The 129186-nt window shown below is 41.9% G+C and overlaps 1 protein-coding gene and 5 long non-coding RNA genes across 6 annotated transcripts; all 6 read right to left on the bottom strand.

Moving 5' to 3' along the window:
• Nucleotides 1–12850: 12850 nt before the first annotated feature.
• Nucleotides 12851–118292, bottom strand: LOC143315640 (uncharacterized). The gene is given in 14 exon segments (XM_076722967.1): nucleotides 12851–13421; nucleotides 13423–13495; nucleotides 13664–13710; nucleotides 15265–15438; nucleotides 15877–16050; nucleotides 17230–17403; nucleotides 17491–19297; nucleotides 19452–19668; nucleotides 19827–19905; nucleotides 21083–21208; nucleotides 21901–22032; nucleotides 22140–22264; nucleotides 118012–118131; nucleotides 118228–118292. Coding segments are annotated over 12 exon segments (3663 nt in total). The 5' UTR covers nucleotides 22229–22264; nucleotides 118012–118131; nucleotides 118228–118292.
• On the bottom strand, nucleotides 50803–51666 carry LOC143316137 (uncharacterized). The gene is made up of 3 exons (XR_013076257.1): nucleotides 51610–51666; nucleotides 51326–51393; nucleotides 50803–51244 (listed from the first exon to the last, which is right to left on the bottom strand). It is a non-coding gene; the product is annotated as an uncharacterized LOC143316137 (long non-coding RNA).
• On the bottom strand, nucleotides 53181–55319 carry LOC143316136 (uncharacterized). Its single transcript, XR_013076256.1, has 3 exons — nucleotides 55089–55319; nucleotides 54278–54369; nucleotides 53181–53588 (listed from the first exon to the last, which is right to left on the bottom strand). It is a non-coding gene; the product is annotated as an uncharacterized LOC143316136 (long non-coding RNA).
• Nucleotides 62629–64822, bottom strand: LOC143316189 (uncharacterized). Its single transcript, XR_013076262.1, has 3 exons — nucleotides 64706–64822; nucleotides 64211–64349; nucleotides 62629–62696 (listed from the first exon to the last, which is right to left on the bottom strand). It is a non-coding gene; the product is annotated as an uncharacterized LOC143316189 (long non-coding RNA).
• LOC143316164 (uncharacterized) lies at nucleotides 69354–81558 on the bottom strand. Its single transcript, XR_013076260.1, has 4 exons — nucleotides 81422–81558; nucleotides 69880–70817; nucleotides 69486–69626; nucleotides 69354–69400 (listed from the first exon to the last, which is right to left on the bottom strand). It is a non-coding gene; the product is annotated as an uncharacterized LOC143316164 (long non-coding RNA).
• A 549-nt stretch (nucleotides 118293–118841) lies between the features above and the next one.
• Nucleotides 118842–120005, bottom strand: LOC143315714 (uncharacterized). The gene is made up of 4 exons (XR_013076167.1): nucleotides 119962–120005; nucleotides 119709–119814; nucleotides 119228–119375; nucleotides 118842–118960 (listed from the first exon to the last, which is right to left on the bottom strand). It is a non-coding gene; the product is annotated as an uncharacterized LOC143315714 (long non-coding RNA).
• Nucleotides 120006–129186: the final 9181 nt, after the last annotated feature.

Here is a 129186-nt window from a genome sequence, read left to right as displayed (position 1 = left end):
AATTGGAATGGGACAAACCAAAGAAATTCCAACATTTACAGTGCTTCATCTTTGCTCCGCCCACATTTTGAAGGCTGTATTACAAGCTTTGTTGAAGAAAACCACCGACAAAGGCATAAAGGAATACACCTTATACACCTTTGTGAGGGAATTTTCTATCACAGGCCTTCTGTACAGTTAGGAGCCCAAAGGTCTCAAGGTTGGATAACACAGAGACAGCAGACAGAGACATATTAACATAATATTTAGAGGCCATTCTAGCAGACATCAGACAGGAATTCTCTTCTCCTGATGTTACTACAGAGGTAGCCGAGGTCTCATAGATAAACTGTACAGACAGATACCGGACCGATTCGAGGAAGAATGCTTGAGGTCTCATTTTAAAGGAATTAGGTCAAAAGTGTCCTCGGTTAGAGGGTTGGATGTCAGGACATACGTAGGTATGGGTATTTATACACCCCATTAGAAAAGACATCTTCAGAGTTTGGTGTGGCACTACCTTGGTTCACTTGTGGACATTGTGTTGCTCATCAACGTCTCCTTGATGCATCAAGCCTGCAAAAATACTTCTGCCTAAGACATCTGAAGTCTCCTGGTGAACTCCCTCCTTCAGCTCACAAGAATTTCCACCACACCTTTGCTTACCTTCTAAACTGCACTAGCATGAAGAAGGCTGTGGAGGTTTTTTATCACATGTATGTGCTTCTTGATTCAGAAGAGGACACAGCAGTGGTGAACCAGAGCAAAAGATATCTTGACGTGTGTGTTTTGGAAAACAAGGGCCTTAAGGTGGAAGAAAGTGACCAAATGATGGAAGGTGAGAAGATCATCATGGATAAAACTGCAAACACCATTACTGCAAAGCCACCTTTCACACCAGTTTTTCAACTCCAAAGGGACCAAGCAGAATGTGACGTCCTTTCTGATGATGCTGTTGGCACAAAAAACCAGTACCACTGTCCTGGTGTTATCGATGTGCTACTTAAAAACTACATGGGGATCTTTCCTTTATGGAGTGGTTTGCTTCTTGGGGATCTCTCACGGCACATGAAGACAAAAATTAAAATAAGTGATGGAAAGAGATACAAACTGCCATGTTGAGCTGTGGTTTAGTTTAGTGAAGCATTCCATCCTGCAAAAGAAGAGGTACTTGCGACCAGCAGAGTTTGTGTCCAAAATGTATGCCTCAATGCAGGGAAGATATATTGAGCACATCATGCACCATAATCTTCCAGAGCAGATTTTGGAGAAACTCAACACAAGTTCAGGCGAAGTCAGATGATGACCCTATTGAACAATGGAACAAGCGAGATAGCTCTGCTGGACGGTCCAAGTCAAAATCAAAATACTTCAATCCACCAAAAAAGATAACTGAACCCAAGAGCAAGATGAAGACGGTCGACCAGGATCACCGAGACAAAGACGCACAGGTGAGATTTATACAGTATGTGTTGTTGTGTGAAAATGAATTAGTAATTATTACTTTAGGCCAGGGCCATACGAATAATCATATCAGACACAGTGGGGCTTTGCACTGCCAGGGGCCAGGCCCTAATTAACATACGCTTATAAATAAATCTTTGTCACATCTCTGTCCCACCCCCCATCCACACACATTTAGAACACACTTTTTTTAATCCTATTTTGCAGTTAACCCTACTGTGGAGAAAAAGGGATAGTGAGGTGGTTGTTGCGGCGATTCCCTCACAGATGAACCTCCTTATCCACCACTCGGACCTGTGCACACTTAGGCCACACCAGTGGTTGACAGGGGAGGTATGTATGAAATGTGCAAATGTTATTTTTAAACTGTCATTGATGTTTTGATCTTAAGTAGGCCGATTATACTATGAACTATTTTGATAATTAGATAGTAAAGCTTGTAACGTAAGTCATATTTCGCACTATTAGAGAATGTTTATTATCATTTATTGGACAATCAATTTGTTGTTTCTATCAGGTTATTGAGGGCCTGCTTCATGTTTTTGCCCACAAATTCAGTATGATGGGCACCATCTATTTAATGAGCCACTATACAGCAGGATGTATTCTGTTTGGTGACCGGAAAACGCTGACTCAACAAAGTCTACGCAAGGTATGTGTGTGTGTGTGTGTGTGTGTGTGTGTGTGCGTGTGTGTGTGTGTGTGTGTGTGTGTGTGAGAGGACATTTTGGGAAAGTGAGGACATTTTGGCCGACCCCTTCAAAGGGCTGTTTGAGGGTTAAGACTTTATTTTAGGGTTCAGGTTATAATTAGGTTTAAGTTAGGTTTAGAGTAAAGGTTAAGGTTAGGCATTTGGTTTGGATGGTTAAGGTTAGGGTTAGGGGCTAGGGAATACATTATGTCAATGAGTGTCCTCACGAAGTGTGTGTGTTTGTGTGTCTGTTAGTTTGTCTTAGTTTGATTCTGTGATCATTTTCATTCGTATTCCAATTGTAGGTGGACTTCACTCAATCTGAAGCTGTGTTATCGTTTGTGCTGGTCAGCAATAATCATTGGAACTTGCTGGTTTGTAAATTTTGAATGTTGATCTCCTGTTTTTTGTTTTTAAATGCATATCATCTCCCAAGTACGGTGGCCCTGAAGTGCAAAACGCTAACGCAAAAGAGAAAACACGAACGCAAAAAAGAAAACACAAACGCAAAAGAGAAAACACGAACACAAATGAGAAAACACGAACGCAAAAGAGGAAACACGAACGCAAATGAGAAAACACGAACGCAAATGAGAAAACACGAACGCAAAAAAGAAAACACAAACGCAAAAGAGAAAACACGAACGCCAAAAAGGAAACACGAACACAAATGAGAAAACACGAACACAAATGAGAAAACACGAACGCAAAAGAGGAAACACGAACGCCAAAGAGAAAACACGAACGCAAATGAGAAAACACGAACGCAAATGAGAAAACACAACAACATTAACTCTAACGGAAGAGGTAGGTACCTTCGGGTGGCATGACTTGACGCTGATTGGACGACGTCACTGCCCGTCTCTTTACCAGGAAGTAAACCTACCTCAACGCATCGGTTTCAAAACATGAGCGCGATTGGTGATTCAGACTTAGTTGGTATTATCAAAGAGTACTTTGATGCCGGGCATACATATGACGTCATACTAGATATGCTGTCAACTTTTCACAACATTAAAATAAGTTTGCGTACACTGAAGACTCGTTTAAAGGAAGCTGGATTGTTCAGGAGACGTCGTCCAATCAGCGTCAAGTCATGCCACCCGAAGGTACCTACCTCTTCCGTTAGAGTTAATGTTGTTGTGTTTTCTCATTTGTGTTCGTGTTTTCTCATTTGTGTTCGTGTTTTCTCTTTTGTGTTCGTGTTTTCTCATTTGCGTTCGTGTTTTCTCTTTTGCGTTCGTGTTTCCTCTTTTGCGTTCGTGTTTTCTCATTTGTGTTCGTGTTTTCTTTTTTGCGTTCGTGTTTTCTCTTTTGTGTTCGTGTTTCCTCATTTGCGTTCGTGTTTTCTCATTTGCGTTCGTGTTTTCTCTTTTGCGTTCGTGTTTTCTCATTTGCGTTCGTGTTTTCTCTTTTGCGTTCGTGTTTTCTCATTTGCGTTCGTGTTTTCTCTTTTGTGTTTGTGTTTTCTTTTTTGCGTTCGTGTTTTCTCTTTTGCGTTAGCGTTTTGCACTTCAGGGCCACCGTACCCCAAGTGATGAGACGAAAATATTGATCGTGCCGTGGGCCATGCAGTAAGGTACACTGACTGTGAAATAACCACACATATGATTGCAGAACACAGTGAAACAGACACAGGGGCACACAGGCATAAAGCAGCTGACAGACAGTCCTGATTAGCCCAAATTCATATATTAATATCACACATATCTCCATCATCATCGTGTGGCACTCTCAAAATTTGGGGCCAGAATTTCTGTAGTTTGACGCTGTTTTGTTTTGTTTTGTCACAGTACATGCATGCAAAAACCAGCACAGTGTACCTGGTGGCTCCAGCCCAAAAGGGATCAGAGCTGAAGGCCTCACAAACTGCCGCAAAAAGAACCAGGTAGATGAATTAATAAAAGCTACTTTCAGTTAATGTTGCAAATGTTATCAAATAAAGTGTACCTGTTTTCATTCAATGGGCCACATGCCAAAGCTCTTTTAATGATCAATCGCTGGGGATAGATCATTCTAAAAGGTAAAATATGACATTTCTAAAATGTTACGTGTCAAAATCTTCATCAAAAATGTAAAGCCAGTGATTTACAAATGCATTCAGTGTTCAGAGCTTAAACCTGTGACTTAGCTGCTTGGACTTCACTTGTAAAATAGATTTTAGAAAAGACCCATGGTACATTTTTTTTTTTTACATCTGCAGCGATGTCAGTTCAAAACGTTATCAATTGATGCATGTCCCTGAATACGTATTTCGTAGTAAGGGCTAACAGAGAGGAAATGTTCTCTATTTCGCTCGGTGTTGACATAACAGTCTGTGTCTTCCTGTTTCTGTTAGTCTGACTATCTTGAATCCATGCTGGATGCAATCATTGTATCCTGCATGGATGTTGTACTGTATCCTTAACAGGTTCATTTCATTTAGATTTGAAAACAGTTCATAAAATTTAACAGTGTATTCCCTTCTTGATCTGAAAATGGTGATGATGAATAATTCTTTGTAATTAATGAAAACATTAGTTATTCATTGGGTTGTTGCAAATGTGTGATTGTCTCTGGACACGAGGGACCTGAAATTTAAAGAGAATGATGAATATAAACTTTACTCAGGGAGTACTTCAGGATGAGGCGCACATGTCATGGAAAGACAGAGTGGTTGGATGTCAGGTGGAAAGGGGGGGTTATGCCCCACTCATCTCAACAGGATGGATGCAGCTGTGGTGTCATTGTTGCAAAGGTAAGCCAAAAACATTGGTAGGAATTTTTCTTGCGAGAGATGAATTGATTTGAACCAATATCAGCAAATGTGCATGAATAGAGTAGATAACATTTTAGCAACAATAGTGCTCATGAGTGTATGTAATTTATTATATGCCCCCCATTATTGTTGTAAGTACCTGCAATATATGTTGTTTGGATGGCAAAAGCCCTCATAAAGGCTTTCCCAGCCATCCCTGACATGAACTTCAGCACATCTAAAAAAGAAATGCAGAAGGAGAGGAGAGATCTGGCGCTTGACATCCTGGAGGCCTCCGGTAAAGGCAAATTAAGCATAATCAGAAACAAGATAGATAGGGATATGGTTAAATAAATGTTTTTGTTTTGTTTTGTTTCGTTTTTAGTCTTTGATGATCAGAATCGCTGTGCCATGTGTGCCACCTTCAAGCCACCAGGACAGGGAACTGCCATTGTACAGTGGGTGAGTGATTGGAAACAGTTAAAGACACATTGAATTGTTATATAGCCATAAAAACCATAATAATGTTTAAGTCTCAAATAACAGTAAATAGAAGATTAAAAATAATAAAATATAATATTTGTTTTTGCCTCAACAGATCCAATGTGATAACTGTGACTAGTGGTTCCATGGCTCATGTCTGTCCATGGATGTAGAGGATGCCAAGGACAAAACCTGGAAATGTCCCTTATGCCAATAGGAAAAAGGGGCATATGTTACAATAAAATAATTGTAGCCCTACTAGTGTTGCATAATGTTACTCAACTTTTACATTTTACACCTTTTATAATTTTATTTATTAATTAATTTATTAATTAATTTTTCATATATAAATATTAGCATTGTAGCTCAATAGCTCCCAGGTCATGTGACCAATGGACTCAAAATCAGTGTGGGATGACAGTACTCCACTGGCTGCATGAGATGCACCTCTTGTTTTTACATTTTAAATCTCCAAATAATTATTATTAATTTTTCATATATGGCGAATGATATTGGAGCGGCTTAGGAGCAAATGTCTGTCGAATATCCAACTTAAAACTAACTTCACTGTGGTAAACTGTTTTAAAAGTGGTATTTTAAGTGAATGTTACAGATGTTTAGTCAGAGATTCGAGTTGTAGGGATTATGAAAAGCGAATGTAGACATAAAAGTGAGGATGTGATTTAGGGTGTATAATTTTTGTAAAGGTAATATTTTAGTTAAGCCCATCTTGGTGTATGTGAAATAGAATTTAAGTTATTGTCGATCTGCTTGTATTTATTTTTGGTAAAACAGATTTTATATTGTTTATTTTGGTTTTGTAAATTCATTTGTGTTGTACCTGTTTTAGTGTGAATGTAATGAGTAACAGATGAAGTTGGAATGATTTCATTGAAGATGTATCATAGTTTTATGAAATTGTTGAAGAAAAAAAATTAAATGAGCAACGGCAGGAGCAAGACGTCACCTGGTGTCCTCTCTCTGATTAATCCACAGTGCACCCTTGCCTGTGGATCTTGTCTATCGGCCCACATTCCCCCTAGGTCTGGCGCCGGTAACACAAGCAGCCTGGTCAAAAAAATAGGTTAAAGTTGGAGATGACCGGTTTTATTTTTCCCAAGATTTCTCGAGCAGGATACAGAAAGAAAGAAGTGGGTATGCCTCAATAAGAAGACAGCTGAAAAAAAAAAAAAAAAGTGAAATCACACATAATATATCCAGCCAGATTGAGAGTCTTTGGAGATGGGGGGTCCGTGACATACAACACCCTGGAGGATGCAGAAGCGCACCGACAGGAGCAGGGAATACTCTCCACCACCAACCCGAGGCCGCATCACGTGCTGGTGGGCGCAGCGGAGGCTCAATCCAAGCCATTCCAGAAAACGCATGACTAGAAGCACAGCGGAGGCGGAGAGACTGTAACCGGACCTCTGGAAGACTTGGAGTTAAAACTGTGAAAATAATTTCCATTTCCCAGTTGGAAGTCATCTCAGACTAAGTGGACAGTTCTCTCTCTCTCTCTCTCTCTCTCTCTCTCTCTCTCTCTCTCTCTCTCCTTAAGCTTAATGGGACAAACTTTTATTTATTTATCTATTTTTGGAAGCCTTTTGTTCTTTCTCTTTCTCTGCACCTTCCATATCGAAGTGAGTAGGCATGACCTAAGGACAGAATGGATGCCATTGTACAGGCTAAGACTATTTATTTTATGATTAACTCAAAGAGAAAAGAGGTTCTTTTTAAATGAGTTGAAATTCATTATCTCTACCTGCACAAGAGATCTAAAACCCATCTATGAACTTTGCACATGGATGTTAAATAAAAGAGGGATGCGAAGATGTGAAGAAGGGATGTATTTCTTGGTGTTTATTTATTTAGGCGATTTATTTGTTTATTTAGTATTATTTTAATTAAGGAGATTGAACTGAATTTTCACTTGTACAAGAAGTCTAGAACTCAGACGAAATTTGCCAATAAATAGGAGAGGGATGTGAAGGGTATTGTATGGTATTCCTTTGTATTTTATTTATTTTTTTATATTCTTACCCTTAGTTTTATTTTGAAGGGATATACTTTTGCATTTATTTGGATAATTATTTCCTATCTCCTTTCTTCCCATCCTTTTTTTTTTTTTAATTTCTCTTTTTTTTAAAGGAAACATAGGATAAAACGGTTTTATTTGGTCCCTCAAAGAGAAGACTTTAATAACGATTAATGCTGGGGAACTAAAATTCCATTCATATTGTCTTGTTTTCATTTAATAGAGTTTTGTGTTTTGACGTGAGGTTTTGTTGAAGTGGGGGAGTTGGGGGGCTGGGGGGGATTAAAGGCACAGGAGGCCTAATTGTACTAGGTATATAGACTATTAAAGAGTATTTGGAGGGACCTTACACTTGTATGCAGCTGACCATGCAAGTATGTTCTACTCTCAGTCCCATAACTGCAGCCACATCTACCATCTCGTGGCAGGGGTCAATTAAAGTTAACCCCCTTTTCCACATAAGACTAACAATGTGGAATATTTGCCGTAACCATATAGAGGAGGCAGGATTTGGAAGTTCAGGGTTGGTTATTTTGGTTGGGTCACAGGTGTTTTTTATGCACACAGAATGTATTCTTTGTAGGCTTCTTCTTATGTTTAAAGGCTTTCTATACATATATAAAGGGAACAAATATTTTCTAAATCAATGTAATGGGGGAAATTTAAATTATATCTCTCAACACAAACGGCCTAAATAATCCAATAAAAAGGAAGAGAATACTCCAAAAACTTAAGAAAGAAGGAGGAGAAATTATTTTTCTCCAGGAAACACACCTGAGTAAGGTGGAACATGCAAAACTGGAGAAATTAGCCTCAGCACAGGTGTTTTCCTCCTCCCACACAACAGCTAAACGAGGAGTAGCAGTTCTCATTAAAGGTAATCTCATGTTTAAAAAAGAAAAAATGTATCAGAGATAAGGAAGGAAGGTATGTATTTGTAATGGGGGAAATAGAAGAACAACACATAATGCTTATCCACCTGGAAAAGAAGTTGACCTCCTGAAAAGGATTCTAGATCTGCTAATGACTGAAGCCAAGGGAATAACTATAATGGGGGGAGATTTCAACCTGGTGATGAACCAGAAGGTTGACACTCAAAGTAGAATAAAACATAAATCACAACAAGCAGCAAGTTTAATGAGAAAAGCTCAAATAGAGTTGGGGCTATTAGACGGCTGGCGTTGTTTACATCCACAGGAAAAGGCCTTCACCTTTTACTCTGATGCACATGAGGTTTATTCTAGATTAGATTATTTTTTATGTTCAAAGAGGAAATTTCAAATGTCACAAAATGCAAAATATTACCGATAACTATAGCTGACCATGCACCAGTTTTAATGGAATTAAATTTGAAGAGGGAACGAGGAGAGTATGGAGGTTAATTAACTCCTCACTTGGGGATGAACGTTTTAAGGAAAAAATAAAAAATAGTATGAAGTCCTATTTGGAGATAAATGATAATGGGGGAGTAACATCTATAATACTGTGGGAAGCTGCTAAAGCAACATTAAGAGGAGAAATAATAGCATATTCTTGCTGGAAAAAGAGGCAAAGAGAAAAAGAAAAGAGGGCATTGGAAAATAAAGAAATTACAAGAAGAGCATGAAAAATGGATGAATAAAGATATACAAACACAATTAATTGTAGCAAAAAAAAAAAAAAGCTTTGGAAACAATAGAAATACAAGAAATTGAAAAGAAACTCATGCTCTGTAGACAAACATACTATGATAACAGTCCAAAAGCACTGAAGATATTAGCAACTAAATTAAAGAAACGGAGAGAAAAAACTGCAGTAACCACCATTATAGATAAAAACTTCATAAGTAAGAGGGGCAAGTTGGAAATAGCTTCATGTTTTAGGGATTACTATCAAAACCTCTATACCCCAGAAGAAGCAGAAGTAGACAAGCAGGAAATGAAAAAGTACTTGGAACTCTTAAACCTCCCAACAGTGACGGATAAACTGAATGATGGTTTAGGACAGTCAATAGGAGAAACAGAAATTCTAACGTTAATTCAGAAAAGCACAACTGGAAAAAGTCCTGGGAGTGACGCTTTCACTTGTGAATTCTATAATTCAGGTACTTATTTTCTCCCATTCTATGCAGAGTTTTTAATGAAATCCTACAAACAGGAAACTGGCCAGTCTCATGGAATTCAGCAATTATTACTGTAATACCTAAAGAAGGAAAAGATTTAAAACACTGTTCATCTTATAGACCCGTGTCCCTCCTAAATGTTGATCAAAAGGATTTGTCAAAGACCGTCTTTTAAGTGACAATGTTCGACGTACTCTTAATGTAATTGACTATACAATAAAAACAAAACAACAAATGCTAACATTGACGCTAGACGCTGAAAAGGCCTTTGACCGGGTGTCATGGCCCTTTTTATTTGGAGTGTGCCAGACGTTTGGCTTCCACCAAACTTTTATTGATTTGATGAAGAATATGAATAAAGAACCAAAAGCAAGAGTCAGAGTGAATGGGATCCTTTCTAAGACTTTTAATTTAAAAAGAGGAACAAGACAGGGAGACCCATTATCCCCACAACTATTTGCTTTATACATAGAACCATTAGCGGAGAGGATTCGGGCAAGTGAGAAGACAAAGGGTCTCAAAATTAAGGAAGATGAACAGAAATTAGCAATGTATGCGGATGATATTATGGTGTACCTCACAAATATACATTATTCATTGCCTGCGTTATTAGATGAAGTTGGAAACTATGGAATACTGTCTGGTTATAAGTTAAATTTAAATAAAACTGAAGCTATGGAAATTGGTACCCATTTGGAGAGAAACTTTAAAAAACAGTTTGACTTTAAATGGGACCAGAATAAAGTGAGATATCTAGGCGTTATCATACCCAATAATTTAGACCTAATATATCATTGTAATTTCGAGAATCTGGAGAATTTAGTAAAGCAAGATCTGAATAGGTAGAAAATCTTACCTCTCACATTATTTGAAAAGATAAACATCATTAAAATGAATGTTTTGTCATGCTTTTTGTTTCTATTTCAGAATCTGCCTACATACATACCACCCACAAGTTTTAATGTTTGGGATGGGCTGCTTAGAAAATTTTTATGGGACGAAAAGAAGCCAAAAGTGAAACTTAAAATTTTGCAACAAAAAAAAAAAAATAGGAAAAAAAAACAAAGAAAGAGGGGGACTTGCATTGCCAAATGTAATTAACTACTATTACTCAGCGCAGGTGAAACCAATTTTAATATGGATGAATAATGAGATGAGACCCAAATGGAAACTCATTGAGTTTAATTTGGCTGAATCACTCAGTACTTTGATTTTCTCAGTTTCGAAAAAAGCACAGATTAAAACACAGAGTTATTCTGTATATAACACATTTAAAATCTGGAGAAGAATATGTAAAAGAACCAAAGTTAAGGAACAGGAAATCACTAGTTTAAGAGAGATAGCCTGGGATCCAGATTATATTCCAAATAGTATTGATGATGTTTTTAAAAAATGGGAGAGTAAGGGCCTCACAAGATTCTATCAAATGTACAAGGAAGAAGCAATGGATTCTTTTGAAAATACAGTAAATAGATATGGTTTAAACAAGAATCACTTTTACAGATATTTGCAAGTGAGAAACTATTTGAAGGAAAAAGTCCAAATTACATCTCTTGGAGATCTCCATCCCATTCTGAGACATATGATAAAGGCCAATCAAAAGCATAATTTGAAAAATATAACTGGACAAATGAATCAAATATTTCAGGATTACAGAACCGAAGACATAAATAACATTAAGGATAAATGGCAGATAGAACTGAAAACATCTATATCAGATGACGAGTGGAATCAGAGTCTTAAAGATCATTTCTCAAACATAAAATGGCCTTCTGCCAAGAATATGCTTGGAAGATAAATATACGGTATTTTAGAACACCAGTGATGTTCAGCAAATATACACAGAATAATTCTAGCTGCTGGAGGGAATGCGGGGAAGACAAAGCGGACCACACTCACATATTCTTTACATGTAAAAAAATAGAAATGTATTGGTCAGAAGTCATACACATAATAGAACAGATGTTTGGGAAATTGGGCCAATTTAATAAACACACTTTATGGTTGGGAATAGGTTTGAATGGCCTTCGAAAGGATGAAGAATATTTATTTTGGATTCTGAGAATTACAGCACTCAAACAAATAACAAGAATCTGGAAAAAGTTGGAAGCCCCCAAAGTAAATAAATGGCTAGAGACTGTAGAGAATATTTATAGGATGGAGAGGGTAACTTATAGAATTAATACGAAAGAAAAGTTGTTGGAAAAAAGATGTAACTAGATATATCCTCTGCATACAGTAGAGATGAAGCCTAACAAAAAAAAAAAAAAGGAAAAAACTACTTACCGTTTATGTGCGCATTTATATTACTGTTGTATTTGTTGTAATTGCGTGCGTATTTTTTGCTGGGTAATGTTATTTTTATTTATTTATTTATTTTTTTGCTTACTTTTGGGGTATTTGTGTATATGTGTTTTAAGTTCTGAAAGGTTATGTTTGACTGTGCCACACGGGTGAAAGATAACAAAAAACTAAATATTGTGTCAAGTTATTTAAATAACAGGATGTGTATTGTAGGAATGTCGTATACTGTACTGACACAATAAAGTATAAAAAAAAGTTTCCTTTTTTTCAGTTGTTTTTCATGTACCGTTGAAGTTTGAAGACTTTTCTAAAAGTCTTTGACAGATTTGTTTAACAATGATTTCCAAACTTGTTTTTCTGCTTTCGAAGATGAAACGACTCCAAAGTTTGAGTCACAAACAGTATCACGACATGTTATCAGGCACCAAAACCTCTGCTGGTCAAACTGAAGAGTTGTTGGTGGTAATAAAGTTGTTTGAATGAAGTGGACGTCTGCTAACGAGGTCCACGTCCCTCAGGTTGTCTCTGGTGTTGAGGGAAACCTGTGCTGCTCTCGCTGTGGTCACTTGTCTTGGATTTTGAAGGTTGCTGTCTCCTTCCTCATGTCTTAATACGTCAACAAACAGTTCAAGTGTTATCAGCCATCAGGAATTAGTTTGTGCTCACTTGATTCTTGGTTCAGCTTGATGTTGTTGAGTAAAATGAACCATGAAAACACAACATGAAGTGAAACAATCAAGGTGATATCTGATATTTTAACGGTTAACGGTCTCCTTGATTTCTAATAATCTGTATCAGCCCTGAAAAAAACATATCGGTGGACCTCTAGTCCTGATCTGAGAGACACAACAAACACTCACAGCAACATTCAGCTTTGATTGGAACAAGATCCAGAATTGAAATCAACACACAGCTGAAGGTTCAAGTCCACAGTGTTTCCACAGTTTAATGATCACAGCTTCCATCTTTAAAGGACTGGAAGTGGAAGAAGTTCACAAAGTAAATGAGGAATCTTTTCAATCATTTTCAACAAAGTTCATTGATCAATTTATTCTAATAACCTGAAAGACTGATGTGACTGAGATCCTGCACAGACTCAACTGATCTGTTCAGCAGTGTTTCTCTAACAGGAGGAGACTCTCCCTCCTACAGAGGACACAGAGACACTGAGGAACCAGACCAGGACCAGAGCCCAAAGCCAGGATAAAGAGGTTCAGTGAATGTGGTGTTGAAGGTGTGGAGGTGGATCAGTGAGTCAGAGGAGACTCTGTAGAAGGACAGAGTGCCAGCAGGACAGTCTACATACACTCCTACTCTGTGAGAGATGGAGGAGGAGGAGGAGGAGGAGGAGGAGGAGGAGGATATTGTTCTCCTATTGTGACGGACAGAGCAACGACCACCACCAGAGCAGAATAGACTCCAGGACTGATCATTCCCTCCAAACACACACTCTTCACTGTTTCCTTTCCTGCTGATTCTTCTGTAACTCACTGATACATCAACTCTTCCTCTATACTCAACCTCCCAGTAACAGCGACCAGTGAGACCAGTTCCACACAGCAGCTGAGGCCACCAGTCAAACCTGTCTGGATGATCAAGATATGACTGATCCTCCTCCACGTGTCATCGTCCTGTTGTTGTCAGACAGTTTGATGTTTCTGTTCACTGTGTTTGTGTCCAGTTTGAGTTCACAGGAATCTGATGGAGAGAAGAAGAAGAAAACAGCTGCAGTTATTGATCCATCATCTGTTGATTGATGGACAGTTTGATGATGACATCAGAGATGTGAATGAGTGATGTCACAGTTTGAAGATGGCTGAATGTGCTCTGCTTTGTTTTCATCAGTCAAATTAAAGACACACTTACACTTCCTCAGACCTGGTCTCAACCATCGGACTCCAGCAGGCTCCACCCTGAAAGGAGGAGGGGGGTCAGAGCAGCACGTCCTCTTTCAGCATGCAAAAATGGACGTTACATCACTCTCATACACACAAACACAACATGTTGATCCAGCCTGCTTCTCCCTGCTGCCCCTAAACCTCTTCAGCTCTGCTCAGACACTGACAGCGACACTGATTCTCTCTCATCATTAAATCTGGCTTCATCAGCTCATTTCCTCATTTCAATCTGTTGCTGACTTCTATTCTAAGCTGCTTCACTCATTGATCGCTCTCTCGCTTTCCCACATGTGATGATCAATAATCAGTCTGAATTTGTCTTCACTCAACAAACCAACAGAGCTTTAATGATTGATGGACAGTTTGATGATGACATCAGAGATGTGAATGAGTGATGTCACAGTTTGAAGATGGTGGAATGTGCTCTGCTTTGTTTTCATCAGTCAAATTAAAGACACACTTACACTTCCTCAGACCTGGTCTCAAACATCGGACTCCAGCAGGCTCCACCCTGAAAGGAGGAGGGGGGTCAGAGCAGCATGTCCTCTTTCAGCATGCAAACATGGACGTTACATCACTCTCATACACACAAACACAACATGTTGATCCGGCCTGCTTCTCCCTGCTGCCCCTAAACCTCTTCAGCTCTGCTCAGACACTGACAGCGACACTGATTCTCTCTCATCATTAAATCTGCCTTCATCAGCTCATTTCCTCATTTCAATCTGTTGTTGACTTCTATTCTAAGCTGCTTCACTCATTGATCGCTCTCTCGCTCTCCCACCTGTGATGATCAATAATCAGTCTGACTTTGTCTTCACTGAACAAACCAACAGAGCTTTAATCATTGATTATTGGACACGGTTCTCCTCGTCATGTCCCATATGTGACCATGCTTCATGTGTTCATTAGAAGTGTGAATACTGTCAATAAATTTAATATCTGAGACAAGTCATCATGACTCTGTTGTGTGGAAATCTTTTCATGTCAAACTTCCTGAAGTTCACCAGAACAAGAAGAGCCACTTGATGTCTGCACATGGAAATATTTACAAGTCATGTTTGCTGTGAAGACCATGTTCAGTCCAATTGTTCTCCACTGATGAAGGAACAGTCCAACATTTTGAGGAAAACACTTGAATGAAGCATCTCAAAAGTCCTGCTCTGTCCTGTGGTTGTCAGGTTCCAGCAGTTTGAACCAAATAGAACTGTTTTGGACTTATTGGAAGCTTGTTTTTATGTCTTTTGAGGACAAAAAGGACATTTGTCAAACTGACAGACAGTTCTTTTTCCATGCAGAGATCTGTCCAAACTGCATCAATTATGACCAACAGGTCATTATCATGTTTGTTCCTGGAGATGTTCTCCTTGAGACCTCCAACACAAATATGTCCTTTTCATGTTCAACCAGTGTTTATGTGTGTTGTGATCGAAGGACAAAGGTTTCCTACATGTGTGATTGTTCATGTCTCACTCACATCCACCATCAACCAAAAAGACAGACAACATGTTTCCAGCTCTTCCTCCTCTTTCACACTGACTGACTGTGGCTGCAGCAGCCTCTTCATACCTGAGAGTGTCCAGCCTGCAGTGAGGATCCTCCAGTCCAGCAGACAGCAGCTTCACTCCTGAGTCTCCTGGATGATTGTAGCTCAGGTCCAGCTCTCTCAGATGGGAGGGGTTGGATCTCAGAGCTGAGGCCAGAGAAGCACAGCCTTCCTCTGTGATCAGACATGCTGACAGCCTGAAAACACACACAACAACACACATGGAAGATCATCTGAGGGTCCTGCTGTGTCCGTCAAATCATTGCTCTCAAAACGCAGAGATCTGATAGGCTGAGCAGCATCATGTGGGAGGATTTACAACACATAATAATTCTCAACAGTTTCTGTGTTTGAGGTCAACGACTTCACACTCAACACTTCACTTCCTGAGGTCCTCAGTGACACCTTTGTGGTAATTAGTCATGACTGAATCAGGAATAAAGTGACGTCCACTAATCAAAGTCACATGACAACAAAACAGAAATGAGGATTTCCATCTCAGCCAGACTTCATTAATAAAAGGAACACTGAGAGAAAAAAGCTGCCAATCAATGTGTGTATGTGTCAAACGTGTGGACTTCTGAGGTTAAAGGAAGACGTCAACACTTTGACAACAAACAGTAACTTGATCTGACCTGAGAGTTTCCAGTGGACAGTGTGGACTCTCCAGTCCAGCAGACAGCAGCTTCACTCCTGAATCCTGCAGGTAGTTGTGACTCAGGTCCAGCTCTCTCAGACTGGAGGACTGGGATTTGAGGACTGAGGACAGAACTTCACAGCTTCTCTCTGAGAGGTTACAGCCACTGAGTCTGAAGAAGAAGAAGAAAAAGAACATTTATTTTAAAATGTTGAGTCTCTTCTCAGCATGTGTTCAAATCTTTGCTGTTCCATCATAAACATGTTACAGATGTTGATTCATGTCTTCATGTCTGTAGCAACACAGTCATGTGTCATCCATGAGGGGACAGTGTCAGACCTGAATCCAGTTCCTGAGTCTCATATTTAAACCTTCTGGATGAAGTTTAAAGTTTCAGACTCTCGAATGTGCAGTTAGAAATAAACACGAGGCTCTGAGAGTGACTGAGTGCTGAAACAAATATATGAAGTGAACGATTTAAAGGATCAGCAGTTTTCTGCCAGCATTCCTCTCTCGTCTTATGTGCAGCAACAGTCTTGATTTTCCTCTTTTATTTTTTACATTCTCCAAAGCTCTCCATTATAACAACCTGTTCCTCTGGACTGAAGGAGGGGGGACATGATTGGTCTTTTTTGTGGTGACAAAGAGTCAAACGATGAAGCAAACATCCCTTTTTATGGGATGGCATCACAGAGCCTGATGAAGGAAACCTGAGTTAACAAAGGAAGCTGATAACCACCGTCGTGATGCCGTTATCTCTGCCTGGAGTTCATGTTTAGTTGAGGCAGCTCACACAGAGGAAGCCTGGCTTGGTCCAATTTGTTTTGTCCTTCATCCCACTGAGCTTCACATGAGACAGCCTCTGTGCTGGACTCAAACTGCTGACTCATCGTCTTTCAGAATTCATGTTTCCCATGACTCGGCACTCTGATCAATAGTAAATTCATCAGGTTTAATGACCCATGCTGCACTTTGTGAAACCTCACTGTAGAAAATATTCCTGCACAGATTTTAATTACAGATACGCAAAATATTTTGACAGTGACAAAACTTTATGACACATCTGGAAACTTGAATTTGAGAGATTTTTTCTGAATTCACACATTCAGGCAAGTGCACACATTTTTCTGACACGCACAGAAAAGATCATCTACAACTGCAGACTGGGAAATTATTTCTGATCATCATTTCACAAATTCAAAATCATCAATCTCAGTCAGAGATCTGAAGACAAACAAAATACACTGAAAGATTCAAATCCTGACATGAGAGAGACTGTTTAAACTAAATGAATCTCTAAATGTACAGAACTAACTTAAATCTGTCAACACAAACAGTAACTTGATCTGACCTGAGAGTTTCCAGTGCACAGTGTGGACTCTCCAGTCCAGCAGACAGCAGCTTCACTCCTGAATCCTGCAGGTTGTTGTCACTCAGGTCCAGCTCTCTCAGACTGGAGGACTGGGATCTGAGGACTGAGGACAGAACTTCACAGCTTCTCTCTGAGAGGTTACAGCCACTCAGTCTGAAGAGACACAGGAAGGAAGCAAACAGTAAGTTAGATATCAGAGTATTTATTGATGAATAAACTTCACTTCATCTCAGTACTTACAGAGCTTTGTTGGAGGTTTTGACCACTGGCAGCAGCCTCAGAAGAGCCTCCTCTGAAGCAGAGAATTTCTTCAGGTCAAACACGTCCAGATCTTTTTCTGATGACAGTAAGATGAAGACCAGAGCTGACCACTGAGCAGGAGACAGTTCATCTGTGGAGAGACTTCCTGAACTCAAGGACTGTTGGATCTGATCCACCAGAGAACGATCATTCAGTTCATTCAGACAGTGGAACAGATTGATACTTCGCTCTGCAGAAGGTGTCTCTTCAATCTTCTTCTTGATGTACTCAACTGTTACCTGACTGGTTTTTGAGCCACTTCCTGTCTGTGTCAGCAGGCCTTGTAGGAGAGTCTGATTGGTCTGCAGTGAAAGACCCAGGAGGAATCGGAGGAACAAGTCCAGGTGTCCATTTGGACTCTGTAAGGCCTTGTCCACAGCACTCTGGTGAAGCTGTGTTAGTTCAGGTTCTCTGTCTCTAAATACTTTAGACCGCCGGGAGGTTGTTTGTTCTTCTGACAGCAGATTGACTCCAGATTTGATGAAGGTCAGATGGACATGAAGAGCAGCCAGAAACTCCTGAACACTCAGATGGACGAAGCAGAACACCTTGTCCTGGTACAGTCCTCTCTCCTCTTTAAAGATCTGTGTGAACACTCCTGAGTACACTGAGGCTGCTCTGATATCGATGCCACACTCTGTCAGGTCTGATTCGTAGAAGATCAGGTTTCCTTTCTGCAGCTGCTCAAAAGCCAGTTTTCCCAGAGACTCAATCATCTTCCTGCTCTCTGGAGTCCACTGAGGATCTAACTCAGCTCCTCCATCATACTTCATGTTCTTCACTTTGGACTGAACCACCAGGAAGTGGATGTACATCTCAGTCAGGGTCTTGGGCAACTCTCCCTCCTCTCTGGTCTTCATCACATCCTCCAGAACTGTAGCAGTGATCCAGCAGAAGACCGGGATGTGGCACATGATGTGGAGGCTTCGTGATGTCTTGATGTGGGAGATGATTCTGTTGGCCTGCTTCGTGTCTCTGAACCTCTTCCTGAAGTACTCCTCCTTCAGTTCATCATTGAACCCTCTGACCTCTGTCACCATGTCAACACACTCAGGAGGGATCTGATTGGCTGCTGCAGGTCGTGTGGTTATCCAGAGGCGAGCAGAGGGAAGCAGTTTCCTCCTGATGAGGTTTGTCAGCAGCACATCCACTGAGGTGGACTTTGTAACATCAGTCAGGATCTCATTGTTGTGGAAGTCCAGAGGAAGTCGACACTCATCCAGACCGTCAAAGATGAGCAAAACCCTGAACTCTTCAAACCTGCAGATTCCTGCTTCTTTGGTTTCAGGAAAAAAGTGATGAACAAGTTCCATCAAGCTGAACTTTTTCTCTCTCAGCACATTCAGCTCTCTGAAAGTGAACGGAAACATGAACTGTATGTCCTGGTGGGCTTTGTCTGCAGCCCAGTCCAGAGTGAACTTCTGTGTTAAGACCGTCTTCCCAATGCCAGCCACTCCCTTTGTCATCACTGTTCTGATTGGTTCATCTCGTCCAGGTGAGGGTTTAAAGATGTCTTCTTGTCTGATTGTGGTTTCTGGTCCGTGCGGTTTCCTGGATGCTGTTTCAATCTGTCTGACCTCATGTTCATCATTGACCTGTCCAGTCCCTCCCTCTGTGATGAAGAGCTGTGTGTAGATCTGATTCAGGAGGGTCCGCTTTCCGGCTGTAGCGATCCCCTCAAACACACACTGGAACTTCTTCTTCAGGTTAGATTTCAGTTTACAGGGACAAACTGAAGCAAGATATTCTGAATGAAGACACAACAAATAAATCAATAAGTGATTGATAAAGTTCAGATGAGAATTTAACATCCTTGTCTGAACATATTTTGGTCCATCTGTTGAGACATCAGTGAATGTTCCACTGATCCAGCAGTTAAACCTTTAGAGAAATCCTCTTACTGCTCTGCAGACGCTCAGCCAGCTCCTCCTCCTTCATTCTCCTCAGGAAGTGCTGTGTGATCTTCAGAAATGCCGCTCTGCTGCTCCTCCTCTGCTCTGCATCATCATCCTCATCCTCCCCCTGACTCTCGAAGCATTCTGTGTAATCTGGACTCAGAACCGTCTTGATCTTCTTCAGCTCGTTCCTCACAAAAGAGACAATGTTCTCCTCCAGCAGCTGGAACAGAAGATGATATGAATGACACAAAGTGAAATCATGGAAGCAAACATCAGATCCATGTTGGACAGACTGACGGTCCACTGGTTTAAAAAGTGCAGCATGGAGATTATTGTGAACAGAATAGATGTGAAAGCAGCTGTTGTACATGTACAGACCATAAATATGGAGTCCAGGTGAGTTTGATGCTGCTGGGCAGACTGACCACTGGGAACCTCTGAGCTCTCCTGGTGGGCTCTGTGGAGGAATCATGAAGAATTAGCTCACATCATGTCCGTCCACACAGAGACAAACACCAGCTGAAGGTCCTTTGAGCTGAAGTGTTGATTCCAACATTGAATCAGATGGTTTCCACTGACATTAAAGTGTTGCTCGTACTGCTGATCCCACCGTGAATCAACAGTCCAGTCTGCATTTCTGTGCAGCTTTCACTTTACTGTGTTGGTTCACCAGCTTGTCTGGTTGAGTCCCTCCAGTTCTCATTGACCCCTATAATACTGTGGACAGCATCACACAGCTCACACAAGCTAACTGGATGCTACCTGTCCAGCACAAATTGGCAGTGAGTCACAATAAACTCAGTGAAACATGAGAAAAGCAAAGAGAGAAGCAGAGAATACTGGATCAAAGCAAAGCTGAGGGTGATTTCACATCCAGCTGTGTTTCAAATGAAAGCTGGAACGTTCTTCTCTGGACTACATGAAGAAAACAGGTGCAGCTGTTGCTCATAGAAGTTGTTCTGGCTCTTTCTTTTATTCTTGGACAACATGTATTTGTTCTTGTCCACGTCTTTGACACACAACACATATTTGAGCTTTGTCTCCTCTCTGAGCTCCTGCAGCCTTTAGTTACCCATAACACCCTTCTCTGCATCAGACGTTTTCACAGAGGCACAACTCCAGCCTGATGTGAGGTGCCATGATGCTGCCGTCAGTGTTGTTCTTGACTTTGTGAATCCATCAGCAGCATCAATCACAAACAGACTGTGTGTTTCCTCAGACTCTCTGTGTTGCTTCATTCTGTGTTTCACAGCAGCTGATCTCAGTCCAGCTGTTATCACTGACATGTTTGTGTTTGTGTTGTCACATGACTGAAAACCACAACATGTTGATTTGATGGAGGAACTCAGTGGAATCAGGGTTAGCCTTCATCAGCATCTGTCAGCCTCAATCAAGTCACTGTTTTATACTCATGCAGTCATCAGTCAGAAGGTGTGTGTGGAGGAAATGTTCAACTGGAGTCAAGAGTTGAAGGCTGGTTATACTGGGCAGCTTCCACATGTGAGGATATAAACGAATGAGAAGAAGAACGATGCTGAAAATAAACAGGTTTAAAAAACTCTGGATAAATATCAGTTCAAACAAGAATCTGTAATATTTTAATGTTATTAACAGTTTACGTCGTTGCAGCAGACGGTCGATCTTCTTTAAAATTAATGAGGCGACCCATCGACCGTTCACTCTTCAAGGACACACAGCTGGGTCCATATCCGGAGTCAGATCCATGTCCAGGTCCAGCAGAGGCTGGTCTCCCATAGATCCTGTCAGACACAGAGGAAGACCACCAGGGATGGAAATGGACTTTTTCTTCTTCAGACTCAGAAGCTGCTGGAGAAACTAGCAGCTATCAACAAGAAAAGGATCAACACACCAAAGTTCAATCAAACATGAAGCTGAATGATTTCAGTCTGTGGATCATCGCTTCATTTGTCCATCAAATCTCGGACCACAGCAGGACTCAACGGACTGATTTCTGAGCAGATTTTACTGTGATTGACAGACAACAAACTAAACTGTGGAGTCCATCAGCACCGACTCTGTTGGTCTGTTTTCTAACGTTTGCATCACGAGACTCAGCACAAATATCCTGACTGTTATTTAGAGACGATGGTCAGTGAAGCATTTTAGTCCAACATTCAAAGAGGAAGTTTGATGGTAAAGAGACTTTGGAAGGTCCCCACTGGATTTGTGCTGAAGCCTCATATAATCCTCAGCTTTCAATGTCCACATGTGGACATGTCAGTGCTGTTTAGGGACAGACTGGACAAATGTCCTTTAACACTAATCTATCTCTAACCTTCATCATCATTCTAGGACAACATGAACATTAGAAGGACAACTGGTCAGACTGGATTTAATGAGGACAAACATCAGCAGTGGACAACATGAGGAGGACATATGGACATTTCAGGTCAAATTGTCCAACACGAGTTTAATACTGAGAACAACTTACTGTCTGTCAGAGACATGTTGCTGTTTAAAGTCAAGCAGGTGATCCCTTGACTTGTCACTCCTGAAGGACACACAGCTGGGTCCAGGTCCAGGTCCAGGTCCAGCAGAGTCTGGTGGGTCCTGCTGCTCTGGCCTTCAACACAACACACACACAGCTTTGAGTGTGAATAATGATGGTGGAGAGATTCGAGTGTTCTGACATGGAGACGAGTCCTGGACAGTCAGAGATCCTGGTCTCACCTCTGAGCTTCGGTCTGGCCGTCATCGTCCCCACACAGACTGGTTTTAGAGGGACGGACTCCCTCCTCTCTGTCCTCACACCGATTCATGCTGCTGAACTCATGTCAGCTCACACACACTTTGATCTGGAGAGGAAACACAAATCATTCATGTGCACATCAGCTGAAATCATCCTTTCATGGTTTCTTCTGTCCAAATATCAGCTGCTCCTCCTCTGATTGGCTGTTATCTCGTCTTTCATATCAGTGTCAGCTGAATGCAGTCAAACAGCAGTGTGAGGCTGAGCTGCTGTACTTCTATCAGTCCACTAGATGGCGCCATGAAGCTGCATTGAAGTGAACACACACTTGATGCCTGGACGACCGCTGACATCCACTGACACACACTGACTGAATCTGACAGGAAGCTTCAGTTTGTGGAATATTCAGTAAATTCAACATGACTGAAAGTTTCTTTACGCCTGAATGATCCTCGATCAACGATAAGTGAAGGAGAAAGTCAAATATTTAGTTCGGAGAAATATAAAATAGCAGAAATATTCAAGTACAGTACAAGTACTTCCAGACAGTACTTAATAACAGTACTTGAGTAAACTAGTTTCTTTCCACCACTGAGAGATCCTTTCAAAATAAAAGCCTGTCTCAATCAAGCCCTCTCAGATCATATTAAAAGAGGAATCTTTGATTTGATTCTTGATCACATTGAAGCACAAACTGAGAAAAAGCAGCGACACTCGTTGCTGTTGGAGGAGAGTTCAGAGCTCTGACAGCTCATTTAGTGACACAGTTACAGACTGAATTGAGAAATAAAAGGTTTCAGCTCCTCACAGCCCTCTGAATGCTCCTTCCTGCTGTCTCCACATCAACTATTGAGGATCAACTCGCTCTGCTTCTGCTCTTATTCCAGCGTTTACACTCACAAACATCCACACAACATGGCCGATGTTTTTAATGGAGCTGCTTTCACCTCCTTCGTCCAGAGTTCACAGTTAAACTCAGAGTTTGGAGAAACGATGGACGGAGCTGCAGATCGATGCCGTTTGTGCTGAAGCTAAGCTAACAACAGCTTGAGTAAAAAACACCTAAAACAAGTTACTTTACCTTCAGCTGGAGCTTCAGAGGAGAAAACAAACTGCGACACACCGAAAGCAGGAAGTGAAAGTAAAGTTCAGACAGGAAGCAGCGTAGCAGTACCACACGGAAGCAGCAGCAGGAGACAGAGAGAGCGAGAGAGAGAGAGAGAGAGATTTATTAAGTTTATTAATCTTTTTGTTGTCTGGATAAAGTCTTTATTCGTGATGATTTGTCCCTCTGTCCCCCCATAACCCCACACCACCTGGAAACTGTCCAGGTCCTGAGCAGCTCTGTAAAAGCTGAACTCAGCAGTCTGGACTTCACCATTCTCACAAACACAGGAACCACATCTACATTCAAGGCTTCCTCCACCTTCCTCGTCATATACTCACACATACCGCCATCTTAGCCTGTCCGAAGACAACGTTCAGTAACTGACATTTGTTCTTTTGTTGGCGAGTGTACTTGAAACCAAAGATAAAAACCTGCTGCCCAAAAACTTTCTCCACATCCGCTAAAAACGGCCTCCAGCAGCACAAACAGAGCCGTAAGACGAGTGCACTCTGAGAAGCAGTGAAACACCGAGGGGACGTGTCCTCTAAGGCAGCAGTGACCAAAGAGATGAAGTTCACTGCCACGATGCCATGGAGGATCCTGCACTGCAAGTCTGCCTGTTTCCTTGTTACAGGAGGTTTGTTATTTTTTCTGTGGAATGAGTATAATGTTTGGTGAAAAGAGTGGCATATTGACTGATATCATAACTTGGGGGAATAGTTGATTGCCAGTGAAGTAAAGATGAAAATATTGGAAAAAAGTGAAAAAACGCCTACATTTTGTCACGTGTGAACAGGAAGAGTCTGGACCCAGATGCAGAGTCGTTACAAGGGAGTTTATTGGAAAAACACAAAATCACGTAAACAGGCAAGTTCAAAAAAGAAAACTCAAAAACACCACAGCGGGAAAAGGTACCAACTCAGAAAAAAAAACAAAAACACAAGGGCGAAAAACTCACTCAGGAGATGGTAACTAAAAGTGTCTAGGAGCAAACTCACGAGAGGCTGACAGCAAAAATCACAATCACTGGAGGCTCGAGAGACAGACAAGAGACAGCAACAGGTGCAGAACTCGTATGGCTAGAGCATAGACAATAGTCTGGCACAGGAGTCAAACTGGAGCTGACTTAAGAAGCCGGTTGATGAGCCGATGAGGCGCAGGTGTGTCTAATAAACTCGCACCTGGAGCGATCAGACCCGTCTCTCTCTCTCGAGCTCCGCCTGCTGACAGAGAGAGAGGAAAGAAAAACCGTTAGTTCAGGACAGAACAGAGACACCAGAGCCGAATCGTGAGACATTTTTGCATGAAATTGATGCAAAATCATGTAGAAATGTGTTTTAAGAGTTATTTTTTCAGTGGATGTTGTCAGCACATGTGTTCTGTGTATCTGGAATGCATTTATTGATAGCCTACCCAACCCACTGAGGATTTGAGGAGAAAAAATCATTTTTCACATTTTTCCGATAAAAAATAAAGGGTGCATACACTAAAATGGCCACAATTTTTTTCGTGATACTTCCGGCAGAGCAGACCCTCCAATTATTGTTTCTGAGGGTCCGAGTTAACAGAAAAAACACAAATAAAAAGTATGGCAGACCATGTCAGGTTCAACCTGACAGACCTAACCTGCCGGTTACATATAGAATGTATCCAACACCTACTCTGCTCTGTCCAGCATTAGTGTTTCATAGGCTGCTCTATTCAAATATGCTGCAATGACAAAAAGCACAGGACTAATGGATCACACTGACATGGACAGACAGACAGACAGACAGAGTTATTCACAAATGAAATCTTGATCCAGGGGGTCATTGGTGTGCAAAGTGCTATCATTGTGATACATGGGCTGGCCCATGTCTGCCCTCCTGTGGCCACTGAGGGGATCTGTCGCTTCGTGCTGCAGCATATCGTTAGCCTCATAGCATAATTGCCTAAGTCATATTTTAAGGTTTTCGGGAAAGAAGAAAAAACAATGAAAAAAAATGCCCAAATCAAAGAGATGACTTAAGTAGATAGTGATTTTGGAATGTAACAAGCTTTCTGATAGGCTGAGGACATAGGCGATAAGGCAGGATGAAGCAGCAGTGTCAGGAGAGTAAAGTTAGGCAGATATCTCAATTTGGCCAAAAAATGACTTAGGCAATTATGCTATGAGGCTAACGATATGTGATGAGATGGCGCACGTGATGCACCGAAGGCCCACCGAAGATCTCAAAACGTGTGAGTCAGTGTTTGTCCAATTAAGAAGAGAGATTAAATCTGCAGACCCAATTTACTGTATATAAAGAGAAATTCAACCTCACTTGCGTTGCATTGCAACCTGAACCCTGTCTCCTGTGAAATAGAACAACATCTTCAACAGATATTGAGGTGGCACTACAAGTACTGGATGCGGTGGTGTGTTCCAACTGCCTGCCCTCAGACTCTCTCACTGTCTTCATCATCACACTCTGTCGAACCGTCAACGTCATGGAGTTTTGTGAATCCTGCTGGAAGTTGATGAGGAAGGTGTTGGGGACTCACCTCGGCCACAGTGCCGTTTACACTATGTGCCTCTATGTGTGTGTGTCTCTCTCTCTCTCTCTCTCTCTCTCTCTCTCTCTCTCTCTCTCTGAGTGTGTGCTGGGAGTGACAGGGTGAGTGTGTCGGATAGCGTTTGTTGAGCGTTTGAGTGTTTCAAACCTTTTTTTTGCTCTTTTTCTTGCACTGGGTGTTGGTAAATGTGTTTTTGCACAGTTTCTCTGTGATCAAACTTCGTTTCATCGCTGGTTTTAGTGTTTTTTTCGTGCTTTGTGTGGCCATTCATTCATGGCTGCCGCGCGTGGTGTCTCCGGTTTGGTGAAACTCACCCGCAGACATGCCATCAAACTCTCTCCACCTTTTGGTGTGTCGGTGGAGGACTGCGGCCTGGCTGTGGGTGAAGTTGTGGGTTGTGGAAGCGTTAAATCAGCTTCCAGGATGAACAGCGCTGTGGTGATTTTCCTGGACAGCACTGAAAAAGCCAGTCAGCTGGTAGAGAGCGGGGTGGTGATTCAGGGGACGTTAACGCCGGTCTTTTCCCTTGTTAGTCCGGTAAAGAAGGTCATTGTGTCTAACGTGCCCCCTTTTTCTAAAAAACGAGCTGTTACGGTCAGATCGTGTCCCCCATGAAGCTGATTCCTCTCGGCTGTAAGTCTCCGCTGCTCAAACACGTCGTGTCGTTCAGGAGACAGGTATCCATGGTCCTAAATGGAAACAAGGATGAGCTAAATATAGCTCTCCGTTTCCGTATCGATAACTTCGACTACACTGTTCATGTTACCACTGACACTGTCAAATGTTTTGGATGCGGAGCAGAGGGTCACCTGATCCGTTCATGCCCCGACAGAGCGGGAGAAAAGCAGCCAGCAGAGCCGCCTGTCAGAGCTGACAGCCGGCCTGCGGCTCAGGGCGAAGCGCGGAGCGAAGCGCAGCGCGAAACACAGCGCGAGGCGCAAAGCGAAGTGCAACGCAAAGCGCGGAGCGAAGAGAAGGGCGCACAGAGCAGCACAGACTACACACCCACAGACACACACACAACTGCAGACAGTGAGGAGCAGGTGAACGGTCAGACAGAGGAAGAGGTCACCTCTCAGACTGAACAGGCAGAGCCCAGAGTTCAGACTCTGGTGAAGGAGCTGGCTGGACAGACTGCCACCAGGGTGGCTGAGTCAGCGTTGGATGAGGTAGAGGACGGTGTGATGGTGGAGGACAGGGTGATGGTGGAGGACAGGGTGATGGAGGAGGACAGGGTGATGGTGGAGGATGGTGTGATGGAGGAGGATTTTTTAAAAAAAGCAACAAAAAGGAAAACTCCAGAAACCAAAGCCACCAGTGAAAAGGTACCAAAAGTGTCAAAGAAAGACCCACAGTGCTCCTCCTGTCAGTCAGAGGAACACACAGAGGACACACAGGACACACACAGCTCACAGGTGAACACAGAGGACAGTGAATCGGACACAGAGAACATGCAGGCAGAAACACACACCGGTTATTCTTTCTCAAGAATTCGAGCTTTTCTGAGGAACACGAAGGGGCTGAGAGCTGTGAAGGTGGAGGAACACTTTCCAGACCTTCAGTTATTCCATGAATCCATCAGGTTCTTCTTGAGGAAGTCAGGAGGGCTCGGGCAGCCTTCCTTCACTGACCCAGAGACTTACCGGCTGAAAAAACTGTTGGTTAAAGTGCGAACACAGATAGAGAAAGATGACTAAGATGAAGATGTTCTCCCTCTTCTTCTATTTGTTGTTCTTTGTCTTGTTGTTGTGTACATGCAGCCTAATCATGTGTGAGATGAAGATTGGCTCTTTCAACATTAACGGTGCGAGAGAAGACACAAAGAGAGCTGCTCTCTTCTCTCTTCTTCAGTCTAAAGGACTAAATGTGGTTCTCCTTCAGGAGACCCACAGCACTCCTGATAAGGAGGCGGACTGGAGGAGGGAGTGGAGGGGGGAGCTCATCCTCAGCCACAAGACTAGTAACAGTGGAGGTGTTGGGATCCTCTTTTCTAGAGACTTTCTACCTGTTTCCTGCTCTGTGGAAGAGATTGTTCCCGGCCGGATGCTAAAAGTCTGTGCTGTCTTCGAGAGTGTGAGGATGGTTTTTATAAATGTCTACGCTCCAACCGTTGGCTTAGACAGACTGGTTTTTTTTAGATGTTTTAAAGACTGTTCTTACCAACTGCAGCAGTGAGGAGTACCTGCTCCTGGGAGGTGATTTTAACTGCACAGAGAACCCTCAGCTAGACAGGAACCATCAAGAACCTCACGCTGCTTCCAGACGGGCTCTGCTGAAACTCGTTGAAACATTTGATCTCTGTGACGTGTGGAGACGTTTCCATCCTGCTCAGAGACAGTTCACCTGGGCTCACAGCAGAGATAACTGGATGTCTCTGGCCAGACTGGACAGAATGTACTGTTTTAACCATCACTTCAGTGTTTTTAAAGGTGTTTCCATCAGCCCGGCGGGTTTCTCTGACCACTCTCTGGTGCACCGTGTGCTGTCTGTCAGAGACGTTAAATGTAAGAGCGCGTACTGGCACTTTAACACCAGTCTGCTAGCGGACAACAGGTTCCAAAAGGCCTTTAAGTCCTTCTGGAGTAAAAGTGATGGAGCAGATCATTCACAGGGATCAGACGTACTCTCTCTCTGTCCCTATGTCTGTCTGTCTTTCTGTCTTTCTCTCTCTCTGTCTTTATGTCTCTCTCTCTCTCTCTCTCTCTCTCTCTCTCTCTCTCTGCCTCTATGTCTCTTTGCCCTCCTGTTGGCTCGTCCTCAAGCTTGATGACGAGGTGATCATTTGAATCATGTGTGTTGGAGCAGGAAACATCTAAAACATGCAGTTCAGGGGTCCCAGAAGAATTAAGAAACACTGCTCATGCACCTTCCTATCAAAAGTTATTCACAAATTAAATCTTGATCCAGGGGGTCATTGGTGTGCAAAGTGCTATCACTGTGATACATGGGCTGGCCCGTGCCTGCCCTCCTGTGGCCGCTGAGGGGATCTGTTGCTTCGTACTGCAGCATATGTGAAGAGATGGCGACGTGATGCACCGAAGGCCCACCGAAGATCTCAAAACGTGTGAGTCAGTGTTTGTCCAATTAAGAAGAGAGATTAAATCTGCAGACCCAATTTACTGTATATAAAGAGAAATTCAACCTCACTTGCGTTGCATTGCAACCCGAACCCTGTCTCCTGTGAAACAGAACAACATCTTCAACAGATATTGAGGTGGCACTACAAGTACTGGATGCGGTGGTGTGTTCCAACTGCCTGCCCTCAGACTCTCTCACTGTCTTCATCATCACACTCTGTCGAACCGTCAACGTCATGGAGTTTTGTGAATCCTGCTGGAAGTTGATGAGGAAGGTGTTGGGGACTCACCTCGGCCACAGTGCCGTTTACACTATGTGCCGCATAATGGAAGAGAGGGTGTACATGGAGGATGCACCATTGCTGAGAGGAGCTGTGTTCTTCGTTGGAATGGCACTATAGAGCGCCTGCTGCAGCCGATCCAGACAACAGGCAGTGCGGCCTAGACAGGAGACGTGTGGAAATCGGGTAGAGCGTGCGTTGGCCTGATGGTTTTTGGCCAAGGTCACGCCCACACATCGTCTTTGACCTTTTCACCCAGGTGACAGAGCAAAGTGTCCCCTCCATCTCTGAAGACCAAGTTTGTATTTATGAGAATTTCTCTTCTTCTGTTTACACTTTTTTCTCGTTTCCCACTTGCCGACCTCGAGCAGCCGAGGCCCGGCCTTCACTTTAACCAAAGAGTCCATTCTGTAACATTCTGTATTATTTGTACCACATATTGATCTCACTTTAAATGAGGCATCCCACTGTGTCACCCCCCCCTCAACAAAAGAAAAAACAAAAACAAACAAAAGTAAAAAATAGAAAAAAAAAAAAAAAACCTCCACATGGACTCTGCCTTGACGTGGCGTGGAGGCTTGTATGTCTCAGTGATCATTGGCACTCTCCAGATTGGCTCTGCCCAGCAGAGTTTACTCTTGTTTGGTCAGGCAGGAGGAAGCTGTGCAGGATAGAGCCGATCTGGAGAGTCCCTATGATCACTGAGACCAGACTAAAGAGTCCACAACTTACACAATGTTGAATACATAAAAGAAGGAGGAGAAGAAAAAGAAAAGCAAGTCAGGGTTATTTGTATCGCCCACAATCACAATTTACATCACCCCAATGGGCTTTACAGTCTGTACAAAGTGTGACATCCTCTGTCCTTAGACCCAGCAAGCCTGAAGTGGTATTGCATCTAGATTTATAGCTTATGTTCACTGTTCATTGGAAACTGTTCATCAAACTATTGTTGACAGAGAGACGCTCAGTCGCAAAAGCAGGATCGGCCAAAAGACTGAGGCTGTAGTTTGGACTGTTGACCAGTAGATGGAGACAAATGATAAGGCTTGGCAGCTGGGACAGACTCAGCGAGTCCTCTGGAGCCAGCTCCTAAGAGATTTCTGAATGATAGAAATCAGGAAAACACACTAGATTAACCAGCTGTATGTGCCGTGACAGACAAAGAGACCCACCCTTTTTCAGGTTTGTTTGATTTCCTCACCTGTCAAATCTTTTTATTCTTTGTTGTTTTGATTTCCAATGTTATTTCATTACTTGGTGTTCGCACACAAGTGTCACAGGGGACATTTTGGGTTACAAAACAGCACAGGGTGCCATTTCCGTTATCAGCATTGGGAAAATGGAGCCAATCCGATGTACAGAACGGAGGCTACATGCTTGGCCACTCTGATTGGCTAAGAGGGTGCGTGATCAACAGGTGATGCTGTGTAGGGTGGGCTAAAAGTTTCCAGAAGGAGTTGGAAGATGGAAAGGTAAGATGCGGCCCGTCAGCTCTTCAAAAAGTCGACATTTTTAGCATATTCTGTGTGTCTTAATGCATTTTTATGAGAAATTAGACATTTCAGGCATTTCAACCTGTTGACACGCTCACACAAAATTAGCAGGATAACGGCCACCAAGTTGCGCCGCTATTTATTATAACAGTGGAACAGGCAGAGGAATTAGTGACGTGTCGGTCGGACATTTAGGGTTACAAAACATCATAGGCCACCGCCCAACGCATCTGAAGAGGGTGTGTATGAAAACCAACACACAAGAGGAAAGGGAGCAAGAAGCATCCAGAGCAATTGCCTCCCAGAATTTATTTGCCAGAGAGGGCAGAGTTTGGGACTTCTCAGAGCTCGAGGAGTATTGCAAAGATCCAGCTTCTTGTGTCAGCCTATGCCTTCGCCTTCAGAGTCGAGGATTCATAGTCGCCAACACTCCTCAAATGTGCCCGACAGTTCAGCCAACTGAGAGGTATGCTGATCTTATTACCACTGCACTGTGACTTGCACTGATGTAGTGACTAATACAGCTTTTCTACACTGTGTTACCTCAGTGACTTTTGCAACACGTCTCAAAAGAAGGATGTCCTTACTGCTGCACAGAGGGATGTTGATTATGTCCACCAAAAACTAATCAGTGGCGATTACATCCCCAACACTGCAGTCACATCTTTCAGACACTACTGTGAGGTTATCCTGCTGTTGGAGCACCAACTGACAGGGAAAGAAGTTCATTATTTTTTCTTTGTTTCTCTGGAGTTTTTGGAATGCTACTTCAACAACATCAGGCCGGTTTCCCTTAAACAGCAAGATGGAGACAAGACGGACCAGGGCAAGTTCTTCCTTGGAGAAGGTGGGGTCCCATTGTCCAACCCTGCATCAGATTTACAACGGCAGAAGTCAAAGTGAGTAATCAGTATTACTACATCAAAAGCATGCTCTATGAATCTTTCAAGGCTTTGATTTGACTCATAGCAATTAAACACACGAGGACACATTGCAGCTGTTTTTGTTTCATTCATTGTGTTGAACTGCTGTCGAATTGGTCTACACACACCCGCATCCCTGCAGGACTGGGATGTTTATTGCAGGGCCTTCTCTGTAACACTGACTGCATATACTGTATATGCTACTCACCTTTTTGTACTCCATCATACAGCTCATTCCATTGACAGGAAGGTCCACCCCCCTCATGCAGCCCGAATACAGAAGACACTGGACAAGGAGACAGCGTGGACATCAAACAGACCCACTGTCGATGACCTTGTGAAGGCCGGGGTTCCCCCTCAACAACAAATTGAGGATAACAATCTCCTCATCCACTCAGTCGCTGAGCAGAATTGGAAGGGCTTGGCCTTTAAGGATTTTGGAGAGGAAAAAGGCAAAGGTACATGCACACATGACTTGCAATCCAATCCCCAATTTTAAGTGAGTGATTACTTCTATGTGCATATGTTGAGTCGGTGCTCTCAATTATTAAATGTTCATTTATTATTTTGTGTTTATGATGGGCAAACTTAATGTCATGTTATGTTTATTGAGTGTTTGAGTTGATTGAGGACTGATTGATTGCAGCTGTCTGATATCCATCGTGGGCGTGTTTAATAAAAGTCTCGCACGCGCAGCTGAGTTCAGTTGTGTGTAGGTGACCTGGGAAACAGCAGAGCGTCTCCGATTCATTTCTCCTTGTATACGGTGCTTCTTTCTCTAACTTCTGGGTTGACAATGCTGTGCCGCTGTATAGCCCTACTCTGTCAACAGGTTATGGGCCCAGAGTAATCCAGAGAAAGTTTAGCGTGTTTTCACCGTGTGTGATGATTAGATGCTGTTAGCACCATGAGCAGAAGAATCGCAGACACAAGCCGCTGGTCTCGGCTCCTATTTGACGGAGATGAAAAGAATTACGAACTATGGGAGAAGAAGTTTTTGGGCCGCCATCGTCTGCAGGGCCTGAAAAACATTGTTTTAAATGACACCGACACGGAAGACGCAGAGGAGCTGCTAGTGGATGCAGCCAAGAATGCCGAGGCTTTGATGACAAAAGTAGCAGATGACAGCCGAGAAGCGGACTGCTGGTAGCTATGGTTCTGAAGGGGCTGCCTGAGTCCTTCAAACCATTTGTGGTTCATATTGCACAGCGTACTGAGAACGTATCTTTTGCCAAGTTTAAAACAAAGCTACACAGTTACAAGGACACAGAGAAGATGCAGGCTGCAGCAACAGATGACAACATGATGAAGGCGTGCATGCATCAGCAGAGGGGGAGACCTGCCAGCGCAGGTGACCGGGGAGCAGAGAGGGCAGCAGCGGACCTGGCGTGCTTCAAATGCGGCCTGAAGGGACACCTGGCCAAAGCCTGCCAGCGCAAGTTGTGGTGCAGTCACTGCAGGAGCACCGCACACCGGGACACCACCTGCAGAAGGAAACAGCGCAGAGACCAAGACGACGCATGCAATGTCTCCGGGGGGGTCGACTGCGGGGCAGCATATCATCACAGATCTCACCAAGTTCAGGTTTGATGGTTGAGGTTTGATGAGGAGTTCCAGGCTGAGACACACTGCGTGGAGCTGGCTGATGGCACTGCAACTATGATGACATTCAGAGGTTACAAAGTACACAGCCCCATACGGCAAGATCAAGTGTTTCAGATCTGACAATGGTTCTGAATACACAGGAAAAGGTTACCAGGCTCTACTCATTAAACATGGGATCAGACATGAGACATCAGCACCTTACTCTCCTCACCAGAATGGCACTGCTGAGCGCAATTGGCGCACACTTCTTGATATGGTACGGTGCATGTTGATTGAAAGTAATCTGCCAAAACAACTGTGGACTTATGCAGTCCAGACTGCTGCTGTGGAGAGGAACAGATGTTTTAATAAACGCACAAAGCAGACACCAATCCAAGCACTGACAGGCAGACGGCCGAACCTGCCTAGAACGCAGAGGTTTGGGTTGGAGTGTTTTGCTTAAAAACAAGACAAAAGAAAATTAGATGGTGTGAAAAGGGTGTTTTCATCGGGTATGACAAAAACAGTCCAGAATACATTGTCTACTTTCCTGACATGAAGAAAGTGCAGAAGTGCAGGGTGGTAAAATTTGTGGCTAAAACAGGTGGAGGGCAGCAGACACAGACTAACTTCCAAAAGTCCAGATCACCATGTCTCACTAGAACATAATCCTGAAGTGAGACACCAGCCTGGAGTGAGCCGCCACCAACCACAGCCAGTAGAGGTCAAGTGTGAGCCTGAGCCCAGGTGTTACCCTTCGAGAGACAGAAGGATGCCAGACAGATACACAGATTGTAGAATGTCTAAATATGTGTCTGATGACGAGACTGATCAAGTCCAGAAAGAAAGCAGTGGGGGGTAGATGGGTGTATGCTATTAAAAACAATCTTGATGGATCTGAGAAATACAAGGCCTGATATGTTGCTAAGGGATACAGTCAAAAGATGGGTGTAGATGATGAGGAGACATTTTCTCCTACAGCTAACTTGACTAGTATCAGAGTGCTGATGCAGAAAACAGCAAGAAAATTTGATTTTGCAGCAAATGGATGTAAAAACAGCCTACTTAAATACACCAATAGACTGTGAGATTTACATGGAACAGCCAGAGGGGTACGAGGTGAAATCTCACACATGAAAAGTTGGTGTGTAAGCTAGAGAGGTCACTGTATGGGCTAAAACAATCAGGCAGGAATTGGAACAAGGTTTTGCATGACTATCTAACCCAAAACAAGTTTGTACAGAACCAGGCTGACCACTGTGTTTACACAAGGGAAACAGAACATGATAAGGTGATCATGATTGTTTGGATTGATGACCTCATTATTGCAGCAAGTGATGAAAATGCATTGCAGCTTGTGAAAGACATGCTTACAGCAAGGTTCAAAATGAAGGGTTTGGGCAAACTCAGATATTTTCTTGCCACTGATTTTAACCAGAGTGACAACTGTGTGACAATGTCACAGACAAAGTATGTTGAAAAACTCCTGGAGAGGTTCAACATGCAGGATTGTAAACCTAGATCCACACCGTGTGAACAAAAACTGAACTACACGGATGATGCAGCACTGATGAATAATGACACAAGATACAGAGAGGCAGTAGGAAGCCTCATCTGTTTGATTGTGTGTACCAGATCTGATTTGAGCTGTGTTGTCAGCAAATTGTCACAGTACGTTACTGAACCTACTGCACAGCAATGGGGTACAGTTAAGCATATACTGAGGTATCTCAAAGGCACAACTAACAAAGAGTTGTGCTACAGGAAAAGTGATGAGAACCTGGATAAACAAGCATACAGTGACACAAACTGGGCTGCTGATGTCAATGATAGACAAAGCACATCAGGTTATTGTATAAGCATATACAAGGGCAGCACTTTAGTGTCATGGACAACCAAAAAGGAGCCAAACGAGGCTGTCCAGGTGTGAGTCAGAGTACATTGCACTTGCCGCTACCATCCAAGAGTGTCTGTACCTCTCACAACTTTTGAAAGACATAGATGAACATCTACCTGTCAACCCAAAAGAGTGAGACACGTAATGACCACTGAATCCTTATAAATCACTAAAACAACTTACTGTCAGCCTAGTATGAAACTGGGACATAAACATGAGAGGACCATGTCCATCATCCACATTACATGCACAGCCGTGATCCACGGGAACCTATGAGAGAAGAAAGCACAACAACACCAGGAAAGATGCTGAGGTACCAACACGCATTGATAGGAAATGAGTGTGTACAGATGGAGAGGCAGGTGTCCTCACTGTGTCATGCAAAATACCTGGACGGACATTGCTCCCACTGAGTTGAAATGTGGTCTCCAAACCTCAAAGCCAGCGAAACCACTGATCCTCCAGTAAAATCTCTTTTAAACCATTGCAACCACTGACCAACCCACAAAGCCTCTTGAAAAATCTGTCACACCTCAAAACATCTCTGTGAAAACACTTGGAAAGTAGTAAAATCAAAGTGAATTCAACAAAATCCTCATGTGAATCCTGTATGGGCTCTCAGGTCAATCCAGCAACACCTGGAGTGAAACCTCATCCATATAAGGACCTGTGTTCCAAAGCCCTGGTCCACTCCTTTGATACGTCACAAAGTGGCTTTGATCTATCAGAGATGACATCAACATTCCACTGAGCTCAGGGCTTGAGGGAGGTCATTGGTTTCCATAGCAACAATCAAGACAATATTGATACCTCCACGGGCATTGCACAAACAAATCCACATAATAACTCAGTAAGAGTGATCCGAGTGATGATCAGTTTGACGGCAGGTACAGATCACCAGCCCTGAGTTCTGGAGCTCAGAGGAACTTCCTGACAGCGGTTAGGCGACAGCAGAAAACCTGGCGCCTCTCCGTCCTCACCGTCAGTGGTGCTGACGTCTCGAGTGGGGGAGTGTGGAAGTTGCGGTCGTGACAGCAAGAGCTCCCACTTTCAAATGTGGTCTCCAAACCTCAAACCCAGTGCACTGCAGAAAAGGTTAGTCCAAATATAAGATATAAACACTACATTTGAGAAGAGAATTACTTGAAACTAGTGAAATTACCCGTCCATGCAGCAAGTAAATTTTACTTGATAAGAAACCTTGAAACAAGATTTTTAAATCTGGAAATAAGTTTTCCCAGGTGAGTATGTAAAAGGATTAAAATAAGCTGAAAATGCTGATTTTTAGGTCAAAATCCTTGAAATCAAACTTAAAATTAAGTGAAAAATACTAAATATAAGCAAATAATTTTTGTTTTCATTTTTTATTTTCTAATTTTTAGCAGATCAAGGTTTAAAAACAAGAAAAACATTACTAATTTAAGTGAAGATTACTCAGTACTAGTGAAGTGTGATTAAAACTAAACCCAAAAACTTAAAACCCGACCTTATTCTAAGATTATACATCTCGACTGACTCGACTGAAATCACAACCAGGACTGCATGTATGATAAGCACCAACGTTTATTTAACTCTCAGGAGTAATAACTACACCATCAACACTGTGTCAGGGTTGTTCCACAATTTTAAAATCAGAATTAAAGTATTTTAAGATTTTTTTTGTGGCCCAAACAAAGACCAAATTAATTTGGCACAGAAATCACACACATACACTGTAAATGCCAAAACAAGATGATCCACTAAAAACGAATAATAGAAATCACAAAATGGTCAACCTGACTCACTTAAAGCGTTAGTGGCATCTTGGTCGTGGATGACATCACCAACTACCTCGGTTTGAATGACAGAGAGGAGCGTTGCAACACATTTTGGGTATGTCAAGTGCAAAGTGCAGTAGTATGCCATTAACACCAACAACCCTTCTCAGACATCCTCCTGGGGGAGGGTGCTCACTGGTACGTTTCCCACAGCGACAATGTCGACTGTTCCATCAAAGATCAGCACCGGTGAGGAGAGAGGCCGCTTTTCCAGGTAAAGCACAGGGTCCTCACCTGGCTGGAGTAGAATGAAAAGGACAATATGGTGAATGTGGTGAAAATCTTACAAAGTTTATTAGTCTTATTTTTAGTCAAAATGTCTCATCCCACTTGATTTAAGATGAATTCACTTTACAAGTAACATTTCAGCAAGATGGAGGGACTTGTTTTGAGACAATGCACCTTAAATAAATCGATCAACATCGTTGGCAGTGATGGAATTTGTAGAAAATATAGCAACAGCAATAGATAAAAAACAATATGCTGTGGGTGTGTTTATTGACTTACGAAAAGCATTTGATACTATTGATCACTCATTACTCCTGCAGAAATGTGAACAATATGGTATAAGAGGTGTTGTACTTCATTGGTTAAAAAGTTATTTAAGTAATAGGTTTCAGTATGTGAAAATGAATAATATTGAATCACATCTGAGAAGAGTAACCTGTGGTGTCCCACAGGGTTCAGTATTGGGACCTATGTTATTTATACTTTATTTAAATGATATCTGCACAGTCTCAAATATATTAAAATTTGTAATGTTTGCGGATGATACAAATGTATTTTGCTCAGGGGAGAACATGGAACAACTAATACAAATCATAGAAAGGGAATTGATCATGTTAAAAAAATGGCTTTATTTAAATAAGTTATCACTAAATGAAAATAAAACTAAATTTATGGTGTTTGGTGGTAGGCAGGCCAATTGGGACATAAAATTAAATTTGAATGGTATTGAAATTGAAAGAGTCAGTGAAACTAAGTTTTTGGGAGTGATTATTGATCATAAACTGTGTTGGAAGCCACACATAGAATACATTAAACGTAAATTATCTAAATCAGTGGCTGTTCTTCATAAAGTAAAGGATTTACTAAATAAGAAATGTCTGCATATATTGTACTCTTCTCTTGTGTTGCCTTATATGTCATACTGTGTTGAAGTTTGGGGAAATGCATATAAAACAAATATGCACCCAATTAATAAACTACAGAAAAAAGCAATTAGAATAATAAATAAAGTTGGATACCGAGAATCAACTAACCAATTATTTATAGGAGCTGTTACTTTAAAATTCTTTGATATTGTATATTTAAAGACATTGGAAGTGCTTTTTCGTGTGGTGAATAACAGCCTTCCTGTTTGTATTCAGACTTTTTTTAAAAGAAGAGAAGGAAACTATAATTTAAGAGGTTTGTTTATGTTTGAAACATGTAAAGTGAGGACTAATATAAAATACCGGTGTGTTTCAGTTTTGGGTGTCAAATTGTGGAATGGACTCAATGATGAATTGAAGCTATGCAGTTCTCTGTTAATGTTCAAGAAAACCTTAAAATGTAAAATAATTGATGCTTATAATGCAAGTTGATGAACTGTAACACAATTAGGGATTTTAATTTAGAGTATAATGAGTATCATTTATTTTTCTTTCTATTGTTGATATTCTGGGATAGTCATTGGACAGTACAGGATAGGCAATAATAAGCCTGGTGCTTCAGCCTCTTCCTTTTTCGGTTATTGATTATGAAAACTTTTGGTTGAAATGATCTTTGTATTTTTTGCACTATGTAACCGAAATAAACTATTCATCCATTCATTCATTCATAAATATTGTAATTTACCTCATGAACCAGGCAGAGGAATCCTGCCCCCACCTGGAATTTAATGGTAAGGCTCTTGTCAGGGGAGGCGAACAAACCCACACAAGACGGGCAACATTCATATATAAAAGGTATACTTTATTAATTTATTTACAATCGTTATTAAATTAGGGCGCAGGAATTCCGTAGGCAAAAGACGCGGCCGGGCAGGCAGCCAGGAAGGAGAATTACAAGTCAGGCTACAGAGCTCACCCCACACCAGGAAGAGCTAGATAGAAACTGGTCTAGCATTAAATCACAGCACGCCACTGCACACTTCCATTACACAGCACACCATATACGCTGGAGCTACTGCCCGAATTAATCCCACCCAAGCTTGTCATCCACCCATTGCCCCAATTCAGCCTGCCGGCTCCCCGCGCAATTTAAAATAAATTAATAGCACAAATGAACTAACATAACCTAACACACAAGACGCAATTACAATAATAAAGCAAAGACACAAAAGAAGAATACTCAGCTCGCCCGTTGGCGAGGACCCCCCCCCCCCGGGGTCTTCGCTTGATGCGCCGTCCGACTCCCCGGGGGAACAGCGCTTCGTCGGGCGGCGCAGCAGGACTCCGCTCACGAGTCCACAGCAGCAGTGCCGATATGGGGTATGCGGACAGACCGAGCCCCGCTCTGGCAATGGCTCGTGACAGGCAGCGACCGGCAGCCCTCCTATAACCCCAGCCCTGGCTATCTACAGGAGGCGACCAGCCTCCCCTCCTCACGGGAACGGCTCACCTACCTACCTGTCTTCGCGCCGGCAGCCCTAACCAGCTGCGAACGCCCCTCTCGAGCCCCAAAGGACTGCCAGCCACCAACCACACAAAACGTGTGTAGAAAGGGAACCCCCTCACAAAAATGACCGTCCCTTTTTAACACCTCTGCCCTCTACCTGGCGTTCTCCAGGTGTATATTATTGTCTTTAATTAAATTGTCCCTTGCAGGGAGACAGCTCCGCCTGCTGTCTCACTACACTCGTCCCTCTCTTGGCGGAGAAGACTTGTCCTCAAGTCAATTTAATGATCAAGATAATCACGGGACCATGCTGGTGGCCTCCGCTGGCGCTGTGGCCTTCTCACTTCAGATCGTGGCTCTTCCTGAGCCCTTGATTCTTCCCTGGGGGTCTGTTTAGCAGTGCTTAGCGGCCGGTACAAAGGATAGGCATCATTTCCCTCCGCCCCAACTTGTGGCTGATGTCCCACTCCCTGTTGTCCACTTGTGTCCATAGTCCCTGGATGTTGCCCCTGTGCAGACGCTGACCCCCTCTGATACTGCTCCTGCCCCACGGGTCTCCCTGCAGATGCTGTACTGCTTCTCCCTTTAGATGTTCCTGCATGACCCTGCTGCCTCCGGTAAACCCAGCTCGATCCCCACTGGACATCACGCTGGTTTGGTGGCGCGCTGGCTGCCTGCCTTGGCAGATAAGTCCCATCCTGGTTGGCTGGTGGTTCTGGGCAAGGGGCAAGATAGGGTTTAAGTCGATTAAAATGCAACACACTCTCTGTCCCTCCCTGAACAGGACTAACCCGATACAGAACTTCAGTAATCCTCTGTAGGATCCTATATGGGCCCTTAAAGCGTCTCTGCAATTTAGGGCAAAGCCCCCTTTTCTTTGCTTTATTGCGGACCCATACCAATTCCCCCTCTGAGTAATACTGAAAGTTTATCTTTACATCAAAAGCACTTTTCTGCTGCCCAGAGGCCCTTGCTTGGTGTCTTTGCACAGCCCTCACTACCGTAGACAGGATTCCTGCTAAATTTGTGACGTATTGATTAGCTGATGAACCCCTCTCTCCCTCCCCTAGGTTTAACATGACATCAACTGGAAGCACTATCTCCTGACCAAAAAGTACTTTGTATGGAGTAAACCCTGTGCTGGCATGTACACTACTGCGATACGCCATCATAACATAGGGCAGCAGTGCATCCCAATTTGTCTGGTTGTCGTCCACAAACAGGGATAACATGGACAAAAGTGTGCGATTGAAACGTTCAATTAACCCATCTGACTGTGGATGATAGGCTGAGGTTCGAGTTTTGTGAATATTTAATAGTGTGCACAACTCCTGAAATAGTCTGGATTCAAAGTTGCGACCCTGATCACTGTGAATGCTGCGTGGTGTACCGAAGCGACAAACCCACTGCTCAACCACCACCTTAGCAATGGTATGGGCCTCTTGGTTAGGGATAGCAAATGCCTCCGTCCACCTAGAAAAATAGTCCCCCACCACCAAGATGTATCTGTTTTTATCAGCAGTTTCAGGCAAGGGCCCCAAAATATCCAAGGCTACTCGCTCATGGGGCCTTGATGTGACAACTGATTGCAATGGGGCACAAGGAGGGGGGCCGTGCGCTTTACGTGAGGCACAATCTGCACATTCTCTACACCATTGCTTTATATCTTTGAACCATCCAGGCCAATAAAACCGGTCTTTGACTTTTGCCTGCAGTTTCTGTACTCCCAGGTGCCCTCCTGTTACAGAATCATGTAGCTGAGCCAATACTTTAGGGACCAACGCACGAGGCAAGACCACTTGCACTTGTGAGGCAGCATCAGAGTTAGCAGGAGGCACCCTCACCAACCAGGAACCCTGAATCTCCAGCTGTGACCATACAGGGGCGTACTTTTGCAGAGCCGGCTCATCCGGCAGTGTCATACAGTGCCCGTTGCCTCGCGCCTTCAATTTGACCAGCTGCCGTATTTCTTGATCCTCTGCCTGAGCTACAGCTATTTCATCTCCCTCTTCAATCTGGGTGGAACTGCTTACTTGACCCACCTCACGAGCCACATATATCCCTGGATTGAAAACAGGTTGTATGTCAGTCCGACCCCTCAAATTTTCAACAGCCTGGGCCCCCTCCATAAACCCTGGGAGCCTGGACATGGCGTCGGCATTGGCATGTAATTTTCCAGACCGATGAACCATTTTATACTGGAAATTTGCCAGCTGCTCTATCCACCGGGCTATTTGACCTTCCACATCCTGAAAATTATGTAGCCACCGCAAGGAGTTGTGGTCAGTACGCAAGAGAAATTCTTTACCTAAAAGGTAATGTTTAAACTGCTTGGTAAAAGTTACCATACTTAGCAGCTCCTTTTTTGTCGTTGCATACTTGCGTTCTGACTTAGTCAATGCCCGGCTAGCATAGGCTACTACACGTTCTAAGCCGCCTTCCTCTTGTGACAACACTGCCCCAATGCCTGTATCACTGGCATCAGTGTCGAGTATGAAGGGTTTGCTAGGATCAGGGTAGGCTAGCACCGGTGCAGACATCAACCCACGCTTCAACCGTTCAAATGCACACTGACATGCCTCTGTCCACTTGAAGCGCCTCCCCTTCTCTGTCAACTGGTGCAGAGGTCGTGCTATTTCAGCAAAGCCCCGCACAAAGCGCCGATAGTAGGATGCTAGGCCCACAAAGCTCCTCACTTCGGTCTGGTTTTTGGGGACTGGCCACTCCCGCACAGACTCCACTTTAGCTGGGTCTGCCCTAACCCCTTCTGCTGAAATGATGTGGCCAAGATATTGTACCTGGGCGGAAAACAAATCACATTTTGAGGGCTTAACCTTTAAATTAGCCTCATGCAACTTCGACAACACCTCATCCAGGCGCAGCAGATGTTCTTCAAAAGAGCGACCAAAGACAATGATATCATCTAGATATACCAGACAGGTGTTCCACTGCAAGTCAGCCAACACGACGTCCATTAGCCTCTGAAATGTACTAGGTGCATTACATAGCCCGAAACTCAGCACATTAAACTCAAAGAGGCCCTGGCGCGTAACGAAGGCTGTCTTGTGCCTATCCTTGGGGTCAATCTCAACCTGCCAATACCCGCTGGCCAGATCAAGAGTCGAAAACCAGCAGGCATTACACAGGCTGTCTAGCGCATCATCTATTCGCGGCAAAGGGTAAGCATCCTTCTTAGTCAGGTCATTTAGCTTACGGTAGTCCACACAGAAACGCAGGCTGCCGTCACGCTTCCGAACCAGAACAACTGGAGCAGCCCATGGACTACATGAAGGGCGGATAATACCATTTTCTTGCATCTGTTTAACGTGTTCAGCCACCTCCTGTTGTAGATGGAGAGGGACACGGCGAGGACGCAGTTTTACAGGATTGGCATCACCTGTATCAATACAATGTAATGCCTGATGGGTTCTACCGAGGTCCAACTCATTAATGCTAAAGACAGATTTATGACGCGATAGCAATTTTGAAACTGCCCCAACCTCTACCGGGCCCAGTCCTTTCTGGTGGATGCTAAACTGTGACAAGAGTGAATCAGTGGACCAGGACTGATCAGATTTTGTCTGTTCACTAGGTCCCCCTTCCCCACAATTCTCAACCTCAATGCCCGTGTGAAAAGTGCCCACTTTCATGCCAGTTTTCAATATAAGCTCATCACCTGTGACATTGATCACCCGGACGGGGAGAGCCCCTTGTTTTACCCGGCAAACTACACGGGCTACCATAACATCGCAGTGGTTGGACAATGAAGCAGATGGCTCCAACATACCTTCCAACCCATCTCCAAAACCACCGACAACTGTTCCGGGTATGATGACTTCACTGCGAGGTGGAATTACCGTGTCAGACTGGACAACTACAACTTGGGGTTGATTTTCCTCCTGAGGGACCAGCAAGGGCAATGTTTTGCCCATTAAACGGCAAGTTCGCTCTTTAAAATCAAGTACGGCACCATATTTTGAGAGGATGTCAAAACCCAGGAGTACCTCTTGGGAAGAAATGTCAGCGACTAAAAATTCTACCACCAGAGCTAGAGAGTCAAATTGGCACACAGTCTGCCATTGTCCCCTTATTTTCATGTCTCCCCCATTAGCAGCCGATACCTCTCTATCATACTCTGTGAGCTCCGAACCCCCCTTTGTTATGGTTGCCCAAACCTGATGAGGAATAATGGACCGATTAGCCCCACTATCTACCAGGACCATACATTCCAACCCACCTACTTTGGCCGCTAAATAGGCAGATCCACCAACATCACTTGTAGAGGCCACACTTTGAGAAGATGAGGGGGCGGGCATTTGGCCCTCCGTGCTCGCCCCCTCTAGTTTCCCTGTAAGTAAGGGCAGTCGCGGCGTATGTGGCGGTCGCATCCACACTCCCAACAACCACCCCCACGTCCACGTCCACGACTGGTCCTAACAGGAGGGCCCACCACCTCCGGATTGGCCAGAACAGCAGAACCAGAACTAACAGGGACCATTTGTAATGTCTGGAAGGAGTGTTGCAATGATTTAACTTCTTGGCGTAGCCCCTCTACCACCCCCAGCAGAGCATCAATCCGATCGTCATTTTTTGTTTTCTGTTCTGAAACTTCACGCACTCTAACATCAGAGGAGGAAGCCTGAGTCTGTTCTAAACTCCTTAAAAGTTCCATTTCAGCAGCTAGATTGATGGCAGACTCGAGCGTGTTGGGTTTGGCACTGCGCAAGCTGATTCGGAAATCCCCTGCAGCAAAGTAAGTGATAAAGTGGTCTCTGGCCAACAGATCACGGGTGTTCTCATCAGCTGTCGGATAAGCTCTAGCAGCCAAGCGACGCAGCGCATTGCCAAATTCACGAGCCGTTTCATTTGGGAGCCTTCTTCTACCTGAAAAGGCAGCTCTACTCCAATCATCACTATCTGAAGGCTCCAAACACCTTGTCATGGCGGCTTTTAATAAGGCATAATTACTTTTAGCTTCTGCAGATATGCCGCTGTAAATGTCACGCGCACGACCTGACAGTAACAAGGACATGAACTTAAGTTTGAGGGAATCATCCCAATTATTTACATCAGCGGCCAAGTCAAATTGCTCAGCCCAATCAGACCACTGGCGCCCCACCCCAGTAAACGTTTCTGGCATAAATACTGGGCGGGGGGTTGAACGGGGGTCAGGCGTGAGACTATCTACACCATTTAGCCTCGACGGGCCCTCTAGTGGGTTATTCTCCTCCACTGACATTCTGGTAAAGGTAAATCCCACCGCTGCCACCAGTGTAATTTACCTCATGAACCAGGCAGAGGAATCCTGCCCCCACCTGGAATTTAATGGTAAGGCTCTTGTCAGGGGAGGCGAACAAACCCACACAAGACGGGCAACATTCATATATAAAAGGTATACTTTATTAATTTATTTACAATCGTTATTAAATTAGGGCGCAGGAATTCCGTAGGCAAAAGACGCGGCCGGGCAGGCAGCCAGGAAGGAGAATTACAAGTCAGGCTACAGAGCTCACCCCACACCAGGAAGAGCTAGATAGAAACTGGTCTAGCATTAAATCACAGCACGCCACTGCACACTTCCATTACACAGCACACCATATACGCTGGAGCTACTGCCCGAATTAATCCCACCCAAGCTTGTCATCCACCCATTGCCCCAATTCAGCCTGCCGGCTCCCCGCGCAATTTAAAATAAATTAATAGCACAAATGAACTAACATAACCTAACACACAAGACGCAATTACAATAATAAAGCAAAGACACAAAAGAAGAATACTCAGCTCGCCCGTTGGCGAGGACCCCCCCCCCCGGGGTCTTCGCTTGATGCGCCGTCCGACTCCCCGGGGGAACAGCGCTTCGTCGGGCGGCGCAGCAGGACTCCGCTCACGAGTCCACAGCAGCAGTGCCGATATGGGGTATGCGGACAGACCGAGCCCCGCTCTGGCAATGGCTCGTGACAGGCAGCGACCGGCAGCCCTCCTATAACCCCGGCCCTGGCTATCTACAGGAGGCGACCAGCCTCCCCTCCTCACGGGAACGGCTCACCTACCTACCTGTCTTCGCGCCGGCAGCCCTAACCAGCTGCGAACGCCCCTCTCGAGCCCCAAAGGACTGCCAGCCACCAACCACACAAAACGTGTGTAGAAAGGGAACCCCCTCACAAAAATGACCGTCCCTTTTTAACACCTCTGCCCTCTACCTGGCGTTCTCCAGGTGTATATTATTGTCTTTAATTAAATTGTCCCTTGCAGGGAGACAGCTCCGCCTGCTGTCTCACTACAATATCTTGTTAAGTCAAACAATCTTGAAATGATCTTGTTTTGAGTTGTATTTTACAAGAAACTAGCTTCATTTAACATTTCGTGCATTTTTCAAGCTGAGGTGTCATTTGTAGAAGATACATAATCTTGATTTAAGAGATAAACTTCACTGGATTCAAGTAAATGCATTTTATTGGAAAATCACCAATTTATATCAGAAAACAGCTGCATTGATAAAGGAAGCCAAGTTTTTCTCTTTTTTTTTCCCTTTCCCTTTCCCTTTTCTTTTTTTTTTTTTTTTTTTTGAAGGATGAGTTACAGTCAGCAATGAACATCACGTGCTTAAATTGCATTAATAATTTATCATCACCATCACGCTTCGTGGTACACCTCAAAGGACGATAACATTATACGTATGTACACAAAAGTTAAATGCAATACTTACCGAAGCTCAGCTTATCTTTAGGGACCCAGCTGTCTCGAGTGGTAGTACAGGTCTCCAAGTTGTCTTACAAATAAGCAGCAGCACATTTATCGCCCGCTTGTTTCATTTCTTGTTTGCACCGCCGCGCCGCAGTGATGACGTATTTTTGTAGGCAGACCGGAGGTTGTTGAATTTCGCGGAAATAAATTTGGAGGCCAACAGACATTTATGACAGTTACACATTTTGTTTATCATGATATTCCTTACTGTGGAACACCACTGTCACTATCTTTAAGCCTGAATTTAATTTTCTAGGTTAAACGCTGACGACCTACGAACTACAACTCCGTCGACGGATTATGACATCATTAACCTGAGACTACCACCGCGTTGCATGTCGGCCGTTAATGAAACGTCGTAGGTGCGCATAGTACCGAGGGGGTTGAAGCCGTGCACAATTGTAAGTACATTAATACGATTTTCACAACTTTGGGTGAAAATACCACATAGTTTTTAACGTTATACGTGTTTTTTTTAAAAAAAAGTGTTAAGTATGTATTGTGATGTTTTGCTGCCAGACTGATCCAACTGGCGAGGGGAGCTCAAAGCTAGCTTGCTATCATTAGCTAGGTTACGAGCATGGACCAACTAGATGACATTGCTAAATCGACTTTGAAGGCTTAGGTTAACGTAGATTGAGCTTTGGATCAAATAACGACCAGATATTATCAAAAACTTGTTGTTCTTAAATATTTTTTCACAGTGTGTGGTTTTAGATAAAATGTGTGCATGTAAAATAATTGCTTATGTATATTAACGTGTGTACCTGAAATCAGACCGAAAAGCAAAGTTGTGAATGTCTAATTCAAGATATTATAGATGCAATGACAGACAAATGCAATGTATTGTATGCTTAATGTGAAAATGTTTCTGCCCATTACAATATGTTCTTTCTTTCTTGTACAAATGTCTGGAAGAACTTTTTTGGGCGCCCCCTGATCACTGCAGCACAATAATTCAACTTTTCATTCATTCTAAAATGTTCACAGCTGCAAACGTCAGTGAGGAAATGATGGGCACCCTGTCTCGTGAAGACCTGCGGGATCTTTTCCCAGGCCCAGAAAACTTCTTTCGGAGAAAAGCAGTTTGGCGTGCCTGCCATGATGATTTGGATGAGGTCAGTTTCTGAATGAGGCTAACAAATGGAACCTCAGTCTTAATGTACACAATTAAACATGAAATGTTGCCGTTACCATTTGGTTGTATTTTTTATTTGTTGGTTTTTGATTTTACAGGAATCTGGCAGAGAAGACTCTCACTCAAAGGACAGTATTACTTCTTTTAATGAGTCACCCTTGCCACAGACCACCACTGTGAAAGAGTATCCTGCAAAGTGCATGACCCCAGAAAAGTTTGTCAAGTTGTCTTTCCCAGAATATGTGTTGCACACCGACTCTGAACTTGAACAAGTCCGAAAACAATACTTTGAATTGGCAAAAAAAAAGGTGAGGAGGGCAACTTTGAAATGTCAAACTCATCTGGAACACCATGACCAGTATGATTGCAGTCCTGAGGGCCGAAGGTGATGGAGAATCAGACAGATACCCATCAAAACCAGAGGTCACAGCTATGGCCAAGAGAATAGTACAGTACTACCCCATGCTACAGGACAAAGGCAGCAAGAAGACTTCATGGGTAAGTGTTGAAAGGCATCCACTTAGTTGCCATAGCATCTAGACGATAGATAAGGCCACATACTCAAACAGGCAATAACTACATATCTTGGAAGCATTAGCAATTATTATGGACTATCTGGAAGGCATAGAAGTTTTGATGCTGAACTTGGAAGATTTACTGATTTAAACTCAATATTTGGAATTTACTGCTTTGGATGGAAAAATTGGAAGCATAAGTGATTAATACTCAACATTTGGAATATAGTACTTTGGATGCTAAACGAGGAAGCATTAGTGATTAACATTGAATACTTGGAATACATTGCTTTGGATGGTTAACCTGTAAGCAATAGTAATCAATATTCAATACTTGGAATATATTGTTTTGGATGCTAAACTTGGAAGCATTAATAAACAATACTCAACATGGAATGTATTGCTTTGGATGCAAAACTTTGAAAAATTAGTGATTCATTTTCAGTATTTGGAGCATGTAGATTTTTGGACTCTAAACTTGGAAACAGTAGTGATTTTGATTCAATATTTGGAATACATACCTTAAGAGCCTAAACCTGGAAAGGCTAGTTACTATAATGCAAAGATTGGAAGGTTTAGTCACTTGTATTTTATCTTTGTATTTTATCGTGACCCACGTCACCCGACCCTACTACCTACGACCCTAACTCAGAGAGTGAGAGCGAGTGCACCGTGACACAATAACAACAATAACAAAGTCTGCTCACAGCCTAGATCCTAGTGTGAGCCAGAAATAACAACAGAAAAACTTACTGTTCAATTGCCAACTTCATTATGATAATGTTAGGTGTTTTCATGTCACTGAGACAAAATCTAGCTTCTCTGGCTGGTTTCTCCAACCTTGCATACTCAACTTTTAATGAGTCTAAAATGAAGCACGCTTAAACATGAAAATGAAAAACTCAAGATGTTCGTCTTACCAGGAAAACAGGATCATCCTGCATTTTCCGGAAACTGACCGGACAGGGACCCTCTCCCCTTGTTAACAATTACTGCTCAATATTAATTATTTGCAATATAGTACTTAGAATGCTAAACTTGTAAAGTGATGTTTAGTGCTCAATATTCATTATTTGGAAGTAAGAATGCTAAACTGCTAAGAATTAGCACTCAATATTCATTATTTGTAATATATTACTTGGGATGCCAAACTTAGAAGACTTAGCGCTCGATAGTTAACATATGAAATATGGTACTTATGTTGCTAACTGTAACGAGCTAGTGGAGGACCCAATTGCAGTACCGGCCGATTTACAGGGAATACGGGGAAACGGACAACCGGAGCAACAATGTGCCATACTGAGCAGAGAGCCGGCTCAGAGGGAGTTAGTGTGAGGAGAGCGGATCGAACGCGGAAATCACGGACAGATTTCGGCGTGGTTGAAACCACCGAGGCGGTAAGATCTGCACACCCACAGACACAGGGCTAGGACAGAAGGAATAGTCAGGAACAGGCGAGGTCGGACACCGGAGATCAGTCTGGACAAGAACGCTGGAGAGTCTGGCATGGCGCAAAGACAATCAGGCAAATGGGAAGAATGACAGAGTGGCTTAAATACCCTCCTGATGACTCTCATCGGCGAGGTGTGCAGATAGGCAGGTATGGGGCGTGGCTGAAGAGCTGCAGCACAGGTAAGTGCTATGCTGGACTGTGACAGCTAACCCTTGTTAAGAATTAGTGATTAATATTCAGTTTACTGAAAATGCTAAAACTTGACTGGCTTTGTGACAATGCAATGATTGGAAGGATTAGTCATTTTCACTTTATTTTTGTAGTTGCATCTTACCTTCATCTCATGACCATCGGCTGCTTGTCATTTGTGAAGATATTTCCTGGAGGCTGTATTTATACTCTCAACCAGCTCATTTCTCATTGGACCATTGGCAACCAATCACAAATGTGATTGGCATGTGCTCGTTTTGGAAATATTTAAGTATAAGAGATTGAAATTTTGGAATACCGATCCTCATTTTTAACATTGATTGCTGTAATTAACAATTAATACTTATTTGCATACTGTATTATTGGGATTATTTGGGATAAGACTTTTTTTTTTAGTGAATATAATATTGTCTAAAAAGTACTAAAAAAAATTCTTTATTATTTTTATTATTAAGTAGAAGAGAAAGCAAATTTGGAATACCAAATCTAATTAACATTGCTGGAATCAAAAATTAATACTCACTTTCATACTGTATTCTGGGAACTGGAGATAGTATAAAATGTCACTCATTTGGAATAAGACTTTTTGCAGAAAACATGAACATAAAACAAGTATTCTTAAGCCTGGGACTCACTGCCTGTGTGAGCAGTGCGTGTTCGTGGCGTTACCTCTACTGCTGCGGCTCGCACGCGTGTGGCGTTCACACATGCAGTGCGTCTGCTGCGCCGCTGCTGCGTGGCTCTGCCTGCCAGTCCTGTCTTTGTACATTGAGTTTGCCTTTGATAAGCATCATAAATAATAGAATAAATAAAAGCCTTGTTAACAAATGAAGGGATTCTGTTTAATCTTGATGGTATTATGTCAATATGAATAAAAACAGATAATTTTCAGGCTATTTTTATTCAGGCTACACACACAAACGTCTCGCAGAAAAAATAGGCGAGACTCTCTAAATCTCTAGATGAGATGCAGAACGCACACGCACTGCACACGCAGGCAGTGTGTCCCGGGCATTAAATAACAACCTTTTTCTTGAAATGAGGGATTCAGTCTTTTGAATCAAGACTATAATTAGATCACATTCTTGGGATTGGTGAGTCAGGCTTTTGATTTGCTTCTTCTTCCCATTTTGTGTCATTTGTTACCTTAATACTTCAAATTATCTATACAGGACTTTACCTAATTAAGCATGACAATTAGTGGGTTTGAACAATAACATTTATTTCACGGCAGCATCAACATGATAAAGAGAAATAATGCAAGAACAAAAGTCAGGATGGCCACTATCGCCAAATTAGTCATAAGACAGATCTCCATCTTGTCAGGTTTACAGCAGCATGACAAAAAGAAAACATCAATCAGTCATTCAGGCCATTCTTACTAACAATCTAGAGTCATGGACATTGCTAAATATAACACATATCCCTGCCTTTACAACAACAGCAGCTGCTGCTTGTGTTTGTGCCACCCTGTTGTTTTCACCAGGATAAGGAGGAGGGCCCACGTCATCAAGGGGCTGGAGTAGAATATAGAATTTTTTATTGTCAAATTACACAATGAGTCTAAAATACAGCACACACAACAAGAAAATTAAGAACTTAGGATGATGGTCTTACATGGTAATGAGGAACTTCTGTCAGATGCCGGTCAGCGATCTGGACAAGGACCCTCTCACCTCTAAATGCTGCCATTTTGAATTTTAGTTTCTTTTAAAAAAACACAACATTACATACATTACATTACAGAGCTGTTACATACCGAGCATTTAGACAGGTGCTTGTCCTTACAAGGTTCCTGGTACTTCAACATTCCTTTATTCGTCCCGTGGGGGGAAATTCCAATACTTAGTAGGCTCCTTAAAATAAAAAAATGCCACACATTTAAACTGGCAATAGATACGTGTCTTCTGTTTAATACTCTTGTTTTACTCACATTTCTTTCAGAATTTTCAGAGTACTTTTAAAAGAAGAGAGATATTTCACATATTGTGAAAGCAGTGTGTGTTTATGTTTGTGTGTGTGTGTGTGTGTGTGTGTGTGTGGGGGGGGGGTACTATAACTTTTGTCCTTACTGGTGAGCCTAGTTCCTCTCGGGTTTCCTCTTTAATTTCCAGACAACTGGAACTCTGTGAAGACTAAACAAGCAAGCAAAGTTTATTTATATAGCACTTTTCACAGACACCGGTCACAAAGTGCTTTACAGTTACACAACATTAAAATCAAATATGTATGCGTACAACAGTCATATAAACATACAATCATATATAGCACCAGAAAATAAATGAATAGAATAAAATACATATGTACATAAAAAACACATGAAATATGCAGTCATACAAGCAGCATTGAGAGGGATGTAAAATGTCAGAAGTTATCCAAACGCCTGTCTGAACAAGTGGGATTTAAGTGTTTTTTAAAGCTCTCCACAGAGTCAATACATCTCAACGTAGCTGGAAGGCTGTTCCAGAGTTTTGGAGCTGCACATTCAAAAGTACAATCACCACGAGTTTTGAAATTTGTCCGAGGAACACTTAGCAGACCCGTGTTAGATGATCTTAATGCTTGGCCCGTGGTGTAAGGGTGCAGGAAGTTCCTGATATATTTTGGGGCCTGGCCGTGTCGGGCTCTGTAAGTAAGCACTATGATTTTAAATTGAATTCTAAATTTGACTGGTAGCCAATGCAGTTCAGTTAAAATAGGGGTGATGTGAGGCCATTTACTAGACCGGTTTAAAAGCCTAGCAGCAGCATTTTCAACCAATTGTAGAGGCTGAATTGACGATCTGTTGAGGCAGGTAAAAAGGGACTTACAGTAATCTAAATGTGAGGAAATAAAGGCATGAATTAATTTCTCCAAATCTTCTATTGAGACAACAGACATTAATTTAGCTATGTTTCTTAAATGAAAGAAAAGTAGATTTAGTCAGTGCCTTAATGTGACTATCAAAGCTTATTGACTGGTCAAAAATTACACCAAGGTTTTGTATGTTGGAGCAAGTAGAACGGGATAGGGCACCAAGTTTCTCGTTAATAGGGACTTGAAATTTATCAGGGGCAAAGATCATGACCTCAGTCTTATCATCATTCAGCTGAAGCAAGTTATTTGCCATCCATTGCCTAATTTCCCATAAACAGTCATTTAACATAGATAGGTTGTCAATCTCAGCAGGTTTAAATGAGAAGTATAGCTGAATGTCATCAGCATACAGATGGTAGGAGATGTTAGGGAAAGAACTAATAATTAGACTGAGTGGAAGCATATAAATAGAGAATAAAATTGGTCCCAAGACTGAGCCTTGAGGAACACCACATGCCAGCACAGCAGCGTCTCAAGTAAAACCGTTAGCAGAGACAGAGTGTGTTCTATCAGCCAAGTATGATTTAAACCACTCTAATGCAATACCTGAAATGCCCACTAGGTGTTTTAGCCTGTGAATTAAAATGTGGTGGTCCACAGTATCAAATGCTGAGCTAAGATCTAATAAAATCAAAACAGAACAGTGACCAGTATCAGCAGCCATTAAAATGTCATTAGAGACCTTAAGAAGAGCTGTTTCAGTGGAGTGGAGTTTGCGGAATCCTGATTGGAATTTGTCGGCTATATTGTGCAAATCATGAACACGAAGTAACAGTTCTTGAATAACCTTTTCTAAGACTTTGGAGATGAAAGGAAGTTTTGATATAGGTCTATAATTCTCTGGCAAGGATGGGTCTAGGTTTGTTTTTTTAAGCAGGGGGTGAACTATAGCCTGTTTAGAATAACTGTCAGCCGGCGTAGATTTCTAGTGCACTAACCACCTTTGTGCTGAGGACAGGAAGCTCTGTTTGTTATAATGGTCTGTATAGCAAGGAATGCCGACAGAGGGAGTTAGTACTGTGTGCAGTCTGGACAGTGACCTGAGGGGGAACCGGTGACGAAGAGAGAGGAGTTACTGATTCAGGTGTGAGAGAGGGGCTTACCTTATACAGTCAATCACGTAAGGCAGCAGATAGAGCGGCGTGTTGTCGCTAACTTAGGGCTACCCAGCCTATTTGGATGGACTCCGTCGGGCCTGAAAAGAGAGAAGCGGTTCCAGAATAGATTAAAGTTGTCAATGAAGTCTATACATAGATTTCCTGGAAGCATTAGTGATTGATTTTCAAAACTCGAATAAATGGCTGTGGATGCTAAACTTGGAACCATTAGTTATTAATATTCAATACTTGAAGTATGTAGAACTTTAGACTTTATACTTGGAAATAGTAGTGGTTTTTATTCCATATTTGGAAAATATACATGTGTAAGTAACTATAATGCAAAGATTGGAAGGATTACTCATTTTGATTTTATCTTTGTCTATTGTCAACCACAAGTAGTATTTGTAATGATAAAATAACATATTGTATGCTGTGTAATGTTTTCCCACAGTACCTCAATTCCAGCAGTCCTTCCTGTAGAAGTCTGAGAGATTCAAACACAGTTTCCTCAGCCTTCCACGAATGTTTTCTGAGGTTAAATACAGCTTCTCATCAGCCTCTGTCAACTCTGGCGACTCCTTTAACACTTCTCTGATCTAAAGATGGTCAAAAAACTAACCATCTTTGTGCTGAGGACAGGAAGCTCTGTTTGTTATAATGGTCTGTATAGCAAGGGATGCCAACAGAGGGAGTTAGTACTGTGTACAGTCTGGACAGTGACCTGAGGGGGAACCGGTGACGAAGAGAGAGGAGCTACTGATTCAGGTGTGAGAGAGGGGCTTACCTTATACAGTCAATCACGTAAGGTAGCAGATAGAGCGGCGTGCTGTCGCTAACTTAGGGCTACCCAGCCTATTTAGATGGACTCCGTCGGGCCTGAAAAGAGAGAAGCGGTTCCAGAATAGATTAAAGTTGTCAATGAAGTCTAGCGTGAGAATTCTGCTGAAACGCTCTGCTCCAGGGGCCACAGTTGGGATCGGACTGGATATAAAAATAGATTTTCCACAGGAGTTTAAAAGGCTAAAAAGATCTTTGAAATCATTCTTGGTCTGCTCAGACTCCCGCCGAGCTGTGTCGTTTGTTCCAACGTGGATTATAACTCGTTTAATGGACAATGGCAATGAGCGCAGCAGACTCGGCAATTTATTCAGGATAACTGGGACTGTGGCTCTTGGGCAACAATGCGTGACTGCGTTAAAAACCCGGAGGTTTCTGGTGATTGAATCACCAATTATAACTGTGGACGGGGTGGGCAGGAGCGAGGTGGCGGTTGGTGTGGGCTATTATTTCTGGATGGAGCAGGAGCGAGTGTGACACTTTATGTGACAAAATAGTGTAATCAATCACAGAATAATTAATCTCCTCCAGGTGATTTTTTTTTTATTTAAACTTCTTTGTCCTTCAAATAGTGCAGGAACAGGTAAATGAGAAAGGAAACTATCACAGTCACAGACACTGTGACAAAAGCAACAGTGAGACAAATCTCCATCTTGCCCATTTTACAGCAGCTCTAAAAACAGAAAACATCAATCGGTCATTATAGCCGTTCTTACTCAATATCTATAGTCATGTCCAGTGTCAAGTATAAAACATACCCCCATCTTTACAACCAAAACAGAAGCTTGTGGTTGCTGCACCAGATTTTCCTCACCAGGGTAGGGAGGAGATGGCACATCGGTCTAGGAAAAAATGTAAAAGTTTCAAATTACTAGGGCTGTGACAATGAATGTATTAATGATTGCAATTAATTTGAAATTTTGAACACATTAAACAAAAAAAAAAAGAATCAATACAGCTGCGTTTTGTTTACTTATGCCTCAGGAAGCAATCAGTGACGTGCGGTAAGGTTCACGACTGGTGAGGCACTGACTCAATATAATAAAAATATATGAACCCAAAATATAAATTTCAATTTTGACCTTAATTGAAACATTTAGTTGTTGTAAAAGCTTTTAATTATGCTTTCATCAATTCCACACTGTTCAACAATACAATAGCAAGAAAAACAAAAGAATATTTAATACAAGGTCAAATTCGATTTTTAAAAAATTTAAAATTATTTTTATTTTTTTTTGGCTGATCTCTCTATAATTAAAATTGAACACTCACTATTGCCCTCTGCGTAGAAGAACACGCAGCGATGTGCATTGCGTCCATGGAGCTCAGCACTGCCACCATTAATAAATAACAGCTACATTATCAAATAAATAAGTTTAAATTTCCATTTAATACATTAAAATGTATTATTAGGGTTATATACTATTTATTTATATTTAAAAAGCCAAAAACATTGGGTATTTATGGGGTTAAAATAGAGAAAGTAGAAAAAAGCAAAAGTGAAACTTAAGGAAGTGGGAGGGGATAAATAGAGGTGCTCCAGCAGAGCCCTCTCATTTCAGCTCTGACTTTGGAAGAGACAACATCTCTCAGTTACTGCCAATCACCATACATTCATTTACGTGTGCCACCTGAAGAAGCCGGACCACGGCGAACCGTCGCGCGTAGGCACACATTTTGTTTTCAGGTAGTTTTTTGGATTGGTTTTTGTAATTTAAACTTTCTTGATTTTTATTTCATTTCAATTCTACTTTGATCAATAAATACTTTTTAAAAAAACAAAAGTTTAAATTTTAAAAATTAAAACCATTGTATTTTATTTTCATTCTTTTTCATTTGAATAGTAAATAATTTAAAAATACAGTTAATTTAAATTTAGATACAATTCATTTCATTTTGATTCTTTTATATATTAAAAAACACACTTTGAGATGAGCTACGGAGCTCAGAATGAGTGGAAGGAGGTCCAGTACAGGAGGTGGCAACGCCTCCCCCCAAACTATGTTTATGAAACACGGTCCTGGGGTCAACGGGGGTTGGGACCCCAGGGGATGGCCCTTGCCTTTCCGGTCCCCCGTGAGGGGGCACCGGTTCGTAACCCCCTTTCCTTACCCTGACCCTACCCTATCCTAACCCCAACCCCCTCCTAGTCCCTAACCTCAACCTTCCCCCTCCCCATACCTAACCCCCCCCCCCCCCCATTCCCCTCTCCCCTTCCTATATTGAGAAAAAAAAAAAAAAAATCACAAAATACATTGGGAAGAAAAAACATCTTATTACTTCACATACCACATAAATACATAAATAATTTGATTCTTTCATGATTTCATAATGACAATTTCATAATATGCACACATAGTATTAAAAAAACAATTCACTGAAAATTTCACATTTTTCATCTATTTCATCTATTAATATACACATAAGGGCTTTAAAAACACATTGGAAAAAGTGAAAATGAAACTTACCTGAACAGCCTATAAATACAGCCAGTCTGCAAGCACTGTAGCTTTCACATGCTCACCTTTTCTTTTGTTTTCGTTTGTGCCTTAGCCTGAAGAAGACCCGGTAGGGTTGAAACGTCGTGCGAGGGCACATTTCTATTGATAAATGATAATAATTTAACATTAAAAATTTGATTTTATTTTTCATTCATCATTTTTTTTCATCTTTTTCTAAAAACAATTGTTTTCATTTCTATAGTTAAAACAGTTAAAAAAAAAAAAACACATTAAAAACATATAGACCCACACAATAAAAAACAGTCATGAGTCACAATCAGGACTCTGATGGATTTTGCCAGACCGCGCACACGTTTTGATGGCCATCAGGGCCATTCTTGGGATCGTGGGGGTGCAGTTTACTGGAGGAAGGACCGTGCACCTCCGCTCCCCTGTTACTCTGGGGGTGGGATTCAGTTTCCACACCCTAACCCTTTTTGTTTTTGTTTTGTTTTTTGTGCAGGATTGTGCATTGCACCTGCATTGCATTGCAGAAATAAGGGCTGTACATGAAGGATTGTGCATGCAGGATTGTGCAATGCAATGCAGGACTGTGCATGCAGAATTGTGCATGCAGGATTGTACACATTCCTGCAGAAATAAGGGTTGTGCATTGCATGTGCATTGACATCTGACAGCTGTACCCATGATGCATGATTCATGCACTGAAGATGTAGATCAGATCAGATACCGTCGTAGTTCTGATCATAAATGATGCCAACTAGCGATCCGGCGGCGTTATTCCCATGACCCGCCGGGCAACGTCCAGGAAATGCTGCATGATTCAAGATTGCTTTTATTGTCATCGAGCATGGCCATGTCAATGAAATTTTCGTTGCAACCCCCGTGTGAAAAAGAAAAGATAATAAAATAAGATAAAATAAAATAAGATGAAACACATCTAGATAAAATAAACTCACAGAGAACATAAATTCACAAATAAGATAAACTCAAAGGACATAAAAAGTCAGCATTTAAAACGTATATACAATATACATAAAATGCAATGGTACTGTGTGTATACTTAAATGTTAAGTACACAGAAGGTGCGAGTGTGCAAAAGAAGTGTTCTCACAGTCTCTCCCTCCAATTGGTGGGAACACTTGTTTTGCACACTCGCACCTTTTGTGTACTTAACATTAACATTAACATGATGACGAGGAGTTTGTGAAAGAGAGAAAAAGAAGTAGTGAACCCTTTTTTGGAACAAGCGTTCTGACAGAACCGAGCAATCTATTTGAAGCAGTGAAGCACGCTCGCTCAGCTGTTGCACCGCTGCCGCCATAAATGAACACTTCTGTTTTATGTGCATGCAGATCAGACGAAACGACCCGCTGAATTTAAGCATATTACTAAGTGGGGGGAAAAGGAACTAACCAGGATTCCTTCAGTAGCGGCGAGCAAACAGAGAGGAGCCCAGCGCCGCTTCTCCTTAATTTTAGGAGGAGAGAGGAGTGATAGCAAATAAGTTATCTGCAGGCTAAACGTGAAGCCTAAAACATCATCTTTAATTCTGTATTCAATTTTGCATGCACTTATATTTTGCATGCCCGGGCCCGGACACGGGTTCGGGTTAGCCCTGCATTGCATTGCAGAAATAATGATTCCCCGGAACAGAACTGACAAACCAATCTGTGCAGATTTCTGATCTTTGTGTAGTCTATATACTGAGGTCCTCTGATCGGCCCGGCCGGGGTCGGTCACAGCCCTGGCGGAGCGCAGAGAAGGCGGTCAAACTTGACTGTCTAGAGGAAGTAAGGTCAGCGTGTATCTACCCTTCACCGAGAGTTAACTGAATTAGCCGCCTTGCTTCTTCAGAGTATGTAGTTACAGGTTGTATAGTGGTTGTATAGCCCTAACCCTAGTAAGTGACCCCTTGAACCCCACTCGTGATAGGGATTGGGGTGCACAAAGGCAGTGAGATGCCTGTGATGTTGAAGCCTTTACAAAAGTAACATTTTATCCTAAAATCAGTGAACTGACCCTTTAATTCTCACTCAAAGGTACATACACAAACACACAAAGACACACATACTGTATGTACTCCACTAGCATGCCTCCTGCAGGCCGTCAGTGAGCTGAAACCACAGAAAAAACAAAGTAGCTGTCTTTTACCTGGTGGGCAGTGTTCACAGTTTGCTTTGGAAACACTCTTATCAGACACGTGAAACGTGTGAAAGCAAGAGGGAAGCAGCCCTATGCCCACTACAGCCTGTGCAGGAGAGATAGAGCTTGTTTATTTTTCCACACAAGAGGCTCTAAATGAAAATTTCAATATTTCTTTCTTTGAAATGGAATCAGAAGAAACGTCGCCATTCTCATGTTTTAACACTGATAAACACAGTTTCTACTCATCACGTCTGATCAGAAGAAAGGTCGCCGTTAGGTGCAAGGATGGATTTCACCATAAAACCATCTGTTTTCTGAACCAATAGTGGTTGACAAACATAAAGTTCGCTACTCTCTCCTCTGCATGAGTCTCTTCCCGCTGGCTTCGCCCTGCCCAGGCATAGTTTAGACGTCATCTTTTGGGTACAGTACTTATAGGGTGTCCTGTCTCCTGTGAAAGGACTCAGGCCCCCGAGCAACACCGGGCAAAGGCAGTCTTCCGTACGCCACATTTCCCACGTCCGCCGGTCGGACGGGGATTCGGCGCTGGGCTCCTCCCTCTTCGCTCACTGCTTCTAAAACACCCTGATCTACCAATGTGATGCAGGTACGTTTCTGCACTTTTGGGGAAGTCAAAATGGATGACTACATTCACTGCCTGGATGTCAATTCCCTGAGTCTGTGCAGACCAGGTTCCTGCACAATCCATTCCTCAAGTCGTGGAACACGCGGTTCCTGTGCTCCTGCATCATTTTGCATGAATGTAGAAGCATTCCCAGTTACAGATCTGATTTGCTGACCTCCCTTACGCCACCTTGATCTAAGATGCCAGAGGCTGTTGAGTAGCCCAGTTGGGTGATTTTGTTGGCCAAAAGCTCAACCCTCTGGGTGGAGTTACAGAAGATGCTGGACTGATTGATGATGGATGGTCGTCCGCCAGGGGGACCTTGTCCTCTTCCACCGAGCGCGGGGCTTCGGGAGGGACACACTTGGAGAGGTTGGGTGGAACATGCCAAACTGCCGATGCGGTCAGCCCGGAGACTTTGACGTCCACCGGCAAAAACAAAAAACAATGAGCTTCTTATTCGCTGTCACTTCTCTCTCCTCTTTGTGGGAGTCTCTTCCCGCTGGCCCGCCTAGTCAGCCAGATCAGCTGAATCAACCCTAGCGATCAATGAGCTTCTTATTCACTGTCACTTCTCTCTCCTCTTTGTGGGAGTCTCTTCCCGCTGGCCCGCCTAGTCAGCCAGATCAGCTGAATCAACCCTAGCGATCAATGAGCTTCTTATTCACTGTCACTTCTCTCTCCTCTTTGTGGGAGTCTCTTCCCGCTGGCCCGCCTAGTCAGCCAGATCAGCTGAATCAACCCTAGCGATCAATGAGCTTCTTATTCACTGTCACTCCTCTCTCCTCTTTGCAGGAGTCTCTTCCCGCTGGCCCGCCTAGCCAGCCAGATCAGCCTGAAACAATGAAGGCTACAAGGCTGAGAGCCCTGCCTGAGATTAAAATCTGAGCACTGTATTTAATACAGTAGATCACACTATTCTTTTAAGTCGACTCAGATGCCTGGTTGGCCTCTCTGGCACTGTTCTTAAGTGGTTCACTTCCTATCTCACAGAGAGAAAATTCCTGGTAAATTTGGATACACGCTCCTCGAGAATACATGAAATAGAATGTGGTGTGCCCCAAGGATCAATTTTAGGCCCAATTCTTTTTAATTTCTATATGTTCCCACTTGGCAGTGTCATCAGGAGACATGGTTTTAATTGTCACAGCTGTGCTGATGATACACAGCTGTATATTTCCATATCTCTTGATGACACAGGGCCACTTGATGCCCCTTTTAACTGTATTTTAGACATCAAATCCTGGATGGCAGAAAACTTCCTACAGCTCAACCAGAACAGAACTGAAGTTTTAATCATCGGTCCTGAGGCCCAGAGAGTGAAACTTTTACCAAAACTGCAAACATTGTCTTAAAATCCACCCAATCATGTAAAAAATCTGGGAGTAATTTTTAACTCTGAGCTCAATTTTATTCCGCACATTAAATATGTTACAAAAACAGGATTTTATCATTTAAAGAATAGAGTCTGCCCGTTTCTCTCTCAGGCAAACACAGAGATGCTGATGCATGCTTATTGCAATGCCCTGCTTTCTGGTCTTCCTAAAAGAAATATCACAAGTTTACAACTTCTACAGAACTCAGCTGCACGTGTGCTTACGAGGACCAGAAGGCAGGCGCATATTACACCGGTTTTAGAATCACTGCATTGGCTGTGTGTGTGTGTGTGTGTGTCTTATTGCTGCACCTATTCCTTTAACCAATCCAGTATTTTATGATTCCATTTACAATTTATTAAATTATTTAGAATTATATTTTTTCAACAACAAACAGTCATTTTAATGTTCTCTCTCTAAAAACTTCTGGGGATAAAATAATTTAACAAAACTAAAGCCGAGGAAAATGGTTTTAATTCAGCTATATTACATCCTTACTGCCCCACCTGCGCCATGGACCACTCTTAAAACTAAGATAACGGTCCCACCCTGTGTCTTATCGGCCATTTTATTCTACTTATCTAATTTCTATTATTCTTTTAGAAACACCCTTTAAGGTTTTTTCTGGGAGGACCCCTTCTTAACCATCTTGGGATTTTAAACGGCTCTTTCAATGAAACTGTTCTCCTTCTCCCCTGTGCCAGCACCCACCACAACATCCAATAGGATGTTACGTTTTTATCTTCACCTAACCCAAAAATGTTTTGTCCTAACCCTCTATACTAATTTATAGGGTTATGATTTATAATTTTTTATGGAAATGATTTCTAACCCTAATATAAATATGAGTGGATTTAAATTATATTTCTTCTAGATTTTACATTTCTACATCTATCTATTGAGAATTATTATTATCTATATGGACATATCTATATACAAGGGCTCCCCCTTCCCCCATATAGGTGCTCTCATATAGATATATATATATATACACATCTCTCTCTCTCCCTCTGGCTCTCCCTTCAGGCAGGCATCCCACCTGTTACATACTGCTGAAAGTATATATGGATGTCTGTGCAGTATTGTATCACATATGCATATATCTGTGGAACTTCCCCCTAAATATTTAACATATGTATGTGTGGGCATATATATATATATGCATATATATGCATATATATATATATATATATATATATATATATGTGTGTGTGTGTATATATATATATGGTTTTATATCCAGATACATTTATACATGGGTAGGACAAAAATGTTTTGTCCTACCCACGTATGTGTATGTATGTATGGATATGTATATGAATATGAATATATGTGGATTGTATATGTATATGTGTATAGATTAATATTTGTATATGGATAGAAATTCAATATAATGTAATATATAATGCATGTCGCATGTATATGTGTGTATATGTATATATATATGCATAAGAAAAAAAATCATTTATAATATGCCTTACCGGGATGGATGGATGGAGTGTGCACTGAGTGTGACTGTTCCATTCTTTGGGGACTGCCAATCACCTGACCCCTCACCTTCAGAGGAGCTCGCCATCTGTTTTCGATAAGACGAAAAGTAAATTTTCTTTCTCAGGACTCAAATATCATTGAATGGATTGAAACTGCTGAAGAAAATTCTCACCAATCTTGGGCTGGCTTTTTTGACTGCATAGCTTGATACTGCCATCATCGTCAATGCTCTGCTCTGGACTGTGTCCTCTGTCGGGTCATCCCCTGTAAAATGAAAGGTTAAAATCATGAACTGATACTACTCAACCCAAAAGAACTGTTTGTCAATTTTTCATGCTGAAGTAACCTTTGTAAAATCTTTTGGCCGTTTGGGGATCATGGTACATAAATGTTGCTACCCTTGCTGGAAGAATATCATTAGGTTTTTCAGGACACCACATCAGGACAGGTATAAAGGGGCAGCTATGCAATGTTGGAGGCAGTGCGGATCGACTGCAGCTAACCACTACCATATTTTCTGGGATTGCCCCAAGTTAAAAGCCTTCTGGAGGGATATCCAGGTTTCTTTAAGCACAGTCTTTAACACTCAAATACCCTTGAGTTTTGATGTATTGTACCTGGGTCATGTTCCTTTTTTCAATTGTAGGAGAGAGATAAAGCTGCTGCAAATTCTCTTGGTGGCAAGTAAGAAAACTGTCACAAGAAGATGGTTGAGCCCGATTCAACCTACTCTAGATGACTGGATTGGAATTATTCTGGAGATATTTAGGATGGAAAAATTAACCTACCAAATAAGACTTCAAAAGGACAAATTCTACCAGATCTGGAATAAATGGATTTCATTCATTGCCCCCACGAGAGCAGACTTTATTTGATCTCACTGGTAACGTTGCTTTGTAATTTACCCATTTAATTTATGACTGGTGTTTTATGATTATTTTTATTATGGCGGCGGCGGGGGCACCCTCCCCCCATGGATTTTGTAAATAGTTGACTGGCCTATCTTACACTAAGCTGTATTGGAAGTTTTTAGGCGATCTAGTCTGGGCAAATTACCAATATGGCCCTTAAGAAGACAACTGGACTCCCACTGATGCAATCTAAACACAAGTCTCAAGTAGTTTCTGTTGTTATAAGAGAGTGGGACTTGCAAAGATCATACAATGTCTGTCCTTCAATTTTTGAATGCACATTTTTGTGATTTGTAAACCCTGACGACTGATGTCGCACACTTTCTGTATGTAAAACAAAAACTGGAATGGCATTTATTTTTGTTTTTACTGTTGAGACCATGTGTTTATACCATTTTGTCTATTCCAAAGAGATACAATTTAAAAAAAAAAATGTTGCTACCCTCTCATATGTTTTATGTCCCAGCTGCCACTTGGCCTGATGGGAGAAATCATGCATAAAGTACATAAGATAAAAATATTGCATCTTGTAATAATAATAATAAAGACTTTAAAAGAACAAAACGTGTCTTACGTAAGTGGCAAACAGAAGAACGTAACATATTGAATGTGGGGCCAGGACCAACAGTGGTATGAAAAAACATGGATGCCTCCGAGCCTCCCTCAATTTGACCACAAAGTCTGTTGTAACGCCTGAACCAGGCACACTCCTCTAGTTTCAGTGGTATGGCTGCCTGCCCAAAGTATCTCTGGGTTTTGTGCTCCTGAATCTATTTTAAAAAGACATTTGATTAGTGTTTCTAGCTAAGTTGTTAAACAATAGATGCATGTTGTGTTCACTTGTTTCATTTGAACATTTGTACTTACACGAATGACACGATGACCTCTTGTAGTCTTTTCAGCAGTCTTGACCTCTTTCACGGACATGTTGATAATTACACTCTTCCGATGTCCAGTCGTTGCAATGAGAAACCCACCAAGTAGTCCAGAAAACAGTCTGAGATTCCTTTTGTTATGTGAAGAAGAGAAACAACATTTTATGCATGAGCGTTCAAAGACAGTTGCCTTTAGGTCTGGAGCTGATTTAGCAACTCTATTTTCCACTACCATAATCCACCAAACGATAATTCTGTAAAAATTGGAAGACATCCAAGTTAGCAGACAGCACATAGGCATGAACCCAGTTTGTAAATATAAATCAATCTAAAAGCTTCAAAGGCTCCTCAACACAATGTAATATATATAGTACCAATTTACAACAAAAAGCCACCTCCATGCATTTTAAACAGAAAAACCAAATAAATCCCCTTTGAGCAATCTTTTAGAGATGTTTGAACAACTGTTGTGACTATTGATCCTTACCAAGTGCAGCATCAACATGCTTTGGTGCCTCCTCTACGAACCAAGCATGTTTTATGGCCTTGACAAGATTGTCTGAAGAACAAACAAACAAAAAACAACTACTGTTCAGCATATATGTCTAAACTTAAATTATGAGATTTACATCTGTAGCACCCCACCACTGTCACTCTCTAAAATGGAGGAGATCACTATGAACAAACTGACGGGGCGCTTGGGTTCGTTTAAGCTACCCGAAGGTTTACCTGATAGGGATGAACTTAGTTACACCTCTCCTCTGACTGGTTCAAACAAATTTCACATACTGATAACATTAAAAAGCTCTGGACACACAAAAACAAAAACAAAAACGCAAAGGGTTCAAGTAATTAATGCCACTCGCACCTGCAAGCTAAAAGGTCTCTGTTTCAAAGTCCAGAGCTCTAACCACTGTACCACTTCTTCACTTCATTGGCCCAAAATATTAACCTATGAGAAACAACAAGGTAAGTTAGGACAAACTAACTACTAGAAAAACGGCGTTTTCCTAGTATGATAATAATCTCCACCCTTCTTTTCTCTCAGCCACTGAACTTGAAGTGTCTGCGCCCAATCGCTGATCAAGACAAGCAGACCAAATCAGTTCAGCACAGATCTCCTTTGTGGCAAAGTTTGTCCTGACTTACCTTGTAGTTTCTCGTATGTTAGTATTTTGGGTGATAGGCAGGAAAACATCCCATAAATTAACTTTGTCGTTATTTTAAATTCATCTTCCATGCATCGTTTATTTATTTTTCTTGGTCAATGCTTCTATGTTGTTGATTTTCACTGGTTTACTCCCTGGCCAATGAAGTGAATAGGTGGTACAGCGGTTAGAGCTCTGGACACACACACACACACACACATACATATGTATGTATATGTAGCCAAAATATACGTCTATATATCCTAACAATGCATGGAAGGGGAGTTTAAACAACGACAGAAATGAGAGGAAGTACAAGTACACACAGGTTTCTGCCACCATGTTTACTAACACAGGGCTGCAAAGTCAGTGGGTTTACATCCACACAAATACATACAATACAAAGGATTCGAGTAATTAATGCCACTCGCACCTGCAAGCTAAAAGGTCTCTGTTTCAGAGTCCAGAGCTCTAACCACTGTACCACTTCTTCACTTCATTGGTCATGGAGTAAACCAGTGAAAATCAACAATAACATAGAAGCATTGACCAATAAATAAATAAATAAATGAATGAATGAATATGCATGGAAGAGTTCCTGCCTATCACCCAAAACATTAACCTACGAGAAACTACAAGGTAAGTCAGGACAAACTATGCCACAAAGGAGATCTGTGCTGAACTGATTTGGTCTGCTTGTCTTGATCAGCGATTGGGCGCAGACGCTTCAAGTTCAGTGGCTGAGAGAAAAGAAGGGGGGAGATTATTATCATACTAGGAAAACGCCGTTTTTTACGCGCGTTGTGGTGCGCACAAACGCGCGTATTTTACGCGTATTTTACGCGCGTTGTGATGTGCAAAACGGCGTTTTTTACGCGCGTTCTTGGAGGACTTCATTACGGCATAAAAAGCGGCGTTCTTTTTGCGCATTACGGCGTAAAAAACGGCGTAAAGTCTGAAAAAAAACGGCGTTTTTTACGCCGTAATGAAGTTGAAAAGTGACTGAATGTGGCGTATTTCTGGCAGGAACGGCTTGCCATACAGCAGCAGCAGTCAAACTCCACCCACGAGCTGAATTAGTCCGTGACCGTCAGCGCCTCCGTCGTCGGGCCTTCCGAATAAAACTCTGCCCTGACGTCACCAAAGCACTCCAACACTTGCATCAGCCAACAGACAGTTGGCGAGTAAACATGCGATGGTCAGTTTTCCAAAAGTCCTTCCGTTACACAATTAAAACACACAAAACGCAAGCCAGCTAACGACGAGCGAATGACACGTGCGCCGCGCTCTGCCCTCTCCTTCCCTCGTCTCTCTCCTTCTCGCCCACCCACCGTCCAATCATCTCACACAGAATGATCTGATGATTTATGCTGACCAATGACACAATTCCACAATTTCTGTACCTGACACGTCTGCGTATTTATAATCATAGTCCTATATTTTATGTACACAGATATTTTAAGTGTTCCCAAATTACTACTGTTGTCTCTTATTAAATGTCATTTTATCCTCTTAGTTTTCATTTTATGTCTCATGTTTTTATTTTAACTCAATATCAAGATATGCTTTGTTTCAGCTCGCAAAGTTAAGTTACACAAGTTGTTTAACCAATTGTCATTTGGTGTTTAAACTTGATACTCTGAGTTTAAACATCTTACTATGTTACATTTTACATCCAAGAAAATTTGCTTTTTCTAGTAAAAGAAACATACAGTTCTACACAATTTAGACTTACAATTTTAAGTTAAGAGAATTTTGACCATATTAATACCAACTGACATTTCAAGTTATGTTCACTTAAGTTTTTAAGGCAGCAACCTAACTTAAGTTTTCAAATTAAAACGACTTGTGTTTTTAAATGGTATCCCTTATCTAAACTAATAACAGCAAGTTTACCAGTTTCCTTCGACTTCACATAATCAACTTGCAACTCATCTGTTCGAATATAAAACATTTATTTGAAAAACTGCCTCAACTTACAGCCTTCATTCCTATGAATACATCTTTGGCTGTTGATTGAATGGATTCAACTCCAAAAACCAGCACACACTGAAACATTTTCAAAACTTTCAGAAGTAAACAGATGTGTCAAAGTCAGACACAAACATCCAACAAGAAATTTTACACGGCATGTTCAGCAACATATACCCTGAGCATAGAAAAGTCGGCTTCATCAGCTCTTATTATAATCTTTAAATCAAAAGTTGTTGCTTTAAATCCTGAGACAGTGCTAAAGATATGTATGCATACGTGCGTTTAACTTCATAAAAAGTTACAGAAAATCATCTGCCTAAGCAGACAACAGCCAACACCATCAGCTCTCATAATCAGTCCAACAGAATAAAGTGGGAGAACATCAGCCTTAAATCCTGAGACTGTCTGTGGTAAGAACATTAAAACTGTCAAGTGTTTTGCTTGCTTGCTGTATTAACCCCACACTTGAAGGGGTGTACCAACGCTGAACATTAAAAGCTGGAATCCACTCAAAGACCAGGCCGTTGATCCTTTTTTTTTTTTTTTCCTTTTTTTTTTTTCTTTGGTTTTTGCCCAGAATAGTGCAGAAGAAGGAAAACAGTTTCTTTTTTTCTTTTTTACAGTCTTTTCTCTCTCAGCAGGTGAAAAACCTTAAAAGACAAAACACCACATGATTACCATTTTGTAAAACCAGGTTCTACCAAATCAAATAATTATCAAACCCATAATTATAATATACCAATTAATAATTATCAATTATCAAAACCCTTTCACATTAACCATTAACCAAGTGCATGAAAATAGATTAACCTTTTCCCTTTAAGTTAAAACAGACTTAAGTGAATTATTTCAATGTAAATGCATCAAAATATATATAAATACATTTTTTTAACCATGGAAACAATGAATTAAGCATTTTACTAGACCCAACATACAAATTAATAAATAACTAATCAACCAACAATTTCCCCCCAGGTTTAGACACACATTTACATCCCATATCCACTATAAAATGATTATTTTAGCAGTGAATCACTGTTTTAGCAGCCTTAAACATGCAGGGAAAAAAAACGACCTGTTTATCCTATGCTCACACTAGCAGCCAATGATCCAGCACAGTTATGTCTGCACATCAAACACTTTAAATTGGGATTGAGCAGACCGCTGCAATATTTATCCGACCAAACAAGTTACAACAACTCTTCCTCACCAGCCAACATTTACACAAAGCACCGGGCGCTACAATCAACTTCACCCACATCTCAGGTACCTCGCATCCACAAATAAAAATAAAAAGCGTTTTACCGGCGGTCCGTTCAGCTCTTTGTTGGTACTTTTTACACGCTCTGTGGGGAAACCAAACTCCTCTGCTCTGCAGTGCCGTCTCTTTGTTCTGCTTGATTTAACACAGCTGAGTAATTAGCGTGCTCGCACCCCAGCTGATGAGCCGGGAGCACTCACCGCTGTAATTATGCGTAAACATAAATAAACTTTTGATTGTGCAAACTGGCTGGCCGAACTATACCGAACTATACATAAAACTCATCTGGGGCTACCTAGGTGAACACGGGTGCAGACGTGCTCTACCAAGTACTCTATAATAAAAATACAATATTTACAAACGGGGTTTGGCTGGTTGTCATGCGTGCCGCAAGGCCGCCGCGGTTGCGGGCTCACGCATCAGCTGACGAAACAGCTGTTCGCCGCTACAAAAACAGTGTCATCAAACTATATCTTTTGTGTCCACCTTTAACAACTTCCCAACGAACTGCTTTAAAATTCTAAGACCGATATCTACACAAGTGCAGCACAGTACAATGCTTAAGGTTGTGTATGAACAAAATATTTGGGCAAAGTTCTGAACTCTTTCCACAGAAGAAAGCAGAGAATCAGGAACACGTGTTACAGTTTTGCAGTCTGTATCTCAAGAGTTTGTTTCTTAATCCATGTACTCGTGCAGAGGCTTGTTCTGGTTTGATTTTCATCACCACTTGCTGAAAAAAACTCAGTAGGCCAACTTGCATCCCCTTCATGGCTTCATCCAGGTGCTCATTGTGAGCCTTTAAAAGAAGAAATAACAGTGTATGACCGTTATGATTTAAAAAAAAAATGATAAAAACAGATTCCTTAGTATATCATATTTACAGAATACACATCCACAGTTGTGAATTGAAGAAGTTGTTATGGTCTTGCATCGCACATCCTGATGACGTCTGATGGATCTTCTCCGGATATGTAGTGTGGTAGACCAAGCACAGCAGCAGTCCTCCTCCTCTCATTAGTGTCCTACAAGACAAAGAAATATGAAATAAAATTGAATAATTTGATTAAATTTGAATAATAAATAGATTAATTCAAATAATGTGCGTTGTGAGTTGTCCTGGCCTACACATCATATTCTAAGAGATTTAAGAAAACATCTTTGTAAATCAAACCATAATCATTTTAATGTTTTTCAATGAAAATGTATGGAGTATCTGACACACGACATGCTTTACATCTTTTTGTAAAATAGATGTACAATGGTAGGACTGATTACCTGTCGCTCATGGAACAGAGCTGGCCATCTGGAAATTACTTCTGTGATGAGTGGCTGATCTCCAATGATCTCTTCTCTGCTCTGGGAAAATGTAGCAGTCATCAGATCTTCTACGAGTTGGTGATCAGGGTCTTTTTTCAGCATTTCCATCTCCATCATCTTGCGCTTTTCCTCCACGCTTTCAAGACTCTGTCCTTCAGGTGGATCTGGACAGTAGTTGACCTCACCCTTCTTTGACTTTTTTTACACGCTTTCCCTTCACTTCTCCTCCTTTTCTTTTGTTGATCACCACTTCAGGGCATCCTGCTGCACCTAACTTCTGCCGATAGTTTCCAAGCTTAAATTTCAGACTGTGAAACCATGAGTACCATCCCTTGTCAGACCCTGGCTCCTTCAGGCAGGGATGCTTCTCCACAAGCGCTTTGGCAACACTCTCATAGTGCTGCCTCTCAGGATATGCACTAATTTTTGACATACTGTCTGCAAGTGTGTCAAGAATATCAGTCTTCAAACCTTTGGGAATCACCATCGCAGATCCATCCTTAGCATACCTACAACTTGCGTCTTTCAGCTGAAGCTCCACATCATGTGAGAACTGTGGAATTGGGAAGGGGTCAGGCCAGTCGAAAGAATCACCACTACTGGGAGACGAGAGGCTGCATGTGTCCAACGTAGAATCTGAGACAACTGCATCATCTGTGAACAACACTTTCAATGTTGCTCGCTCCACAGGAAGGTCATTGATGTCAGTCAGGTTGCACAACTGATTATTAAAATCGGGATCCTCAAATTGTAAAATGAGTCCACCTCTCAGGCCAAGGTTTGTTTGTAACACCTGATTCAGCTCCTCAACGCTTGCAGGGATGTTTTCAATTGAAAGCCGTCTGATTTCTTTTTCCGTTATGATGACACGCAGCAGCATTGTAGAACACTTTTACCTGAAAGGGAGCAAAAAAATACATGTTTAAGTATAAATATTCAGTATAAAAAACTATTTATGTCAGACTCCCTCACACATCTGTCCCCAAACACTTAAAGCATTATTCCACTTTGCCAGGATAAACCACTCAGTATGTACTCACCCTTATGCCAAAGTAATGATGGGTGAAAAAATTAATGTTAAAAATGAACCACAAAAGATGCCATTTACACCATGTTTTTAGCCTAAATGTCAGCTGTAGCATGTAGCAAGTAGGATGTAAACATGGCCTCAATCTCGCGAGACTTCCGCATGTGCATCATGTGCTACAGGATTGTTTTGTTGTGAACTGAAGATCTTCACCCATCATCACATGACAGTGACTACAGCACAAATGACATGACAATGACAATCTGATCATTTCAATTCTGAAAGTTACTTTCATAATTGGTCCTTAAGTCTGAACAGTCAAACTGGATTCATGCACCTTTACATCACTCAAGCAGAATTCATGACAAAGCTGTTGTATTATGTTTCATTAGTGTTCAGGTGTCCCTAATAAAATCATCACTTAATGTATATGATAATAATGTATGAGTTAGGGGTGAGCAATTAATCAAAATTGCAATATGGCCTGCTGCAATTTTCAAATCACAGGAAGTGCAATATTTGTTAAAGGCAAAATGTGTATCAAACAATTCAACTTCAAGCTTTGACAGTCTGAAAGTTTAGCTTCTAGCTTTTCTACCGACTACTTCAAATCTTTTCTTCCCAAGGCAATTCAGTTCGGATTAAATTTCAGCCTGGTTTACATTTCAGCTTCTAGGTTTTTCATCAGTACAGCGTATTGCATTTTTGATACCATTTCTCTGCCAATTCTACTCACATATCTGCATTTTCAGCAATGCACTGGCACCTGAGCCCTCAGCATTTACACTGCATTTTCAGCAGGAAATGCAATTTTCTAGTAGCAATTACATATTACTTTTCAAAGTTGCTCAACCGTAATTTGAGTGTACAATTACTTACAGCAGGTTTATTTCAGCAAGAACGTCCTGGGAGTAACCAAGAGGCACCCCCAATGCAGCCATTGTTATAAATATGAGCAGTAGTGCGGGAGTGGTCATTTTGGAGATGGAACGACTTCACAGCACACAGGAGGCTTTGGATGTAATCATGCACTCTGATTACGAGGACGGCTCCTCATCCACCTCTGAAGACTCCGAGGCTGACACAGAGGAGGCCTCAGAGGTTGAAACTGACCAGCTGGAGTCCAACTCATCTGAAGACTCATCCGAAGATGAGAGCGGAGGGGAGATAGATGAGGCAGCAGCAGGATGGACCTCAAAGAATGGGAAAATTATTTGGTCTCCCACAAGCACTGAAACATGCCGCTACGTCCCAGCAGCCACAGGTATGGTCCTAGGGCTGACACATTATGCCGCTGCCCGAATCACTGACCTGGCGTCCTGCTTTGCACTGCTGCTAACAAATGAAATCCTGCAGCACATTGTGTCTACAACAAATCTGCATGGGAGGCGCTCAATCGCAAACTGGTGAGATGTGGACACAGAGGAGCTGCAGGCTTATGTGGGGCTGCTCATCTTGGCCGGTGTTTACCGGTCAAAAAATGAATCAACCCTCAGCCTCTGGAGTGAAAAATCAGGGAGGAGCATTTTCCGGGCCACGATGTCCCACAAGAGGTTCCACGAGATCAGCCGAACACTGTGGTTCGACAACAAGCTATCCCGACCGCGACGCTGTGATGACAAGCTGGCTGCCTTCCGCAAAGTCTGGGAAATGTGGACGCGTCGCCTGCCGATGCTGTTCAGCCCAGACAGAGACATCTGCGTGGATGAACAGCTTGTCCCATTCAGAGGCAAGTGCAGCTTCAGGCAGTACTTGCCAAAAAAGCCAGCCAAATATGGCATAAAGATTTGGGTGACCTGTGATGTAATAACATCCTACGCCTGGAGACTGCAGGTGTACACAGGCAAAGCAGCTGGCAGTCCTGCTGAAGTCAACCAGGGGATGAGGGTGGTCCTGGAGATGACAGAGGGGCTCCAGGGACACATCATCACATGTGATAATTTTTTCACGTCCTTCACACTGACAGAGGAGCTGCTCAGGAGGAAACTGGCTCTGGTTGGCACAATTCGACGAAACAAGCCTGAACTCCCCCCCATTTGCTCCAGACAAGAGCAAGAGCGGTCTTCTCCTCCACCTTTGCTTTTACAAAGACCCACACACTGGTCTCTTACATCCCTCGACAGGGCAGGAATGTGCTGCTCCTCAGCACGAAACACCACAGTCCCGACATAAGCGATGAAACGAAGAGAAAGCCCATCATAATCAAAGATTACAACAGATGCAAAGGAAGTGTCGACAACCTTGATAAGGTAGGAACCGTTACGCATCAGTTATGCACACATTTATTTATTGTTACTGTATAATTGTTATTATATTGTTATTGATCTTATCTAAAATATATGTAGTTTTTTTTTTTTTTTCAAGTGAGCATTTTCATATAGAATAAATAATATGTGTATCATGAGAAAAAATACTTGGATCATTTACTCATATTGTCTTGTTTTATGTTTTGGGGTTTTTTTTGTTAGGTTGTTGGCACCTACTCCTGCAGGAGGAGAACAAATCGGTGGCCACTGGCCCTCTTCGACAACCTGGTTGACATTTCACATTACAATGCCTATGTCCTGTGGACATCAATCCAACCATCCTGGCAGCAGCAGAAGCCACACAGGAGGAGGCTCTTCATTGAAGAGGTGGGAGAAATGCTGGTGACCCCACACATCAAGAGCCGCTGCAGGAATCGTTGCAGATCTGCAGAGTGCTGCTGCAGGCCCCTCTCTCATGAACAAATCTAAGGGCAGGAGGCAGTGTGGCTTTTGCAAGGACAGAAAATGAAGAGTTGGCAGCACCTGCTGCAAATGTGGCAAGTTCATCTGCAAGGACCACACTCTGTCCATCTGCAGCCTCTGCTCCACCTGAGCTGGACTCTCACACCCAGACAAATATGCTCTCTCCTTCTCTGTCTCTCTCTCACCCTCTCTCTCACTTGCCCTCTCTCACTTGCCCTCTCCCCATCTCAGCCACTCCCCATCCCCAACCACATATCTAAATGTTCCACATTTCTCTTTCAATGTTTATCATCAATGTTCATCTTTCAGTGTTTATCATTCAATGTTTGTCTTTCGGTGTTTATTATTCAATGTTCATCTTTCTCAAATAAATTTTTTTCTGGTTCAAAACTAATTAATATTTGATATGTATATTTCAGGCTGAACTAGTTTTAAAAGATTTAACCATTTAAAGTGGAAAAAAATATGAATATATAATATTTTTACAGGGCGGCACGGTGGCGCAGCAGGTAGTGCGCGTGCCTCACAGCAAGAAGGTTGCTGGTTCGAACCCGGGGTCGGGCAGGGCCTTTCTGAGTGAAGTTTGCATGTTCTTCCCGTGCATGCGTGGGTTCTCTCCGGGCACTCCGGCTTCCTCCCACAGACCAAAAAACATGCTCGTTAGGTTAATTGGTCTCTAAAATTGTCCGTAGGTGTGAGTGTGAGTGTGTGAGCTGTCTGTCTGTGTGTGTGTGTATGTAGCCCTGCGATCGGCTGGCGACCGGTTCAGGGTGTACCCCGCCTCTCGCCCATTGCTAGCTGGGATAGGCTCCAGCCCCCCGCAACCCCGAAATGGGATGTGCGGGTAAAGAAGATGAATGAATGAATGAATTTTTTTACAGCAGTTTTTGGGAAGGGGACAGTTTTTTGTCCTTAGGATAAAATGTGTGAGTGTTTCTTTAAATCTGACACTGTAAAAAAAATAACAATGCATCAAAATCAATGTTGCTGCCAATCATTGACCCATCTCAGGGCCTAATAATAATAGTAATCAAATACTCCTTGAAATGTATTTTATGGAAATTATTTTTGTTTTGTTGTTTTGTTTTTTTTTTTCGATAAAAAAACAATGGAAATATGTAAACATACTGGCATTTAAAGGGTTAAAATCCCCAAAATATAATTAATATTTGATATGTATATTTCAGGCTGAAGTAGTTTTAAAAGACTGAATCATTTAAAGTGGAAAAAAATATGAATATATAATATTTTTACAGCAGTTTTTGGGAAGGGGGCAGTTTTTTGTCCTTCGGATAAAAATGGGTGAGTGTTTCTTTAAATCTGACACTGCAAAAAAAATAACAATGCATCAAAATCAATGTTGCTGCCAATCATTGACCCATCTCAGGGCCTAATGATAATAGTAATCAAATACTCCTTGAAATGTATTTTATGGAAATTATTTTAGTTTTGTTGTTTTTTTCGAGTGAGTCCTTGCCATATCTTTGGCCAAAATGGGTCACAAACATCTGCAGCAATATCTCAGAATACTGCCAGTACAATGAAGACAGTGTTGGGCTGACTAAAATGGCAATGCCAGAAAACAGCAGCATGAAATTATTGTAAATGTTTGTGTCCAACATCCTAAATTCTGTTGCTTTCCATCTATCAAGTTCCCTCAGTGTTCTGGGTTTCCTGGCAAATTCCACTGGAACATGATTGCGTAAACCTGTCAAACAATCAGACATCCGGTTGACAATGCTGGTGGGTAAGCGGAATTTGAGAGGCCCCCTAAGCCAAATGTTCAGAAGTCTCCTTACAACACCCAAACAAACAGAATGCATATAATCACCCGGGAACTGAGATACCATCCCTATACTTAAGTCATGGAAAGTGTTAGGGCCATCTAGGTGATGTTCTTCATCATGTTTTTCTGCAAATGATTCATCTGTCCTCAGTGGACAAGTGATTAAAGGAAATGTCATTCTTCCCACATACTGTCCTGTCTGCACACATTTGTCGCATCCAAAATAGCCATTGTGAAGCTTAATATTTTTTATAAAAGCCCGGGCAGGGGCATCACAGATTACAGAATCCAACTTAAAGAAAATCCTTTTGCCTTCAAAATCAATGCCATTCTGTAAGTCTTTCAACTCAAGAACAAAGTCTCTCAAAAATATATCTGCTGGCTTTGGTTTATGTGGTCCACAGAACAATGCAATCACAGCTGGTTCCTTAATTGGAACATTTACGAGGAGTCCTAAAATGGGCCACACCCGAATCCCACTACTTTTGAACAAAGGCAACCCATCAATTTTGATCTGTAGTTTTAAGGTACAGCCATTAGTGATTGACTCACATGTTGGTACAGCTTCTGCCTACGCCAATGTAATAATATAGTCCTCCACACCTTTCCTGTATGTTGTGAGTAATCTTTGTCTTAAGGAGGGTTCTTGCATCCTTCGGAAGATCAGGATGGTACAATCTTAACAAACCAAGAAGAGCTTTGAGAGCCACTAGGGAAACTCCAAATGTTAATGCCCAGTTATGAAGACATGCCCCTAGATTACATGACTGATCCACTGTCTCATCAGTATCCTGGTCCGAGTCACTCTCCTCCTCAGGCACATCCATTGAAAAGGACTGGTGGTCAAAATGTGACGTGTCCATCTCTACTATGTCCTCCTCCAGCAACCCTCCAGCCTCCTCTCTGTCACTCCCACTATTTTCTATGACTGCCTCAGCTACTCTTTCTCTACATTCAGCCTGTCTTTCCTCTGTGCTTTCCTGACCGCAGCACTGGGAAGCAAATCTTTCAGTGTGCACGGTCCTGATTTCCTTGAGTCGTCTCTCAACATCTCTACGCGCTCTCCATCTAATGGTGGCATCAGAGAGTACCCTCGAATCCATCCCCACTTATATTCTTCCAGCCAAGCTGTTAAATTGTAAGGAAAATAAGAGGGACAATATTTTAACGAAGCTTTAAGGAATTTACTTGGTTAAACAAAGTGTAACAGAATTAAAACCAGTTCACTTATGTGACAGTTTGGGTGGTCAGAGGAGAAGTGGTGGAGCAGAAAGTAGCAGTTTGATTAGCACTACAGAAGAGAAGAGAGGAGGGAAGGGGAGAGTTCTATTATTTCTGCTGGATGATGTTTCAAGTCTCCACGCAGAAGGTGCCCACGTATGAAGTATATCTTCAATATTAGGTCACAGAGTGACACAGACAAAAATAACTATTCATAATAGGAGTGGGAATCAGTATTTCACAATGTACGATATGCAACATTACCCATGATATGTGCATCATTTCTATTTATTGACTAATTTTGTGTCAGGTTCACAGATTCTGACAAAGAGAGGAAACACTGAAAAGAGAGCAAATCATGAAATAGGACTTTTAAAAACTCCACGATGGACTTTCAGAAATTAAACCACTGGCAACCACTATAATCTATGTATTACGGGCAAAAATATTATTCAGAAAAACAAAAAAAGGGTCTGGTGGACTATTTTGACACAATCTGAAAAACTAAAAAAATGTTTTTATGTTCTGGAAATAAATATGTGAAGACGAAGAATTGAAATCAAAGTATATGAAGAAGTGGTTAACCCCGAAGTGAATAAATCAACTTCGGCCACAGAGATAGATGAATCCCACCTGTGCTCTCTGACCAAGGTCGGGGAGCTGGAAGCGGGAACGGTTAACAATTAGCTAATAATAGCTATGGTGACTAACCAAGCGGTGAGCTGTTATACTGGACGTTTAGCGTCTATGTCAGCCCACCGGTAATTTCCCCGGCTTCCACGTACAACAGTCAAACTGAGCGAGAAAGAACATGCGACGCAAGGGTGAACTACTAGTAGCCCCCCGAGCCACATTAGCATATCTTAGCAATGTTAGCCATGCTACACCGGCACAACCGATTTTCAATTCCTACCATAGGACACATAGGCTAACTTGCTGTGTCCTGCAGAAAACTGACCTAATTTGCCGGTGTGTTAAGGGCCTCTTAAGCGGTGGATGCGACCAAAGCTACCTGCTTGGTGGTGTGCAGGACTAACTGTATCGACTAGGCTATTAGCTAAACTTGCTACGTTAGCATGTTTGGCAAGAATACTATCACAGAAACGAATGAGGACGTTATGCACAAACGCTGCAAACTAATGCTTGATTTTTTTTAAAAAAAAATACAACAACGCGGTTACAATCATTTTAATATTGTGTTATGTGGGTCAAAGACGTGGCATGTCATTCCGGTGTCCGACGTTTATAATGTTAAAACTATTTAAAACATTACATTTTGTTACTCAACTCTCGCCACTTTACTTACTCATGTGAGTATTTAGTATAAGAAATGAAAATTTAAGGAGCTATTTAGCTCAAAAGTACAAAACTGTCCTTCCTGGATAACGTCCAGGCTAAAAATCTAAGCACAAAAATATGCTAAAAATGTCAAAAATCTTAATAAAAGCACAAATGATGTACTGGGGCATAATTGTGTTGATGTTTGTAATGACACCTGCAAATACAGCAACAACACTAAGCTCATTTACATTTTTATTCAAGAAATACTTTTGTCCCCATTTTTGGATTCTCAAATGTCCTTCCTGGGTAACAGACATAAAGTGGCTATACATGACTATATTTGGATCTGGATAGTCATGTGACAGGGTGTTGCATCAGCCAACAGATTCTGAAGGACCCCCAAAAGATATCACAAGGTCAGTAAGTCTCTCTTAAAATGTTGATAATTTGACCTTTTGGCTCGGTGGTACATGATGTTCCACCATGATGTGTCTTTCTGGATAACGCTAAAAGAACATTTATAATTTTTTTACATTTTAAAATGACCTATTTCATGTGAAATATGACATTGATGTGTTGAAGATTAAGCTAATATTTTACACAGTAGACCCAGTTAGTGCCTGATAATAAAGGAAAAATAGTTTTTTTGTCCTTCCTGGATAACAAAGATATTCTGTTACCCAGGACCTGTCCTCTGTTATCCAGAATGGACGTTAATCAATTCAGATTTGTATTGGTATCTGTAGCTTTTTAGACATTGATTTGATGTTGTATTGTTACACTTTTATTATTATTAATAACAGCAATTGATGAATTAAATAAAAGAAGCAGTATTATGTATTTTTGAACTTTTGTGGTATTTTTTGTTATCTTTTTCAATGATAGCAACACAGGACATATTCATAGATGTTGTGAAGTTATTGCCCAAAAATGAGTATAGCTTTTGATGTTTAAGGGTCAGTTTTGTTCTTGCAGATGCCACTGTCTAATAAAGAAAGGCAAAGACTTTTCAGAGCCGGGAAGAATGCTGACCCACAAGCTAGGGCTGAGTATCTCCAGAAAAAGAGAGCAAGGTATTGTGGTTTAGTAATAAATTGATTATGCAGATCAGATTGAAAAGGATTAATAAAATAGGTTTACACTTGTTTGCGAAAGGCTTAGATATGTAAGTTAAGCAATAATGATAGCTTATGCTAGGATACATTTCTTCTGGAGCAATTGGCATCGAGGTAATTGGTCAAACCATTATGTCATTTGTTTTGTTTCTAGCTATTATAAATATAAATTCAAAGCTAAGCCCAAGACATACAGCTGATGACAGAGGGGAAAAAAGGGGGTGTGTATATAAAGAGAATAAAACAGTTGCTCTATTCTTATTTTTGATACTTTTTTTTAATTTGTCCTTTTTTTTGTCTTTTCCTTTTTAAAGAAAGAAAAAAAAACGACTGTACAGAACTAAATCTATATGCCTATTCAGAGTTTTCCAACTCTACGCTTCTGTGATGGCAAAGAAAGAGAAAAGGGAAGAGAGGAAGGGATTCATCAAAAATAATAATAAAAAGTAATAATAAATCATTAAAACCTCCAACTTGACTCAAAAAGGGAATTAAAAACCTAATTGTTTGCTTCTTTTGACTAAAACCAAAACAAAGAAAAAATTCCCTCCTCCCACACTCTGTTATAAAGCTGCAGCACCTTCACTAATGCTCCTTTCCCCACATGCTTTAACATGCTGTAACACACCTGATCTTTCCCTGGAGAAGTTGGTCGTGATCTCTTCACAGCCCTCATCATCTCTGCCAAGGTAAATGGCTCATCGATCATGCCAGCTGTATTTTCCCTCCTGCATAGCCTCACATCCTCCATATGCCACGTTATGGGCTCCTCCACAGTAACAACATTTTGGTTGCACCCCTGTTCCACTCATGGTCTCCCCCACACCTAGCACATCCTCCTCTTCTCCTTTCAGTTCTTGGTTATGTGTCCAAACCTTTGACAGTTAAAGCACCTTAATGGTTTTGGAACATAAACTCTCACTGGGTAACTCATAAAACCCAGGAAAACTTTCTAAGGCACACACTTTCCTTCAAGCTCAATCAATACAGTTTGGCTATCCATTCTCACTCCTTCTTTTGTTGTCTTCGTTCTTTGCACATTCGTTATTTTTCCTCCTTTAATATTCCTCTTAAGTTCCTCCATACTCACACTCAGTGACACTCCTGTAATCACTCCTTTGCACCCACCGCCATTTCGTGCTCCCACCCTCCCTGTGCTCGCCACCTTGTTTTTCCCCAACTCTTTCAGTTTGAGTGCCTTCTCAACTTGCTCTTCATTAGCACATTTCACCAATAAACTGCCATCACTCAGGACCTTTGCAAACTGTATCTCTCCTATTTTACTTGCTACAATTGTTGTTAGCACAAAGGGGTTGAGCTTCTTTACCTTTTCTTGTATCTTTTCATTGAACCCTATGATGACAAAATAATTCTAAGGTGTCTCCTTCTCAATATGCTCAGCTCCTTCCTCCTCACTGCTATAACTGTCATCATTGCCGTTCTTCTTCCTTTTTATTCCTCCCATCCACTCGCTCCCCTTTCAAACTCACAATCTCCCCCTTCCTCCTCATCCATATGTGCCCAACTGCCTACTTCTGATCCATTCACGGAACAGTTGTGCTCAACCGCCAGGAAATTATTTTCAACTCGACTGGGATCTCCCACAGTCCGATTGTTTTTACCTCGTCCATGCCCAGCTGATGCCGCCGCCATCTCCTGCCAACCTTTCGGATCTGTCAACTCAAAATCAACTCCAAACTCGCCAACCGACTCCCTCCCTACGCTCCTCCGACTTAAACGTCCGTCCAGGCTCTTTCTTTTGAGATAACTACGTGTTTTACTTCAGGGAATCCAGAAACTCTCCCGAAGCGAGGGTTGAGGAGGATCTCTTTCCCCCAGTCATTAACTTTCTAACAACCTAACCCGATACGCACTGTTTCTCAGAAAACGGGCTGACAAGATGGTAACAACCAATACAATTAAGGAAAACAAAAGATAGACAACTTAACGCTCTCCAAGTTTAGGTGGTGCTCATGACCGCGCTACTCTTTTGTTCACTGTAAAAAAAAAAAAAAACTATTTGAATTTCAATGAACTTTATTAACACCTTAACAAAAACTTATTCGTCGGCATATGGCTCAGTTTTTAATCCACAATGAACTGTATTTAACACTTAAATGAACTGATTCAAATTTATTTTTTTTATCTCCTTTCATGAACATATTTATATCATTTATTTATTAACATTTATCTGTCAGAATTGACACTTTAACATATTGCCTTGCCTAAAATGACGTATTTTAGACTGGGCTACATAAAGATAGAAAGTAACTTAATTTTTAACCAATTTGATTTTTTTTCATTTGTTAAATCCTTATTCGTCTTTGACCCATGTACTTACCAAAAACTCCAATGACAGACGCTCTGCCGGTGTCCTGTCGCTCCGCTCTGTGCGCGTCTGGGCTGCGCTGCCGAAACGGATTCGAGCCGAATGTTTCATTACGACTGTCAATTTCTCACGATCTCTTCATCTTTTTCACACCTAGTTTAGAGGGAGGGGGGGGGGGGAAAGATGGATTTAAAGCATGAGGGGATTAAAATAAATTCGGCTATTTAGGAACACACTCCAATATGGAAATAAGTGAAATAAAAATGATTAAGCATCACGTGCGTGGCCCGCTTGGCTCGTACTGACTCACCTTAAACACTGCTTGCACCCCTCACACGCCTGGTCAGGAGCACAAAATACTCCCAATTTGCATTGACATTCCGTATCTTGAGTGCCCTTACAATTTCCTGATCTGAGAAAGCAACATGAAAAAGACCTTGTTAAGTCGGAGTTTATGCTCAGAGCACTTTGAAAAGGTTGAAAATAGCTTTTTCTTTCACAGTCTTTCCAATCGATAGCGTAACACCGTCCATCAGAATTACCTGAGCGACACTGTGCGCACTTGAAACACTGCTTCAGACTGTTGCCACGCTCGGTGTATGTTCCATCGTCACATTCCTCACACGTCTCCTTCTCTCTTGCTGTGGTGCAAGGCGATATCATGCGTGTACCTATCACACACACAAAAACATAACCCTAAAATACCAGTATATACCAGCTGTGTTTTCCCTCCTGTTTAAAACCCCTGGATACTGAGTCATAGTTCTTCTGCCTTTTCCCTGTTGGAAACTGCTGTCTCCTCCTCAGATATTATGACCGGATAGTCTCATTCCCTTCTGTCCCCTCCCATCTTCTTTATCATTCCCCATACTTCTCCCACTGGTGTAGTTCTTCCTATCTCATCACAGAAATTCCTCCATCTTGCTCTCTTAGCTTGACGTATTGTTCTGTGCCTTTTTGTACTGAATCAAATTCTGCATGTTATGGGTTCTTTTAACTGAATGCTCTGTTCCTATTTCTTACAGCCTGATGACATTCTTCTGTCCGCCATGGTACCATCTTCCTGTTCCTCTTGCCTTTACTCTAGGGTATAGCGCCATCTGCTGCCCTTACAATTGCCGAGGTTTTCCTGTTTATTTATTTCATCAATGTCTCAAAGCATTTCTATCCTGCTCATTGATTCCTCACTCAATCTCTGAAACTCATCCCATTCTGCTTTTTGAAATACCCATTTTACGATTCCCCCACTTTTTCTCACCTCTACTCTCTCCCCCACCATGCATAAGACTGGGTAATGATCGCTTCCTATTGCTGATACTGTCCAAACTTCCCAGTTACTGATTCCAGCCAATGTGTTAGACACTAAAGTTATATCCAATGCTGACTCAGTACCCGCTGTTATGTTTATCCTTGTTCCTCTGCCATCATTCACACACACCAAAGGGGATGCTTATTGTACACGGATCTGCAGATGTCGTGTAGTATGAAAAATACTACGCGACAGCCAATGACTTCAGGAAACAACACTAATGTGTGCATCAGAAGATTCTGCGAGAGCCTGACGCACCACTATCACGAACCATGGCCAGATATCGTAGGTCAAATGTTGAAGGCTACAGCCGTCTCAGAATTGGCACTTGTTTTTTGACCACGACAACTGATGAACTGTTGCTCTAAACTGCTGTATGTAGTAACTGTGCGTTTATATTTTGTATATGATTTTCTGTTTGTTGTTTAGTGTTTTACTTAAATTTGTTTTCTGTGTTCAGTCCTCTGCAGCTGAGGATGCAGAGAGGGACATCGCCACCACAGTCATGGGGATTTACACGATCCGAGGAGACGGACATAAGGAGCCAGAGGACATGGGAGTTGTGATTGAGGGCATTAAGGTCCTCAGCGATGTTGGCTGTGTCATCATGGGCTTCATCATGCTCTTTGGACTCATTTATGCCCTTGATCGAGCCTTTCCCGAAAACCTCAAGTACACCTTCGAGTTTTTCCCAGAAGATCCTTATGAACTTGGACGGACACAAGCTGAATGCAAAGATACAGCAGCTGAAAATCAAGCTGTTTTCATAAGGGACAAACACTGTGTCCACTGTGTCCCAGTCAGTGACCGTCAGCGTGGATGTTTTTCTTGTTCTAAAAATATGTTAACTACTTGTGTAGCGCATCTTGAAGTGTGTGACTGGTCTCAAAGAAATTGAACATTTTTCCAGGTTCTGTTTTGTACTTCTACCATGTGTGTTGTACATGTGTCATATCTGTTTGTAGGCATTACATATTACAGTTTATAGTCAAGTTTTGATGTTTAATCGGAGCTGGTTGTACCATGCCTCAGCCTTTGCAAATATTGTACTTGTATTATTGGTGCACTAGTACTAGCTACTTTGGTTGAAGCAGTTTTGAAGTCAGCAGATTACTTTTCTAAATGTGACAGGTCATACACTGTGTTCATCATAGAGGAAAAAACTTAAGAGAAGCTTAAAAACTGAAGCTCTAAGTCAAGGTCAAAGAGCATTTTGAACAGTTTAGTTTGGGATTGGTGGAAGAATTTACATGTTTTGTACTGTTGATGTGTGTTAAATGTGGTATATGTGTATTTCATGCCAGTTTTTAGGCAAACATAGAAAGGTAAAAATGTTCATGGTTGGTCTGAACTGGTCAAAACTTGTCTTAGCTTTTCTGCCTGGAACATATATCTGGGTTCTAAGGCAGTTTTTCTGTGTGTTTTGACACAAGTCATTATGTTAAGTTTGAATATCACTGTCATCATCATTTTGATGAGTTCCATGTTGATGTTCTATCTATCTATCTATATATATATTTATATATATGTGTGTGTGTGTATATATATATGTATATATTTGGATGAGTTTTTATTCGTTTTAAATAAAAAACATTAACCAGATTTTGTGTTGTGTGTCTGAAATGAGGGTCAAATGAAGTAATGAAATCATTTTATTTTAGACTAACTATATTCATTTGAGTTAAACAAATGTAAATAAGTTAAGGCCAGTTAAAGTACTTATTTTATTTTGGCTGTATTTGATAAAGATGAGTTCGACCAACTCAATTAAATCATATTACAAGGAGGTACTTAGTTTGAGTTGTGGCTGCATATATTTAATGGATGGAAATCCTGCCCAAAATTTATTTGTGTTCATCCAATGAGTTATTTTTCTCAGTGTGTGTGTGTGTGTGTGTGTGTGTGTGTGTGTGTGTGTGTGTGTGTGTGTGTGTGTGTGTGCGTGTGTGTGTGTGTGTGTGTGTGTGTTAGTACATATGGGGGGTGGGAGGGTTGGGTTTTTCGTGTTGTTCTGTTTTTATTTACATTGTTTTTAACTCTTGTAAAGCACTTTGTGTTGCACTATGTATGAAAAGTGCTATATAAATAAAGTTTTGATTCGATTTTGATTTGAATAGAACCGAAACGTCGCGCTTGTAACTCGTTTCACTGAATTTGTGTTTTTATTTTATTTTTCTTTAAATAAATACCGAGTGTCAATAGAAGAAGTCTCCTCTTCTCTATTACAGCTACGAGTATTATTCTTCAGTTTTACACCACAATCTAGCGGCGTTTTCAACTTTTCATTTTGGTATTTTTCACTATGATACACACTTTTTTCGACGTCATGCACTACTCCGACGAGGAAGACGGCTGGACCCAAGTGAGCTACCGGAGAGGCCACGGGGGTGACGCGCGGACATGGCGCTCCGACCGGCCGGCACAAAGAGCTGACTCCTACCCCCGCCGGGAGCAGCTGCCTCCGCCGATGACACTCTCCTACGCCTCCGGTACCAGAGGTTCTCAGCGACCCCACCGTGACTACTCAGCGTACCCGAACGACAGCAGCGGACCTACTTATCACCGAGCCCCGGCGGCTCCAGCGGCCTTCTCAGCGGCGCCGTGCGCCCAGACGCGCAGCGGCTGGCGCAGCGGAGGACGTCAGCAGGTGAGCGCCATCCCTTCCTATGGCCAGCGCTCGGTTATTAACCGCAATAATGACGGCAATAACTACCAGCCATGGCGTAACCAGCGTCCCATCCGCCAACCCAGTAATGTTCAGAATAGACGGACACAGAACAGAGTCCAGTCTCAGGACCCCGATTTCACCCAAAAAGTCCGTATCATTCATAAAATAATTAAACCACCTTAAAAATGTGTCGGGGGATAACCCACCCCCCATAATTACCCAGCCAGCACACTCATGTGGGGCCCAGATGGATTCCACCAGGGCTGATAAGTGGGGCCCAGATTGGCTGCCCAACTGGGGCTCAGCTAATTTTGTCCTCAGTTTCCATGGGGGCCCCACATGTGTTAGCCCTAATGGGTTGATGATGGGCCCCTGTTGGGCTTCATACAAGTCCCACATGGGCAGAGCAGGTTATCCCCACTAGGGGCCCACAGAAATTCTCTTACATGGGTTGATGAAGGGCCCCTGTTGGGCTTCAATCAGGTCCCATATCGGCAAAACCAGCATTTCCCATGTGGGGCCTATGGAGTTCATGGGTTGATGATGAAACCCAACTAGGTCGTGCTCCTGTGGGCCACAGCAGATGCATATGGGCTAAAATACATTACATTATACCCAATTAAATACATTTAGCTCACTAAAGAAGGGCGCATAAAAATAAACTCAAATGAAATTTATGTATTTAATGAACAGAGACCGTTGATACTTCCTTCAATACAGCAGCGCTGGTATTGAATATGATAAATCACAAAATCTAAGAGTAAAAGATTGAGATTAGAAGCATATAAAGCTAAACATGTAGAATTTATTTTTATCCACAGATCCACGGTGTCATGATGACACCGTCAAATTTGTTTTGAAGTTTCAGGCAAGAAGCTAACATATACAACCATTACAAACTCAAAGTTTCTCCAAAAAAGATAATGGTTATTGAACAGAGATTGATCAAAAACTCGAAACATGGAATATTACATCAATATATGCACTGTAACGAACCAACTGTGAAATTCACAGTAATCAACTGGCAGCAATTGACAAGTAAGTTATTGTAAAAAAAAATTACAGTGTTGTAGCTGTAGAACTGAACACAGTAATTAAAATTTACTGTATGTTTTATTATAGTAGTATTTTGTAGCTGTAAAATATAACACGGTAAATTTTACATATTGTTGTTTAAATTATAGTAATATTGTTGTAACTTTAAAATTAAATACAGTAACTATGCACAGTACCTTACTGTATTTTATGTAACAGTACTGTTATTGTAACTGTAAATCAAAACACAATATTAACCGTGTGTTTTTTACGGTAGGGTTATTTTAATTGTGAGCCAAAAAGACAGTAAATATTAACTGTATTTTTATTTTACCGTTGTTGTTTTTTTGTTGTAAACAAAAATACAAAAATTGCTACATACTGTATTTTTTGTTACTGTAATATAGTTTAACTGTAAAATAAAAACAATAATTTTTCAATTGCTGCATTTGTGATTACATCATTATTGTTTTAACTGTAAATAAAATAATAACAGTAATTTCCAAATGTTGTATTTTTGGTTACAAAAATAGTATTTTAACTGTATACTAAAAATTGTAATACTGTATTTTAAAGTTACAATATTAATATTGTAACTGTTCTTATGATTCATGTTATGATGTAACTTACTGATTAAATTGGGACAGCAAAAGATACATTTTCCTAGCTATTTATTTTTTGTGCATAACCACAAAACAATGGATATAAATATCCGTACATAACATTAGCAAAAAGTATGATCACCATCAACTTTTAGAACATGTTGTAATCCATATTACAAAATTACTAGCCATAATATCCATAAAAACAGTGGCAATAACATGTCAACAAAACACAATTCTTGTATAGGATATGCTGTGAACATTTGTGTACTCCAAGTACACAAAGACTCCATAAAACAATGGATATAAATATCCAGAGATAACATAAACAAAACACGATAACCATCACGTTTCTAGAACGTGTTGTAAACACATACAGTATTACAATATTACTAACCATAAAATCCATAAAAACAGTCAAAACAGTGGCAATAACATGTCAACAAAACACTGTTTTTGCATAGAACATGCTGTAAACATTTTTGTACTCCAAGTACAAAGACTCCTTGCCTCTTAGGATCCATCACCCAGTCCATCAGTTCCATAGTTCTGTTCCACAGCAACATCCTGTAAATTAAACAATAATAGTGAATAAGAAGAGACCCAGGGGGAAATGTGTTTTAATTTCTTGTCTTTCTTTCCTTCCTTCCCTTCTTCCCTCCACCCCCTCTTTCCTTCCTTCCCTTCTTCCCTCCCTCCTCCCCCCCTCTTTCCTTCCTTTCCTTCTTCCCTCACTCCTTCCTTCCCTTCTCCATTCCTTCCCTTCTTCCCTTGCTCCGCCTCTTTTCTTCCTTTCCTTCTTCCCTCCATCCTTCCTTCTTTCCTGTCTTCACGAGTGGACAAACTGGCAGTGATTACTAACTGCATTGCTACAGCACACTGTAGTTAATGCTTGTCTGTCAGCTGATAGTTTTAGTTAAGAATGTTGAGGTTTTCAATATATAATATGTGTCCAATTTATGTCTCAACATAATCCAATAAAGATTAATTTAATAAAGGGAATTTAATAAGTGCTGACTATCTCTTCAGTGGAAAGTAGTTAAATATTATTTAGACTAGGATTTTAGACTAACTAAATAAAAACCAAACCCATCTTCATAGACATAATGGCTGGTATCAGAACCTCACCTTAATCTAGCTGTTTTGCCAGTCAAATGCAGAGAAGGCATTCATGAAGGAAATGACGCGTGGATTTATATCAGATGTCTTTCGCTTCACAGTTCTGCCAGTTTTCCTGCTTGTCTGGACCTTGGCTGTGCACTTCATGGAATCTGGATTGATCCTGGCAAGGAACCTAATAGAAGTGAAAACGGAAGTTAATATATCTCTTGGCCAGTTTGATGAGCACATCATCTTAACAGAAGTCCTCTCAGGACAGATCAAGAAGTTTAAAGAAATCAACCTGAAAGGATATGAACTTTAAGAGTCAAATATTTTATGTCAAGGTGCCCCCTAACTGTTAAAACACAGAAATTTCTTTGATGCCGATTTGAGTTTTGAACATACAACTTGTATTGCCCTGAATGAACATAATTGTATGTACAAATCCTTTTAGATTTTCTCTGATTCTGTGTTTTCATCTTGGAATACAAATTAATATTCTTTCACCACTATGAAGTGTTCTGGGATTATTCAAAATATTTGTAGTTCAAAGTAAAGTTAGAATGTTATTGGCAATACCTCTGAACAAATTCCAGTGTTGTGACTGCTTCCACCTGATATTCAATGTTGAATACATAGAAACTGGCAAAGAGGACAGCCAAGGCAGTTGTGAAATCCGGCATGGGAGGAGAATGTGGGATTACAACACGGCCCTCTATGGACAGCATCCACTTGTTAGCAGACCACACAGTGTCTCCTGCAATAATCAAACATAAAACAACAATTAAATTTCAAGTAAGTAATGTCTGACTCTGCAGACCCTCTTCCCTGGCTCAGTGCTGCAGTGGCTGAGTGGGCAGGTGGGTGTCTGGTGATCAGAAGGTCATTGGCTCATCCCTGGCCCACCAAGTCAATGTGTTAGAATGTTCTCCCGGGCACTGCAGTAATGACACTTCCTCACTGGTCTTAACAGAGCCTTGGGTACTGTTAGAATTTTCATCCTCTTTAGCTGTGAGTTTTCACCCCCTAACAAAAACTGCTATAAAAATACATCAGATAAATAGTTTTTTCAACTTTTTTTTTTGCATAAATGTGTTAATTAACTTCAGTTCTGATCAAAACTATAAAATATTTAATTTTTTTTAATCATTTTAATATTTTAAATGCCAATTTTATAAGTGGTGTCACCAATTTTGGGAAAAAAAACACACAAAATGACTGATTTTCAATATAAAAAATTATTGGAGCCTGGAGATTTTTTACCTATCACAGTCTTGGATATATCAAAGATTAGTAACAACACTGACTTTGATGCATTATTAGTCCATGCACCCTTAGTTTGCATTTGGTTTTCTGTTTCATTATTTTTGGTTTAAATGTTTGTTTGATTTGTTCTGATTTTCAGAAATCTGATGCTGAGTTTTATTCATTTTTTTCAGAGAAAATGAAAAGTAGTACTACTGAAGCATTTAGAAGTTCTTTTCATATTGCTTTACCATATATTTATCATAGGGGCAAGGCACTTTTGTCCCACTTGTAATATGCAGCTGGAAATGCTCCCATAAAGTTGCTACACGCTCTGACACAAAGCTACATCCCTCAAATTTACATGCTAAAACATGTCCTTGTGTTTGTGCCCCTGATTTACCTGTGGGCGTATGGACTCTGTACATATGCTTTTGAAGTGCAATTACTGTTGTAAAGGCTGTAGGACACTCTGCGTATCCACACTGAAATCTAATGTTTGCAAGATTTCTGTGAATTTTAACGTGCCGAATGAAAGCAGGAATTGACACAGCTTTGAATCTACAAACAGTACACGTGTAAGACATTTTTATCGAGAACTGCAGTTAACTCAAACTGGGAGAATGTGCAACTTTCTTTTTCACAAATGTCTTATATAAATGAGCAAACTAAGTATGATTGACTAAAGTCAGTCAAGAGAAAAGTCACTTACATGCAATGATGCACCGTGTGCTGCTCCACGCATTTCCGTTAACCGTCGTGTTGACGTGTTGTTTTCACCAAGTGCTGAAAACAGTCCTCCTCCTGCAGCAGACTGGAGATGGTTGCAAACTCCTCTTACAATCCGGTGGGGTTTTACAGAGAGTAGAAGCCGGAACCAATAATGTGTCTTTTTTGAAAAACAACACTCAATAATCCGTTTGCGCCAGTCGGTCTCTGTCTGGTTTGCTTGCCGCGCACCTGTAGGCTACAGCACGGGAATCGGGCATGGAGAGTGATCACGTGATCCGGGTGGCTTCCCGGGCATGAGCAGCTGCACCAACCGTCGTCTGCATCCGCTCTCTGATCACCGTAGTTCCTCTACTACCGTATATGACAACAGGCTTTTCTTTTGTCTGTCCCCAGGTTTGATACTGGAACATGCAGCCTTTTTTTTTTTTTTTTTAAACTCCATTTAAACACTATCATTACGGAAGCTCTGAAAGGCAAGGTGGAAAAAAAAATAAAACGGACAATGTTTAAGTTTATCTCGTACGTACGAGATACTAACTCATACGTACCTGATGGTATCTCATACGTACGAGATACTATCTCGTACGTACGAGATAACTCGCAATTATTTTTTTTTTTTCACCTTGCCTCTCAGGGCCACTGGCTCAGTTATTTTGGAGGGAAAAAAAAAATCTGAAACGAGAGGTTTTACCTTCTCAGTTACTTTAACTACAAATATCTGCTGTAAACCACAATGGGACTGAGAGATTTCTCCATAAAATATTTATATCACATAATTTTATATAGAATTATGAACGAAAGCTCCAAGTGACAACACGTAGCTGTTCCGCCACTGACAGTATGCACGTCATCCAGACTGACCTGCCATGCAAAAGTGAGCCGCAAGCGGCTCAAACGTATTTGTAACGCAGGTATCAATCTGACCCTGCAGGTAAAAGAGACTTCTTCCCTTCTGGTGGTACAGCACCCACCACCAGAACTGAAGAAGTCTCTTGGATAAGAGCTGAAACGTCTTCAAGAATATACTACGTCCATTTGACCTGATTTACTCGCTTGCGGCTCACTTTTGCATGGCAGGTCAGTCTGGATGACGTGCATACTGTCAGTGGCGGAACAGCTACGTGTTGTCACTTGGAGCTTTCGTTCATAATTCTATATAAAATTATGTGATATAAATATTTTATGGAGAAATCTCTCAGTCCCATTGTGGTTTACAGCAGATATTTGTAGTTAAAGTAACTGAGAAGGTAAAACCTTTCGTTTCAGATTTTTTTTTCTTCCAAAATAGCTTGGCCAGTGCCCCTGAAAGGAAAAGTGAAAAAAAAAAATAATTGCGAGTTATCTCGTACGTAGGAGATACTAACTCGTACGTACGAGATACTAACTCATACGTACGAGATACTATCACGTACGTATGAGTTAGTATCTACGTACGAGATAAACTTAAACATTGGCCGTTTTATTTATTTTTTTTTCCACCTTGCCTTTCGGGGCTTCCGTAAAAAAAATCATAGAATAAATAAAATAAAATAAAACATTAAAGATAGAAATCCACATAGAAAAGTCGTTTAAAAAAGCATACAGTACAATATAACAACTCTTTTGGATAATTTTATTTGTATAAATTATAAATGTGATAATTTTGATTAATTTGAATTGATGTATAAATTTTATTTTCCCGATGCTGTTCCCCAAAGTGCATTTCGCTCCAACTGAGAATGGTAGCTAAAAGCTGTTTTAATTCCCTGAATACGTAGTATACATAGTACGTAAGTAACTGTTTCGATACCCAGTATGCGGCTAGTTCATCTAAATGACGCCTATTTGGAAGTTTGCTCCAACATTTTCGGAGAAGTTAAACTCCACAGCTCTCACACCTCTGGGACCAGCTGACTGGCAGCAGCGGTCTCAGAGGTGTGAGAGCTCAGGGTGGGGGAGGTGGATGGTCACGGTACGGACGCTAAAAGTAAGGACCTGTGTTAACGTTATATCAGTTAGCCTACTACCGAGACTTGGTGGAAGAACGATATAAATTATCTGCGTAAGTGGAAATATAATCAACGGAAATATAGTTAAAAGGTTAAAATAAAGTGAATAATACTCCTAAGTATTAACGATTTTTATTTTTACACTTATATCGTGGTTTTAAAAAGAGAAAAAAAGTGTTATAGGAGATGTAGTTTTTGGCACCTGTCTGAAAGTTTGCACAATCATTCCCCCACCCTCCCTGATACACATGCTCAAATTTCAGCCTGCTACATCAAACCATTTGGGAGTTATTAATTTTCCCACCATTTTTCAAATTCAAATGTCAAAAAAATGCATTTTGCCTGCCACGCAGTAACCTTTGACCCCACAGACCCCAAACTTGGGTCAGATGATCCCCAGGGGTTGCTGAACAATAATCCAGTGGAATAATAACCCAAATCCCAGCAGTTTTCTTAATTGGCCATTTGAAATCCAAAAAATCAGAAGCTCTCAGACTTATGGCCCTTCAGACCCTCTGAGTCAGAAAAGCCTGTATGGACAAAACATATTTCCAAAAGTCGCATGGGTCTGAAATTCTAATATGTCGTTTGGGGGCCCGAGACGAGCGCGTAGACAAGAGTTTGGTCCCGATAGGGCCCCTACTTTTTGAGAGGTGGGGCTTCAAACGGCCACATTCTTCGGTCTCCCAGTGGCCGCCGTTTCCATAGAAACGGGCCGAATCGTTCAAAACTTTGCCTATGGACTTGTGACGACGCCCCTATCGATCACCCCAAGACCCAACTCTGCAGGACCTTCGGAAGGCCAAGTAGCCCCCTGGGGGTCCTATCGCAACGGGACCAAAATATTCTGGTAGAGGACCCTCTGTTAAGCAACATACTCAGATTTCATGTTTATAGCTCAAAGCGTGTGTGAGTTGTTAAAAGCAGGCCAAAAGGCCACATTCACTCTGATGGTTGACCCCTGTGACCTTTGACACTTCCTAAGTTGCTGCGACTCTGAAATTTTGCACAGTGCATGGCTTGACCCCCACGATGAACACATTAACATTTCAGCCCCCTAAGTCAAAGCGTTTGGGAGTTATTAATTTTCCCTCCATTTTCTAATTTCAAATTTCAAAAAGTGCCTTTTCGGCCGCCATGCGGCGACCTTTGACCCCACTGACCCCAAACGCGGCACAGGGGATGGCCCTGGCCCCCCCATAAACATACTCAAAATTTAACCTCCTAGCTCAAAGCGTTTGAGTGGTATTAAGAAAAACCTGTTTAACGACATCTCCTTTAATGTTTGGCTGAGACAAAGGAAGCCATTTCTGACCCTTGCTGTCATTTCCTAAAGTAGGCCTACACAATATGTCACTGTAAATTTCAATTATATTACTATGAATTTCTACAGTACAATACAGGTTACTGTAATCCCCAGAGCAGGCTACACAATATGTTACTGTGAATTTTTACAATACTATACTGGTTACTGTCATTCCCTAAATGTACATGTTATTGTAAATTTTGATATATTACTGTGAATTTCTACAATACCATGCTGGTTGCTGTGATTTCCCAGAGTACACGATATTACTCTGAAATTTTTATTGGTTGCTGTAATTTTCCACAGTATGTTACTGTGAATTTTTACAGTACTATACTGGTTGAGGTTTCTGTAGTACACAATATGTAACAGTGAATTTCTACAGTACTGCAATGGTTACGTGAACTTTTACAGTACTGTACAGGTTACTGCCATTTCCTACAGTAAATAATATGTTACTGTAAATTCCAATATATTATTGTGAATTTCTACAGTACTATACTAGCTACCGCCATTCCCTACCGAACTCAATATGTTACTGCAAATTTCAATTAATTATTGTGAATTTCTACAGTACTGTTTTGGTTACTGTGATTTCCTACAGTACACATGATGTTATTGTGAAATTTCACACTACTGCTTTGTTTTTTATGGTAGTGATGATATTACTGTGACTTACTACAGTAGAACTTGGTCTGCTGTGAATTTATACAGTATTGTGTTTATTACCATGATTTATACAGTATTTTGCCAATTACTGCTTATTATACAGTATTTTACTTTAAAAACATTCACAATAACTAACTTTACAGAAACAAAGTAAATTACTGTGTATTTCACAGTCATTTTTTACAGTGTGAGACTTGTGCTTACTTTTTAAAGTTGAAATAGAGTCCCTAGATTAATGTATGCCAGATTATAATGGCACACTGATCCCGATTGGAACACATCCAGTGACATCACCAATGCCCGATGCTATTGTCCGGGAGTGGGGGGGGGGGGGGGTGGAGGGGGGGATCTGAGTGTGGTCGATAGAGACCAGCTGTCCTCTCTGTTCCAACGACCCTTTAAATAGAAGAAAAAACAAGATGAAGACACACCTTGCCACATTTATTAGTGATATGAGCTTGCTGATTACTGTGATCTACAGGGTACCTCAAGCGTTCTCCAAATTAAATGTAAGACTTCTATAGAAGAAGAATTCCTTTCTTCGTCACATTTTTTACACACAACATGCAGAGTTGAGGGGGAAGCTGTACACGCCATGCATCTGTGAAATTCTTTCCCACTTTCTGACCCATCCATGGTCGTCCTTCCTCCACGGAAGGACCAGGAGCGGTGGGCTGCTAGTCGACCAGCGCCCGGGGACCAGTTCGTTGTTGCATGTTTTTAGTGGGGGTATTTTATGGAGGATACCCAGGTGAACACGGGGAGAACATGCAAACTCCACACAGAAAGGCCCCTTATTTTTCCTCGAGCAGCAGGAACCAAAGGCATGGTGGAGGACATGCCCGGCGCCCACAGCGGGATTCGAACCAGAGACCTTCTAGCTGTGACAGTGTTACCACCGAGCCACCAGACCCGTTAATACCACTTTCAATGAAATGTACTGCCAAGATCTACTGTCAGAAATATTAAGAGGTATTGTAAATCAGTGTAGATTTTAAGCCTCAGAAAACAATTATTTCCTAAATATTATTACTCATTCATATTGCCTGGGATAATCTTAACTCAAACTCTGAGACTGAAATTAAAAAACAACAGCAACAACACCCCAGCTAAATTCAAGCCATATGAATCAATCACAGCTAAAATTAAAATCCAAAATGGCAACAAAAGAAAATGTCAACAGGATGAAAAAACAGGTAAACCATCTAGAATGGTTAATATTTATTGCACATTTATACAATTAAGTGCAAAAACAATGTACTTTTCAAAATTAGGCTATTAAAAAATTTCATAAATTAGCTTTGCCCACTATAGCTCACCCGGTGGCACAGTCCTTACTGCAGCGGCCAGGGCCCTCTGCTGCATGTCAGCTCCCCTCTCTCTGCCCTGCCTATCCTGTCTGTTTCCACTGCGATTATCAGAAATTAAGTGAAAAATCACCAAAAGAAAAAAGAAACACACACACACAAAGTAATAAATTAATATGATCCTCATCTTTCGTATATCATTAACATCATTTCTAATCATAAATATAAAACATTCCTTATTTGTTAATATATTTTTAACCCTTTAAATGTCAGGTATTTGTCTTAATGCCAAAATTCATGCCATGATCATGAACACAGCAAAAACTATCAAAAAATAAAACGTGAGGAGTGCAGAAAAAGCACTTGACCATGCTAATGTTGTGGCTGAATAGTGTCTAAACATTTTGTAAATTGTACTGTCATGTCAGACAGTATGCATATCTTCAGACTTAGGTTTCCTCTCCGCCACATGCTCTCATGGCACGGTTTCCTCCCCCTGTCCCTGGCACCAATGAACCATTTGGACGCAGCCTTTTCAGCATCCTTCCTTGTGATTTCCTTAGTGAGGGATTTTTTTTTCAAACTGCCTGTAAGTAACATCCAGAAAGAGCATAAAAGTGAGATACAATTCCACATTTGAGCTTATATATATAGCTTGTATATAATGACACCATAGAGCCCTAAGACACTGATGAATATCATCCCTCTCCAGTCTCACATTACACAAGCGTGATCCTATTGCATGGGTGCTTGAGGACATAACTGCATAAAAATGACATGACATTGAACATCGCATACATCATCTGTTGACAATGACAACAACTGTTGGTTGCAGCCCTAATCCCACGGAAAGTAAACATACCGTACACAACTTCAAACAATCGAAGCTTTCGGAATTCTAGTTTCCCATGGCGGCCAACAAAGTTGTATTTTCTGGCTAAGGCATTGTCCATCAGGAAGCCCATCATCCTCCTCATTGCCTCATCAACAGTAGCCCCCCCCCCCCCATATCAGCCACCACAGCAACCTAAGAGAACATATAATATTCATGAAACTGGTAGGCATCCCAGAACTAATGACAGAAGCAAAAAGCATGTTGCATGTTGGTCTTCATTTCAATATTCTAAGAAGTCCATACTCTCTCAAATACAGTTAACCAGAAGTTAAACCTGCCTCCTTGGAGAATAAATAGAAAATTTAGACCTAGACTAACGCTTATCCTTCCTCTTGCATCGGCTTAGTTTAATCTAGAACACGCTTGAGCAGTTACTATTTTAAGATACGTCTACGCAAGTCCCGTTGAGTTCAGTGAATTTAAAGGTGCATTTTAGTCCTGCGTAATATTTCTGTGAAACCAGTTGTTAAGTCTTGCAGGAAAATTCTAAGCTTGTGACTTGTTCTTCAGTACATGCTGATGTAGTTTCCAAAGAGGATAAGAATCTGATATAAAAATACAAAAACAGGTTCACAATATGAGTGAGGACACAAACTGAAATGGTTAAAAAGTCCAGTCAGAATCTCTGTGGTTTGACGTTTAGTTTATCTCTGTTTTACTGTTAGTACATTAATGTCTTGTCATGTCATTAATGTATGTCTTATTAACCCTGATAAATGAAATATGGTTCTTCAAAATAATTTCTCAACAGACAATGAGAGCAGGCTGTCAAAGAGTCTCTGTTGAAAACAAGCATTGAGACCCAGAGAGACACGAGAGCAGCTGCTCGCTAACAGAGCAGAGAACAGGAAGAATATACTGTATTATTTGGACATTTCTTGTCTAATAGAGATGATATCACTTAATACATCTGCATGATCTGTAAATGTATACCTCCAAAATTTTGCGCACACCCCAGACATCACCACCAAAGCCCCTTTCTGAGCCAGGAAAAAAACCTGTATGTTAGCTCATACTTACCACTTCTTTGTGGAAGATGGGGTCTGCCAATTTCTGCTCCATTTCTTGAACATCTGAGACAGTCCTCAGTGGGAATACTGTACCCTCTGGTAGAACTGAAACAGCGGGCGCATCACCTCGTGAAAGGAGTGTTTGTATCATCCTTCCATGGACCCTCTGCGTGTCCTTGATTTCCTCCAGGAGGGTTAGAATGCGTGCGAACATACCATCTCGAAATGCAGAGTTGTCAACTTGCACTCTATGGAGGATGTGTGGTGTAGTAGCTACTGCTGAAGGTGTTGAGAGCAAAGGTGGCCGGACAAAGGGACGGGTGTTGACTGATTGGGGAGTTTTTGATTGCGTGTTCCGTGGAACAGGAGAAGGTAAAGACCTATTGGATGATGGTTGATCTTGCGTAGCACTGCCGGATTGCCGAAAGCGCAGTTTGTGAGATATTGTGTTGCGCAGCCCACTCTCCAAGTCCACTAGTGTCTGTTGTCTCTGAATCTGCATCTGAATCTGAACATCCAAGATGCAGGTCATCAAAGTCATCTGATTCAAAGAATTCATCTGGCATCCCAGTTTCTGAATCATCAAATATATCAGTGTCTAAAGCATCGTGAAAAATGTCTGTTTCCTCCACGGCATCGTGTGCCACACTCTCAACACAATCAGTGTACACATAATCTCCACCCTCAGTGGAATCCTCAGGGGCAGATCCAAACTGTAATTCCAGTGGCGGATGGAATTCACTTTCGTGTGAAACATGACGAAAATGTTCAGCCACTTTAGCGGCTATTTTCCTTCTTTTTGTTCTTTCAGAACGCTCCATTTCTTTCTGAAAAGACAAGATAATCATTATTTTACGTTATGTGGTGGTTAATGTCATTTGAGGCAAGTCGCCTAATATTTATCTAGCTATATAAGTGTATAATAGTGTATAATCATCAATTTATTTTTTGGATTATTGAGACTGCGGCACTCTGTACTGTAATTTCTGTGGAGGAGCGGTATGATTCAATAAGTTTTATACTTCTTCCTACTCCTTTTTGGTCATGTTTACATTTCCATTTCATTAAAATTTCCTCAAACATATTATCAAGGGACTACTGGAAAATTGACTTGATAATTCTCAAGAATGCTTATAATAATTTGTGAACCTAAAATTTACTTTGAAAGAAGAGATAGGACCATAAGCACACACATTAAACAACCATAACCAATTAAACCTATATGAAATGATTATATACTAAAGATGTCAGGTTTATATTTGAATTCAAAGTACATTGCCACCAAGTGAAACCAAAGGTAATATTATATAAACAAATGTAAATGCCATCATGAGGCAGGCTGAGCTTCAATAACATCACCGTGTTGGCTCCCATTGTAAATGTAAATAAAGGAACGCTGATTCTGAAATATATTATTAATGCAACATTTATGTGCAGTTTCACTTCGGCTCCCTTTACTCTTTTGCCAAGCTAAGGACAAGGCAGTGCGTTACTTTAAATGCAATAAAAAAAATTAACAAAAAGCATAATGACCCCACACACCTGAAAGCCGAACATTTCTAAGCACACCCAACCTGAATCTCTAGCAAGTTATCCTCTGCTGGTGGCGATGGCAGGAAAGCTAATCCAGACCACAGCACTAGCATTTCTCAAAGTATTAACTAAATTAAGCAAAACAAATTTCACAGAGAAAGCCGAAAGGCTAATTCACCGTTGTAATGTTTTACAGCAGCTCAACAAGTGTGTGGCCACTTTTTCCATCGGCTGCAGTTCCTGATATAAAATCTCCCACTCAACTCCTCCATAACGCTAAGCATTTTACAAAATCGTCAGACTATCGTTAAACTGAGGGGCTAAAGTTAAGTTAAAACTTTAAAAAAAAAAAAAAAAAAACTTCTCCCGCCTGTTAACAGCACCGTATTTTGAGGAGAACTTTGGCCGGAGTGTGTTTATTCCTACAGAAAGCCTGCACCAGGCTCTCAACAGCTGTCTCAGCATTACTAGAACGAATCCGTCAAAGCTAACTGCTAGCGGAACCACCCATTCGCGGGTAACAGCGAGCTTGACGAATCACAGACCCCGCTGATGTTTGGATTGTGGGTAATGTAGTACTTCTTCGTGAGCACGTTTCAAATTAATTATCGTTCTTAAATTTATATTTTCAAAAAAAAAATGTTGGTAAGAACTACAGGAGGAAAACATCATCTGACAGCTGTGCAGCTCTAGTGAGTCTACATTGGCAGGTTAGGACATTATAACCAACGTTAAATTCACTTGAGTCCTAGCATGTTAGCTAACAACGTTTAGCCACCTAGCTACGTTAAAAATGGGCCGCTTGTCCAAATGCATTGAAACCAGTGATCGGAATGATGAGATTTTGCAATGGCGAGGCGACACCACGTTGGGCGTTAACACAGTGCTATGAATTTTCAGTTCCATATTTTTCTTAGCTATTCAGGACTTACCTTCAGTGAGCCTACAGGCGCAATGCAGATTCAGCAATCTCCCCTTCAAAAATTATGGCGGCAATGAAACTTAAAAAACTCTTCTTTAGTCCTGAGCCTGAAAGGTGAGCATGTTACCTGAGGCTGCGTTTTAATTGGCTTTCTTCAGGTTTGTATCTCTGTGCACCACAGACCAATTTGAGTTGTTTTAACGTATTTTAATCGAATGTGATAACTCTCTCACTGTCAATCATGTTCACTGAGCAAGATGGCATGTTCAAGTGCGGTTGTTGCTGTGGTTGAGGCTGTGCAAACATCCCATGTGTGTCAGAATTTTTTAAGTTTAGATTACATTGAAGTGGCGCCACCAAAACATTTTGATGACGCCCTAAGTGTCAAAAATACAACAATGCATATATACATATTAATTTAACTTAAACAAATTAACTTACTGCTTGTTTCAAACAGAGAATATAGCCCAAATGGGACCCATCAAATACTCATGTGTGCCATCCAAGTGGGATGCCCATCTCTTGCCCATGTATATTCTTCTGGGATGCCCATGTGGGGCCCAACACCAACCCAATTAAATGCCCACTCTAAGCCCATGCCCAGTTTAAGCCCATGTAACCCAAGAAAATCCCATGTGGGCACCACTTGGACGTGTTGGCTGGGTTGATAGAGACATTCAGGACCTGGAGGCTTTTCCCGACCACAACTGGAAGAGCCCCTTTCAGGTCGCCACCGCTTGGGCCAGAAAAAATCTGGGCCGCAGACTAAAACGTGAAACAATTCAGGAGGTGGAGGCTTTTCTTCAGGCCAACCTCCCAGGACAAGCCCCCACCCACACTCAGGCTGGTCTGCAGACCCAAGTGGCCGCTACAGCGCTAGGATGCCTCCCTCGTTGAGGGCCTCATCTAAGCCCAAACCCCAGAGGCAGCGGAGCAGCAGAGGCGACGATCTCACCAGGGGGACAGCAGCACTCCTCCACTCCCTTCCTCCTCCTCCACACACCCCTGCAGCACTCCTGGAAGATCCAGGGATCCAGGAGACACTAGAGGAGGAGCCAGTGACCCCTATGACCAGCTCCAGCATCAAGTCTGAGCCCTTCATGCCCAGACTCACACCCATTGGTCCCCATCCTCCATCCAGGTCCTCCTTCTACGTGCCCCTACGGCCACACGGTCTGCTGTGCAACCACCAGTGGCCCCTCCACAGCAGCCTACACCACAGTCCACAACATCAGCATCACACACACCCACACGCAGACCCACAAGACATGTAAACACCACTAAAAAAACTTAAGGACTGGGGTCTGTGTGTGAGAAAAAAACACCTGATCATTGGGGACTCTAATGTGTCCAGATTCCCTCCCTTCCAGAATCAGGACCTGCAGGTGGACAGCTATCCTGGGGCCTCTTTTCACCAGACCCTCCTACACAGGGCCGTCTGCACCACGGAGGTGGAAACGGTCATCCTGTCCTTCGGACTGAATAGCAGGAGGCAGAAGCCCCAGGACACAACGATCAGGCAGCTGCAGAGGGCCATGAAAGCGGCCAAGATCAGGTTTCCTGAAGCCACAATTTGGGTCCCGCTGATCAACGCCTCTTCAGCACTGCCACACAAGGAGCAGCTCAACCTGCAGGTACTGAATAACCACATTATGGAAAAACTATAACTTCATTCCAAAACTCCCCACCAAAGACTTCAGCACAGAAATGGATAAGATCCACTGGTCCCATCCTACAGCCGCTAAAATGTTTGACCACTGGCTGAACCAGGTAAACTAGAGGTCCCCGAGAGCCTGTTCTTTCAGGAGGGGTACAAAAATGTAATGATTTTGGCAAAACAAGACAAATTAACTAATGCACAATTATCCCTATTGAATAGAGGCCTAAATTTTATCCCAACCAGAGGCAGCAACAAAAACATTAGACCCCAGACTAGACTTGACCTCCAAAATTATCATAGGAGACTAAAATTACTGGCCTATTATGGTGATGAGGGTACTACAGAAAAACAGCCCTTTACTCCCAGCTCCAATTGGACCCCCCCAGAAGCAAAAATACCCACCCATATCAGAGATCTGATTAAATTAGATTTAGAATATTTAGAGAAACCAATTTATCCAGAAACATTTACTCAAATAATTCACATATTTCATAAAATACATGAGAAAAAACTAAGAAATAATAAACAACGTAATTATCAAATTGGAGACTCTGAACCTAGACTGAGAAGATTCTACTTACTTCCAAAAATCCACAAGGATCCGGCCAGCTGGAGTAAACCCTTCCAAATCCCCCCTGGACGTCCAATAGTCTCCAATTGCAGCAGTGAGACGTATAGATCGGCTGAATTCATTGATTATTATATAAATCCATTAGCTAAAAAAACATAAAAGTTATAATAAGGATACTTATGATTTCATAGATAAAATTAAAAACTTAAACATACCTACTAATTCTATTCTATTCACAATCGATGTTGACAGTTTATATACTAATATAGATACACAAGAGATTAACTTAACCCGTAATGATTTTGAATTCGATGGGAAGTATTTCCTACAAGTAAAAGGCACAGCCATGGGCAAAAAATTTGCCCCTGCTTATGCCGACATTTTTATGGCATCATGGGAGACTGCTGCATTGGAAAAATGTCACGAAAAACCTCTGCACTATTTAAGATATTTGGACGATATCTGGGGTGTCTGGACCCACTCGGAGGAGGAATTTACTCATTTTCTAGATACCCTAAATAACCACAATCCTTCCATAAAATTCAAATCCACAACTCACCACAATTTGGTCAATTTCTTAGATACAACCACATTTAAGGGACCTACATTTACAACACACAGTCAATTGGATATAAAAGTTTATTTCAAAGACACAGACACACACGCACTCTTGCACAAAAACAGTCATCACCCAAAACACACATTTGCAGGACTAATAAAATCACAATTGCTACGATTTCACAGAATATGTACACAGCCTGAAGATTTCAAACACACTACTCAGGTGTTGTTTTCCGCTCTGTCCAGCAGGGGGTACTCCAGGACCTTTCTTAGGAATAGTTTGAAGACTTTCCTCCAGGCCAAAACCATACAGATCTCCACTGCTCTGCCACTTATTCACCATCCACAGTAAAACTAGTCAGAAAAATTAAGAACAATCTGGAGGCCAACATAAAGTTAAATCGACCAAATAAGGATTTAAGAATAATCGCTGCATTTAGAAAAAATTAAAACCTTAAAGATTACCTGGTGAGGGCAAAGGTCAAACCAAGGCTGGATCGAGCAGCTGGCCCACAGAGCAACTATTTTAAGCGACAAGAATGGGTTTATGACTTTTATAAACAAAGGGTATCTAAAACTGCCAAACAGGGCAGTATTTCTTCTAATTGTGTATATTTAATGACAAAAAAATGGCAAAGAATGTGAAAAACGATATGTGGGTGAAACAAAATTATCCATACAAGTACGATTTACTTGTCACAAATATAATATTATAAGACAAAAAAAATACTGACCGGCATGTTGTTCAGCATTTCATCTCCCATGGCTGGGAGGGCATGCAGGCTCTGGTCCTTGAGAACAATCCGCACTGGTCCACGCCTCAGAGAAGGAGAGCTGAAAGAAATTGGATTAATAAATTGGGGACCACATATCCACAAGGCCTCAATCAAAGAATGTACTTCCGTGCCTAAACCCAACCTTCACCTCCCAGTCTAGCCCTAAACCCAACCACATCTGATCCTAAATTTAACCCCAACCCAGACGGTTATCCTAACCATAACCCCTAGAATATGGCCCTAACCCTAACCTCCATAACCCTATCAGTTTATTAATCTTAATCCTAACCCTATCCTAATCCTAACCTGCGGCTAACCTAAGGCTGCTGCAGTTTTGTACCTCCAACAAACCTTCACCAACATCCAGTTCTGCCAGTTGCACATTGTTATCATCAGGCTCAAACAGGAAGACTGAGTCAGATAAATCCATGTTGGATGGGACTTGGCACTTAACCCAGGCAACATGACCAGCTGGAATGACAGTGTCCTGTCTACCTGTTCGTAGGCGGCCGCACTGCACAGTGGGTTTGTCTGTCTGGATGAAGTTCAGCAGGAGCTCTGCTTTTTCTGTTGGTATCACCATGGTGCTGCTGAGCAGACTGATGAGAGTGGGAATCAGCTTCTCAGGTTGTTCTTGCATCATCTCCTCCAGCACATTGAAACCCAACAGTGGTCTTTCTAAGACAAGACTGGTACCAAGAAAAGGTACAGTTATTGACAGATTAGGGTCTTCATTCCCCTTTAAGTTGACTGTATGGGCAACCCAGCCATCAAATGGGAGAATGTCACCGTTCACAGCATAGATTTTCAACTCTTCTTCATCATCAATAATTTCACTCAGTGGTCTAACATTGGCGTCAGGTATGTACTTGTTTTTCCAGTCTCTATCAATCATGCTCACTTGAGCTCCCGTGCACTGACTGCTAAGCCATTTAGGTTACAATGGGTGAGAGCTTTTCTTCCAGTGAGTTTGGCTAAGCGTCCACTTTTACTGCTAGGAAAGTCTTGGGTAAGTACATTTGCTGTCATATTTGGCTGTTTGGGTTTCTGGTTCTCTGTCAGTTTGTCTTTTGTCTGACCGTTAGACTTTACTGCTTTTTCTTTATCAGGTTGACTAGTGTGACGTGTCAGGTTGGGACAGTGGTCAGGACCCAGTCACTGCTTGTCCCTCGTCAGGGACCGGCTCCAGTTTCCCTAACGTGTCGGCTTCTTCAAGCAGCCCACCGCTCGGTGGCCTTCATCACCACAGTGGAAGCAGTGACTACAATCAGGACGATTTTGTTCAACACACTTGTCACAGCCATATAATTTTTCTCTCTTGTGGTCAACTTTTGCTTTCCAGTAGTGGCTGACTTGTTCTGACTTTTGTGTCTGTATTGACTGTTTCATTAGCTCAACCCTAACCCTAACCCTCTTCAACTTTCTCTGTGAGCTGCTGGATCATGTCAGTCTTAGGTGATTTACTGAACTTTCCTCCTTGACAGGAGAACACTGAGCAGCATTAACATCAAGCTGAACACTGTGCACATTTGTGAGTCTTTGGCGGATGGCCAGACCTAACCGTCGCTGCCTTTCACTTTCATCACTCATTACTTTCTTATCTGTTTCAGAATTGTCTCATCAGTCTCATCATCATACTTGTGTCCTAGGCCTTGATACACAGTATGGAGAAAACACATCTTGAACTGTGCTTGTATTGTACTTCACATCTGTATCAGTATGTTTTGAGGCCAGCAAAATCTTTTGTTTCAGTCCAATGACTCTGTAGAGGAACTGTTGAGGGGTTTCATTGTCTTTTTGCTTGGTGCACATTAGCTCTTGAAACAGCTCTGTGCTACTTTGTGGGAATGGAGAAAACCTTTGAGTTCCTCCACAGTCAAATCATCTTTATTCATCAACATGTCTTTGAAATTCCCAGGTTTGATAACTCTGAGGACAGCTCTTACAACTTCTGCTTCACTGAACTGCTCCTTTAATCCTTCTTTTATTTGGCGGCAGACGCTGTTGTAGCTGATGGCTGACCCCTGGTTTCCAATCTGATCTCCCTGAACCTTAAATTCTCTGCAATGGAGGTAAGAAAGATCTCTTAAGGAGACTAATTTGTCATGTGTCAATGGTGTAGTATATTCAGTTGGACATCTAGTGCTTGAAACATTTTTACTCTGTGACATGGACTGTGTTTTTGCAGGTGACTGAGGTGTAGACTGCTGCGTGGGTGTGGGTATGTACTGCATATTTTTTTTACTCAGCTTCTCATAACTGGTAAGTATTTTTTGTAGTTCTGTGTCTTGTGTGACCACAGCTGTAGTGACTGTACTGTGGGTGCCACTAGCAGTATCAACTTCAGTACCCTTATTATCACTTACCACTGGATTGACATCATCATTAGCTTGACCTACTTCAACACTGACATCATCAACTTGAGAGTTTGAAAATGAATCACTTGAAACAATATCACCTGCTACATGCACTTGTGGATCAGAAACAGGACTCTGGATAGCCATATCAGCAACGTCTTTCAACTCTAATAAATGTGCCATACCTGAATCCTCAGACTGTACATGAAGCTGCTGATGTAGTCAAAACACTCCTCCTCATCCCCCGACTTGAGACAAGACTGGTCCAATCCTGGCACTGGACCCACTGACATGGCAATCTGGAACAGTTCATCTGCAGAGAGAGCAAGCAGGTCCTTCTTGATGGTCCACACCAAGTCTGCCATGGCTGCTTCCCTATTCCTCGCACTGGGTCACTCAGTTCAGAATTCCAGTACAGTACAGTGGTGGGTTCACACAGCACAACTCTTACTCTTCTCCCATCACAGGCAGCACGCACAGTAGATCATGGCTCCATCAGATGCAGTTGGTACAGGTAAACGATGTTTCTTCATCAGTAGACAGAGATGATAGCAGCAGGAGAACCTTCACACTGGATGGTGCTCACTGGTAGCATCACGTCACTGATGGTTAAGGTCACTTTTGGTCCAAGGTTCCAGTATCACTGGATCAGCCTCCGGCAATGTGGTGGGGCTGATCCCGGACGAGCCCCCAATAAACTGTTACACGTACCGGGCTGTGGCACCCGTGAACAGCTATTTGTCCTGTAAAACAGGGAAAAATGGTCAGGCAGGGAGACGTGTCTTGACTCCACTGAATCCTCTGTCGTTATGAGGAGAAACCAGCAGAGCAGCGGTCATGGCCAAAGGCTGGTGTAAACAATGGTCTTGCACTGCCACCTACTGTCATAAAGCCGTCACTGCAAGCTACTGGCTCTGACTCACAATCAGGTTACTTTTTCACAAAAATAAGTATTTTCCAAATAAAATAAAGTGCAGACCCAATCTCCAAATATATACAATAAATACACAATAAAACAAAATTAACTACATCCACACAAACACACTAAGAGGGCATCACATACTAAACTGTGGTTGTCTAATATATAAATAATTTTGATGAAGTGTCAGATTTATGGGGCTTTGGTTACATTAAAAAAAGATTTGATTGTAGGATTACTGATGGCTGCAGCAAGATGCAGGAAACCTCCTTTACAGGATGCCAGAGAACATGCTGCCAAGGGCCTGGACAAGACAGTTGGCAGTGAAATGCATCAGCTCTTATAAAGGTATGACGTTTGTATTTTCATTCCACTTTGTTTTTAATTTTCAGTTCTATCACAGCTTACCTTTTACTAGCACAGAGACAAGAAATGGAAAACTGCATAGAGTATGGCAGTGCATTTTAGGGATGCAGCGATAAACCGGTTTTTCTATTAATCGAGCTTTAAAATGTCATGGTTATTTAATCCGAAAAGCTCTGCTACAACGAGTGTTTCTGTTCTCACTCTCAACAAAGGGATTCGTTTTTTTATTATTCTTGGCACAACCTGGGCTTTCAGTGAAATGTAATTAAAAAACAGCAGCAAAGAGGCAGGTAGTCTGTATCTTGTAGGATCTTGTAGACTTCCAGCACTATACAGGGGGGTCAAAGTAATCGTATTTCAGTTAGTTAAAACACCGTGTGAGAGAGATGTTATCATTTACTTTCCATTATTTTTTTGTTTTGTTTTTTACCAAGACTTAAAATAAACAAACAAAAACAATAATAGACAGGAGCTTTTTCATGTTTTGTGTTATTCATCTTTGTTTCTTTTCATTCATTATCCAAATTCCAATTGCATACATTTCTTTTGGACACTCTAGACATTGCATCCAAGTTCCGACTCTGAGCGTAGCCTCTCTGAATGGGACCAGTGTTCTATCCCAAGGTTGAGGAGGACCGAAAGCATACAGGTAAGCATCACACAATGTGGGAAAATGTTTAATGCATGTGCACATTTCATGACTCATAGTTGCATCTTGTGTAAAGTGTGCATAGTAAATGTTTAATTAGATTACTGACTATAATTTCATTTACATTTTTCCTTTCTGAAGATGAACGACCAGCTTCATTTCGATTCCGATGAGCTTTATGACTGCTCAGATGACAGTGGAGAGGAATATATTCCTGAAACAAGTACGGATAATTCTGATGGTACAGACACAAGCAAAGTTATTGAGCCATTTGAACAGAAACAGAGCGTGCTCAAATGGCCAAACTTGAGGAAGATGGATGACACTGGAGATGGATGTCACTCACCAACAGAAGTGAACAGTGGCTCCTCAAAGCAGGTCTTTAACAGAGGACGCTCACTCACAAGGGAAGGAAGCAACTCTGGTATGAGACGTAAAAGGGAATGTTCAAGCAGGGTATCCTGTCCTAGAACACCAACCAGTAGTGGTCACTCATCAAAACAGAATGAAAGGGGAGACACTGAAGCCCTGTTGGAAGACTCAACACCGGATCAGGAGCAAAATCTTCCTGACAGTTCCTCTTCCCTCCATACAAAAGATGGAGTGTCTGATGGTTCACTCACCATACCTGCCGTCGATAAAGGGGAGAATGGGTCAAGAATATACAGCAAAAAGCAATATTGTTTGTACTGTAATTTGGGAATTGGAAAAATGGCAAGGCATTTGGAGCGTGCTCATCAAGATGAGCCAGAGGTTGCACAGGCTTTGTCCTTCCCAAAAGGATCCAAAGAAAGACGAATGCATCTTGAACATTTGAGAAATAGGGGCAACTTTACACACAATGTTGATGTATTACGTGGTGGTGTTGGAAGTCTTGTTCCTCGCAAACAACCAAAACAGGATTCTCAAGCACAGAATTACCTCCATTGTACATATTGTCAGGGCTTTTACTCCAAGAAAGCCCTTTGGCGGCACATGATGATCTGCAAGTTCAAGCCTGATGAGCCACAAAAACCTGGCAAATCCCGTGTCCAGGCCCTCTGCACATTTGCTTTACCTCCATCACCTGGTGTCAACGAAGAACTTTGGAAGCTGGTAATCAATACGGTCCAAGATGAAGTTTATTCTGCAGTCAAATCTGATGTCTGTATCATGGACCTCGGTTATCATCTGTATAACAGGCTTGGATATGATGCTGGCAAACATGAATATATTCGGCAGAAATTGAGAGAACTGGGAAGGCTTCTGGTATGCGCAAGGAAAACTACTCCTTTGACAACCATTCAAGACCATATCAAACCTGCAAATTTCATGCATGTTGTGCAAGCAGGGAAACATGTGGTTGGCCACGACAGTGAGACCAATACACACAAGTGCCCAAGTCTTGCTCTCAAAATAGGATATAGTTTGACAAAGATTTCAGAGCTCGTTGAAAGCCGTGCAAATGTACGGAACGACTAGCCTGCAGCGAAAGATGCCCGAACATTCCGCAGAGTGTACACAGCCAGATGGAATGAACTGATATCAGCTGCATCACTGAGAACACTTCAGGAATCGAAGTGGAATGCCCGGCTGTTACTTCCATTCACAAAAGATGTCCAGACTCTCCATTCTTATTTAGATGTGCAACAACAACTTTGTCACAGTAAGATGTCCACAGAGACATCCGTGCAGACATGGACACAGCTGGCAAAGACGCAAGTCATTTTGTTCAACCGACGGAGAGCAGGGGAGGTGTCAAAAATGCCCCTCTCTGCATATTTGTCTCAGAATCCATCTGATCCTCAGGAAGATGTGAATGTAGCCCTTTCGGAGAAGAAACTCTGTCAACACTTCAGGAGGATAAAGATAAGAGGAAAAAGAGGAAGAAAGGTCCTTGTGCTTTTGACCCCAGCAATGCAGCAAGCATTGGATCTGCTTGTCAGCAAGCGGCAGGAATGTGGCGTTCCTCAGGACAACATTTACCTATTTGCAAAACCATCAGCTTTTACCTGCTACCGTGAGTCTGATTGCCTTCGACACTTTGCCAAGATCTGTGGTGCAAAAAGTCCTGTAAGTCTCACCTCTACTAAACTACGCAAACAAACAGGAACTTTTTTTTTTTTTTTTTTTTTTAATTGGATACCAGCATTTCACAAACATCCAAACAAAATATACAGTTATTCCACAGCTGTTTTCCTTATTTTGTTTTATGGTACATTAGAACAAAGAACCAGAAAAAGAACATCCCCCAAGAATAAAGAGGGAAAGAAAATAAGTAAATAAATAAACAAATGGGTAAATAGATAATAGATAAATTAAAGATGCCAAATGTGCTCACTAAAAAATTTTATTTTAAAATAATAATAATAATAATAATAATAATAATAATAATAATAATAATAAATGTAAAAACTGTTTTTGAATGCGTCACATTAATTCAGTTAGGGTCCAGAGAGGTGAGGGTGTTACATATGTGATGAGAGGTTGCCATCTTTTATAAAAAATTGGCTGTTGAACCTCTTAGAGAAAATTTAATTTTTTCCAAAGACAAAAAAGACATTAAATCACTTAACCAGGAAGTCGGAGGACGAGCATTTGGGCTTTTCCAGTGTAACAGAATACGCCTGCGGGCTATGAGAGAGGCAAAGCGACAACATCAGAGTTTTTCTTAGACTAGTTGGAGTACGAGGTACCCCAAAAATGGATATCAGTGGGCAGGGTTCTAACTTGACACTGAGGGCATTGTTTAACGACTTTAAAAAACATGACCAGAAATTGACTAGTCTGGGACAAGAAAAACATGTGAACATGGTCTACTGGGGATAAACCACATCTATCACAGATATCACTTGTGCCTGGAAATAGCCTACTAAGTCTGTTTTTTGTGAAATGAATTTTGTGGAGAACCTTAAATTGGATTAAACTAAGGCAAGCATGAGAAGATGTAGAATTGACCCTGATCAGTGCCTCTCTCCACCACTCATCCGACAGATCGAAGCCAAGCTCCTTTTCCCAACTCTCCCTGACCCTCGCAAGGGAGGACATGTTTGAAGAAGATACGAGGTCAAATAGTATTGAAATCTTCCTACGAGCCATTGGAAGAGAGAGTACCTCAGTAATAAGAGATCCCATTGGAGATTGAGGGAAAGAAGTAAAGTGTGTACGAGCATAGTTCCATGCTTGGAGGTATCAAAACATATGATATTGGGGTAAATTATATTTAACACGGAGATCATTAAATGTATTAAATAAGCCTTCCGAATATAAATCTGAAAAACGAACCAGACCTCTCTCCCTCCACAAAACGAAAGCTGCGTCTGTACTGGAGGGGGAAAGAAATGATTGTTGCAGATAGGGCTTAATGGGATGGGTGCAGAAAGTTTGAAGTTTTGCCTGAATTGTTTCCAATTTTTCAAAGAGGAAAGTACAATTGGGTTGTAGGGGAATTAATTATTACCTCTAAATTAACGTTGCACTCGTTAATAAGAGTAGGGGCACCAACCTTCCTCAGCTAAGAAGGATTTTGTATATCATGTCTTGTAATGCTGATGTAGTGAAAACGAATGAACCAACAGTAGATCAGTCTGATAATCTAAGGCGTAAACTCTCAGTACAGGGATTGCTTATATCCAGCTCAAAAGGACACCGTCTGACAACGACTTGTATGCAAAAGATTATTTATTAAACACAATAATGAAATGAATATGAATCATGGATAATGCGATAGATTATATGGATGAGGTAGATTAACAAACACTGCACAGAGGAACTTATGGCAAGAGAATGGTAAAATGAGTTTGGCGATAGTGAGAAGTAGGTTTTTAAAGGGAAATGGGGACGCAACTATGAACTTAATTTGTGGAATGAACGATTTAGAGAATTTAGACAAATTAACAATATCTCAACCTCACGGACCAACTCTTATTCAAAACCGCTTGAGTATGCCTACTTTGTCAGTGACGCTCCTGTAGATGTCTGCTCCGAACTGACACGAAGAGGCTCCGTGTCGCCGTCTGTCACTCTGATCTGCACAGCGGTCTGCCAGACGAATCAAGCGAACCGCTGTTGAGAGCCGATGTTGGACAGGGATGTCTCGGGAGCTGAGGGTCTTCGGTGTCGGTCAAAGATGAGGAGCGGCTTCTGATGGTTATTTAACCCGGACCAGCGGGTCAGCAGCAGGCTGCAGGTCTTCGGTGCCGTCAGTTAGTTGGCAAGACTTTTGACTACTAATAATAAGATTGAGAAACTCTTCGATGGCCGGTCGAAAATGTCTTCAAAATTATTATTACGTGACTAGACTTTAACAACAGAAATAGGAATTATGCGGCTTGGCGTGGCGAGCAAAACTTAAAGTTTCAAGAAGAAGATTAGAAAAGTGCGTTTTCTGCAGAATTAAATCAAGCTACTCTGTGTAGTTGTGAGCAGCAACAAAAAGACTGAGAAAACGACGGAGCGGAAAAATACTTGAAAACTAAAGACTTAAAGAAACTCCGCGGAGGACACAGAAGAAAGATCAAGGCACGAACTTACAGGGAAAACTCAAGAACTCTACTACACATAACAGAACAAAACGTAACTAAAAACTAAACACAAAACTGAACTAAAACTGAACACAACTGAACTGCAGTCCGCTGTGCGTTACTGACTTTATCCTCGCTCCAGGGCGTGTCTAATCAATAGGTCGCCACGCATGTGGGATGGTTCGCAGACGCGCAACGTGATTTCATTTCACAGAGCAAGAATTAATTAATGATTCATACGAGGGCTCATCTGCTTCTCACTATGGTCAACGAATATATTTTAAATGGTCAATTTTCAATGGCACTTCAACAACATGCGTGTTCACTACATGCGTTAGACAATTCTTATGAATAATGACAACATTCAACAATAAACATGGTAACATTTTCTAATACTAATCCTAATAAACATGATGACTAAGGGTATAACTACTTTAATATGATGAAGGAATAAAGAAGAGCAGACTATATTTGCCGAAATGATTATCGCTATTATGGTTACTTATTAAAAAATGTCTCCCGCTAAGCACATCCAACCTAACCGCTATGAACCTCTAGATGGCGGTATGGTTCCATGGTAGAATCACAGTTTCATCATCCTGTAAATTAGAAACACCAGGAAAACATTGTTATTGTACAGATCACGAGCTTAGCAATGTAATGACATTTACAATTAAATCAAACATAGAGATTTGGTTACTTTAGTAGGTTAAGAAAAAGGCACACAGACATACAGAACAGTTTGCTTCAGGAATGTCTAATTTACAACCCATCAGCATTATCTGGTTTGTAGATTCCTTTGAGACATGGCATTCGTCCATCCAGGCAGTTTTATTGTCCTTAACTCCCTTAATGGGCTATCAAGAAAGAGTTAGCACCTCCATTAGAACGTCCTGAGCAGATGTAAATTTGAAGTGAAGGTGTTATCAGTGACTCTTGTTGCCCTGAAAGAATGTGAAAAGTTGTTCTACAACCAGACATCTTGTCTCTGCCTGAGTTCACACCTTCCTGTGAACCTTCCAGATGGTCAATAACTCTTAAAAGTCTGATTGTTTTATCACTACACTTCTCCTGAGGAATGCAAAGAGGGGAGAAGAGGGTCAGTTACAGACCAGTTCTGCTACAAATATCATCTCAGTATTGTGTTTATCCAATTTAAGAGTGGTATTGTGGAAGTTTATCTGTGTTTAAGAGAGTAATAAGTGGTTTACAGAGTCTAAAGCATATGCTATTTCAAAATGACTGCATTTTATTTGTTTTATATATTTATCTTATATTATTATTTGTTGTATATTATTTCATTTTAAAGAACGCAGGGCTACATTCATATACATATAAACAGATGTGAGAAGGTGCAGGTTGATGGTTTGGATGATATGAAGTATATTTATTTACTGTGAACTTGCTGCGTTGTCACATTCGTCTGCAGTTCACTCTTTAACGCGTCATGTTCCTCCGAACAGAAACTCTCAGTCCTGCTGTGTGTTTAGCTCCATTAGCTATTAGATTTATTAGCTCTGTTAGCTCTATTAGCTCTGTTAGCTGTAAGCTCTATTGGCTCTGTTTGCTCCATTAGCTGTTAGCTTTATTAGCTCTATTAGCTCTGTTACTGTTAACTCCTTTAGCCAAACACATGGCAGGACTCTACTGTCCATCAGCTGCTGACAGCTAACAGCAAACTAGCTCTCCTGCTGATTTCAACACAGATTTGTTGTTCACAAAGTAGCTGCTGAAAACATGTGAACAGACTGAACTGTGTAGTACTGAAATGTGGAGTTAGACCCAGTGGTGTAGTCCTCTTTATTGTAGAGGGTATACTGTACTGTACTGTACTGTACATATAGTATGGTCTATAGTGCAATGAAAAGTAATGCAATATCTACAATGATTATATATATATACATATATACAGGTGGGAGAAGGTGCAGGTTTGTGGTTTGGATTATATGAAGGATCTCCTGGGTGATACAGGCCTATCCTTGGGTGTCTGAATACAGTTCCATCATCCCATGCTCCTTCCAGCCTGAGCAATATGGGTGGGGGGATGTTTGTCACATTAAACTGCAGGTCACTCTTTAACGCTTCATGTTCCTCTGAACAGAAACTCTCAGTCCTGCTGTGTGTTTAGCTCCATTAGCTGTTAGATTTATTAGCTCTATTAGCTCTGTTACCTCTGTTAGCTGTTAACTCCTTGAGCCAAACACATGGCAGGACTCTACTGTCCATAAGCTGCTAACACCTAACAGCAAACTAGCTCTCCTCTTGCTGATTTCAACACATATTTGTTGTTCACAAAGTAGCTGCTGAAAACATGAGAAAAGACTAAACTGTGTAGTACTGAAATGTGGAGTTAGACCCAGGGGTGTAGTCTAGTTTATCGTAGAGGGTATACTGTACTGTACTGTACATATAATTAGCTGTTATAATAATGTTGCAATCAATGATTAACTTGTAAAACAAACCACCAAAGTATGAGCCACAAGGGGTGCAGCTATATTTGCATCTATACTGTAACTCATTGTCGTCATCATCATCATTGTCTGCAAGCACCCCCAAAGTGAACAGGGAACACTGTCTAGTTGTAATGTGTTAGTTAAATTAAAACAGTGCAACACCTCAATACCGTATTGATATCTGTAGTAATTCATGTTGCGCCACTGACATAAGAGATGATGAATGGTAATAATCAATCTTTGAACACCTTTTTTAAACAGTATTTACAAAGTGTTCAATGGGAATGAATAAAACAACCAAGAAAGAGGGAAAAGTTCACATAAGAGAGTTTGCATAAACGTTAACAAATATGAATTGGAGGTAACTTTGAGAGGTTGGGATGAATGAAAAGACACAGATGTAATGGGAGCCAATACTTTATATCTGTAAACTTAAAAGCAATATAAAACATGGTTAATATTAATGAAAATTACTGGATTATACATACATACATACATACATATAATATAAAGCAGACAAAAAGTCTAAGAAAGTTTAATATATATAATGCTGTAGTACTACCTTTCAGCAACAGCAAACAGCGACGCACACTCCTGAAAAGTTCACCTCGTGGGGACTGCAATTATGTGTGTGTCCTCTAGGGGCGCCTAAATATACGGACGCACAGTTTTTTGTCAGGTGAAGCGTGCTGGTGGGGACAATTTTTTTTTTTTAAAAAAAGGAAAAAAGCAAGGGGCATGTTTCAATACTGTTTTAAAGTCAATGAGCGGGTTCTGCCCGTGAGGACCTCATTTTTTGTCCCCACGGTGACATGAGTCCCCATGGGTAGGTGTACAGTCAGGTCAAAGTCCCCACCAGCATAGAAGAACAACACACACACACACACACACACACACACACACACACCCCATTCTCCTTTTTTGGTTTTGCTTCAATGTAAATCCTGAAAATCTATTTCAAGGTAAAAACAAAATTTCAACCTCCTCCTCTGCCCATGGTACAAAACGTTTTCCTATTTCTTTTTTTTTGAATAATTGTAAACGACTAGTGTAAACAATGAATCGTTTACAATGTTGTTTCCTCACAATGATTCACAACACCTCGTATTGAAGATTGCCCTCGTGGAAACTGGATGGAGTTGCTGAAAACTTTCCCTTAAAGGACTTGTCAACTGCGATAGCAGTGAAGTCCAGTATGAGTTACAGAGAAACATGGAGGGAGTAATTTTGACATAACTCAAAAAGTCTGAAGGTGGCAAAGGGTCTGAAGTCTGAAGGTGGCAGTCCAAAATTTAAGGGGGCCAAGCCAGGCCTGAGCCCTCCCCACGAAAAGACTTCTGACTTGCTCCACAGTCAAATAAGAGTTCCTCATTCACGTCAATGTTCCTGGTTGCGAGGAAAAGAATGATATCTGTTTCCTCCCCATCTGTCACCATAGTGAACAACCTTGACCTTAGGTTGGCTGCTTTTCTTGAGTGATTGATCAACCGGCCAACAGTCTGCTGTCCAGGGTGGCATTCACAAACGGCTGAATGTGCGTCGATGCACATGGGCTGCCCTCTTTTGTCTCTGTAAAAGAACATGTATCCAGTCTCCTCCTCACTGGTGTTCTTGTGGATTTTCTTGCCCTCTTTGGCTGTGGTGACCCGCCCGTGGTAGTCACAGACCACCTCACCAGTCTGGAATCTCCAGGTCGTGATGACACCCTTGCCCTTCCCTTCAACGGCGTTGACTAGAAGCCCTCTCCACTTCTGCGATCTCATCAGCTTCTGGATGTGGAGTCCATGGTCGCGTCCTCAGCTCCGGAGGGCTTCCACTCTCTGATGATATTGGCAGCATTGGGGATGTTGCTCGTCCATCCCTGCTTTGCAATCCAGGCGCTGACTCGGTTTTCCGTCGGCAGACGACAGCAGAAGTATGCTGTCAAGAAGATAGGATGATGTTCGTCAAGAAGACTAAAATTGACAACATGTACGTAGCACATGAACATGTACGTAGCATTGTTACTTGGGGAAAAAAAATGCTATTAAATATTGAAAAAAGAAACTCACCAAGAACATGCTGCTTGCGCAGTTTCATCTGCGCCTTCAGCCAACGCTCGTACAGGGCCCGCTGACAGTCAGGGGATGCTCGTTCCCGCTCAGTCTTGCTTGGCACATCCCCATCCAGAGTCACCGGGTGATGTTCCAGCAGTCTGTCGTACGCCGCTTGGACATCCATCTGCACATTTCCAACGGTGCGAGCAGCGCTACGGACACGACGAGCACCACTACTGGTACCCTCTTCTGCAGAGTCAGCACTACAAAAAAAAAGAATCAAGGTTATTATAAGAAGGGTATAAGATTTGATGCTTACAAATTGTTGACTGTATTAATTGTGTTGACAAATATGAAACATGCTTACCTTGAGTCATCAGCTAGCGCACCTAGCACATGACTGGCCCTCACAATGTTTTCTGTCTCCTTCATTCTTAATGTTTCTCAGCCGTCGCGGTGGAGTGTGTCAGGTAGTCGGCCACTAGAGACTTGTCGGCGTCGGTCAGAGTCTTGGTGGCCGTCTCAAACACTCGCCGTGCCACCTGGCTGGTCACTGATTCAATCTTGTATCTATAATGAGAGTTTAAACATTAAACATTCAAAATTTTTATAAGGATTTCTCACCGGAGTACCAGGTACATATCGGAGGTGAAATGAATCATGGTGGTTTGCTTACTTGCGGTGCAGTCTGTTCAGGTCATTGGAGGCGTTGTAGATGGGCCTCCCCGTGGAGGAGATGAAAAATCTTTCCTTGACCTCTGCGTCATCGCTCTTGCGCTTCTTGGAGTTTAGGAGTTGTGGCCGCACCCTTGTGTAGAACATGTCAAACCACTGTTGGCAGAGGAAAAATATGATTGAACAAATATGAACAAATGCATGATTCACAGGTGACTAACTAAAGCTGAGTGTCTCAGCATGTAAGGTGATTCTCCCCAAATAAGGAAGGCTGTGTGGTGACTTGTAAAATAAAGTAATGGGGTTAGGGTTACACCTACACTATGGTGTATAGCCTATTTGACAGCCCTACCCATGGTGCATTGCTACTGCACTGCACCATAACAAATAAGGATTGCGCAGTTGTCACACTTCAAAAGAGTAAAATAAGTTCCAAAAAAAAATCCTTCTCAAAGCAACATTTTTTTTCTCTAAACAAACACAAAACAATTATTTTATCTCTTGCAGTAATTCTGTGTTTATATACATCAAGGCCATTTTGCATTAGCTGAGAGCCCTGTCTGAGATTAACAAATAATTTACTCAATCTGAGAAGGGCACACCGCTGCTGATAAGTGAGATTGTGACGGTGCGAAAAAAAGTTATAGGGAAGGTCTTCGAGGACAAGGACGCGATGCAAAAAAGTCATTTCTAATGTAGTTACAATTGATTAAACACATTCCTGGACGTGCTTTGAACATTGAATTTGAACTTACAAACTCCTCTTCCTGGGACAGGGCAAACATGGCCACTTGCTGTGCTGCAGTCTTGTGCTCCTTCACTCCAATAACTGCATTGCCCAGTGTGTCTTTCTTTCTCACAACCCACTCCTGTACCTGCACAAAACAAGGATATCATGTCGATTAGTAAGGGTACTGGCAAAAAATGTCAAGACAAAAAAGACAAGACAAAAAGGGCACAATAATACTCACAGTCATGTGCTCCACCACGCCCGGGCGCTGGAGGTGTCTCAAAATCACCACTGCCTGGAGATAGTAAACCACAAAGCTGCACTCGGTCAACTCCAGGGTCACGTCCTTGTCCTCGAAGACCTTCCCTATAACTGCCAAGAAGTCCTTCTTGGCAGCCCTCAGCACAGCCAAGCAGTCACGCGGTGTCAGCTGCTCTTTTTCAGTCAACCGGCCGTGTCTATGAGGAAAAGGGATAAAATGTATTAACAGATCATGACATTACTTGCCACATTGCTCACTTATGTGAACTGTAATCCAGCTAGCTGCGTGCAAACAATTAAACTTACCTCTTTTGGGTGATCTCTTTGCTCACTTGCTTGGAGAAGGACTTCTGCAGTGAGCCAATGTAATCAATAAAGTCCTTGCAGTCCCCATGGAGTGTCTGATCCTCTCGCCTCAGGTTGGTGTTGATAGTGTGGTACATCAAGAATCTGTCAGAGGACGTGCAAGTATTTTAAGTATTTGCACATATTTAAGCTCAATTACGTTTATTGTCTACACAAGTGTTAAAAAAACCCACAACAAATGCTACCAACCTTTTCAAGCTCTTCAGGTAATTTATCTGTGTCTGTTTTGTGGGTTTTGCCCTGGAGAGCTCACAGAGGTCCTGCCGGATCTTCTCCCTGTTCCTGACAAACTGCAGGGATGGCTGCTGTGAGTCAAAGTAGTACAGGTACCGGGCAACGTTTTCAACCTGAAGAGCGAAGATAGATAGATAGATACTTTATTCATTCCAGCATATTCAACAAATTTAAAGTAAAAGACATGCAATAAATACTCCAAAAGCAAAAAAAAAAAAAAAAAAAAAAACATGCTAAAAAACATGTTAAAACATGTTACATTGTCTTCTAATCATGACTATTTTGCAAAATCATCTTCTTTTACTTTATATATATATATATTTTTTTTTTTTTTATTTTTTTTTTTGGATGAATACAGAATGTTTTATGGTAGTACTCACCTCCTGTTTAAAATTTTCATTGCAAAGCTCCCTCTCCAGGTACAGGCCAAAGTCCTTCAGCAAGGGATAGTCCAGAGAGTGCCTCTGATAAAGTCCCCTCTGTGCCATGAGCTTCCTGTTTTTGGTCGTCCACTGCACAGTCGAGACACTGCAATGTGGGAAAAGCGTTTTGTTATAAAACTGTGTGCTAAGATGGAAAGCTAAGCTTTAAAATGGGGAATTACTCCAGTTAATCAGATCTTGCAAGCCTGAAACACTGAAGACTAGAAGGCTGAGAGCCCTGCCTGAGACTAACAGCTTATTTACTCAAGCTGAGAAGTGCATCACCGGTGCTGATGATTCCCAGACTGAGTGAGGTTGTCAATGTTTGCAATTTCTTGAAAATAAAGTCATTTCCAAGTTACAATTAATTAAACGCATTCCTGGAAATGCCTAAACATGTTAACATGAGAGCCCTGCATGAGATTAACAGATAATTTACTCAAGCTGTCTGTGTGGTTGATGGTCTCGCTATAACATTGGCATTGGGGAGTGGTGGAGGGATGCCGGTCACCACCATGTGACGACGCTGCAGCTCCTCAGTCAGCCTTTGAATTAAAAAAAAAACCAAAAACATAATTTAGACAATTATATGCAATACAATTGAAAAATTTCATGCATTTCAGAGAGTAAACAAGAAGTGATGTTTGGAAAAAAAAAAAAAAAAAAAAAGAGTGAAAAGTTCTTCCACAAACCTGCTGAGTGGATCAGCATCATCCAAAATTTGGCGAAGCAGCACCAGAAGATCATGGACATCCTTCTTGGCCTTCTCCACCGCTGCACCAATGGCTTCTGGCGTGCTGTCTTTCATGCAGACTCGGCGCAGACGCACTGACAGGAAGTCCTTGGTCTTCAAGCACAACGGGCAAAGGAGATAGTGCCTGTTGGGCTTCCTGGACATGTTTCTCTTAATCTGAAAAAAGAAGAAAGAAAGAAACAACAAACAAAGAAGCAACAAACAGCGGCAGGACAAATGTAAGTTGAAGAAGAAAAGCCAGCAGCAAATAATCCTTCTCCTTTCATCGGCCTGTAAAGCTGTAGCAAAAATCTCAGAAGAAAAGTCACTGGCAGAAAAATCCTCAGGAGAATGTCACTGGAGTGACTAGTAACTGTATCTGTGGTCTCAGGAGAAAGTACACACAGGTAACTGTACATAAGCTCTACCCATGATGCATTGCACCTGCGTGGCACCTGCAAGTGCACTTAATTTGTTTCACCTTTCTGGTGTCTTTTCTGCATGGCAGAAAGTGACTGTCAAATATCAAAAGATGATATGATGTAAAAACTGTGGATGCATCAGGTCTGCGTACTGTACTATGACATCATTTGGCCATCAGGCTTCATCTGTGACAACTGTTTGAAGAAGTCTAACAAAACAACAAAAGAGAACATGTTTTCATCCATCAGATCACAGGTCAACAAAGGGTCTGAACAGTGCATATGATGCCCATTGTATTTGACAACTGTGCATATGATGCACAGGCAACACCCATGAAGCATTGCACCTTTCTGGCACCATAACAAAGATGGAATGTGTAGGTGGGGTAGAGTTAGTCACTGCAGTGACTTTCTGCTACATTATTACTCGAGGGTGCTGTTGACCTTAAACAAATCTTTGTGTTTCACTTGATGATGCATTGCACCTTTCTGGCACCATAAGAAAGGTGCAATGTGCAGGAGAATTACAGCCGAAGCACTGCAGATTAAAAACATCCAGCTTGCTGACCAGAAACAGGAGTTCAACAAGCATCCCTCCAAGATTAGCGTGTGCTCTCTGTTCCTCATATGATGCACAGCTCAACCAAGCTCCGTGCTTGAAGCATTGCACCTTTCTGCATGCAATGTGCAGGAGGTTTAGAGTTAATCCCTGCAGTTGCTTTACCTATGATGCATTGTACATTTGTGGCTGTCAAATAAACCATCCATTTGCCAGCCAGAGCACAGTCTTTAATAGCTCTGTGCATAGTACACCTGTCTAGCACCATAAGAAAGATAGTTAGTCCCTGCAGTGACTGTCCGCTATCTGTCTAATACACTGTGCATCATATGCACACACACAAACGCCCACGCCCAAAAAATTTTTATATTATCTTTATCTTTATTTATCTTTATTTTATCTAGATGTGAGTTCATTTTATTTTACTTTATCTTATTTTATTATCTTTTCTTTTTCACACGGGGGTTGCAATGCAAATTTCATTGATTTCACAATAAAAGCAATCTTGAATCTTGAATCTTGAAAAAGGAAAAAGGAGGATGACGTTCTAGTTGCACGTGGCTTTGAGAGAGGACTTGAGCCAGAGAAGATCATTGGAGCAACTGACTCATGTGGAGACCTAATGTTTCTAATGAAGTGTAAAGACTCAGAGGAGGCTGATCATAAGTGCCCAAAGATAGTCATAGCCTGGCATGAAGACAGTGACAAGAAGGTGAGGGATGCTGTCAGTGCATGAGCGCACCACCTCAGGAGGAAACAGGACCTCCTCCACTGCAGAGACTGCAGAGTCGGATATTTTTCACACCCAAACCTCCCATCCTCCCTCTTTCCCATGTCCAACAAAGATGCATAGACAGCGGACACAGTCGTTATCTCAAGGGCCCAGACTGCTGAGAAGAATCATTAGACAGGAGGAGAAACTGTAGCAGACATGGGTGGTATCAGAATCAGAATCAGAATCAGAAAAAGTTTTATTGCCAAGAATGCTTTTACACATACAAGGAATTTTTTCTGGTGAAATTGGTGCATGACACATCTACTAAAATATGACACATCTACTAAAATAAGAGCATAAAAAATAACAATTTAAATATATATATACAAGTCTGTTATTGTTAGAAACACAGTTCTGTTTTTCAGAAAGAAGTCCCAGTTGAGCGTTAATGTAACGCATAGAGTTATATTTATATCAGTCAGTGTGACAGAATGAGTCCGAGGTGGAATGTGAAGAGTGTCGGGGGGGTTCCGGGCCTTGTTGGTAAGGCTGACAGCAGACGGGAAAAAACTGTTCTTGTGGCGTGAGGTTTTGGTCCTGATGGACCGCAGCCTCCTGCCAGAGGGGAGTGGCTCAAAGAGTTTGTGTCCGGGGTGAGAGGGATCAGCCACAATCTTTTCTGCACGCCTCAGGGTCCTGGAGGCGTACAGGTCCTGAAGAGATGGTAGATTGCAGCCAATCACCTTCTCTGCAGACCGAATGACACGCTGCAGTCTGCCCTTGTCCTTGGCGGTGGCAGCAGCGTACCAGACAGTGATGGAGGAGGTGAGGATGGACTCAATGATGACTGTGTAGAAGTGCACCATCATTGTCTTTGGCAGGCTGAATTTCTTCAGCTGCCGTAGGAAGTACATCCTCTGCTGTGCTTTCCTGATGAGGGAGCTGATGTTCGGCTCCCACTTGAGGTCCTGGGAGATGATAGTTCCCAGGAAGCGGAAAGACTCCACAGTGTCAATAGTGGAGTCGCAGAGGGTGATGGGGGCGGGTGAGGCTGAGTTCTTCCTGTAGTCCACAACCATCTCCATTGTCTTTAGAGCATTGAGCTCCAGGTTGTTCTGATTGCACCAGGTCACCAGATGGTCAACCTCCCACCTGTAGGCGGACTCGTCGCCATCAGAGATGAGTCCGATGAGGGTGGTATCTTCCGCAAACTTCAGGAGCTTGACAGACTGGTGACTGGAGGTTGCAGCTGTACGTGTACAGGGAGAAGAGCAGAGGAGAAAGAACACAGCCCTGGGGGGATCCGGTGCTGATGGTCTTAGTGTTGGAGATGTGTTTCCCCAGCTTCACGCACCGTTTCCTGTCAGACAGGAAGTCTGTGATCCACCTGCAGGTGGAGTCAGGCACGCTCAGCTGGGAGAGCTTCTCCTGAAGCAGAGATGGGACGATGGTGTTGAAGGCAGAGCTGAAATCCACAAACAGGATCCTAGCGTAGGTTCCTGCGGAGTCCAGGTGCTGGAGGATGAAGTGGAGGGCCAAGTTGACTGCATCGTCTACAGACCTGTTGGCTCTGTAGGAAAACTGCAGGGGGTCCAGGAGAGGGTCAGTGATGTCTCTGAGGTGTGAGAGCACAAGGCGCTCAAAGGACTTCATGACCACAGAGGTCAGGGCGACGGGTCTGAAGTCATTAAGTCCTGTGGTCCTTGGCTTCTTGGGAACAGGGATGATGGTTGAAGACTTGAAGCAGGCTGGCACGTGACATGTCTCCAATGAGGTGTTAAAAATGTTTGTGAATACTGGAGACAGCTGATCAGGGCAGTGCTTCAAGGCAGATGGGGAGACAGAATCCGGTCCAGTTGCTTTCCGGGGGTTCTGTCTCTTGAAGAGTCTGTTGACGTCTCTTTCATGGATGGAAAGAGTCGTCACTGAGGTGGGTGGGAAGGGGGGGGGGGCTTTAAGGTGGGCATTGGTGGAGGTGACTGGAGCAGGAGCTGTTCAGAGGTGTCGTGGGGGATGGTTGCTGGACTGTCCCTTTGCCTTTCAAAGCGGCAGTAAAACTGGTTCAGGTCGTTGGCTAGGCGTCGATCGTTGATGGAGTGGGGGGCTTTAGGCTTGAAGTTAGTGATCTGCCTGAGCCCTTTCCAGACAGACGCAGAGTCGTTAGCTGAGAATTGGTGTTGGGGCTTCTCAGAGTACAGCCGTTTAGCCTCTTTCACCGCCTTGCTAAACTTGTACTTCGACTCTTTGTATCTGTCTTTGTCCCCACTCCTGAAGGCCTCTTCCTTTGCCAACCTTAGCTGCCTGAGTTGGGCTGTGAACCAGGGTTTGTCGTTGTTGTAACTCACCCTGGTGCGTGATGGAACACAGCAGTCCTCACAGAAGCTGATGTAGGACGTCACAGTCTCCGTGTACTCATCCAGACTGTTGGTAGCAGTCCTGAACACATCCCAGTCAGTAGAGTCCAAACACGCCTGGAGATCCTCCACAGCCTCACTGGTCCACTTCCTTGATGTCCTCACTACAGGTTTGCAGAGCTTTAGTTTCTGCCTGTACGCAGGAATCAGGTGCACCATGACGTGGTCAGAGTGGCCCAGTGCAGCACGGGGGACGGCGTGATAAGCATCCCTGACGGTGGTGTAACAGTGATCCAGAATGTTCTCCTCTCTGGTCGGGCATTTGATAAACTGTCTGTATTTAGGGAGTTCGTGGGTGAGGTTACCTTTGTTCAAGTCGCCAAGGACAATAACTAAGGAGTCCGGGTTGATCCGCTCCACACGCAGTATCTGGTCCGCGAGCATACGCTGTGCGTCCTGCACGTTGGCTTGCGGCGGGATGTAAACGCCGACCAGAATGAATGAAGCGAACTCAAGGGGTGAATAAAAAGGCTTACAGTTAATGGTGAAATATTCCAGGTCAGGAGAACAGTGCTGCTGGATCACTGTCACGTCGTTGCACCAACCACTGTTGATGTAGAAACAGATTCCTCCACCTTTAGTTTTGCTGGAAAGTTCCGTGTCTCTGTCCGCGCGGTGGAGTTGGAAGCCAGCCAGCTGCAGCGCAGAGTCCGGTATTAATCCACAGAGCCACGTCTCGATGAAGCACAAAACCGCAGATGAAGACAAGTCCCTGTTTTTACCCAACAGCAGTTTCAATTCCTCAAGTTTGTTGGGCAGTGAACGCACGTTAGAGAGAAATATTACCGGTAACACTGTACGTAGGCTGACGCTCCACCTCCACTGCCCCCAGTAGTCTCATCTGTTCCGCTGGTGAGAACACAGCCCGATGAGTGTCAGACCAGTTTTCCTGAAGTTTTTACTGCATGTGCGGTAATGCGTTCAATGACACGTGACACTCCTGATTCGGTCTCTGAATCTGTAAAAATTAAAGGTGAGGTGTCAGATTCGTTGTATTTTTCTTTGTCTGACGGACCTCTCTCAGTTTCGCAGGAAGAGCTGAAATTGGAGCAGTGGGCGGATCCTTCTCTGAATGGTTTGTTTGACATGGTGTTACCTGAGGATGAGGAAAAAAATAATTCTCATTGTTATTTTTTGCTGAATGAGCTTGTAGTGAGAAAGTGGGTGCCTCACGGAGATGACTTCGTTGGAGACCCCATTATCCAAATTGTTTTACCTCCAAAGTCTTCTCTCAGGTGTTGAAACAGCTTCACATCAAGCATAACAAAGCCTCTGCGTACCATGCCCAAAGTCAGGGTGCTTTGGAGCGTTTCCACCAGTCCTTAAAATCATTGCTGCGCTCCTATTGTGTGCAGATGGACAGGGATTGGGAGGAGGGGTTACCCTGGTTAATGCTGGCAGCCAGAGATGTGACACAGGAGAGCATGGGTTTCAGCCCAAATGATTTGGTGTTTGGTCACACTGTGTGTGGTCCTTTGAATGTTCTGAGTGATCAGTGGAAGGATGCCGAACCACCTACAAATCTTATTGATTATGTGAATGGTTTCTGCCATAGACTGTTTGCTGCCGGAGAGTTGGCAAAGAAAAACCTGACACTTGCTCAGACTAAAATGAAAAAACTGTACGACCGGCATGCTGAGCGCCACATATTTAGTGTGGGGGATCAAGTCTTAGCGTTGTTACCTATTGTGACTTCTCCCTTTCAGGCTAAGTATTCTGGTCCATATGAAGTGACAAAAGTAGTCTCTGACCACAACTATATGATTTCTACTCCAGAGCGTAGAAAGAAAAAGCAGCTGTGTCATGTCAACTTGTTAAAACTTTATTATGCTCGTGTTTCAGATGACACCGACGGTGAGAGTGCCTCAGGATCTCCGCACTCTGCTTGTTCGGTGGGGAGAGTGTCCACAGTTTATTCTCCACAGCCAGTGTCTACTGAGGTAGAGGATAGTTTACCTTGTGTTGATCCCACCATTCCAAACAGGCAGATTTATGTAATGTCATAAAATCTTTTCCTTGTTTGTTCAGTGACACTCCCACGCAGACAAATTTAATTGAGCACGATATTGATGTTGGAGATGCCCAGCCAATTAGGCAGAGATTTTACCGGGTGAACCCTGAAAAACGTAAATATCTGGATGCTGAAATAAAATACATGCTTGACAATGACATCGCCGAACCTTCCTCCTCCAGTTGGGCTTCCCCTTGTCTTTTAGTGCCTAAGTCTGATAACACTCCCAGATTTTGTACCGACTTTCGAAAGCTAAATGCTGTAACAAAACCAGATTCTTTCCCGCTTCCTCGTATGGAGGATTGCGTCGACCAAGTGGGCCACGCCAAATATGTCAGCAAGTTCGACCTCCTAAAAGGTTATTGGCAGGTCCCTTTGTCCAAGCGTGCGCGTGAGTTATCTGCGTTTATTACTCCGACTGGTTTGTATTCTTACAACGTCATGCCTTTCGGGTTGCGTAATGGCCCTGCCACATTTCAGAGACTTATGACAAAAGTTCTGGGGGACTTGGAGGGGTGTACCGTCTATTTAGACGATGTGGTTGTCTTTTCTGACACGTGGGTTTCCCATGTTGAGCGCATACGTGCGTTGTTTGCCCGTCTGGCTGAAGCGCGTCTGACCGTTAATCTCGCAAAGTGTGAGTTCGCCAAAGCAACGGTGACGTATCTCGGTCGGGTGGTGGGGCAGGGTACTGTCCGTCCCATTGAGGAGAAAGTGAAGGCAGTGGCGTGTTTTCCTGTTCCTACAACCAAGAAAGAGCTCATGCGTTTCCTAGGTCTTGTTGGTTATTACAGGAGCTTTTGCAGAAACTTCTCTGATGTAGTCACACCCTTAACGGATTTGCTTAAGGCAAACGCGACTTTCGTGTGGACTCCTGCTTGCCAGCAGGCAGTTGAAAAAGTTAAATCTTTGTTGTGTAATGCACCTGTTCTCTCTGCTCCTAGGTTTGATCGTCCCTTCGCTCTCCAAGTTGATGCCAGTCACGTGGGGGCAGGGGCGGTGCTGTTGCAGAGTGATGAGTTTGGTATTGAAAAACCAGTGAGCTTCTTTTCTAAAAAGTTTAACTCATACCAACTTAATTACTCTACCATTGAGAAAGGGGGGGTGATGCAGGTGAAGGAAGGAGGCTTAATAATAGGCATATTGCTCTAATGAGCACTGTTGTGTGCCACTTTGTGCCGGCTCAAGTCGCTATAACAGCGAGCTTAGCTTCCACTGCTTCCCGAAGGACACCGAACTTTGTGCACAGTGGCTGCAGAAAATACCCCAAAGGTAGACTGGTTTTAGCAGCAAACGCAGTGCCAACACTGTTTGAATGGAACAGGTACACAGCAACCAAGACAAGAGCCGGTGTTTGGGATCGCCGCCCTCGACTGACATCAAGCCCAGAAACAGGCCCGGGGGAGACTGAGTTGATTGTTGAACCTGATGCTGCTGAACTCATGGTCCCAATGCTGGTGGACCACGACTACGGGGCCAATTGAGTCGCTAAGACAACAACTCGAAACACAACATCTGCAGAGCTCATTTGGGCTCCAGCGGTTTGCTTCATCACCAGAGGACATCAGATATTACACTAGGTAAGATGATTTGTAAGATCAATATTTGAGGTTACTTTAATAGATTGCATCTATTGTCTGTTTTAGTGTATTCCTATTTCATCTATGTCGTCCTCGTTCTAATGTTGAGCTTGTATGATAACTAATTCCAGCTATAACACTGAATCTATATTTTAGATTCCCCTCATATGAGCATCTGATGGCCTTTTGGAACCTGATCAGTGAAGCTACAACCAAAATGGTTTGGGTCACCAAAGCGAGGAAAAGCTATGCCACTAGCACAACAACTGAAAGCCCATTAACCAGACCAGTAACTAGACCGTAACTAGAGATGTAGAGATGAAACCCTTTTTCCCGTTTGCTCTTCGGAGCAGGGGAGTGGGCATCCACGATACGATGAACATCGTTGATCGATATCTTCGGCAGATTTTGCAGGCATCTTGTAAAGTTCATTGTGATGCTGATGAAGCTAGCCGCAAACCGGAAACTGGTTTGCCGACTTCAGGCGAAAAACGGAAGTACGTCACATGGCTTGTGCACAGAGGCTATTCAATCCAACACATTTCTGATCTAAAGATAAAATATCAGGCTCACTGTACTGCAATTGTCAGTATTTTGCAAACTCAGGTATAGTCCAATTCCAAGCCCAGAGACAAAAGTTTATTGGTTGCATTGGTTTAAGTAATACTTTCTGTTAAAATAAGGTGGTATGGGCAGTGCGGCTGCAGCTGTCCACAGACATTGGCAGTAGCTAACAGCACTATTGGTGCTGTGTTGTTTTATTGTCTTTTTTTTTTTTTTGTAGTATTATTGGCTGACAATATTTTTGTTGTTCCTTTCTACTCCCATGGTGTGTTCATAGAACAAGTGGGAGAGCGTCTAATTAGTATGAGTGAGATTTGAAAGTTGAATACAACTCTTAATGTATGACAAATGTGAAACATCTTAAGGTTTAAATCGAATATGAATCAATAGACAAGATTTGAAAATGCACGAAAAAGAAATTAAGTCAGTATGAATACTTGGAAAAGTGGAGAAGGATCTAACTATTTTGAATGGGATTGAAAAGATGAATAAAAAAAGATGAATAAACTGGTAATGTATGAAAAAACAGTTAACAAGGAGAGAACGAGTCATGATGAGACAGGTTACTATGGTGACACTGTTGAGGTTGACAACCAGAGGATTCTGACAGACACTGGAGGGACAGAAGTCAGTATGACTGAATGGGAGATAATGAACATAAACTCTCCTCTGGTCGTCCTCCTTCACCTCAGACCTCTATACATCCCTCCTCTGGTCAGACTGCAGCTTCCAGCTCTGACAAGACTACAACCAGCCTGACTTTTTGTTTGCAACACTTACAAGAATTCAAATAAATAAGAAATCATTACAAAAAATAATAAAAATAAATAGGCGCAAAAAAACCAGACAATACATTTTTGTTAACCGAGAAACTCAATACTGAATAACCTCCAAACTGAAGTAAACTCTTACTCATATA

Source organism: Chaetodon auriga, chromosome 23 (assembly GCF_051107435.1).
Source record: "Chaetodon auriga isolate fChaAug3 chromosome 23, fChaAug3.hap1, whole genome shotgun sequence".
In the NCBI taxonomy this organism is placed as follows: Eukaryota; Metazoa; Chordata; class Actinopteri; order Chaetodontiformes; family Chaetodontidae; genus Chaetodon; species Chaetodon auriga.
This window is presented reverse-complemented; position numbering and strand designations above follow the sequence as displayed.